We start from the raw sequence: 144,179 nt of genomic DNA, 5'->3' as shown, positions 1-144,179 counted from the left end.
ACAAGGAAAGGAAAAAAGGCTATTCAATACGTGAAAATTATGTTTAAGATGTTTTATGCATGAGAATGCGTTGCTGAGTTAAAGTGTCATTGCTGAATAAATGTGTACCCAGTTATTTTTCTAAAAATATGGTTACTTCAGGTATCAGTAAATTATAAGGTTGGTCTGTTGTGCTGGAAATATTTTGAAGCATGATATGGCAAGGAAGAATATGTTTATTACGCAAAAATGACTTGATATTGCCGCTGGAACATGTGGATTCCAGTAAGGTTGAATTTGTTTACTGTTAAACGGGCAAATATATACTGCCTTCTGCAAAATTAGCAGAGATTCTTCATATATTGTAAAATACTAAGAGTAACTTGATATTGTCTTTGTGAGACTGGAAGTTGTGATCCCAGTTGTCTTGTAAGATGTATACAATTAAACAGACACAGATACTGTCTTCTTAAATCTTTTATCCGAGTCTTACTATCATAGCGTGAAATCGATGCATATATTGCATTATGAGGTACGTGTGTGTACCGGATATTTTAAGTACAACAGCTTTTTGTTTTATGAGACCTGGTGTAGTATTTTTGTCAAGGAGTTGCAAAAACAGTCGATTGTGCTGTCACTTATTTAGGTTACCCTTTCAAGAGTATTCTGTCGGAAAATTTATTTTTTCTCGCGGACGACATAATATTTCCGTAGGATCATTTAGAAAGGTCACATTTTTGTTAATAGAATGGAAGAAATCATTATCAGTTATGCTGTTATATATGGGTGTTGGTCGTTTGTGTTTTGTCTGTTTATATTTAATCATGACAAACATTTTATTTGTAGGTTGTTTTTTTTTTTTTTTGGCAGCTTTCATATGCATTCTTCTATATCATATAAGTACATTTTTTTTATGTTAAGAACATACTTTGCTTTTTGTTAGGAACATATTTTGGCTGATATCTTTATTTTTCGAATAATGTAAAACGTAGGACATTGCTTACAGAAAGTACACAGAAGTAAGGTTTCGGTAACGTAACGGTTCATGCAAAGTACAGAAAGAAACAATGAACTTGCTGACATAAAAATACCGACAAACTGTCAAATTAACCTGGGAAAAGTGTATTCCAAGTCAACAGTATAGGTCTTGTCATATTGTGGACTGTCATTATATAATAGCCAAAGGGAGACTCATTACATGAAACGGTTATATATCGGAATGTACCTGTCAAAACGAAATGATGACATTTGCTTTTGTGTAATGTGACAATTTGTAAACATGCAGTTTTGATTTTATCGGTCATTTGTAATAGGTGGACCGTTGACATCGGAAATACTAGAACTTGCGTAATGAAATAGCAATATTATAATTTGGAGAACTCTAGAAACTTTCAGAAGTCAGCAAACAAAATTTGATAGATGGACATCATTAACTGGGAGAGTACAATACAGAGATTTATGGTGATGCTTTACGTTGTAGAAGAATGTCGAAACCAAAGGAATGTGTAGAAGAAGGGCGAAACCAAGTAACAATGGTGAAGTTGACTGACAAGCTGTGAGCCTGTAGAGATTGGCAAAGAAGATGGTCAAGCTGAAGAATTGCAGAACACTAATAAAAACAACTAATTATCTTTTTTTTCTTTCTATTTATCATATCAATACATTATTCATATATTTTGGTCATTACATATCGATTTTACTATTTATTTAAGATCTGTAGTCAAATATCAAAATATTCAAAAGTAAGATTAATATGCTGAATAAAATCTATTGTATAGATAAAAGGAATTTAAATATCATGATAAATTTCTATACCAAGACAATAATTACAAGCAATTTAGCAATGTTACTAAACGAATTTTTATCTTTTTCCTACCTCTTAAATAACATATATTCTAAAAGATGCTCACCTGTGTTTTGCTTTATTTTACAGTTATTGGTTTTGTGAAATATGGATATAACACGGGTTAAACAAAAAGTCTTGGAGGAAGAAAGGAGAAGTGCCACTACAAAGGCCGATATAAATTTAAAAAAAAGACTTTCTTTGAATTGTGAAAATTGTATAGTTAAAATATTATTCTCCTTTGTTCTTGTTGCCGTTTATTGCATAAATGACTTAAGATTTTTTCTTAAACACTGTTCTTTAATATCATTTCATTCTACATGTCATAAGGCAAGAGATAGTACTTCAAGCCTGAAAAAATCAATTTGCAATTCAATTCTTTTTTCTTTCGGTGTAACGAGTGTAAAATAATCATGATTATTTTATTTGTTTAACTTGTCAAAAAAGGCCAGAAGGAAGTACATTAGCGGACATATAACGAGTACATCCTGTCAAGTTGATATATGATGCATTTAAGTTATTGTTTATTATATCAAACCCACACGTTTTATACGTCAAATTGTCAGACAGTGCATATAACTGATGTTAGAGAATTGCTATATATTGCTGTTTTAGATATCTCGGATAGTCAAAACGGGTATAGGACAGTCCGAAACGAAGACTAGGAAATGGGTCTAATCGACATTAAGTTAGGTTTTAGATATGTCACTTGTTAAGATCAGACGTAAGCAATTACGAAGTGATTTACTAAAATTATGTACAAAATATTCTACTGTGTAAATTAACATCAAAAATGTACAGACTCGTGTTGTGTTACGTTACACATTATATAGGCACACTATTTCTTGTATGCAGTCCCTGTTTTCGCAATTGCTCCGCCCCCTTAAATGTAAGAAATCTGTAGTAGGCGGAAAAATGAATACTCATTAATTTTGAACTACTTCATGATTTAATTGGATCAATTTCTTCAGTTATGAAATAATATGAAAATAAGTTGGTTACATTTTTAAAAATCCCTCGCTTGTCATTGGATAAAAACGATGTTTGAACTATAATATTAAATGCAATCGAATCTATTAAATTTAACCCACAAATCAACAATAGCCACAGATCAAATGACAAAGTATATAACCTTTCAACCATTGACTATTTAAGAGATAACAATATCAGTTACAATATGTGCGTTAAACGTGAAAACAAACATTTTTGATAAATTAACTTTCAAAATAAGTAATTTGATTCTTAAATTGTTGCTAAGCAATGCCCACGGATCATTCACACCTGAAAGACCGGAACTTCTGAAAATGGAATGGCCGAATATCAAAACTGCTCATGTATATTTTAGATAAAATTATGATCGATTATGTAGGCCCTACATCAAAAGATATTTTCTATCTTTCAAATGGTGTTTAGCTGACAGCGATTCGTCACTATATGCCTTCAAAACGCCGTTCATATCATCGAACCGAGGCGTGACTCTTTTTGAGATCTACCACATTGGCTACCTACTCATGTGCGCGAAACCGTCCTCGCGTGATTTATATACATGTAGGCTGTATAGGGTAAAAAAACCGTATGACATTAAGGATGTTGAATATTTTATAGACATATTCGTCCTAGGCAATGCATTATTTCATACTGGTGAAAATATATGTCATGAATAATATTCACATGACTATAAAATTTGAAGAAATGTATCGAAACTCATGTATTTTGACGTTTTGAGACATATTTTTCTTTGAGACAACTGAATTTGCCACTCTCCTTGATAGAACTATACATACTCAACTACAAAACGTATGGATCCTATACCTGCCATTTATTTTTGTTGATAAAATTTCAATTATATGCACCCTGACGCTGTATTTGATGATACCTCTGACGATGGATAGAAATAAACGAAGATACCTACCCGCTTGCACATAGATACCGTCCTCGTTATGTCATTGAGCATTTATAAAACTCCTCCCAGCGATTACTTCCACTACGGTACACTAAATTAACGCAATGGAAGGTACCGCTAAGTGGAGCGTGGTAATTTATAAGAACTAGATGATGGAGATCATCATGTTAAATCTGACACTTAGTAGATATATATGAATAGGATGTTAACTTAAAAGATGTAAAGAAGTGAGAGTGGACCGTGTTGACAGTATTTCACCAATATCAAGCCTTCCCTAACACCCATCCACTCCTACACATTCTATCTTCTCGTTTTCTTGAAGTTCTTCTTTTTTCCCCTTCGGTCTCTCTCTTAAAACGACAAAATTTGTGGATGAACCGTGCAACTGTGCATAATGTAAGACCTTGCTTTTCTTCCCGAAAGGGAATTCGGACCCCCTCTGCTAATCTGCGCATGTATGCGTATAGGGAAAGACTTTGGTTTCATCAATTTGCCTTATATCGTATCGGGTATTATTACATACCTAAAATTATTTTCCATCGAGTTTCAATTGACTGTGATCGTGCAATATTTTTACATATTGACGTGGAACGCTTTCATATCGGACGTGGAATGTTTTCTTAACATTGTAATGGAAAGAATCGCGTGATATCCATGGCTTCCACGCGCACGTTGCGACAACGACGACGTCATTTTCGGAAAATAATAATGCGCGTCGGTGTGGTTTGTTAATTACATTTTCGGAGAATTTCTTTTCGTATTTTTCCTGTATTTCGTTAATATATAAGATATATAAAGGATATGTGTTTGTTTCAGTGAAATATCAATTTTATTTCACAAGTGAGCATCAAAAACTGATATTTTCTTATGAGTATCCTGATGAATGTAATTGATCAATATGAGACAAAGCCAGCGGTGTGTCCCTGAACCAGGCCCGAAGGAAGCATTTTGGGATTTAGGGACACAACCTATGTTTTCATGATTATTTGGGTGACACAGTCAAACGTTTCGTAAAATTTCAGTGTTAAGGTAGTTCTGCACGTTTGATAAACGTCATTTATCCGGAAAACGTAGAATAAAGCCTAGATTCGGTGTTCGGAAATGAAAATCCCTTTATGAATTAATGACAACCTGTGAGTAAATTTATTAAAATGACACTGTTACTATATTTCTAAAGTCAAAATATGATAATAAAACATATTATACGTTAAATAATTCAAAATAATGTCTCAAAATTAGCGTGGAATATTCGGTGCACTTTAATCATGGTTAAATATCTCAAAAATAAGCACATGGACCTATACATTTTATTTCACCACATTATAAGTCAAATGTTTATTTACAACTGTGAGAAGTTTCATCAAAATCTACATTATAGAACAATTTCTATTCGCGAAATTGTTATGAAAATTATGATTTTCCCATAGACTCCCATTATGAAAAAATGTGTGAGGTCCAAATTTTTCAAATCAGTCTAGCAAAAAATCAAACACGACCCCTTTCGTTTTTATTTGCCGAATTTTCTAGGTATAATCTAAAGTTTTGAAAAATCGGAGTTTAATCAAATTTTACATTGTAGAAAAACTTTCGATCCAAACGTGCAGAACTACCTTAAATTAAGACAATTTGTCAGTTTAGGCCATGATTGGGAAGCACGTACCCCCTTGTCCCCACCCCCCATGGTCCGGAGAAACCTAGGGGAGGGGGTCCGAATCAGGTGGATGGGTCCGAATTTCCTTCCGGGAAGAAAAGGAACGTTTTATCATACGCACAGGTGCACGGTGCGTCCACAACTTTTGTCGTTTTTAAAAAGAGACCGAAGAAGAAAAAGAAAAACTTCAAGAAGACGAGAGGATAGAATGTATAGAATTGGGTGAGTGTTAGGGAAGGCTTAATATTGTCGAAATACTTTCAACATGATCAACTCTCGCTTCTTTACAAAGTTAACATTCTAATCATACAGATCTACTAAAAGTCGGGTTTCACATGATGTACTCAATCATCTAGTCCTTAAATTATCACGCTCCTCACATCGGCACCTTCCATAGCGTTCACTTAGTGTACCATAAGGGGAAGTAATTGATGTGGGAAATTTTAAAAATGTTCATTGACATAACGAGGACGGTATCAATGTGCAAACGGATAGGTATTTTTGTTTATTTTCATCTATCGTCAGAGGTATAATCAAAACCAGCGACAAGGTGCAAATAATTGAAATTTTATCAACAAAAATAAATTGCAGATAAAGGATCCATACGTTTTGTAGTTGAGTATGTATAGTTCTACCCAGGAGAGTGGTAAATTCAGCTATTTGAACTTTTAACAAAGAAAAATACGTCTCAAAACGTCAAAATACATGAATTTCGATACATTTCTTCAAATTTAACAATCATCTCAATATTATAGATAACTGATATTTTCACCAGTACGATTTGATGCATTACCTCGGACGAATCTGTCTATAAAATGTTCAAAGGCCTAAAATATATGCCATACGTTGGCATTGCTTTTATTTACACTAAACAGCTTACACGTATATAAATCACACGAGGACGGTATCGCTCACACGAGTAGGTAGCCGAATACCAAGTATGTGGTTGGTCATTGCATATCATCGCTAAATTTTAGAAAAGAAATCTGCGTCAATGTAATGTTCATTTCAGTAACGAGGACGGTATCCGCACGAATGACAGAAACAACGAGGATGGTATCATAGTACATCGTCAGAGGTATCACTTTTTCTACACAATGTCTTGGAAAAACGAAAAAAAAAACGCTCTGATTTTACTGTGCTTCCAGTTTTTGTGAAACGAAAGCAATGGCTATCACACAAAATACCTGCTTTTAATTTTCTTAACAAAAAATTCCTAACATAATCCTAAATTATACCATTATTTATGAAAATAGATAGCATCGCCTTAAAATATCTTCATTTTCGCGACAAAAAACGCATTTTTTCACAATCATTCATATCATATGGGATAGAAATTAGACATGGATATAGTTAACACACCCTATAAACGACTGTACCCCCCTTCTTCCTGTTGCGACCGGCCAACTCAAACAAATGGCATGCCGAAGATAAGAAATCGTCATTAAATCAATTATTTTGCATTACACGGTGTATGTATTAAAGTTTTAAGATATGTTGAACATAAATGTGTATGTAGTGATATAACAGATGAAACAGACAAGTATATTTTATAAAAAGCTGACTGATCACACTCATTGCACATAAATTCACTCGACCAAGTCACGAAACTGGTGTATAATATGTCAAATTAATGCAATCCAATAATCCATGTTGTTTTCTTAAATAAGCATGCATACTCCATAAATATATGTAAATAAGATGTTGCATAGCCGTTGCGTTTTTGAAAGAAACTACTCTTTTTTATCTAGACGGTAAAAAACATTCACTGTATGCCGACTTGCCAATTTTGATATTTGATCTGAACTCTTACTTGCGACTAACACATGTATGCCATTTTGCGACTTAACTATGCGATTAATGTCCTTATAGAGCGTACTAAATTAAAAAAAAATACATAAGGAAGTGCCTGCATCGATCAGTCCTTATGTATTAATGTCATTATTTGTCTAACCCCTCTTGCTATGCATGTACTTATCCATTGGGGTGGGGCGAGAGGGGAGGAGGTGGTTCTGTGACTACCTTATTATATAATGCAATTGAATGCTTCAGAATCATTTACATATAAGTGTTCCCTGTTGGTTTTACTCTCATAAAGTACAGAATTAGATACCGAAAGTATACACAGGGTCCCTAGTATGTCACGCAAGAAATTACTCTCAGTAGATTCCCTAAGGAAGAAATGCTTCCTGACGACTTCAAAAAGTCGATGAAGTGAGACAGGAGGGTACAAAAGAGTTATCCCATCCGTCTGTCCGTGTGTGTGTGTGTGTGTGTGTGTGTGTGTGTGTGTGTGTGTGTGTGTGTGTGTGTGTCTATCCATCCGCCAAATCTTCTAACAGTCCCTTTTCTTTTCATATTTTTACAGCTTGCGATATATGTAGGTTTCAATGGGTTAAAATTTAAGAAAGTATAGTAATGGATCTAAACTGTGGCGAATTTACACTAGTACCATATGGGAAGAATCAACCCTTTAGTAATTTTTATTTTGGAGTCTTGACCTTGGAGCAAGGGACCAGCTGGGGTCATTCCTATCAAACATCTTATTGTATCATACGACCAAAATTTTGTCTGAACACTTTAATTGATACCAGTAACGAAAAACGTTACCAATTTCTTGTGTAGGCTTATCGGCAGGTAGCATATTTTCTGTACATTGTGTCTTAATTCCAAGAAAACAGATATCACAAACCCACGATCCATTTTAGTCGTACTATGTTTGGTAAGACGGACCACTGTGCCTTATGTGCTAAACATTGACTCATGATGGTGAATATTTGTAACAAGTTATTTCAGAATCCCTTTATGCATATTTTTTGCTTTGGGTTTAACGCAGTTTTCAACAGTAATTCGGTTATGTAAAGGCGGGAAAGTAACCTAACCAGTGTTCCTGGATTCTGTACCAGTACAAATCTGTTCTCCGCAAGTAAGTGCCAACTTCCCCACATGAATTAACAGAGCTGGAGGACGAATAATTTCAGACACAATGTCTTATATCAAATCGTCACGGAAAACATACGCCCCGCCCGGGGATCGAACTCGCGACCCCGCGATCCATAAACAATTAAAGGACAATAACTATAAGGAAAATTGAATAAAAACAAAAAAAAAAACAAAAAACAAAAAAAAAAACAAAAAACAAAAAAAAAAAAAAACTTGACGGGGACGGGCATCATCGCAGTATGCTGGTTCATGTTTATTTCAAGTTTTATGAAATTCTACCTGCTAGTTACTCAGAAATGGCTGCGGATGGCGATGTTTGGGCATTTTTCATTAAATCAAGGGCAATAACTCTAAGGAAAATTGACCAATCCAAAACAAACTTGACGGGCATCATCGCAGTATATTGGTACATGTTTATTTCAGGTTTTATAAAATTCTACCAGCTAGTTACTGAGAAATGGCTGCGGACGGACGCACGGGCGGACGGACGGAGCTAAATTACCACATAAATTAGGTGGTTTTCTTCTAATTTCATATAAAACATTCACGTGTAGTTGTTGAATTTTACCATCGCAATGTTTTGTACAGGTTTGAACTAACTTACTTATATACGGTATCAATAAAGATAAGACAATAAAAAGGTTTAAAATTTAGCATAAATTAACTCTAAAAAGCAGTATCCGGAATTTCGTTGGAATAAAAGGTCTATACCTCTTATCATAGATAATTAATGTGGCACAAAATGCCAACAATATAATAAATCAATATTTTAAATAAAATAAAAAGTAAAAATATTATACACGATAAAGGAAACCTTCTTTCTGGCGCATTCATCAAACTGAAAACGAAAGGAAGTTCCAAAGTGATGTCCGACACAAACTGCTTTCTTTTCTGCGCTTTGATTTCTTTCAGGCTTTTTCGGCGACGCCGTCTAACTTCGTTTTCGTTACCTATGCCACGTGACTTCAGTTTGCAAATCAAACTACTTGATAACGCATTATAGATAATTTATCAAAATGGAAGATTTATGCAACACTCTGCCTGATTGGACGAGAGTGTCAATTTCTTTCACTCTGTTGATTGTGCTACGCTGAGTGAAATGTAGACAAAGCGTTTATCCTAAACGACGCTGTTCACAGTTTTAAAGCTAACTTTCGCTCAATATATTTAGCAAGAATATTGATATATCTCAAAATGTTAAGTAAGTTTAATAAATATGATAAAAACCTGTTCAAATACCAACATATATCAAATTAAAGAAAGAGCTGAATACGGTCTGCGTATCACATGAATAAGGGTGTGATAGGAGTCTTTTATGTAGAGAAGTGCTTTTTAAAAGATTTTCCTTGTTACAATTGTCGTCTGTATATGAAAAGGTGTCTTGCTTTTGTGACTTATTCAGACTACATATTAAAATGAGTACTTGTTTGCTTTGATATATTTGTTATAAATTATTTAACTGATTTATTATATATGAATATTTTTCTTTAGTATGGTATGCAAATATTGAACTCAGTTGAAATCTGTTTCATTATATATATGCTATATAATGAATGAATCTCATTACACTGAAATGAAGGTACGTTGCATACAGTTTATCTATGTTATATGACTACGGTCAAACTTTGTTTATGAAACAGAAATATTGAAATAATTACAATTGTATGTTTTGTTTGACCTTCACTTTTTTATAGGTGTGACGTCATTATCCAAAGATTCATGAATAGCGAATATGCATTTGTTAAAGCGGGATCAGTTGGCCTATTTTAGAAATAAATATAAATAATAAATAAAAAAATCCTTTAATTGATATTTTCTCATGTATTCTAATCAAACTTGATTTGTAGCATCTTTATTAGGCTCGCAACCAACTTTGTTCAGCTGGGACATTTGACCTCTTTATGGGGCTGCTAGAGCTAAAACTAGAAATGCCTTTATACAGCGTCTCATGAACAGCTTGGTGGATCTTTGTCATACTTGGTCTGGAGCATCATTATAAGGTCCTCTTCCAAATTTTATATAGGAACTTGGGCCCTATTAGTGACCACTATAGCTAAAAGTAGATATGCCTTTCTTCGCATTAACCACTAAAATGTAATGGATTTTTATCAAACTCGATGTGTAACAATGTCGTAAGGTCTCCTGCTATTTTGTTACAAATGGGGATAGGGACCAGTTTAGCTAAAAATATAAACACGTTTAATGACCTCTTCTCATGAACCGCTTCATGAATCTTCATCAAACTACTGCTGTAATTATTCGCCTAAGGATAAACGAAACAAAATTGCAACCCTACGAAACCTTTGCGAAAAATTAAAAGAGAACCATTTAAATTGTTAAAGTGCGGTGTTTAGTTTTGCAATTTGAAAAATGTTAGATGAAAGATGAATGTTAGATGAAAAATTCATAAACTTCTTTCCTTATTACAATTCGCCGACCATCATTTTTAAAGATATTTCTTGTTTATTCTTGTGAAACCTATTTTTCTCGTTTGTGTTGTTTAATCTGATTCCATTTCCACTCCGTCCAAATATATCTCCGTATTGTAGAGAAAAATGTTAAATAAAGTAAAAGTATGTTCAGAATAAAAAAAGCTGCATTTCAATCAATAAAATGCAAAACACTGGAAACAACCTAAAATCTGTACATTTTAATAAACTTTATGATCTCTGACATGGACTATTTGTCAAGTCTACAGGGCTTTTATGGACCCTTATCTGGCCGGACCAGACAGGATATTGTTTATTGGGGATTAAGATGTCTGGCATTTAGGGGAGTGGGTCACTTATATGGGAGATTTTCTTAGCCTTTAAGGATATTTATCTTAAAACATACTACATGCCAGTACATCTTCTAAGTAAGAATGACTTACTTACAATGGACATAAATCATAACTATACAGTAAATCACATAATTCATCAAGACATTATGAAGTTTGAAAATGTCCGGAAATCTATAATTGGTGAATGCTTTCAAATACTAATATCTGTATTTAAAGATTTAAATGTGATTTTATTTTGATATTGGTAATGAAAAATAAATAAAATTGAATGAAATATTTTATCACATTTAAGAGAGGTAATCAATAAACAAGTCAAATACATAACACTTATATGGTGTTAAAACTTATTTTCAAATTACACGCCAGAATAAGTAAATTCTACTTTTAGTCAATGCAGATCTATACTATATATCAACATAAGGTGTTGCAACCATAATAATGTTGCACATTTACCTATATAATTTGTTATAACTTGTGCATATGTTTGCATTCTACAATTCTACAATTATTAATAGCTTTATATATGTGGTAAACCTGGGTTTTGGCTCAGAAGTATTTTGCTTTTTGTAAATATCTACATAAATAGTTTAAGTTACCGTGTTCTTTTACCGTACATTAAAGAATACATTATGATGGAGCTTTGCTGAAAATTTGACCCTTATTGAGTAAATATTGGTCGAGTTATTCCCAAAAATATACCTAAAAAACTCCCGACTTCGAGAAAGTTTATCAGCAGAAACCATTAAATGCTCCTAAATACATGTTTTATGTTTTGCCATGGTATTTCCACTTTCAATATATTGTAAATATATGTCTTAATATTTATGTAAAGTTTGAGGACATGACATCATGTAGCTTTAAAGTAATCTTGAAAAATCTACTTTGTTTACATTTTTGCTAGTCAATTTCTTATGTGACTAGAGCTGACCATGAAAATATTTACTAAAAATATTTAGAGATACTGTTCAGGTCTGAAACTTTACTGTCATGTCAAGGATATTATTTTTTACTAATGTGAAATTTTATAGATTTTTTTAGAACCCTTGTTCTGTTGTAATCATTTAAAAATGGGCCTTAGATGTAAAGACTGATTTTAGCAGCCATATTGGATATATTTGGGAGAATTTGTGTGTCAATTCTTTGACACTTGATTTAAGTACTTCTAAATCATTATATGCAATTTGAAATAAACTGATAAGGTGTAGTTTTTCTTCTAGGTTGTGTTTATGTAACTGTCTTTTGATGACATTTATTCTATTTCTTGCATTTGGTGAGAAAAGTTTTACGTATTTGGGAAAATGTCATTGACCAATCAGATTGCAGCATTTTTGGTGCTTCTCTATAAATATGGGCTTATCAGGTATTTCATTGCTCTTCTAGTTTACACTTTTGGATAAAACACTTCTCTTAGTTAGGAAATTATTGGAAATTTGGAGCCAATTTTAGGAACTTTGGACAATATTTTTATTGGGGAATAAATTAGAAATTTGGAGTTTAATTTATTTGCTGAAGAAAATTACTGGAATTTACATGCATTTTAATTTGGACTTTTCTGATAATTTTGACATATCTTTAAAGGAACTAAACTGCGTAATTGGTGTATATATAATTGTAGAAGTTTTATAGTTGACATAATTAATATCTTTGTGAATGTGTGGTTATAAGAGGACTTTAGATTTAATAGATTTATAAAATTGGACTTACTCTTGTGTCTTCATTTAATTCTACATAATGTGTTGACTTTTTCCAAATTATAATCTAAGTGGTGTTATAATAATTGAACTTATTATTACAGCACTTGGCATTATAATAACTTTGAAATAACCCAGAAAGTGGCTTAATAAGGAATCTGGCTTTTCCTTAAATTAATTAAGCCAGTGGTGTCGGTCATCCTGAACATTTACCCCAAAAACTCGAGCAGTAAGAACATTGCCAACAACCACATTTTAGGTCCTCGTTGAACAATTTAACCCCGGGACTGGGGTTTACGACAAAATTGGCGTCAGAAGCGGGGATTTCATACAAGAATATTATTTGGAAATAATTTATACTGCAGGAATCATTTTTAAGAATCGGACCTCAGCAGTTCAACAGGACCTCTGGATTATACTCTTATCTTTGAAACATAGGTGATAGTAGGGAAGACCTGTATTATACACACACTAGGCTTTCTTCTATCGCTTATTGCATCACAACTCCTTCTTTCTTGTGGTGATAGTGTGAAAGGCATGTGAATGAATTAGGCTTTCCTCTATTGCTATACAAATCTTCAGTTGGGTGATTGGGCCTGTGATTATTAAATCAGGTCATTCTCTTTTTCTGAATTTCTAAATCCTATCATAGTGTTAAGGGCAGGGGAGCACGGCATCGGTGCGCCTGCCACAATTTTTCAAACTTAGTGTTAAGTGCAGGGGAGCGCGGCATCGGTGCGCCTGCAACATTTTTTAAACCTTAGAGTTAAGAGCAGGGGAGCACGGCATCGGTGAGCCTGCAACATTTTTTAAACTTTAGAGTTAAGAGCAGGGGAGCACGGCATCGGTGCGCCTGCTACATTTTTTAAACCTTAGAGTTAAGGGCAGGGGAGCACGGCATCGGTGCGCCTGCTACAATTTTTCCTAACTTAAGTTGTAAATGCAGTTGAGCCTTTAGTCTTTGTTCTTGCAACAATTTTTCCTAACCTTAGTGTTAAGAGCAGGGGAGCACGGCATCGGTGCGCCTGTCACATTTTTTAATCTTAGGGTTAAGGGCAGGGGAGCACGGCATCGGTGCGCCTGCCACATACTTTAAACCTTAGAGTTAAGAGCAGGGGAGCACGGCATCGGTGCGCCTGCTACATTTTTCAAACTTTGTTAGATGCAGGGGAGCACGGCATCGGTGCGCCTGCAACATTTTTTAAACCTTAGAGTTAAGGGCAGGGGAGCACGGCATCGGTGCGCCTGTACATTTCTTTCATAACTTTTGTTGTAGATGCAGTTAAGCTCTTAGTCTTTGCTCCTGCAACATTTTTTCCTAACTTTAGTGTTAAGAGCAGGGGAGCACGTTATCGGTGCACCTGCGACCATTACTAACCTAGTGTTAAGTGCAGGGGAGCACGGCATCGGTGCGCCTGCTACATTTTCTTTAAACCTTAGAGTTAAGGACAGGGGAGCACAGAATCGGTGCGCCTGCTACATTTTTCCATGTATTTTATTATATTAAATGTTATAATTAATCCCATAGATGCTCTTTCTTCAGCTTTCTAAAGTGGATTATCATAATTGTGAGATACTTACATCAAAAGAGGATTTAAAACCCAAATTTTGTGACAAAGGCTAAAATCTGTATCTAATGTACAGAAACGCTATATATCATTTAATGGAGTAGACAAAGTGATTCATGAAAGTATGTAATAAAGTGATTTAAAGTTGATTCTAGAATGGATTTTAACAGTTATTCTGGGATGTTATGTTGAAACTGATACCAGTATAGGAAATTGTGACTTAAGATAGGAATCACACTCCAGAATATTTCCACAATTCTGAGACAAGTAATAAAAATTTAAGGCTTTGGAGAAGAATCTGTAGACATGGTGATTCTAAAATGGATTTAATAAGTGATGTTAGGATGGATTCTAGAATGAATACTGACTTTAATTCTGGAATGTATGTAGGAATTAATTCCAAAATGAGAAATTGTGACCAAGATTGGAATCACACTCCAAGCTACCTGAACCAGTATGAAGGAGACTTTTATGAACCCAGATACAGACTACCTACCTACAATGGGAAGCAAGGTTATTTTGAAGCTTTCTTATGGCAGCGGTTTTCTAAATACTATGCATGGACAGATGAACAATATAGATTACAGTTAATCTTGGCCTTGAAAGGTGATGCTGTGAAATGTGCCTCTACCTTATCCCCAGATACACGTGAAAACACACAGACACTCATTGAGGCTCTAACAACTCGTTTTGGACAGAGTGCGGTGCCAGAAATCCATAGGATTAATTTGTACAGTATTCAAAAACACGCTTCTAAGACACTTCAACAATACAGTGCAAGGGTAAATCAGCTTATGGCAAGGGCATATCCAGGGATGATTGGATTTCAAATATACGAACAACTTGCTATGGAACATTTTCTAAGAGGACTTCCAGACCAAAGACTGGTTTACGATGCCCTTACCAAGAAACCTAGAGACATTTATCAAGCTGTAGAGATGATTACATGGTTTGAGACCTGTAAGAAAAATACAATTCATTTTATGGGGAAAAGTACTCATGTTGGGCGCCAGGAAGAGGACTTTATGACGGAGTACAATCAATGCAAAAGTGTGTTATCAACATTTTGCACAGACTTAACAACTTCCCTTTCCAGAATCGAGGAAAGTGAAAAGAACAAAACTTCAAGCTCGAGCATACCTACAATGAAGTATAGGTCACCATCTAATAAGGCTCGTGACAAGCGGAGGAGACAACTTTTGACCAACTCATCAAAAAGACTTTGTGACAATAAATGTTAATTTAACATGTTCCCATCTATATTTGACTATTTCATTATAGCCATATATGATGAATTTTGCTGAAGACAGTGACTTCCTTTGTAAATATCTGTAAATATAAACTTGATGCTATAGGACCAGAATTGCAGAACTGTGCTGTCTATTCAAATGTGTGCTATTAAGACAGCTAAGACCATGTAACATTTTATATGATGTTTCCATGTAGGAAAAATATCAACAGATTTGATGGCTGGAATCCGTAAACTTCCAAGACTTTGAGAGCTATTGGTGTGTGAAGTTGAAGACATCAGAAGCGTAATTTTGTGTTGCAAATGGGACTGAACTTTTCAGATCAATCAGACTAATTAACTTAAATTAAGACTCTTTATAAAGTTCAACTATGGTTTTATTGGACTTTGAACTGTATTGAGTATTTGTGCTATTCTATTTGTGATGGATTGGGCGTGTCTATTTTTAAAGACTGTCTAGCCGACTGTTATTAACTTTTTTGTTAATGAGTTTGTATGTTTTGCTGGGATTTGTTGAGAAGACCGCCTGCCTGCTGATTCTGGATTTAGCATGGTACCGTTCAAAGGAATTGAGCTAGGATTTCCCATTGCACCGTTCACTGGTGGACTTGATTACTTCTGATTTGTAAGAAAGGCTATTTTGAGTATTTCTATCTTACATTCATAGTGTATCCAACAGTTACATACTGTGTAAAATATAAATACTTTTGATGCAATATGGTTAGAGACATGATTCTTAAAGATATTACTGTTTGGTATTTTTGATATCACTTAAATTAATGTAATCAAAAGTTATGCATTTCTGTGTATGTCAAGTTTGCGACTGAACATTCAATATTTAAATTGCCAGGTTGAAGACTTACCTGTCTCTATATTGTTTGAAGTTTGTCAGTAGATTGGTAATACTTTGTAAGTCAGTATGTGCTCATTAAGTTACATATGGTAAAAGTACATTTATACTTGATTATGTTCATATTTGTTCATTATTTTGGTTTGAGATTTAATGATTTTTATTGTGAAATACAAATTATTCAGTACAAGTGCATTTTAAGGTGTCATGGCAATGGTGTCATTTGCTTTGTGAAATTTTGGTGTAAGGAGTAAGAATTATTTCAGCTGATATGGAGTATAACCAGCTGATAGCATATTGCTAATATTTGTGTGATGTCGATTATTGCTAGTTTCATGCAATTTATAAATATCGTATTTTTGCCAAAACCTCAGTGTTGACTGTGTTGACTTTTTCCAAATTATAATCTAAGTGGTGTTATAATAATTGAACTTATTATTACAGCACTTGGCATTATAATAACTTTGAAATAACCCAGAAAGTGGCTTAATAAGGAATCTGGCTTTTCCTTAAATTAATTAAGCCAGTCTCGGTCATCCTGAACATTTACCCCCAAAACTCGAGCAGTAAGAACATTGCCAACAACCACATTTTAGGTCCTCGTTGAACAATTTAACCCCGGGACTGGGGTTTACGACATATACTTATGAACCATTCACTTCGAAACTAGTTTGTGACTTTATTTTGACATATTTTTTTCCCGTTCCGGGTTCGTTTTTATTCTTATCATATTATATAAAAAACTGATAATAAATGTGTATTGCAATTCCTGCATATAAATGGACACTGACTTTACATAACTGCGATGTTAACAGTGGAAGCAGCGGTCCAGTGCTAACACTGTCTATGAAACCAAGGATCACGAGTTCTTCATCTAAAAAATACGAACATCGGGATGAGTGTCCAGTAAACACCTGAAAATAATAGTCTTGCTATTTGCCGAGCTATTTTGAAATATTCGTACACATGCATAATGTCATATCAACTTCTTTAATGTATGTTCTCTAAAATCAACAGATAACTGGCTCAACTGAGACACCATACTTTAAAGTAAATTCAGTTTATTCACCACGAGAGTCTCATGATAGTACTGCCTTTAATTAAGTTTTGTGTCATTTTGAAATACGTTGTTCGGCTAAACATATAGTTCCCATGATAGTTCTGAAATGGTTTATTTTGGGGATTATTGTTTTATTTATATATTCAGCACAATGTGCAGTATTTCCAGTTTTTGAAAATGACTGAAATTGAACTTTGTTTTAGAAAAAATTCCGATCTTTCATTAATATTTTGCCAGGAGATGCTTACAAATTTAAAGAGAACAGGCTTTCGGTGGCAGGGGAGTGCAAATTTGCAAATTCCACATTGACGTGTGGGTACCAGTGTTGAAATATCCATAGAAATCTCGTTTTTGCTTATTTTTCTTTGAAACTACTATGGACCATTGCAGATACTATAGACTACATAAAGACGCCTCTCCGGTCCTATGTACCTGTCGCTTTCCACGCCAGATGTAGTGAAAATCGGCCACAGCACCCAAATTTTATAGACCAAAAATAGCCTAACCGGGCTTCACTTTGAAATATGCCATTCATCCATTTCTATTTTTAAATCCAATTTCGTAGCATATATGTATAGTACGAACATAGATGCATACCCAAGTGGTGTGGAATGTGTCTCCCAACCACCACTTTATTTCCCTAATTTTCACTTGAAAAAAAGTGGATGGATGACAGCCGCGCGTCTGGCCGACTTTTTGTTCTGATATTTATGTTTTAGCCTCAACCGGAAGTACGGAGCTAGGAATTTTAAAACACCCGTCATGCAGAATCATTAACCGTTTCACATTCCCCAGATATATTAAAGAATTAATAATGATAAATAACCAGTAAGATAGATATGCCTTTATATCTACCCTGTCCTGTTTATACAGAAAATCGACAGGGGCCAAACTACGCAACCGCTCCCCTGCCACCTTCTTGTCCAAGAGAGGTGTGTAAAGCGAAGAACTATGTTTACACATTGCGTTTATTCTTTAAATGTAAAGGATCGGTTACAGGTCAAGAAGATCGGACACTGCAAAACTATACTTAGTCCAGATGGATACCCCTAGCAGTAAATAAGAAGAAATATATGTTTCAGTAAGGAAAAACGAGGTAAAAGAACAAATATATATTTAATACCCTGAAATAAACATGGCGGCGAAATATTTTAGAAAAACGTGTGTGCGTGTTTTGCGCATTAGAATGATTAACATTTTCTTGAAAAAAAAAACAACAAAAAAAAAAAAAAAAACGCTCTTATGCATTTTTTTGGCATTTCTTTGATTTGAAAATACATATTTTGTAGCAGTTTGAGTTGCATACTTCACCAAAATTTTGCGCGAAAAATGTTCACTCCTTTTCTTTCAATGAACTGTGGAGATAGGGTTCAGCGTAGCTTTCATATTCGCAAAGTTTCCTACAGATATATTGATTTCAGCTTTTATCATATTTATTTTGTGTCCTTGCATTTTCAAAGCTGTTTCGAGGATTCTAACTTTTCACATGAATTTCTAATTTCAATTTGCGGAATATCCTAAATCATGTCATTTTGATTTACAGTTATACCCCAGTCACACATACGGCGCGGATAGCTAACGTCTAGCCATGGATCCGTATCGATCCGTACCTGAGCCGTACGAATTGGTACGAATTACTGCTTTAAGGTAGACTCAGGTACGGATCGATACGGATTACTACGTTTCTATCCGTGGCTAGAGGCATACAGCCACTAAATAGAAAAATGGCGCGAAATAAATGGTAGTCGCATAATGGCGGATACAAATAGTTCTCAGGTTTTTTGCTCTGTAGAGCTATTTTCCTTATTTTCTTTGCATTTTTTTTTGGCTAAACAAATGATAGATCTATGCTTGCCATGTAGGTAACATTTTCATAATGAAACTAGAGATGCTTTTGAGAAAAGCGCATGTCTCCCACAACTGCCCCATTGAAAAATGTCTAGTTTCTCTCGATGGCTTTGATGAGTGGACTCAATCAGTAATTCAAGGGCCATAATTCAAAAGTGCCTGGGCGGATTTGGCTAGTTATCGAACTTGGCCGAGGTCTTATGGTCAAACACATTTTATTTAAGTTTGGTGAAGATCGGTTAATAAATGTTCGACTTAGAGTGCGGACAAGCTTTGTGACAGACAGACAGACAGACACACGCACGCACGCACGCACGCACGCACGCACGCAACAGAGACAGACAGACACACAGACAGACTGGAGTAAATCAATAAGTCTCCCACACCACTGTGTTGTGGGAGACATAATAACAACATGACAAAATGTTTCATGGAAACTTAGATCATACACCACCAGTGTAATTTGGGGTCTCATTTTTTAGCTGATTTTGCAGTTTGTGTGTTTGACTGAAATTATTTTTCTTGCATCAAACATTATCCCACTTTTTTTAAAAAAATTTTATTCAGCATTGACAATACTCTTCAAGAAAATGTAGGTTAAAGACATTGAAAATGGGTCCTGATGTATGCTGCGGCCATTGGAAATAGGTCAATTTTATATAGAATAAAGAACAATAACTATTTAGTGTGTTATAACCTCTAGGATGACATTGGTAAATATTAAAATCTGGCCAGATGATGGTGGAAATGGGCTACTTTGATTAGAATTTGATAGAAAATGACAAAATTATTGCAATTTTGTTGAAAATGAGGATAAAACCAAACATTATCACATTTTCACTATTTCGGGTGTATTTTTTCAAAAACTGCCTATTTATAGCCTACTGATTGCTAATTTCTGGCCATCAGAGATAAAGTGAACATATTTAACAGTTTAAGTGTGTACTTTGTATGCAGATCAGAGTAGAAAATGTCAAAACAGGGCAAAACAAGCCTGCATTTAGGGTAGCTGCTTCAAAATTATGTCGCGACAGCTATGTTTGACAAAATCTAACGCTTTTTCCTATGGTACTGAAAATGCCATAAAACCTTAGAAACTGTTGATATCAAGGTAAACCTTGTGTTTTTTCAAGCATTTAGGTTTCTTGTACATTTCAAATGAAACTGGCACAGTGTCAGAGGAAAAAGTTTTTCTTATAGATGTACTCGCGTAGCTATCCGCGCCGTATGTGTGACAGGGGTATTAGACAGACTGTGTGATACCTATATATCTAAGTTAGACAACGGAAAATACGGGCAAACATTTCTTTTAAAAGCACAAAACCCATGCGTTAGCCATTGTAGCTTTGATTTTTTTTGTACAGTATATCAATTAAGAATTATATATGTAATAGTTATATTTTTACATTTATTTATGTTGGGACATCGGAAATTAGTTTACAAAAATATACGGAATATTCATGAGCGCCAGGTCAAAATACTTACGAATAATACTCCAGTATATATTGACAAAAAAAAGTAAGCCTACAATATCTTACCTGTGCAATTGTTCGCGCAATTTTATGGCATTTTGTAATATAAACAAACAAAAGAAACGTTTCCTTTGGAAACACTAATTCCTCGTTGCGCTCCGTTTCGCACTTCCTGTCCTGAGTTCGATTCCAAGACCCGTATAATTTCTATTTCTAAACTATATTTAATTTTTACAGGTACAGTTATCTAATAATTATATAGTTCCAACTTTTCACTAGCTTGACCTAGATTTCATTAAATTTCATGAAGATCTAGTGTAAAATGCAGTCCCTATTGCATACACAAGGTTTATCTTTGATCTGACATAGCGACCTAGTTTTTGATCTCAGATTACCCATATTCAAACTTGACCTACATGTTACCAAGGCAGTCACTCTGACTAAATTTAATGACGATCAATTGGAAAATACAGCCTCCATCGCATACACAAGATTTTTCTTTGATTTAATCTAGTGACCTATATTTTGACCCCAGATGACCCATATTCCAACTTGACTTAGATTTCATCAATTCAATTATTCTGACTAAATTTTTTATGAAGATCAATTGAAAAATACAGCTTCTGAGCATTGCTCAGGTGAACAAAAGCGTTGAACAAATCCTGATTTATGAATAAAAGAAGATCGAATAAGCTTGTTCCGACTTCCACCTGTTTTGCCTTTGATCCAGTTGATAGAATTCGAAACATTGTCTGTATTTAAGATTTCATACAGGCAGGTACCCAAACGCTTGAAACAGTTATAAATTGGCATACTGTTGGGAGCTGCCACGTCACCGCCCACTGGACACCAAAAATGCATTTCCACAATGTTATGGCCGATATCCCCATAACAAGTGAAACAAATAGTATATTATTAATTGATTGAAATTTTCAAGTATAAAATAAGTACACGCATACTTGCTTACATATTGTACTAACGTGTGAATTACGTTGGACTCGTGTCTAATGGACGTGTGTGTTCTTAATCGGCGAGTTCCTTTTTTTTAATATTTGCGTTAATAATGGTATGGTACTTGTTTTCTGCGATCTAGGTGACCGTTTTACTGATAATGGCTTTCTGGATCGATTTGGTTGGGGCAGTGATACGGTTTGGGGTGACATAATGGGAGATCGAAAAACTAATCTGGTCGCCATTCCTTAAAATCTAATAAGCGTTATATTAACGGAATGGAATGCCATTCTTAATTACATGATTCGACGTCTGGTTGATTCGGTCAAAAATCGTTGCTTTGATTCATAGGAGAGGTGGGCAAAATAAAAATTTAACAAATTACAAACATTTAAATGCATTTACAGTAAACGAATCGAAAAAATAAGACAGATATTGACAATTCTGAAATAGCAAATTTCATTTCTGACCCCGAAGTCTTTTAACGTAGAATAAACCAATGTCTTTATCATCGGTTTAAACAGAAAACCGCACATATAACAATAACAATATACATAGATTTTGTATATGAATGGATAAGAAAACAAGTTTGCAAAAACTTATATGTCTTTATCTTTGATTATTACGGAAAACACAACATCGTGTAGGCAGATAATTAGCTAAATGCCTTTAACAAATCTGTTCATCTATTTTACAAGAGTTGTCTGAAAAGGATATTAAAAGTTAAGTGCCTTTCTTTTTCTTCTCGTCAATATGATTACACATTTAGCAAAGACTTGCACTTTTAGCTACAGCTATTGCAGTTTTACTCTAGAGTTAATGTATTTATTTAAAACAGAAATGTGATTGTCTTTTTTTTAACTACAAGAAGCAATAAAGAGGCATTACCATTGTCGAAAATCGATTAGGTATTTTTTTACTTAACAATACTAAACATACTACACCTATTTTCCAAATATTTTTCCAAAATAATTTTAATGCTCTCAGTGTTCTTGGTGCTTTTTCTAGCGAGCACATGTGACAAATCATCTTATCAAGAGTCTGACCAGCAAATCCTATAGGCTAAGTTATTTCATTAATTTATGTCTGTGATGAAAATAAGTAATGTTGTAAAAATATAATGTTAGAAAATGGTATTTCATAGTTATTTTCAGACGTTGTCGAAGGAAGGCCTACGAAGGTTAGGTTAAAACAACGATTCAAATTGTGCATGCATGACTTCATTGTAAGCAGATATAATCTTAATAGAACGTACATTGTATTCCAATTGTCCAGTGACTGTCAAACGAAGCTTTTCGCGTTGACCACTTGGTTATATGAGAACGCGAATTCTAGCTATCTGGCTTAAATAACTTAACTTGTGGCAGCTCTGGGCACTTTAAGGCCTATAATTTGTAATGAGATATTTATCTTAAAGACAAAATCCCAAATATTAACTAGATGACCAGATAATTTTCACGATACTTATCTAGCAAACTCGAATCTGTTCGCGAACCTTAACAGACTATCTTACGGCAGAAATAAGCCACCATAGCGTCATAATTTCTTTGCATTTATTTTCCAATAATCCCGAAACCGCTACCCAAGAATTTTGAAAAGGTTCAGTAAAAGCAGTGCAAGTGAAAAAATATGTTTCACTTCAGTACATAAACAGAAATATGCCTAACTAAAATGAAAAATAAAGGCAATGAAGCTCTGCTTTTTATTTCTTGAATACTTTTCGATAGCTCATTAGAAATTATATAGAAACAATAATATGTTAATAAGGTTTCGGATTAATGAATATGGCATTGGTCAAAATCAACATATTTCCGATAATTGACCAAAGTTCATCACTTATTCAAAATATATAGTTAGATTTAGAGTATTAACTTATATGTTGCAAACTCTTAACTGAACTCTGCTAAAAAGTCGTGCGGTCATTTTAAAATGTTTACTATGTTCAGTTTTTCACTAAAATGTATGATACACTATTGCCGGCACCATACATTTAATTAAAGCCACCCTTTGCATCGGATGAATTAATTTTAGTTAACACTAATTAATATCGAAATGGCAGGCCAATACTTTTCATTACAAATGCTGAAAAAAAGAATTATATGTACTTGAAAAAGAGCACGTTATATTTTCAATATAACTGAGCTAGAGGAAAACATACTTATGTTTTGACAGGTGAACTTAGGTCCATAAAAAGTAATGTTTACTATAATACTTGAAAGTAGATTTGTGAGCTAATGAATAATCTTCTACAATACTAAAGTAGAAATAATATGAATATATGATTCCAGGACCAGTCAACAGCGCAGTAAACTTCACCAGTTCGCTTTTTTGTTTGCGTATATGGTACTTCAAAAATGCAATATGTTAGTCAAGGTGCAATAAATAACTTAGTTCGCATTGGGTTTTGTAAATAAATAGTACCGGTATAATTTGTGATAAAGGCCTGTCTAAAACATTAATAGCCATTGGCCGAACGTCCTTTTTAAAAACTGTCTGCGGTTAAAAATCTTTGAAAAATCCAGAAAGCAATTGCTGCGATTAAGTTTTTTGAAAGTGTCTCAGCAATCAAATGTTCTTTTTGAATGGGTTTTGGACATGTCACTTAAATGGCCTAAAGAATGCTTGGGTGTTGTTTTCACGTTTACAGAAATGTATAAATAAATGACACTAACTGTTATCTCCTGCATATAGTCCACACACTAGTATAACCCATAACTGCACAGTAAGCCACTTAATAATCAAAATACAAAAAAAATATCATTAACAACAATGGATTCGATGTACGAGTCGTGGTTTAAATCAAAACAACACACGACACTGTAACGCCCCTTTTGTTTTGTTGATAGCTATAGCACGACCAAAACGTTATTATCATGCAATTAGATCATTAGATAAAGTTTCAGCTTCAGCTTGTTAACCAAGAATACATTTGCCTTTTGCCATTTACAAACACAAAAATCTTACGGCAAAGACAATCGGATAAATGATAGTGAAGATAAAGACAAACGAAAAAAATAACCAAATAATATTATTCGACCAGGAGACAAGTAAATTTTAAAAGTGTTTTCTTTTCATAAACACGATTTCTTATTCTTTCAAACATTCTGCAAGATTATACATAGATCTTTTGACGTAAGAACATTTAACATTGGCCATGAATATTTGCCAATGAGTTTTGGGCCTGCCCGCTTAGCTAAGTAGGGAGAGCGTTGGTCTACGGATCGCGGGGTCGTGAGTTCGAACCCCGGGCGAGGCGTATGTTCTCCGTGACGATTTGACAAAGACAATATGTCTCAAAGCATTCGTCTTCCACCCCTGATTCATGTGGGGAAGTTGGCAGTTAATTGCGGAGAACAGGCTTGTACTGGTAAAGAATCCAGGAACACTAGTTACTTTAACTGCCCGCCGTTACATGGCTGAAATACTGTTGAAAAACGGCGTTAAACCAAAATAAACAAAGATTAGTTTTGGCTCTTAAACATCCATTATGGAAACCATTTTGAAAATCATTAAAAACATTTTGCTCTGATGCATTTTATTAACGACAGTGTTTTCCTGTAACATGTACAAATGTGATACCTATAACTTCGAAGGTATACTTTTACCACTGTTCTTAATGTGTAAAAAAAACCAGCAAGAATATTTCTACACTCGCGAATAACGGAAATTAATGAAATAAATGTCAAAGAGCTAACTTATCCATTTCCCATTCTGTTTATTGCGCAAACTCTCTCATCATGAGGTGTGTATGTGTCTGTGTGCGTGTGTGCGTGCGTGCGTGCGTATATGCATATTTATATATGTGTGTGTACGTGTGCATGTGCGCGTGTTTATGTGTGTGTGAGAGAGCGCAGCAGCAGAAGCAATGACTGTTGTCCAAATTAGTTGAACTTGCAATCTCTGAACTTGTCTAGTAGACATGTAGAATCAGATGTTCCTAATTAAGTTGAGCAAATTGAAAAAATGAATGAATTCAAACCAAAACTACCAAGGTACGCTGTATGTATTTACGGTAAATGCTTGGTCCACTGCAAAATAAAAAAATATTCCGATTGAATCATTATTAGGCTAAATTATCTACTGACAACAAACCGGTCGCTAACCAACATGGCAAATATTTTTGTAAGTTAAGACAAAGTAGTCTTTAAGGCATCTCAGATGAATGAACGTATTTCATTTGCAAAAGAGACGTACAATCTAATGTTTAATTTGCGTTGACTTTAACTGTCACAATGTAGACAGCGCATGTCTGTAAACTAACAGCCCTGTTATACATTTGATATCAGTTCAGTGTCATCTGTAGAAACGATGACACAAGATTAGCTGCAGACATGGTTGTAAGGATAACAATACTAGTTGCTTTCTTTCAAGCCTTAGGTAAATGAATTTTGTTTAAGACTTAAAATATTTATTGTATATATAAATGTGTATTAATTGTATTATTTACAGACATTAAATGATTGTTTCATATATTAGACTCTTTGGAGAATTGAAAGATTTTTTTCAGTGCTTTACTTTGCTTCAGAAATTGCATAAGCAATTTATAATTAAACAAACACGATTAATAAATTGTATACTTACAAACGCTACAATAAGTGCGTCTGACAAGTTAGAAAGTTAGGAAAATGAAAAGAAAAAAAATTGTACATTTATAGTCTAATATGTTGCTATGTAAGAGATAAATATTCATTAAATGTAACAATATCTTGTAAAATGTTTAATATATATACGCTAAGGAATCCAGTATTCAGACCCACTTTTAAGAATTAGTTTACTTTTCATATAATACTTTATTACTCATTTGTACTGTTAACATACTTTATTTTTTACAATGAGGCTTTCCTCTTTATGATTGGCAAAATAAATAAATTTGTAATTATTATCCTATAGATAATTGTATTTTATGTTATGCTAACTGGTGAAATACTGAAAAGGCAGTGGCTACGATTACGGTACCGTACTCCTAGCCTCAGATTCTAGGATTACGGAAGTTCTGTATTCCTAAACAACCCTATGAGGATAGGCTAGGATCACGGAAGTATTTAAGAGGCATCAACTACATGTAAAGACATGCATAAATGATGTTCGACAACAACAAAATATTTTTAGATATCTTGAAATAAATGCTATATTACTTAAGAAGGCTGTTAAGCTTAATTCTTGACACACTTTTTGTTACGGATGCACATGAGAATTAGCTGTTTTTGCTATTTTTACGATGAATATCGAAAAGCGTTTGTCACGCTTTTACTCCATGAAAACTACCTCGATTATAAATATCTATATTTTGAAGTCATTGTTCACTACTTCAGCTATAGCGCTATTGGTTACAACGACGGAATAATGTCTGTATTGTCGCGGCGGTCAGAGATAACCCGTCACCCTTTTCTTGATTTGGAATTTTTAAAATATTTTAGAAAGGAAAATTCATATTCTAATGTTCATAATATGACCAAACTACAATTTGAAAGAAAAATTACTTTTAGCCAAATCTGAAGGTTACTGCCTTTAAAACAGCGAAAACGAAATACAAAACGTATATGGGTGTTAATTTCGCCCGATTCTATATGGGCGGAAATCTAAAATGACATTTAAAGACACTGATTTTGATATGCAAGGTATTGGCGGTAAGAGCCAATATACAAGACTAGACGATTGATAGACTTGCTTCTGTTTATCATATTTAGCTACTCTATAGCTATTGTGCAGTACATAGATTGCATGTGATATTTTTCACCTTTATAGCAAACCAGTTCTCACTTTTATAACGAGTTTAGAAAGCCTGATTAAATTGGGACTTAAAAAAAGTGATCAAATACAACAGCATATTTATTTTTCAATTAATCAAGCTCTAAAACAATTATATCTCATTATTGCTTAATTTAAAAAAAAGGAAAAAAACGAAAACAAAATGCATTCAGGCACCTTTTTGAAAATAATGAATAATTTATGTATAAATAAATCATGTGTATTTTGAACGATGATATCTGTTTATTGCTGGATTTTATTATTTTGTTTTCATTTATTTATTTAAAATGCAACTGAGCGCTTCTTTAATTTCTAATAAAATCCAGCAATATTCAATTTTAATTTTTTCTATTTTGTTACTTAGATAAAAAGATCATAATTAATTAATAATGGAAAAAAATGCTTGTCGTTTCTGTTATCGAGTTTTAAATAATTATTTAATTTTTCATTAGATAAAGGTGAGAGTTTTCTAAGATGGTGAGAATTGTCTTGATGTAAGAATTATAATTTAATTGGTCAGGACATTACTCAACAAGAATGAGCAATTACAATTAGTATATTATCAATTAAAATAATTTTGTTTATAATCTGATAAAAAAGCTACATTTCAATCAGTGAAGTGTATAGCACTGGAAATAACCAATTATCTGTACATATCAATAAAAGTTATGATCCTCTGACATGGACTACATGTCAAGTCTACAGGGGTTTTATGGACCCTTATCAGACTGGACCAGACATGATCCTGTTTATTGGGGATTAAAATGTCTGGCTTTTAGAGGTTGGGGGGGGGGGGGGGTGGTCACTTATATAGGAGATTTTCTTTGCCTTTAAAGTCTTTTTGTATAGAATATTTTTTAAGAATCCTGTTGAGCTATTATTACCAATGTCTGCCAATTTTTAAAAGAAATATATTTAGTATGGTTTTGGAAAGAAAAACGGATGTATACGGGTGTTGATTTCGCCTGTTTCTTCGCAAATAACTCAAGTGACAAGCAAAATCAGCTCATTAAATTTAAAGTTTAGAATATTTGTTAAAATCTAACTTTGACCCTCATATTTCTTTTTATCATTTATGCATGTCGTAACATACATTTAATCCTAGCCTATCCTCATATGGTTGTCTAGAAATACGGAACTTCCGTAATCCTAGAATCGGAGACTAGGATTACGGTACCGTACTCGTAGCCACAGCTTACTGAAAATTATCAGTGAAGTATTTGTCTGTTTTATACCTGTCGTTTGTCTACAATGATAAAATCCCATTATCTAAGAAAGCGATATTTTGACTATCAAAAACATTTTCAACCTTTTTGTTTGACACGTGACCAAGCGAAAGTGACTGTCAGATCATGCGACCGCGCTGATATTTTGAATGTCATATAAGGGCAATTAACTGCTTCAATCTTTTTAGCCATATGAATCCTCCCTTGTCCACATATAATAGTAACGATTACTGCGCTAAAGATGAAACTGTTAAATTCAAAGGAATTAAAAACATTTTTAAACATTTTTATGTATTAAATTTGACTTGGTATAATAAAATAAGTATCATATGGCAGCGTGTGTGACATTGATATTGCCAACCCTCGAAACAAAAAGTCGCCACTCGGCTTTCGCTGACAATATAAATGTTAAACACGCTGCAATATGATATTTATATAATATCACCTAAGTGCCGAACGTCTCATTTGAATATGTAAGCATGTAATAAACAGAATTCACATATTAGCGTGAAATAAAAATCCAATACCTTTACAGTTTCTTTTTGTTCCCGATAGTATATTTCTCGATTAAAAAAAAACACGTTATTTCATTAAAAAATTCATAACGTTACGCTACAACTGATCAAAACCGGAACTATACATTATCATTTGTCTTTGAAACGTCATGACGTTTTTCCTGTTTACGGACGTTGGTTTCCCGCGCTTTGTTTAAATACGTTGCTATAAGAAATTCGATTGATTTTATTCGGGAATCGATCATACCGATGTGTATGCTTAAATCAATAAATTCTGTTCTGTTCTGTTCTGTTCTGTTCTGATGTTTGATATACCGAATGAGATATATACTATCGAATTAAATAACGAATACTTCCGACACATGCACGCTGGGTTAGTGAAAAATTGTGTCCTTGAAACTTGATTAAATTTTTGTGTGATTCTTATTCAAGATAACTTTAATTGATCTTTGCAATTTGTACAATATTGTATGTATGTAAACACACTGGCTTGGAAACTCTCTGTTTACCCATTTCTGTGAAATCATTAATATTCGTGGGGGACTAATTTTCATGGATTTCGGGGTTGAGTCAATCCACGAAATTTAATCCCAACGAACAAATAAAATTCCCATTTATTTTATGTTCAAAAGTTGATATTCACGAATTCCTATCCCCACGGAAGTGCCGTTTTGACCAAAACCACGAAATTCCGTGCCCAAGAAATTTAATGATTTTACAGTATATGAATATCTTTACATTTCATGACTTTTTAAGGGCTTTTTTCCTGTCTAGTCTGTAACTCAAGAATCCTTACATGGCACAAATGTTCACCACCATGAGTCGGAGTGTCAAGCGCAAGAACCAGGTCCCTAGGTGTAAGGTCAAGGTCACACTTAGAGGCCAAAGGTCAGATACAAGAATGACTTTATCCAGAGCATTTCTTCTTAACGCATGGAGGGATTTTGATGTAACTTAGCATAAATGTTCACCACCATGAGGCACCCTTGTTTTTAGAATTACTTCCCTTTGTTTTTACTATAAATAGCTTATATTGTAACTTTTTTATTACTGGTCGTAGGGAAAAATCGAGACCTTTTTTCTTGGTACAATATACGTATAACATCCAGTTTTAGGTGTATTTTGACCTATCTCTACCTGGTAAAGAGTTATGTGTGGAATCATATTATATAGCATTTTTTTAGGATTAACTTCCCTTTGTTGTTTCTATGAATAACGTATATCATAACTTTTTTATAATTGGCCTAAAATATCCATATGAAAATACAGGTGCAAGTGTTAAGAAATTTGCTATGACGGGCATATTTTGTGACATTCTGGCACTCTTGTTTATATTTATAGATGTTATGAAACAATCAGCAACTGTAGGTCTTTGTATATGCAAATTTTAATTCAAGTGATATTGTATATATATATATAGTACAATATTGTTTATACATCATTGATAGATAATTTTCACAGCTCTTTGCTTTGCGGTATATTCAGTTTTCCGGCGATTTGATGCTCTGCATCAAAATTTTACTTTCACATAAAGTAATATGTACTTGTTAGATGTTTGAAGCAACCCGTCTGTAATATCTTTTCATTACAGCTTCTTTTTATTGTGGACCTACTTTGCTAATGCGTGGCTCTGAGGCTGTATTTTAGGTGCTCTGTGCTTCCGAGAAATCTACCCTTATCTATTATCTATTGTTCTTATTGTGGTGTAAATTCAGCTTGTGGTATTGTGTTTTAAAAACCAACATAAACTCGCCTTATTGGATGTACACTATTCTGATTCAAGGTTAGGGTAAATTTTAACATAGGTTTAATAGTGAAGAATGCGTGCGTACACTCAATGCGGGAGATCTAATGCCGACCTGTTTTAAATGCAATCTGATTAAAACATCTATAATTAGCACTACGCATTGGATCTGTGGCTATTTAGACTTACTACGTTGACCAATCAGAGCCTTGCTTTCAACATTTTGAAAGCGATTATGAACTAAATCACCACCACAATATACCAGACCAATTACGGCAAAGCGCCTAGCAGTACAAACATAAACGCACATGCCTCAGCAAGTCCACTAACCTAAGAGGATTAGTAACTGTTTCGATACTGCTTTAGATACGAGCCCGAATGGTACTACCTATTCGTACTTGTTCATGATTTGCATATATATACCGAAATCTTTCACAAGTCAGTAGTGACATTTTAATCTTTTTTCCGTAAATGGTCTCAGACTGATATATTGTGGTGGTGATTTAGTTCGTATTAATTCTCTCTACTATATGGTTGTAAAGTTGTCAATAGAGGATATTACATGAGTGTCTTTTCATATTGAATTTATTAAACAAGTTGAATAAAATGATAAAATGCTAGCCGAGCATTTTGTAAATTTTATTCAACGAGTTTAATAAATTCAATGTGGAAAGTCACAAATGTAATATTCTTTTTATCACATGTTAGCCTTTCCTCTCGAAACATCAAAAGTTCTACTTCCTTTTACTATATAAACAAGTCAATTTGACCAACGTCTCTTATACTATAAGCTTTATTACACTAGTGTATTATCATTTTTATTTAATGGTTTTATTACACTGCCGCGACGTTAAACATGTGATAAAATGATATAATATATAAATATCATATGGCAGCATGTGTGACTTTGATGTCTTTTTTCTCCCAAAATATTACTTCAACACAATCATTTTGTTAAGTGTATCTTGTATACACATTAGCTAAAGGTTACCAGGGTGACAAAAATATTAAATCTTAGTACAGCAGCATTCTGAAATTTAGACAAAACGGTGGCGAACCAAAATTACCTGCATAAACTTTTCATGCTCCTACTTGTATACAAAGTTAATTATAACAAAAACATAGCATTTTATTTTTCAAAATATCGCGGGATCTATGTTTTGCTGTGTTGGGCAGACAGACGGAAAACGGATACAGCAGGTTGGGACAAAAATTATGTGATTTTTTTTTCATAAAGAAATTTAGACAAGCAAGTAAGATATTGTAATTCTTACAGCATATGGGCAAGACCATTGTAATGATGCAGCGGAGCTTTCTTATATGACAGAGAGGCTAGTAGGAAATGAACTTCAAGAAGGGAATACTCCAGTTTGTGACTTCTACCTAGATGATGGATGGTATTCTATGCATGATTACGTTATAGCTGATACCCCTGAGCCATGTGCTACACATTACAATTGGTTGGTAAGTAAATATCATTGTAATACCCCAGTCACACATACGGCGCGGATAGCTACGTCTAGCCACGGATAGAAACGTAGTAATCCGTATCGATCCGTAGCTGAGCCGTACCTCACAGTAGTAATCCGTATCAATCCGTACCAACACTTGGTCAAAACGTATTCAAGACTTATCCCAAACTTGCAAGTTTCTTCAACTTTTGAACATGCACAAAACATTGAGCGATCCGTAGTCATTTGAGCGTGACCTTAGTCCAACTTGGTTGAAACTTATTCATTCGTAGTTAAACGTACTAAAACATAATTATCCGTACTGAAACGTACATTACCGTATTGAACCGTAGCTAAATGTAGTTATCCGAGACTACCCGCACTGCATAGTTCAACGTAGTTCACCGCAGACCCGTCAACGCACTGGGCAAGTTGCCAGCGCAGTAAAATGTAGTTCAACGTAGTACTTATTCGCATCCTTTATTTTTTTCTTTCTCGTTTCTCACCATTTTTCCCGTACTAAGACGCACTGCTCCGTACTTATCCCCCCCCCCCCCCCCCCCCCCCCCCCCCCTCTCCCCCCCCCCCCCCCCCCCCCCCCCCCCCCCCCCCCCCCCCCCCCCACACACAGACCAATCCCATCCGCACCGTATCTCAACGCACGGACATATCCGTATGTGTGACTGTAGCTTAACAAAAATATCTTTTGTCTGAAATTAACGTTTTTCGAGTAAGTATTATCAATAGAGACATTGAGAAATGTATCACCATAAAAGTTGGGTTTCAGAAGATGTCCATTTGTCGACCAGTTACTATATGTTTTTATTTTTTGTGCTTCTTTTCTGAATAGTCCAGTAAAATCGTGAAAAAATACTTCAGAAAATGCGAAAAGCACAAAATTTGGAACATAACTACTTTAGGGCAAAACCGAAAAAAATAAGCAAGAGACCCACTCCAAATAATCCAATATAGCTGAAAAATCCAAGATAGCCGCCATACATGTATATGATTTTAAGAAATACCTTATATTACCTATAATACTTAGATAAACAGTTAGAGCCATTACTTTAATTAATGATAATCACCTGTTTATATAAAGTCAAAGTTATTCAAATACTGCTCTTTCAACAAAAGTGAAAAAAAGTTTTTCACCCTCGATACAAATTAGCTATTTAGCAGAAAAAAAAGTCAGAATGCATTTATGTGTGCCAGAATTAAGTAAACAATAGTAGCTGACCTATAAAGGATGTTTAAATGGTAACAGGCCTACGTAGAACTTTACAACAATTGAAAACTATGTAAAATATAGTGTATTACCAGAATAAATGACATGTGTTTCACTTTGACATTAGTTTTCGCGACTCGAAATTTTGTTTGCAACTTGCGAATTGATAAAACTTTGCAAAAATTAAATAATGTTCAGCAGAGCATGTGACTGCTACTTCTGACATATGGATAGGATATTCCCCTGTCAGACAAAGTAAGTGTCTTTGGGAAGAAAGTTATTGCCAATTAATCAGGCAAATGAGACTTAAATTTGCAAATTCCTGCTATAGTTTGTTTTTGTCAAGTTAAAGCACATTGCGTGCGTGCTAGTGTGTATGTGTGTGCTCGGGTCAACAATCTTCCAGTCATATATATGAGGTTGGCTGCTTGTAGCAGTGAGCACAATGTCCAGCTAAATGGTGCTACCTCACCGGAGTATCATGCCGTAGATATGTGACATGATACTCCACCCAGTCACATTATACTGATATCGGGCTGACCAGTCCTAATGCTGAGCGCCAAGTGAGGAAGCTACTAGTACCATTTATACGTCTTTGATATCACACGGCTATGGATCGAACTTCATAGTTTCATGTCATTAGCATATAATGTGTCACTAATTTATCTACGAAGAATCTATCAGCTCTACAAGGGTGCTCAAAATACGAAGAAATGTGCAGTAATATTTATATTTTGACATTTTTGCAGAAATGGAAAAATATGATACGTAAGTACATATTGAATATGAATACTTAAACTACAGTTTTTTGGCTCCTTTGGTATTGACGAATAAGGACAATGAACTGAGAATACCTCGAACCATATCAAGGAGAGCTTTAGTTTTCAAAAAAAAATGACGCAAAGTCGTTGTTTTCTGACGTCTGAAAAGAGACGCTGTTTCTTTTATTTCATAATTTGGGATTAAGCTCAGTATGTACAAGAACCTACAGACTAACAAACTTTAGGGTTCTAATATGATGTACATCAAGTGACAGCATATTTCCTGAATGTATAATTGCAACATACATTTGTTCCCAAGGATAACGCCACTTGACATTTGTGGCACGTACGGAAAAAATGCAGTTTCCCTTAGTTTCTGTTTTGATCAGTCATTCTGTGATTTAAAGTCGTAATTTTTGTTTTCCTTGCAAGCTTTGAGTGATGCTTTGCCGTCACAGGTTGTGAAAAGAAACGTAGGTTTTCTTTGTGCGAAGTATAAAACAATGCTTGGGAAACTTTGACTAGTTTCTTTGAATTCACAGCATCATTCCCAGTTCTTATTTTTCTTTAAAATTGAACCCTACTTAGATCAAATGCCTACGATAGAGTCTTTCAATGCTCTTCTGAACAAAAGAACATGTCCAGCAACAAAATTCTTTCAATACTCTTCTAAACAAAAGAACATGTTCAGCAGCAAATGACAATAAAGCTCGTAAGCATCTGTTCACCCAGAGTACGTCTACAGCGTGCATTACTCCATCGTCTGCTACAACTCTTGAATATACTTTAAAAGGTTGCTTATCAAGTTGGGCACATATATATGGTGTCAGGTATTCTATCCCTTTTGCCTTATTCACGGCGCAGTGCGATACATTAGTTTATGATTTTCCATACAGTTTTGGGGACATCATAGGTAACTATGGCGCATCTGTTCACGAGCATCGTGATATTTTTATAAAGGCTTTCGGGGGAAAGCCAGGAGAAATCCGTACGGATGCTACGCGGAGATTGTATGGAAATCGCGCAATTTCAGTGCAGTTACCTAGAAGTCGCCACATGCTTCTCGTGGAAATCGTACGACCATCTGAAAAATGTTTTGCCCATATCAAGGCCGCTACATGGCAATGGTACGTCCGCTGTAGGATTGTCGTGCAATAATTGCTCAATATGTGGTATCGGTGTGATTTCAAGGGTACTGCACGGGCACCGAGAGGCAACCTTGCGGCAGCTATGCGAGTGCCTTGCGAAGGACCCACGATTCTACAATCTTCGTATGATCTTTTTGGGCACCATGTCCACGGAAACTTTTGCCTTGGCTGCACGAACAGCGCATATCTTCCTAACGATGCCCGTGCAGGGATTGTGCAATGCCACCTGCGACATGTCTACGGGCTTACGACTTTTTCATATTTGTATAACAAAATCGTAGAGGCTGTGGAGCCCGTAAATCCGTACGAAAATCGCACTGCCGCTTCCTGCCCCCGCATGGAGTGCGCATGGAAAGAAGGATACGGCTAGTCTACGGGCTCCACAGACGCATCGCAGGCCAAATGTGACAGAGAGGCTAGTAGGAAATGAACTTCAAGAAGGGAATACTCCAGTTTGTGACTTCTACCTAGATGATGGATGGTATTCTATGCATGATTACGTTATAGCTGATACCCCCGAGCCATGTGCTACACATTACAATTGGTACATGATTGGTAAGTAAATATCATTGTAATACCCCAGTCACACATACGGCGCGGATAGCTACGTCTAGCCACGGATAGAAACGTAGTAATCCGTATCGATCCGTAGCTGAGCCGTACCTCACAGTAGTAATCCGTATCAATCCGTACCAACACTTGGTCAAAACGTATTCAAGACTTATCCCAAACTTGCAAGTTTCTTCAACTTTTGAACATGCACAAAACATTGAGCGATCCGTAGTCATTTGAGCGTGACTTTAGTCCAACTTGGTTGAAACTTATTCATTTGTAGTTAAACGTACTAAAACATAGTTATCCGTACTGAAACGTACATTACCGTATTTAACCGTAGCTAAATGTAGTTATCCGAGACTGCCCGCACTGCATAGTTCAACGTAGTTCACCGCAGACCCGTCAACGCACTGGGCAAGTTGCCAGCGCAGTAAAATGTAGTTCAACGTAGTACTTATTCGCATCCTTTATTTTTTTTCTTTCTCGTTTCTCACCATTTTTCCCGTACTAAGACGCACTGCTCCGTACTTATCCGTGTCCCCCCCCCCCCCCCCCCCCCCCCCCTCCCTCCAGCGCAGTAAAATGTAGTTCAACGTAGTACTTATTCGCATCCTTTATTTTTTTCTTTCTCGTTTCTCACCATTTTTCCCGTACTATGACGCACTGCTCCGTACTTATCCGTGTCCCGCTCCCGTCTCCCTCCCACACACACACACACACACAGACCAATCCCATCCGCACCGTATCTCAACGCACGTACATATCCGTATGTGTGACTGTAGCTTAATAAAAATATCTTTTGTCTGAAATTAACGTTTTTCGAATAAGTATTATCAATAGGCATTTCCTGAGATTTTAAGTCAAGAGGAATGAGGCTGACCAGAGGTATTCTGACACATTAGTACCTTTCTGTTATTTTTGCCTCAATAGCCCCTCAAATACATGTGCAAACTATACAAAGGCTGTTGAGGAAGATTAACATAGGATTATATGAGAAAATGACAACGGTTTTGTTTTGATAATGCAAAATTGAGGTTTTATGGCTATATTTTTGCCGTTACCATGGAAACAGAAAGAAATTAACTGCATATGAAATGTTATTCTATGTTTTTTAATTTAAAATTAAGATTAATCGTATCATAAACATTTATATTTCAGTGCATTTTTGGGATGAATGTAAATACAGTGAACTTTCATTAGAATCCATGACAGTTAATATTAAGTTTTGGCGGCCATTTTTAAAATGGCCGCCGTATCGGCCATCTTGAAAGATATCAATTGGTCCCATAAAAAGTGTGTCTTTTGCTTTGGTAAAAACCTGTGCAAAGTTTGGTGCTTTTCCCATTTTCTGATGTATTTTGGCATTTCTTGTTACGAATCGATCGGACTAGAACAAAGGTCAATCTATCTATTTATAGCTTTACTTCAGGACAGAATAGAGTATTAGGATATTACTTTTCAACAATTATACTCATTTAATAAATCTAGCATATATCAATTTTTATGACAGTTTTACCTGAGGTTTATGGTATATAATCCATCTGAAAGTAGCTTGCTCTCTCTGTCTATCGTATAACCACAACACTGATGCATGGAACTATTGCAATGGAGCACTTAAACGGAGAGGCAAATATAGCATGTATTTGCAGAATTGATAGAATATGTGGCTTATTTTGAGCAACGTTATGAACCCTGATTATAGTTACTGAAGAAATTCAGTTGTAGTTTAAAAGATTATTTAGTTTTACATATTAATTTTTGAAACTTCTTTAGAAAATGCGATTTTGTTTTGCAAATGTCTGCTTGCAGGTGAGTTAGTAATTTCTCCTCAAGAGAATTTTAATACTTTTGGGAAAAACAGTTGTAATCAATATATTGATAAATATATATACTTAATGTATCTAAATATAGAATTAGCAAATAATTGATTGAGGAATAAGTTAGCGACATACATTTCAATTATAACATTAACATTCGCCATTATTTTCTAATGTATCAATTTACTTAAAAAAGGTAAATACACGGAAGAGCTGTGCCTTTGTGTGATAATGACTCTGGAAGACGTCAAGAGCCCTCAAGCTGAAACCTTCGGGCTATTATCACCTTGCCATCGTTCCATTCATTTTCCATTCATTAACCTATACGTTATCCTTCCGCTGTTGATAAATTGGGCATCTGTATCATTTTCTTTTTCATTATTATTTAGAAATACATCAGTTGTCATTTATCTTTATGCTTGATATTAACCTTTTGTCACACACTACCTGAATTCTTCTTAATTGCGCTGCGCCTCAGCGCAAGGCATATTTGGGATAGCGAAACTGAATGTTAGTGGTGAGGTAGTAGTGAATAATATGTCACGGTAGTAATGAACAGTTATTTATTCCTAATGATCGTACCATACCCCTAGCGTACATTCATATTTGGGAGTAAAAGCATAGCAAAAGTTCTTCTAGGGCGCATCTATATAAATTTATAATGATAATCTTGAAAAAGTTCGGTTGCAATGTCTGTTTTAAATATTGGTCATCAGTTAGTGGAAACCCAAGATTGGACGCAAGGACAATACCAAATTCAAGACCGTGTGGTTGGGACACAAAAAGTCAATAATATGCAGGACACAAAGTATGAAGGAATTTTAATGACTGTAATAGATATGTCTGTAAGGCAAAATAAGTTTTGGTCTGATTTAAAGTACTGTAGATAACAAGAAAATCATGTGAAATAGAGGGAAAATATGGCACTTCTACTCCCTTGCCTATCAGCTAGCTTTGATGGCGACGTAGTAGTGTCCACTTAGAGAACTCAAGGTTCCGGGTTCAAATCTGGGGCGGGCCATGGAGATTTTTGGAATTTGTTTCTTATCATGCAAAAAGAGTACAAGTGGTCCAGATTCTATTGCTGTAACTTCAAATACAGAAAGTAGGTCAGTAGGTTATGGTAATTTCAGTGAATGTCAGACAGACTCACTTGAAGAACCTTCCTACAAAGTTTGAAAGTCCTACCCAAGCTATGCAGAGTTATAAGGTGTTTGGTACTTAAGTTCACCTTAAATCTTGACTTTTACACACAAGACCATCTACTGGTCAGGACCAACCTCTCTACTAAGTTGGACATCCTAATTTAGTGATTTGATGCGCTAACAGTCTACGGTCTACGTACTCACATACAACAAACGTAGTGTTCATGGATCAAGTTATTCATGGCTGTAATCTATTAGTAAATGTCCTAAATTTCATGAATGTGACATCTGGGCATTCGATGCGTGAACGTTTTGCGCACAATAAGAGGGTCGCAATGGGTATAGGTCGACCACGTGTTTTGAGCCGTGACTACTTTTTGCAGGACAGTTGATTTGCCAAAAAAATGACAAGAACATATATGTAATGCATAATAAAGCGGTATAAGTTATCAAGGAATGTAAACGAATGAATGGCCCAAAGGATATGGCTTTGACTTAAAACCTTGCTTTTCGAGGTTCGAGCCTTGGTAACTTCACCTTCTTTTTAAAAAAATCGTTTGTTTTTATAAAGCCCTTATTACGGAGGTTTTGAACTCGTACCTCACGGTTTCTAATCATTACTCTCTACCAATTGCACAAGCGATATATCAAGTTCATGGTAAACAAAACATATACATGTATATCAACTTACTCTATAAAGAATTCTCAGCCAGGTGTGGTCCGAATATCGATATAACCCAATTGAAAAAGTGTATCATTCCGTCGTGATTGACTTATAACGACGCATGTTTACCTTTGTGACAAATATAATGTTTGGCATGTTTCAACAACGCCACTTTTCTATCCTCGTTTTTAGTATTATGTAATCCACGGAGCACGTTCAGCCAGAGAGTCGCCTCAATTCAGAAATAATAATTGTAACGTTACAGGTCATTTCTAAGGTCACAGAGTTTGATTGGTCAGCTTGTAATGACAACAGTTTAAACGACCAGTTGCTCAGTCAAGTGTGACTTACCAATTCTAAGTGTTCCTTCTCTTGGAAAGGAAACAATATATATTGGAAGATGAAACCCTCCCCCCTCTAGGAATTTTTGTAGACATTATTATTATTAAGCCCCTTGTCTGTAGATCATATTTCTGAATTCTGCCATCTGGCAAGCGGGTTCTATATGAATTACGGCATGTTATTTACGTTACCTTAACGACTATTAAAAAAAACAAAAACAAAAAAACACACGATAAAACTGGAATGTGGTGATTTATATGGTAGAAACAACCAAAATAATTAGCAAGTGGGTTCAGTGATATGCAGAATATACTGTTTTCAATGTTTCTGCTTAGTTTTGTTCTTTCAATCGATCATTTCATTTTGTAATTTACGTTACCATTTGTTTTATAAAAATATTTGTATCAATTATTTCAAAATGGTTTAATTATCAAAAAATATCAGATATGTCTACAATATAGTATTTTCATATACACGTTTTAAGAATTTATCCTGCAACAGTTTTAAGAACAAGAACGTTACCATTATTTAATACGTTACCAAAATTCATTTCATATTATTTTCATTTCTCAGTCAATAGATTGTTTATGTATCCTTAGAATGATGTTTAGACTTAGATAATGCGAATATCTTATCAAGTTCGAACTTGTTTGCTATTAAAATGCATGTAGCATAGCACTGATATTGTAACCTACGATACGATACGTTACTGAATGTGTATGTTAGTGACTGAAAAATAACGCTCACAACTGCTTATCTGCTCAACCAAAACAAATTCACATAAATCATAATTTAGAAAAACTTAAGCTGTAGCATTTTTCATTCTCCCGCTACCTTGTAATAAGCAATTTAGTATTTACTGCTATTAACAGTTCTTTTTAGTTTTGTATTTTCAGTTACCTTAGTCGTCAAAATCACTGTTTGTTTCGTATATGGTGTCACTTATATTGGTCATCTCTACTTCTTTATAGTCGTCATCAGAGTCATCCTCGTCACATGTTGCTGGTGTGTCACAAATAATTTCAGCTAGGGAGGCAGTAAACAGTTTTCTGAGCTTCTCGGTCTAGAGTCGCCTACCTAACTTTCAAAACCTCACACAAAAGTCTGTAACCACACACCTGAAATAAAGATATTGCAAAATTAACATCACTGTATGTCTATCGTTACAAACAATCTACAATACATCTCTAATATCTAGTTTTCTGTTTACAAGACCTGAATTTTGTGCTCTCCCGGTTGCGGAAACTGATGACGAAAAAAGCTAAATTTGCCAATTTTTAAATCACTGCAGAAAATTCCCTGAAAATGATAGCCCCAACTGCTACACTGTTCCATACTCCAGTAACACTGTAAAATCTTAAAATAAGCTCAAATATGTGCCATCAGTACCGTTTTTTCACTGTTCCAGTTTTCGTGAGGCCCCTGCTAAAATGACAACCCCACTTTAAGCTTGCTCAGAGCAAGCATGTACCACTTTAAGCTAGCTCAGAGCAAGCATGTACATACGCTCCTGCAAGTCATTACGTCATACTATCAAGATCAAGGCTACTCAACTGATTTTCTTTAAATAAGTGAAACTCAATTCTAGCCGCTGAAACTCCAATTCTAGCAATTATTATTATTTAGAAGTTCAAATATGCACTACATTCCGTAAATTGCCTCTTATTTGTAAATTTCACCCCGGCCAATTCGACACTAACATCTCAAAACTGTTTACTGCCTCCTAGGTACTATATTATCTGAACACCAGTCATTTTCTAATCCAAATTTCCATCCACTTTCATCTACTTTTGGTAGAATTGGGTAGTTCTCATGAGCATGAATCCAAATGAACAATTTATAGTTTACATGTGTTATGTGCATTTTAAGTGACAATTTGCACAGTGGCAACACACGCATGTCCATGCCATTTATGTGCTCAGAACGTTGCCAGCATACACTTGATACTTTTCAAGAAACATATCATATATAAGTTTGTTGACGTATTGTATTCTATGTATACATAGATTGCACAGACAATATTTTTGATGCCATTAAAGAGGTCATCTTGTGAACATTTAAAAGTTGTGTCTTGTTTCCTGTTCTTGTTTTAAATAAATCTTATCTGTGGTATTGTGTTTTGAGAATTGGTTTCCATGTAACTTCAACTGTGGTAAATGTTTTAAGTTTGCTTCTATTTATGGGTTCATAGAAAGGAAATGATTTTTCGATCAATCTTCTTTTGATAAATTCATTCATTGTCTTTTCACCTATTTCAGTTGCCTTAAGGTCATAATCAACTTCTGCTTACGAAGGAATACCAGACGACATACAGTAAAGCTCATCGTTGTTAGATTCCTTCAGCCGGAAATTGGTTCGTGAAGGATTCTATTGCCATCATAACCTATATACCTACTTATCTGTTCAGGTTATACTTCTTTGTGTTCGGACTGGTCTTCTCTGTTTCTGTCTGCATTCTGAAGTGTTGCTTCAACATATCTGGCTCTGTAATGACGGGTCAATGAATAAATTGCACCATTACTTCAGAGTAGCTCTTCTGCACATGGATCTATATTCATCAAACGTCAACAGGAAAACGGGGCAAAATCATTGTAGTCAAATACAAAGAACAAAGAGCACAGTTTGTACAGAGATACTTTAAATCAAGAAAATCAGTCACTGTTGCTTTGTTGAGCATCAATATCTACATACATTAACCGAAATTGAGCAGTTTGGCCACTTTTACCATTTTTGAATTGAACTGTTGATATCTGTTGAAATACTCTTCAAAGTCAGGAGAGTTATTATTTCAAACTCTTTTTCTATGCGAAGACTTTCAGCCCGTTTCTGTAATATTAGGGATGTGTCTTATGAAATGCTTTCCTTGTTCTGGGTTCTGTCTCTTCACACACCCATTCTAACAATTATGTTCTCTAGGCTGCAGAACTAATGAATATGCCTTCTTAGCTACAGCCAAGGCACATGTCTCTACAGTATATTTCTGGCCAGTTTCATTACTTGCGCCCGCCCGCTTAGCTCAGTAGGTAGAGCGTTTGTCTACGGATCGAGGAGTCGTGAGTTCAATCCTCGGGCTGGGCGTATGTTCTCCGTGACTATTTGATAAACGACATTGTGTCTAAAATCATTAGTCCTCCACCTCTGATTCATGCGGAGAAGTTGGCAGTTACTTGCGGAGATCAGGTTTGTACTGGTTTAGAATCTAGGAACACTGGTAAGGTTAACTGCCCACCGTTACATGACTGAAACACTGTCGAAAAATGGCATTAAACCCAAAACAAACAAACAAAATCATTACTTGCATCTACCGACGTTTGGAAGATATAATGTACTGTAGTATTACTATTGATGGAATAATTCAAAGGTGCCATATATATGAAGCAAGTCTGAGCACTTACTTTGCAAATAATTTCACACATTTGTAATTTATTTATTTATTTATTTCATGTTATTTTTCATTCACTCAATGCAATCAGTTTCATTTTAAATGAAAAATGATTTTTGTTAATTTTGATTGTAAATTCGGGTTGAAGAAAATTATATATGATTGTAATTAGTAAACTTCGTTATATAGATTTATATTTTGTTACATATTTATATGTTTTAAAATATATTATACATATTTATGGAATTTGTACATGTTATATATCTGGTTGAACAAAATATTTTACCATATCAAAATTATTTTTTACTTTCTTTTTAAATATTATAGATTTTAAACACTAATAGTCAATAATATATCATTTTGATCTTCTTTACTATACTTTGCTATACTTTACCTCTTAGTTTTTCGTAATAATATTAGGTTATTTAACATTGTTCTGTACAATACGGAGATATATTTGGACGAGTACCCAGCTGAGAAAACCATTTTGGACGAGCCGCTAGGCGAGTTCAATATGGTTTTCTCAGCTGGGTACGAGTCAAATACAAAGAACAAAATATATCTATTTTATCTTACTATAATAATAGTTTAAATTAAAAATGTTTCACTGAATATTGTATTCCTGCCTTTTCTAGTTTTTCCCAGCTTGGTATGAGTGTAAATATATATTATACAGAACAATGTTAGACCTTAAATAACCTTTTTATCCTATATTTATTTCACTTCATACGTAATATACGTAATATACGTAATTCATTGAATGTTGTTTTTTCTGCGTATCATCATTAAAAAAGTATATGGTGCAACCTCCTTACAACAGCCATTGGCGATTTGGGTGGTAATAATACTTGGCTGAGATATTATGCCCACAAACATTGTCAGCAAGTTTGGTGAAGATCGGATGAAAACTGTTCGACTTAAAACAGTGGACAAGGCTAAATTTCCCGTTTTTCGAGTAATTCAAGGACTATAATCAAAGAGTGCCTGGTACAATTTGGCTGGACATCGAAACTGGCCGAGATGTAATGCCCACAAACATTGTCAGCAAGTTTGGTGAAGATCCGACGAAAACTGAATTATAGAGCAGACATGTTTTTGATGCTGACCGCCCGTCCGTTGCCATTCATAATCTTCTCCATTTTATTTCTTAACCGTTAAATAAAAACTGCTGATGTAGCTATTAAGACAGTCATGGCTGATACCAATTTCTAGGATTAGTCCGGAACGGCTTCTTTAAGCGACTTTTCAAATATTCCAACATCTGATGATCCTTTTCACTGTATTTTTAAGTTTTAAATTATCAACGAACGTTTTAATACCTAAATCAGATAGCATTGTTATCCCTTGAATCGTTTTTGTGTGTTGTAAACAAAAAAAACCTCAAATTAAATCCAGATTTCAAGACGCATAATCAAACTCTGTACATAGAGCGCCTGCTTCGTCCGATTTATATTCGGAACATTTTCACGCGTTTTGGGCTTATGGTATGTTTAACATGGGGCTGTTGAACCGTCCAAATACAGAAAATACAGGATTTTTTGTACGCGCGTGCGTCCAAATACAGAAAATACAGGATTTTTGTACGCACGTGCATCCAGATACCGTAATATATTGTACGGTCACGTGTTGCAAATAAACGTTTGCGATTGGATAGATAAAATAGGTATAGAATAATAAGAAATATTTTACAACTGATGTATGTCAAGCTCTTATCTGTTATAACTACAACTTCTTTTTATAACACTTTTGACATAGACACTTCAAATGAAATATAAAAAACGTACTTACGTTTTGTATCTTAGTTACAATTTTTGGTAAAGTACATTTGATAAGGTAAAGCATATTCATATAAGTAGAAGTTTTATCTAAAAATATAAATCAGTATATTCTGTCTTTATATATTGGCATATAGTGTAGCTAGTAAACCATTTAAGGCTAACTGTAGTACTAGTCAGTATTTTTTTAAAGAAAATAATGGTAACGTATAAAGTAGGATGTAACGTAAAAAGGACCCGACTGCCAGATGGCAGAATTTATGGAATGATAGGTCTTATTATATGCTTTAAGAAAATTATAGCGTAAAAATACACCTAGAGGGGGAGGAGTGTCTATTGTCAGCTCAAGGTCTAATATAATTTAATGTTTTTTTACGTAAACTGTTGGAGAACTTTTATGACTGCCTCTGTATGTTCGTGGTTATATTCATGTAATATAAATTCAATGGAGATACAGTGAAACCAACGACCACTTTAATTTATAAATAAACGCGATACCATTTCAAATGCAAACAAGTTCTGTAAAACATCGCAAAAAATGAATGCCTTTTGCAAATGCATGCATATATATTTGGTTTCCCACGTGCTTTTGAAGGTCAACTGGAAAAAACTGTTAAACCGGGAATCGGAATAACACTTTTAAGAAATAATGACGAGAAACCATACTGTGTTTCTGTACCCCATCTCTAAGTGGTAGGGGCATATAGATTTGGTATTGTCCGTGCGTCCGTCCGTCCGTCCGTCCGTCCGTCCGTCCGAAAAACGTTTGTGATGCACCTAGCTCAACAAGTATTTATTTTTATAACTTGACGAAGCCATGCATGCGTCTTTATCATTTTACGAATTTGCGCACCCTCTATTTTATAGTTATGGCTCCTAACATATTCATAAATGCTTATTTTTACCTTGTGATGCCACTAGCTCAAAAGGTATTTGATATAAATTAATGAAACCTTGCATGAGTCTTTATCATGATATTACTTGCAAACTAGTCATTCTTCTTGAGATTATAGCGCAGAGTGACGGCCCTTGAATTAGCCAATTTAGTGTAATTGTTTTGTTCTGCTGATAGCTTAGAAATATATTACCTAGAATAACGAATCCTTAAGAGTGCAAACATTTGAATTATTGTCCCTTATTTGTGACAAATGTACCAGTGTGGGCACACCCTGTATCCTACAGACACAGTCTAGTTCTTGTAACGATACAGATAAGAGCTGAACTATAAATACAAAAATACCTTTTTTTATTTTAATGACACTCCATTAAAATTCCTATTCATGTGTGTGTGTGCGTGTGTGCGTGTGTGTGTGTGTGTGTCCTTGAGAGAGAGAGTCCGTCTGTTCACGAGTATATTTTTCCTTGTACATAAGTCGTATCCGACCTGGAACTGTAACATGCCTAAACGGATTTCAAAATAACTATAGCACCGTAACAAGATAAACCGTCGCGTGCAAGACACAAAACCCTGATTCAAAGGTCAATGTCACATATTTGTCATAGATTACAGTCTTTATTGTCAGACCTACAGCTTTGCAATGCATGGATAGATATTTAAATATCTTAAATATTATGGCACATATACTTGCGCCTTGATTAGAAGATATGCCGCGGGTAAAATTCAGACCCTAGCTCAAAGGTCAAGTTCGCAAATAGCAAATAGAGGTGAACGATTTAATGCAACTGTTTTGTACAGTCTTTAACTTGTTTATGCATGCATGGATATTCAAATAAATTAACCGAACCAATCATGATTATTCGACAAAAATTGCTATATTTATGTCTCCCCCAGGAGACATATTGTTTTTGCCCTGTCCGTCCGTGCGTCCTTCCATCCGTCCGTCCGTACGTCACACTTCATTTCCGAGCAATAACTGGAGAACCATTTGACCTAGAACCTTCAAACTTCATAGGTGTCAGGATACTGGTTATATGACCCAGGGAAGTGTCTACGCCTATAGTATCTTGAACAATGGTTTGGGTCCAATCGCTAAGGTGACTATGTCTTAGACTAGCTGACAAACGATGTAGAATGTCCTTTGTTAAAACGTAGAGCTGGTGAGACCAAATATCTCATATATAGAATTTTCCTCTGGCTACCTTGCCTAAATGATTCGTGTACCAATGATTCGTAAATGATTTCTTATTATGAGTTAGACAATTTCAGGGATCAGGCAAATCACTAAATGTTTCAAACTAACAATTTTTAATTAAAAATGATTAGCTCAAACTCCGATAGGCTGGAGACTCTATACTTGACTAGTCTTTTTGTTGAAGTTCCCGTCAGACAATGTCTTTGAATCAACAACATACGAGTCCTATCGCATAGATGCTCGGCCTCTGTCCTCTCAAACTCTATATAATTGCCCTGACTCCTGGATGCTCAGCGCCTATATGCTATCATATGTAGCATTCAACTACCATATAGGTATTATCCCCGATGCCTTGGCTGTACTTCGCCAATAATGCTGAACCGTCTAAAAGCTGGAACTCTCCTACTATCTCAGTAAATACCAAACTCTGGGTCTCTGTCTCAGCTTCCCGATGCTCAGCCTATATATGCTATCGTCTATAGCATTCAATTACCTTTAAGGTAAAACTCCTATGCGCTGGCCCTATAGCTCGAAACCTTATCGAAATTCTGCTACTCTTCTTTAGTCTAAGAACTTCCAAAGTCTTCTTTTTAATAATTTATCCGCCCTGACAGGGTAACTGTAATAGTCTCCTTCTCAAGGTACTGGGATAAATTATTAGTTGAATCCTCGATGTGTCTTCTTCAACCGCTGGATACCGAATGAGCTCTCTGTCATCCATCTACCTATTAATACCCCAGCAGACGTGCTATTTTTAGAACTTGTTTCTGATTGGTCCAAATTTAAACATAACATTTTACAACGAGTACTTGCTCTATCAAATATCTGGTTCCCTTTAATTTTTGTATATGACATAATGTGCTAAGCTGGGACACAGCTATCCATATAATGAACCCAAATCAACCATAAATGACCCAAATTCTATTAATAACAGCAATTCAACAAAAATTATAGCAATGACAACATGAAAAGGGAGTCAAGCACTATCTGTGCTTATATGTTACGTTATCAATATATTAAATATACAAATTATTCTGACAATAGGGTTGTAGGGCTGCTGGAGTAGACGACCCCTATTGTTTTTGGGGTTACTCCGTCAAAGGTCAAGGTCAGAGGGGCATGAACATTGAAAACCATTTCCGATCTATAACTAGAGAACCACTTGACCCAGAATATTGAAACTTCATAGGATGATTGGTCATGAAGCGTAAATGACCCCTATTGATTTTAGGGTCACTCCGTCAAAGGTCAAGGTCACAGGGTCCTGAACATTGAAAACCATTTCCGATCAATAACTAGAGAACCACTTGACCCAGAATATTGAAACTTCATAGGATCATTGATCATGAAGAGTAGATGACCCTATTGATTTTGGAGTCACTCCATCAAAGATCAAGGTCACAGGGGCCTGAACATGGAAAACCATTTCCGATCAATAACTAGAGAACCACTTGACCCAGAATGTTGAAACTTTATAGGATGATTGTGCATGCAAAGTAGATGACCCTTATCGATTTTGGGGTCACTCCATCACAGGTCAAGGTCACAGGGGCCTGAACATTGAAAACCATTTCCGATCAATAACTAGAGAACCACTTGACCCAGAATATTGAAACTTCATAGGATGATTGTGCATGCAAAGTAGATGACCCGTATCGATTTTGGGGTCACTCCATTAAAGGTCAAGGTCACAGGGGCCTGAACATTGAAAACCATTTCCGGTCAGTAACTTGAGAACCACTTGACCGAGAATGTTGAAACTTCAAAGGATGATTGGTCATGCAGGGTAGATGACCCCTAACGATTTTGGAGTCACTCCATTAAAGGTCAAGGTCACAGGGGCCTGAACATGGAAAACCATTTCCGATCAATAACTAGAGAACCACTTGACCCAAAATGTTGAAACTTCATAAGATGATTGGTCATGAAGAGTAAATGACCCCTATTGATTTTGGGATCACTCCGTCAAAGGTCAAGGTCACAGGGGCCTGAACATTGAAAACCATTTCCAATCAATAACTAGAGAACCACTTGACCCAGAATATTGAAACTTCATAGGATCATTGATCATGAAGTGTTGATGACCCCTAACGATTTTGGAGTCACTCCATCAAAGATCAAGGTCACAGGGGCCTGAACATGGAAAACCATTTCCGATCAATAACTAGAGAACCACTTGACCCAGAATGTTGAAACTTCATAGGATGATTAGTCATGAAGCGTAAATGACCCCTATTGATTTTGGGGTCACTCCGTCAAAGGTCAAGGTCACAGGGTCCTGAACATTGAAAACCATTTCCAATCAATAACTAGAGAACCACTTGACCCAGAATATTGAAACTTCATAGGATCATTAATAATGAAGAGTAGATGACCCCTATTGATTTTGGAGTCACTCCATCAAAGATCAAGGTCACAGGGGCCTGAACATGGAAAACCATTTCCGATCAATAACTAGAGAACCACTTGACCCAGAATGTTGAAACTTCATAGAATGATTGTGCATGCAAAGTAGATGACCCCTTTCGATTTTGGGGTCACTCCATCAAAGGTCAAGGTCACAGGGGCCTGAACATTGAAAACCATTTCCGATCAATAACTAGAGAACCACTTGACCCAGAATGTTGAAGCTTTATAGGATGATTGTGCATGCAAAGTAGATGACTCGTATCGATTTTGGGGTCACTCCATTAAAGGTCAAGGTCACAGGGGCCTGAACATTGAAAACCATTTCCGGTCAGTAACTTGAGAACCACTTGACCCAGAATGTTGAAACTTCATAGGATAATTGGTCATGCAGAGAAGATGACCCCTAACGGTTTTGGGGTCACTCTGTGAAAGGTCAAGGTCACAGGGACCTGAACATTGAAAACCATTTCCGGTCAGTAACTTGAGAACCACTTGACCCAGAATGTTGAAACTTCATAGGATGATTGGTCACGCAGAGTAGATGACTCCTAACGATTTTAGGGTCACTCTGTTAAAGGTCAAGGCCACAGGGGCCTGAACATGGAAAACCATTTCCAATCAATAACTTGTGAACCTCTCGACCCTGAATGTTGAAACTTCATAGGATGATTGTTCATGCAGAGTAAATGACCCCTATTGTTTTTGGGATCACTCCGTTAAAGGGCAAGGTCACAGAGGCCTGAACATTGATAACCAGTTCCGATCAATAACTTGAGAACCACTTGACCCAGAATGTTGAAACTTCATAGGATGATTGAACATGCAGAGTAGATGACCCCTATTGATTTTGGGGTCAGTCTATTAAAGGTCAAGGTCACAGGGGCCTGTTCATGTAAAATCATTTTTTGAAAATAACTTGAGAACCACTTGACCTACAATGTTGAAACTTAATAGGGTGATTGGACATGCAAAGTAGATGACCCCTATTTATTTTGAGGTCACTTGATCAAAGGTCAAGGTCACAGGAGTCTGAACAGTGACTTGAGAACCACTAGGCCATGAGTGTTGAAATTTAGCGGGATGACTGGACATGCCAAGTAGATGATCCCTATTGCAGCCAACCATCAGTGTCTCTTCGACTTTCGCTCCTGACCCCTATTGACTTCTTGCCTATAGGACTTTGCATTGGGGGAGACATGCGCTTTTTTACAAAAGCCTTTTCTAGTTTACACTGTTTTGCATTTTTCTTTCTTCACCAGTCCGAATTATGTGTATGTGATTGATTTGAAAGTTCAAGATTACGTATTCGGGTGGTCTCAGATTATCAAGGTATATAGCTCTAGACTGATTTTATTTCAAGATACCTCCCTTTTCCTTTCATTAAAATGAACATATTTTTGTAACGTAACTACTTGCATGATTGGTTCCAGATTTCATCTATGTTATCAAAAGGACCAAGACAATCAGGGTGGACAACTCTAGAATGAGGGTTTGACAAATAACCTCCCTTTATTTCAATTTGAAGGGATTAAAGGAAAATCTTGTTAGCACTCTAGAGACCACAATTTAAGTTTGAAATTCTTGAGTATTGCTCAGAATGTTTGTCTTGATGATATCTAGGTCAAGGTTGAATATAGGTTATCTTGGACCAAAAACTAGGTCACCCGGTCAAATCAAAGAAAAACTGTGTATGTAATATAGGGACTGCATTTTTACTCGATATTCCTGAAATTTGATCAGAATGATTTTCATGATGGAATCTACGTAAAGTTCGAATCTGAGGTAAAAAACTAGGTCACCTGGTTTAATCAAAAGACAGACCTTGTGTAGGCAATAAGGGCTGCATTTTTCATTTAATGTTCATGAAACTTTGGTCAGAATGTTTGTTGCTGTGTTGTGAAGTCATGGATGGTTTCGAATTTTGGTCACGTGTGGTCAAAACTAGGTCACTAGGTCAAATCAAAGCAAAAGCTTATTTACACACTAGAGGCCACTTCTTTGCTCCAGTCTTCTTGAAACTTAATCAAAATGTGTGTTTTCATTGGACGAGTTCTAATCTGGGTCATGTGGGTCAAAAACTAGGTCTCTAGGTCAAATAAAAGAAAATGCTTGTTTAACTCGAGAGGCCACATGTTTTGTTCAATCGATAATGAAAATTGGTTTGAATATTTGTCTCCATGAAATCACTAGTTCAAACAAATTTACCCTGTTCTGATGTGTTACTCAGGTGTGTGACTTAGGGCCATGTTGGCCCTCTTGTTTCACATTTCCGCTGATAGGTGAAGTACACAACTATGGCTGCGAATTAGCGACACAGTTGCATTTTGATCCACGATGGTTTGAATTCGCCTGCTATTATTCTCACTGATACGCAAAAACATAGTTAGATATTCGTGTGTCATACCCGGTACATCGAAAGTATGCCGTCATTCGGACGTTTGATGCGGAAGGAAATAATGCTTAAACTAAATTCGTTTTGCCGTTTGTAGTGCATGTTACTTCTTCATCCGAATACGTAGAAAATTTGGCAGTTATAAAGTTCTGTAGAGATTTTGGCAACCACATATTAAACTTTATATATCAATGAAAATGTTCGGTCAACGATTCACAGAATCTGATGGCTAATAATCATTAACAGACGGCGAAGATCGAGGAAGAAATGATATAATACACAAACGTAAACTGACTGTAAGATATGTATTGTTAAATCGAATTTCTAAAAGTCATTTACAAATACAAATTAGATTAATGGAAAATTAATAAAATGATCTAGCTGAAGCCATGACGTTGATTACCTCGTTATAATATAATCACCGTGCCCTGAGCTGACTTCTGACTGTTTAAAAATACCATGTATGCAGTGAAATTGGTGGAAAGAGTTATGATGATGCATTTTTCTGCTTAATTAAAGACAAAGTCTATGCTATAACAGTCCTCATATCAGATTATCTGCAAAGCAACACATCCTGTCTATCACTCCTTTCAGCTAAGTTGTGCAATATAGCCAAAACCGTCTGTAAACACCACCTTTGGGAAATGTAAAAGTGGTCTTTGGTCACAGGTGATTTTTCAACACAGGTAAATGAACACTTTTTTTTGGTTAAACGTGAAGAGAGATAGTAGTCTTAATAAGCAGGATTTTATAATAGAGGCCTTTATTCGGAAGTGTCTTTAGCACAGGGTTGACAGTATTTTTACTATATTCTCCAATGAGCTATTTAACCAAGCTGTTTTGATCTCGATGGGTTTTAATTCAGACGGAACATACATCGGTTCCAACTCTAGCCTTGTGTATCATTTCTTTGAGCAATATTTGTACTTGTTTTATTATTATCTGTGTTAAATCTTGCTTAAATATCATAGTTTGATACATTCTGATTTCTGTTAGGGCCATCACCTTTGATTGTGTTGATCTGAAAAGCGATAAAGCGATATTCGATTAAAGTTGATGAAAACGCGTTATCACTATCGTATTGTCTCGTCGGCATCATCGTACTGTTTGGTAGGGGATATTGATAAATATCGATAACTGATTTATTGATAACGCCCGGGGTAAAATATAAAACAAAAAAACTTGAAAATGTTTTATATGTGTATAAATCTTTCATCCTAAATGCATAGATGCGTCCAAAATAGGGTATCATTGTATGAAAGCTGCCTGAATGCAGGCGACACAAGTGTTCCGAAGAACACGCCTTTAGTTTTTCAGATCTAGTGTGTTATAGTATATTGATAACTGGCAGACAAATGGGCAGTTAACCATAAAGTTACCATATGAGAATGGTGATCACGCGACAGTACGTTGATGATAACGCGACAGTACGATGATGATAACGCGACTGTACAATGATGAAAACGCGACAGTACGATGCTGATAACGCGACAGTACAATGGCGATAATGCGACAGTACAATGGTGATAACGCGATAGTACGATTATTATAACGCGACAGTACGATAAAACAATTGCGAAATCACGATACTACGATAACAGAAAACGCGATATCACGATATACGCTGGTGAAAATGCGACAGTACAGTTGGTGAAAACACCATAGTATATCGCATTTTCACATCGTACTATCGTATTATCGTGTTTTCGTTATCGTAGTATCGCGTTATCATCATCGTACTGTCGCGTCTTCGTTATCGTAGTTTCGTGATTTCGCGTTTTTATCATCGTACTATCGAGTATCGCTTTTCAGATTAACACATTCAAAGGAATTGGCTGTAACAGAATTCTGTAGACAGACAGTTCATTTTGTGGGCAGCTGTAATCACTCAAATGACACACATATACACAAAAGAATATTTCGCATGTCGTATTATTTTGTACCTTACTGTACCTTACTACATTGTTGTCATGCCATGTCAATATTTGTATGATATTTCATCTATTTCAGATTTATTGTTTCTCTAGTATGTTACTGTGTATCTCTTCATATTAAGATGAAATAAAGAAATCTTATATTATCATGCTAAATTGGTTTAAATCAATCGAGTTTCAAAATATCTAAATTATTATGTCAAGTAAGGATTTTTTCCTCGACCATTAATTAAGTATCACTTGTTTGTTCTAATCTGTTCGAGACAGATTTTAGTAAATACGAATAAATCAATTTTCTGCTTTATTTCAGGAGCTCTTCCGCAAACGCCAAATGTCGAAACAGAAGTTGTAGTATGTAAGAATACTCCAAAAAACAATTGCTCGGTAACGAACGTGATATCAACAATTTTATGTCAAAACGGGAATTATGTGTTTTATTTGAAAGGAACATATGGATGTTCTGAGGCCTACTGTATAAGTAAGTATTTTTGTGTAACAACGGACATTCACTTTGAGTGGTTGTATGTGTTGTTTGTATATTATAGTAACGTATTTTGTAAGTGATCACCAACACAGGCCTTGGTCTATAGTAATTTATTTTCAATAATCCTTTTTATTTCAAACAAATCCTTTGTTTATATGTTAGTCAAAAGAGATCAAATCAACGACCAAAATCCTATTACAGTATTACATGTATATACATTGACACGGTGAAATACGCTAGCGTAACGCAACGGTGAGTTACTCAGCATCCTCTGCATGCACGATTAGACTTTCAAAACATTTAAAGGCTTCCCTTTATACAAGACCAGCCCCATAAATTGCTTCAAAATAGACAGTACACGTCTCTACGGACGAAGTGTTACAGTTATCCATGGCGATTTCAACTTGCCACACGAAGTATTTAAACCAGGAATGCGTCTGCTACTTGGAATAGAAAATATATGGGGTCAGTCTATTAGTTAGGGAAGTCTTTAAACATTGTTTTTCCATGTATTAAGTAATACACATACTGCATGTCCGCAATTAGGCGCAGGTTCCATTACCACCTTTAGATTAGCCCGGCTTATAAATTCTAAAATATGGCCGGACCTTGCACATTTTAGTAGAGACTTAAGATAATACATTTCTTAAAGAACAATACCAGAAGATAAATTCTGGATATGGAACACTCGAATCAGTCAACCATGACAGCCTGGGCAAACTGTTTTATGACGTCATCTTTAGAAATATTGAATTCGTGAAAATAATTTGATCATGTTCAGCAACGTTTAAAATTGTATCGCCCTTTTCGAAATTTCTAATAATCTGGTGACAAAACAATTGGGCTATGTAGAGCTTCTCAAAGTTACATTATTTTAAGAAATATCAAAGAAAGGTTACTTTTGGAATAATTTGCATGAACAGGGATAAATTATCTAAAACGACGTATCACATTTCTTAAACTTTACATCCTGTTTTCAAACAATGACAAAATTTTTATAAAATAGTGTTATAGAAAAGAGGAAACATGTGTTCATAATTAGATTATATCGCTTTAGAATTCTTCCGACTATAAATACCTTTTCGGGTCATTTTAAACTTGTCCACACATACGGGAGAGATGCCTCATATTTTGCTCATTCTAAATGTTGTATATTTCTTTCTTGTGGATACGAACTAAACCTCGTATTTATGTAATAATCAATTCATACGTAGATCTTAATTTGAATTAAATACTTTTCTATACTTTTGCAGCGATATATTACTTGATATAACATAATGAAGAACAATGTAGAGTGGTTACTTTCATAACTATTTCGCAATAGAGATAGGCCAAGGGATGGCATATAAAATACTAAGAAAAGCAGACCCGTTCTAATTGTTAAAAAGCAAGAAACGTATATAAAACTGAAAGAAGAAATATTCCCTTAAAGAATATTTGTAGGGATAGGTCAGAGAGATTTTATTTGTACCGCGATGTTGCATACAGCTGTAAACTGTATGACAACATGCACGTACCAAATCTCCTAGCCTCATACTATACCTTTTAAATTACTACATGCACATATTTCAACTCATTTAGAAAAGTATACTGTTAGTAAAATTTCAAAATTACAGCTAACTGAAACATGCAATATCAAATACTTTTATTCACATCAATGCCTCAATTTTGCAACCCATTTAGAAGCGGCTCAATAAAAAACTTAATATATTTAAGTATCTAGCTCATATTTTATTGGTTATTGTAGTCATTTTAAACATTTGTTTAGAATTCCATTTTTAAAAGTGGCATGCGAGATAATGTTTTGACACGAACTAATACAAGTCGATCCCGATAAGTGTGTGTGTGTGTGTGTGGGGGGGGGGGGGTAAGAGAGGGGGGTTCTCATCCGAATATACTTCTTAACTGATGAATAAAACTGAACATTTGCGCAAGTTTGAAACAATTTCCTTACTAAATTTCATTTTTGGGTTGTTTTTACCTGTCAGAGATACATTAGTCTATTATATAAATTAATGAGAATAAAATGTATGATTGCCTTATAGTGTGGCGACTTTGATCTAACATATTAATATCAAACTGCATTTCACCAGTGAGATGATATACTGTGCTAGTCTGCCGTATGACTGTAGACAAAATATTTATAAATGTACTTTTACATATGTTTCCAAGTCAACAAAGTACATTACAATTTGGACAGGCTACCTCATTAGTATATGTTAAAATTGCTTTTGCATTATAAACGATAAACTTATGTACCATTACTATGACTTTACGTAAAGGTGGAACAACTGCGGTATGGTAAATGTGTACGTTACCGGATGTGACCAATGGGAAAACTGCATTGTGACACCGCATTAATACATTTACTGTAGGGTTCCAGAGAAGTATAACTCCCAAAATATGTAAAATTAGACTGAATATTTCAAGTAGCAGTTATAAGACACACATCACCATCGTGGTTTACAAATTCATATTTTGGTATGAAATACATGATTTTTATTTAAAGCGCGTGTGAAGACTACAGCCTCCTGTAAGCTAAACACGTTCATATGTTTCATACCCAAATGTGAACCACTAAACCACAGTCTATTTCTTAATGAAAGGGGGTGTAAGATGAACATAAGCATTTTTACACAATTTAGTACTCTTGAACGATTGCATTTGATGAAATGAAATGAAATAAATTATAGTTCTACAGAAGTTAATTGGCTTTCCAAAACGGGGCTACAAATATCAGAACGTTTGGATGTACGATTGCTTACAGACGTCGCGTCGTCATTCTTTTGTGATTACGCTAGACATTAGTCATAAGACACTTTCATGATGATGCATGCTAGTATAAATATATGCTGTAAGTTGAAAAGTTTATCTACAAAAACAGTTAAAGTAATGCAAAACTGAATCAGTGTAAACAATGTTAAAGAAAGACAAATAAAAAATGTGCTTATATGATATAAATAGCAAAATAGCAGTTTCCATTTTGGTATGTACTACATTGATGCGTTCGAAATACACACCCCATAACATTTAAAACACGAATATATTTAGCTGATTTTATTTTACACTATGGCCATAAACCTTTAGGATGATAGGTCAATAACAACTCTGTAAGACTTTTTCATGCTTTGTGTGAATAAATTATGTTTTAATGTTCATTTTCTTTAAATCTAAAACATTCATTTGTCAGATATAAATACAGTTTGGTTAACGTAAGAAATAAATCGCGATTTAGTACTGTTCATTTGAGTATATCTTTAATTACGTTAGTTTGCAAAAATATACAGAATGATACACACATCATGCTATTACAAAGAGTAAAACAGCTTTGTTAGATTTATAGAAACATTTCACTTAAAAAATCACACCCATGTCTTGATATAAATCACGCTCTTAAAAATATCGCATTTTAATTAGATATATCTAAAACATTTTGGTTCAATTCCTGCGAATCTGAGCTCTGAACTGTGATAAATCAGGTGAAAAACGACTCGACGGCCTTCTTTATTTTTATTCTTACATGGTCATTGAAATTTCATGATAAAATTTTGATGTCAAAACGGACTTCATAATGCTGTCTTACCGGTCCGCGCGTCGATCGTTGTTTATCGCAGATTCTAACACAACCGAATTCATTTTCCTAGTCTGGTTCCCGTCGTACTATGTATTTTAGTACCATTCGACAGTGAAGGGGCAGGTAATCCAGACTATCATTTTCCTAGCTGATTATTGTGTATTTTTATATATCAATACATTTTCCTGACGTCACAATTATTACGTCAGTCGCACAGGAAAAGAAATCAACACAAAATAGAAAATAGGCAAATACTAGCGTTTGATGGATGTCGTCTAGGATGTACTCTAAATTCCTTCGTAACGAGTTCGAATCGAAATAACATATCAAACTTAGTGATTTGCTCTTCATTGTTTGTCATCTGATGCGTATTTTTTTTATATCACACGAGCTGCGCCCACGTGATATTAATTCTTATTTCTTAAATATACAGAGATTGACTACTTTATTCTTTGTTTAACTGCAACCAAATCCAGCTATGTCAGAATGTGCAATTTATTTAATGGTAAATCGCCATGAATTATACCACTCACTTATTCTTTATGAGACCACGAACCTTTTAATCTAAATACATTAGTGCCTCGATACAGGTAACTCACCAATATTATAACACATAAATCACGGTAATGCGACAAATATGCACACTCTATTTCCATTTATCAATTACCTCCCTTTTAATTGCGTTAACTGTTTTTTTTCCAGGAAAATGATATATTCGGTCGCGGATAATGTCAGAAAAGTGTAATAAGTGTTGTTTTAAGGGTTTTGTATTGAAAAATGAGTATTATATTACAAATATTTTACGGTAATTTTGATAAAAAGGAAGGACCGGTAGCTGTTTATAAACCACAATGAATATTTTTGTCTTTTTCTGAAATATATTATTTATTTACATTATTTCAATTTTGCATTCCTATAAAGATAAATTATACAACAATCTGTCAGGATCCATTAAAAAATATAACAACTAAGAGTATTTTTATCAAAATAACGGAAGTCGTTGCGCATGAATAAACTTTAGAGGAAACCTGCTTTTGATACTATAAATAGAAAGATATTAGCACAAAACACTTAAATCCCAAAAATCTTAAAGTTTTATTAAAAATTGAGCAAAATATGACGATTTAAAAAGAAATTTGCTGAAAATATCCTTTATATGAGTTGTCTGCCCCTGGCGAGAGAAGGTGCGAAAAGTCAGTGTTCCATATCCAGATTTCTATTTGACATAACCTTCGATCATTTTATGTTCATGGCTTGTCTCTACTAAAAAGTGCAAGATCGAATGACTTATAAGCCGGGCTAGATCTATCAGAAACAAATTTAATCACTTTTTTCAGTTTACTGTTGAAAGTTTTATACCCAAAAAACTTACATATGAGGAAAAGTTCCATTCATGCATGTATAAGTATATTTCCATAGATTATCCCTACCATTTCCAAGGGTTATTTTAGACAGTTTTAGACATTTTTACCTGATGTATTGAAATGGTGTATCTGATACCTACATTATCTCTGTTTAGACTTTTTATGCATGTTTCCACATAAGCTATAAATTGGAGCTGCTCTTTGTAAACATGTGTTAGTTTCTATGTTGGTGGAAAAAGGTAAACAAAACTCAAAATTATATAATATCAAAAGACTTAGATAAAGGCGTACAAGGTAGTCAATATTTGTTTAGTATGCAAAAAGCTGCTAAATGTAACTATATTAATGTTATATTAAAGACTATGTTTCATTTCTCCGTAAGGGTCACAAAATATATAATTCCAATTTTTCTTTTTCAGAGAGTTTAACCGGCGATGAAGGTATACATTTATCTTACTACTGAATATTGTTTTCCTGCATCAGATAATGTACTGCAATATTGTATTCTTTAAAATAAATATATTTAGAAGCATCATTGCACCCGAAGGAAATAGAGCCAATAAAATGTCGTATGTTCATCCAACAGGATCTTCAAAAGCAATGTTTACAAATAATTATCTCTTTCGGCGCCATGTTAATGTTTGACATTCCACTTTAGGCAATATCGACATATACATATTTGAAAGACTTAAGATAAGATTCAGTTTAAGAATGTAAAATAATGTTAACACTCAATTCGAGTTCACTGAAATAACGAACTTTTATTTTTTTCTGACTGATGATTGCCTGTTTAATAATCGCAAGGTGTAAACTTACTTTTAAACGACGCATAATAACACTCTATGTTAATGCAGGAGCATAACAATACTGTCAAGTTTAAATTTTAGCGGGATAAAAATGGTAATTATGAAAAAGCAAAATAAAATGATTCGATAAGTCCTGAACATTCCGACTCCGGCCAAAACTAATTTGGGTGCTGTTTTGCTACATTGGACACGGAAGAGCATAACAACGCATTTACTACCAGCTCGTGCTCGCGAGAACACGTTTGATTTCATTTACAAGTGTATGCTCCCAATTTTTGAAAAATACAAGTTTTATGCAAAAATACTTTAACACATTGTATTCATTTCCTGTCTCTTGAAGATAATGTGAGGCTGATCTTTTTTCTTCATATTACAGGTGCTAGTGCTCCAGACATAAGCGTCATGGCTAAACCTGTTGTAACGGTGGATATTACTAATGATCACGAATTTGTATTTTATTGTGTGTTTGATGCTCCTTCAGTGACATATCTTTATGATATTGATTGGAGCTTGTCTACCGGAATATCACTGACAAAAAGGATAAAAACATTTAAAGACATAAAATACGAAGGGCCTGCCGCTTTCCAGTCTACAACTCAGCTAAAAGAAAATGACTTGAGGCAAAACGGAATTCGTACCCTCGGATTTTCAGTAAGACCTATTATGTAGATAGGATACATGCATACTTAGAAAAGTGGCGATTGTTGATTCTTTGAGTACAATTAGCAAATTGTTTTTCGTTTAGGCACTCATGTACATATAATGGAAACAACTTTATATATATATTCTAAAGAGAAATTGTCTGATAAATACATGATTTCCAAATAAAAAAAAAAAAAACAAAAAAAACTAAAACACGAAGTGCGTTTTATCTTATTTGGCTGTATTTGTTATCAAAACTTGTTTTTCTTTTCATCATAGGTAGTGGTTTACAAGGAATTTTATAAACATATGTTCAGTTCCAACAGCATAAACAAGTGAATATACTCTCCTTTATCACCGTTTGGGCAGTTTATTTTATTTCTAGGCAGTCTCTTATTAAAGAAAATCTACTTCGATTCTTAACGAATATACTGATAAAATGTAACGTGTAAAAATCATGGCATAATATAAAAACACTACGCAAGCAACACAAAATAGCTGACGTTCTTTATTCTATATAAAACAGAGAAAATTTTTATGGCTACAGCACAGACCATGACCCAGTTTTACATATCTGTAACTTATATTTTCTTAAAGAATAAACATATCTTAAGGAAAGAGGGCGCCATTTGTGATTCAAGAAAATACTGTTAGTAAAACGCTATAAAACCAGCTAAAGAGATAAGATCCCACATTGTACGGGCGGCGTTTGACCAAAGTTTCCATGAAAAATTCTTTAATGCAATGATGTCAACTAATCTGTAATGTGATTTCTGCAAAAAAAAAATGCATTCAAAGTAAAGAATCTTTCTCTTTCGCAAACATTCTCAGAACTATTTTAGTCCACCATTATGAGATTTCATTTTTCTTATTTAGTGTCTATACACCAAAATCATACTTATGTTCAAAGATCACGTATTCAAATCTTTCCTTGTTTCATATGAAAACGACAACTTCAAGTCTTATATACGTACATAAATCTTCACAGAATTGACTGAATAACTGACCTTATTCCTTGCATAATTCTTGTCAAAATAGATCACGTGACCCGAATTTATACGTGACGGATTACACTGACAAATAACATTTAAAAATTATTGTCAAATCACTATTTCTTTTGAAATGTGACTCTATTTTACATACAAATTGAGGCGCAATTAGTTTTATTATAATGATCAAAACTAATAACGTTTTGAGAAAATTGCTGTTAGTTCTTAGTTCCTGACAAACAAGAAGAATTTGAGTCATTTAGTAATATGTACTAGTTGGACCAATTCCATAACAGTGTTCGTAACCAGAAAGTTGAAATACAAATTGTTCTCGAAAAGTTTAGTGCAGATAGTGAGATCGTACATGCTGTGAAATCACACTAAATAAATGCTTTTATTTAAATAACAACTTCTAGAATATTGACTGTATTTTCTGGGATTTATACCAGGTAAAGCATTTGTGAAATAACAAGAAAAAATCATAAAGTGTTTCGCAGTTTGTTCTTGTTGTATGATTTTGCAAATATTATACTTGCATAAAACCCAGAAGACCAGAAATCAGTTCCATAATTAATGACACGTTGCTTACAGATACCGGTATTTGATATTTTTTTCTAGATCGGATTTATATATTCGCCCGTCCAAATTAATTGTATTATGTTTTAGACTTTGTATTGACCAGTTAATTGTGTAATATTTTAAACTTTATCAATAAACCAGATTAAATAGTTCTGATTTCTCTTGTCATTTCTCTATAACTCGATGCAGGAACAAGTTCTATAAAAATGAAAGAAATGTTTTTTTTTCTATATTACAGCTTGTTTGTTCTGTCAAAGCCAAAGCAGATATAGCCGGTAAATATAGTGAAAGCAGAGTGAGTGACAGAAAATTTTGCGGTGTTGAGGTAAATCAAACAGATATTAGTGAATATGTTAATATTATTAAAATGAAAAACTATTAGAGAGTAATGCCGAATTTTGACATTTGACAAGAATATTGATTCGTTCAAGCAATCAGTTTATGACAGTAATCAAAATCATCTTAAATGGCTTGAAACAAAACTAAGCCCAGTGATGTGTCCTGAATATGTATGTATACTTTGCTGCGGCAAATTCCTGCCACGGTACAGCTAGGTAGCTATGGAGATACCTTGATAAAGCGAATTTTCTTTTCTGAAATTATTATCTCAGCAACCGAATTTTTTCTCGAAATTATCCATAGCAACCATTAATTAACTTGATAACTAATAGCTGTATCGATACATTCACAAGTTATCTTGATATTTTGAACTTTTCTGAAAAGTTTTCGGGAAATATAATATAGGTCAGGCCTACGAAAGTAGTATGGCAACATGCATGATAGAGGATTTACAATTCAATCAGGCGTTTTGTTCTGTTTCGGGTTAAGCGCTGTTTTCTAACAGTATTTCAGTTAATATGTAACGGCGGAAGTCAATCTAACAAGTGTTCCTGGATTCTGTACCAGTACTAAACTGTTCTGCACAAGTACCTTTCTTTTAATTTTAAGATGTTACAGTATTCCATCGGTTCAAAATAAAAAGCGACTGCAATCAAATATTTTGTAACGATGAGGAGGGGTATCAAATCACAAAATAATTAATACTAATTTAAAGGTAATTTCTCATTTTTACAGTATCGAGATTAGTGTTTGTTTGATATATTTGGATTGTAGAAAATGGCGCTAGGTGCCTATGGGCTTGCGGAAGCATGGATAGTCCCACAGATCTTCAGTGTGCGAGTACATTTGAAATTTTACACTTATGCTGTTACAGATAACCGGCAACGGATGTTCGTTCATTGCATGAATATATAGCAATATCTAGACTGCCATACATAGCAGAGCATGCTCTAGCCGTGAATCTATTAGGCGCTCAACTCGCGGATCGTTTGTTTGAACCTCAACCCTGTGAAATTATTACGTAAATATTTTGCAAGTAACATGATAAAACATAGGTCACCTTAATGACCAAGACCATAACATTGGACTTGTTTGTAATATCGTCACTTAATTAGACCGGATCTTTAAAGTTACTGAAGTAAGATGACTTTGGTGTGACTTACTTTAATGCATTTCGGTCATCCATGCCATAATTAGTGCGCACTTGTATTCAGATATATTACGTGACGGAAATGGTTTTTTTTAATCAAAACAAAACACGATATCTTAAATTTTAAATGAAATTTATAAAAATATGCTTCGGACCTTTGAGGGACATATTCCATTATAACGATGTTAATACAGAAATACAAAATCTAAATTCGTAAGATCTGAATCAAATTAAGGACTTAAATTACAATTGGAATTTATATAATTAGGGAAAATGCCTAATATATCTCTATTTTTATATTCTGCATCAGTTTCATATTCCTAATATAATCGAAAATGTACCATGCGCAGAAATCCTTAACCTTCTATTAATAGAATAAATAGAATAAACTTGAATTCCGCAAAAATATAAAATAAGGAAAAATAGATCGTAGTCTAACAACCAATAAACAATGTGAGTGTAAAACACTCCTCACAACTACCCGTACACTCTCTGTTAAATTCGACCGCTGGGGATAGCACTCCTACCGCTTTGATATTGTTAAATGAAAACTTAAAAATAATATAGAACCAATAGAAATACATGTGTAACAAAAGCAATTATAAGACGATAATTATCTATTTGATTACGTAATGAACTGATCCCCATATGGGTATAATTGAATACAAAATCAAAGGAGGGATTGTGTCAGTGTTTTGTGTTTTTATAAGTGTGCGTTTTGGGCGGAGGGACATGTACATCAGATGGAATAAATTTGTAACCTCGTTGAAAATCTTTAGCTTTTGTATTTTTAAAATCCATACTTCTACTAATCTTAAAGAAACTTTTAACTTCAAAGTTCGACTTTTAATGACATTATCGCTAATCGCTACAGGATGTAAACTCTGTCAGCTAATATCAAGAAAAACCCATAGAAACATAAGCTTTGTTAATTGATGGAAAATATCAATTTCTCATTTACCTTTCACCTTAATTTGTCGAGATGTAAAATAGTGTATTGCCTATTCATTATGAATAAATAATCATCAATTATAATGCGTATTAATTGAAGTATCTCATTTTGAGTATGGCAGTTGTGGATGTGCAAAAATTTAAATCTATTTCCCTTCCTTCGCAGTGGTTATTTATTATAAAGCAGACTCATATTAATCGAATTAAATTAGTTTATATTGTGCGACCATGTCTTTTTGCCCTGCATGGAGTGCGCTTGCGCGAAATTGTACTTCCCTTGCTAAGGATCGTGCCATGTGTTAATACATCTAACTATTAACGTTACAAAATTTGTTCTTTTTTGTAAAGTGCAAATATTTCTCTTTACTGTACGAAAAACTGAATATCATAGACAACGGAAAGAAAGCATGAAGATTACACTCAGATAGACACGATTTTTTTCAGTAATTACACAGTTTTAGGCTCATTAAAACATCTTATTTCCAGATCAATGTTATAACAAATATCTTTATAAATTTTGCTTATCTATGACAGTCTGTAGAGTTAAATATGATTTCCTTCACATATAACAACACTATAAATAAATCATCATGACGACATGTATACATACGTCTTGCATAAAAATAAACAATAACACATATACGGAAGAGACTTACCCTCCCTAATGGTAAACATCCTGTTGACAGAGTTGAGTTTTTTTTTCGTTCTGTATTATGTTTATTTACATTGCAATGGAACATTGGACTTTCTGTGTTCTTGCAATACTTACTTTGATTTTTCTCAAATTGCTAGATACTTGTCTCATTCTTCGGGGCAAATACATAGACAACAAAATTGTCCTCTTTTCATCAGTAACTTTATCAACATATTTAAAAAACAATGTCGCCTGTTTGTTGATTAAGTTCACTACAGAAAATATCACTATATCCTCAGTGCATTTCATGACTCGACATTTAGATATTCTATTTTGAGCTCTTTATGGTGCTGTCATCCGACCAGCCATCGACTTACAATATTACAGACGAACAGTAAAAATATCGTTAAAATTGCTACTTATATCTCCAGTTTAATTAGTAAAAGAATAAATATCGCAACATCTGCTTTTTGTTTCTTTCAAAGAATTAACATGACTTCATCCGCCGTTTGAATTATAACCATTAGATATTCGACTCTTGATGAAAGATGTGGGCCTACGTACTACTTCTTTGAAGATGTTGACAAAAATAAAAGTGAGATCAGGAACGACAGTTCTGTGGACAATTTGTAACTGCATGCAACAATATGTCAAAATGATAAGAAGAATTACCTTTACTTAAGTCGCAATATGACATATAACTGTGTCGGTGTTACGTTGACTCAAATAAAAAACAAAACCGCCGAGCAGGAAGGCATATAGTAGTCCGTCCGTCTGTTCCGATTAATAACCGAATAACACATAGGCCTACATATGTCAAACTTCTTGACTGCCTACGGGCATAGATGATCTCTATTGTTTATAAGTCACTAGCTTAAATGTCAACGTCACAGTGACCTTGAGACTGAAAACATTTCCAATCGATAAATGACGAAAGCTTTGGCCTAAAGGCGTCAAATTTCATAGGATGATTGACAATGATTAGTAGATGACCTTGATTGGTACAGGGATCAGTCGATCAAAACAATGACCACGAAACTGAAAAGTAACTAAAGAACGCTTCGGCATACCAACCGCCAATTTGGTTGGCAGACAACCCTTAAGCAATTTCGAGATCGGTTCTACAATGTGACCTTGACCTTTGTTAAGATCATATCTAGATCATGTGTACAGCAAATATTTAGGCATTGACTGCTTCTACACTGACAATGACTATTTGGCCTGTGCAGCAATTCCCGACAGTTAGTAACATCTCAACTTTTAGCTGTATATTATGGTACGATGCAATCTGTAATAAGGTCAGTTTTCAATTTTTGTCAATTTTATAGCTCTCATTTAATCCGTATTTGTGTGTGTGTGTGTGTGTGTGTGTGTGTCTGTGTGTCTGTCTGTCGATCATGAGTTTCAACGTTTTGGAATGTTTTCTATAGAAGTAGATAATCCCTATTTTTGTGGTCAGTTGGTTAAAGGACAAGAACATAGTGATATTTTTAGACATGCATGTTTTAAAAACACATCTTGACTTTAAAATAACGTTTTGATTCTTTCATCATACTGTCATAAGCGCAAACCTAGCCCAACTGTCTAAAAACGAATGCTTACTATAATAATTTTAAATGATGCATGAATACAACGCAGTGGTCCGAAACATAGTTATGCTTGTGACTGACTACCTCACTATAGCAACATATATGGATAACAATATTCAACCAAGGAGTGAGTTTTCATACGTTATTCTTTATTTTAGGTAAGCAACAATGGCTGGATAAGCGTGAAGCACAACACAAGTGGAAGTGTCCATTTGCGGCTCACAGTTCCATTTGCCTTACAGTTTCCTGACCAGCTGATACATTTTATGATATACATTCCTACACTCGAAAGTGATGAAAAATGTCAGCTGTCTCAGGCGGCACTCATTGACAGTAAATACGAAAAAAACAATTGCATGGTTACTTTTAGTGGGAATGATGTCAAAAACGAGAAGTGGAAGGAATTAAAACTTGCTGCTTTGATTGGACAGAAGACAATGTCATTTGATAGAGTTTTTACTGTGCAGCTAATTTCTTTGCGTCATCATCCGCAGCCAATTTTTTCGAACTATTCGATTGATCCATTGCACGTAAGTATTTTGTTATCAGTTTATGTATCAACACCCAACGCGGACCAAGATAATACCAATGTTCAACAGTTTTAACGTAGTTCTTCACGTTTGTATCGATTTTTTTCTACAATGTAGAATTTGATGAAACCCTGTATTTCAAAACCTTCGGAATAGTCTTAGAAAATTCAGCAAATAAAGAAGATAGTGTCTTGCGCTTGGATATTTTCTAGACTGATTTGAAAAAAATTTGGACCTCACGCAATTTTTCATAACGGGAGTCTATGGGAAAATCAAAACTTTCACAACATTTTCTAGAACAGAAATGAAATTTCTCACAGTCGTAAAAAAACAAATGATTTACAATTTGGTGAAATAAAATGTATAGGTTCGCGCGGTTATCATCATGATTAAAGTGAACAGGACATTTCAAGCTAATTTTAAGACATTAATATTTTGAATTGTTTAACTTGTCAGATGTTTTAATATCATATTTTAACTAAAAAAAGATGGTAACATTGCAATTGTAATAAATATACTCATGAGCTGCCATTAAAATTACTAAATAAAACTTAAAAGATTTTCATTTCCGTACGCCGAATCAAGGGCTCTACATTTTCTGAATAAATGATGTTATGCCATCACTTCGGTTTATCAAACGTGCAGAACTACCTTTGGATAATGCCTTAACCGCTACAATGTAGTGAAAAAGACATTTTTGTCTGTAAAGAGTCTTTATAGAAACTGTTTATGAATACGTACCAAGTATGATACAATACCAAAACTTAGTAAAATCTCGGGTCATTGTTATTTTCCAACTGTATTTAGTAAATATCAAATGAGGTTACGACCAAACTGTCGCATGTTTAGTGTTCAACCCTTTTACAGTTGGACACTACGCTTCCCTTTTTGATTGTGTTTGACTGAAGAGTGGAGGACTATGATAAGCAGTTTTTAAATCCCACCAGGACTGTCTTGATATCTGTCTTCTGGCCTGTTTCGTCGGGAGTTTCTCTTGTTGCTCTGGCTTCTGCAAAAGCATTGAGTACATGTATATGTTTTTGGTTCTTAGGTTTTTTTTTTACTTATACACGAGCACTTTTGTGTTTTACATGTCATTATTTTTGTTTTCAAAAAGTGTGTTAGCGATTCACCCGACAGGGATAACTTTTGTTTACACTGTCACGTGTCTTTGAAACATGCTGGGGGGTAAGAATGAGGTTGGGTGCTCACCATAAACCGGTTTAAGCTCCCCAGTGGTGTTTTGCCACCGACCGTTCCAAGACGGTGCCCTACTGTGTTCTTTTGTTTGTTCGTTTTGTCTTCGTGTATTTGCTTTGTGTGCGAGTATGTGCATGTGCGTGTGTGTCTTTGTGTTTATGGTACGCACGTCTGCATGCTGTGGGTTTCGTTTTGGGGAGGCTGTGGTTTTAGTACGTGGCATCTCGAGTTTGATATTTTTTTTGCACGTTTTTAAATGGTTTTCATGACAGTCAATTGTTTTTATTTTCGGTTTATTCTACTCCTTATTCGACTTTTGAAATATGAATAGGGAACGATTTTCTTATTGCTTATTTGACTTTAATATTGTTATCATCTATTTTTTATTAATGTCACATTTTCATTCAACGGGTTCTAAATGTTTTCCTACTACAACGTGGACCTTGTAAGTATATTTTCAACATCTTTGAATTTTACAAAGATGTATTCATAACATGAAATTATTTTCATTTTGGGAACTTTTTATTTCTTATACGAACGTTGAAAAAAGATTAAGAAATCAGTTCCTTATCTTTTATTTTTTATGTGATGATTTAACATGCTCATTTTACGCTGTGAAACTGTTTTATCAGGGAGTAAAGATTTTTTTTTTTCATCAGTATTTTCCGACTATTGAATAAGGCATACGTTTTTTACTCCTTATTTGAAAAAAACAAAAGGAATGAGGAATAAGAAAACAGCCCATATGTCACATGAATTTACTGTGAAAACAAGACCAATGCCATTACTCTACCATACCATCACTAAGTTTGCAAGAACAATGCCATTAATCTACCGTCACTAAGACAAAAGTTTAGCTATGTATATCTGGTAAAACAACCCGTTTCAGTTTTTATAAAAAAAATTAAAACTGATATAGGCAATATGTTTGTGTGTCTTTTGTAACGTTTTAAAATCTGATGCATTTGTAAAATGAATATCATTACAGAAGTTATGATTTTAGAAAATGTTACGTTTATCGAATTTCGTACCTGAGTTTTAAAATAACCTTTGTACCCTCAGTAATTTTAAAGGTAATTTCCAAAATACTAACTGTTTCGTTAGAAAATACTAAGAAGGCTTTACTTTAAAAAATATACCATGAAACCATAATCAAGCAATGTGTTTTTGTTGGTTCACACAATTTAAAATGGACGAGTAATTGGTATTCTTTGCTTCACAGTCTATTTGGTATATATCTTATCATTGGCAGTTTTGTTGCAATCTTGTGAGATAAATTAAATGTTTGTCACAGGTGATGTGTACATAGTAGATATTAAATGCATTGGTAAACTTTAACATCGGATGCATTCTAAATACATGTATTACGTTTTATACTGCTGTAAATGTACCGCTTAGTTTAGGTGACAATTGATTTAATTGATTTATTTTCAATGTCCCGTCTATTTAGTCAAATTTAGGATGAAGGAAGGTAAGCATACTACAAACGTTCAAATTCCAAGTTTTAACGTTGGAACTCCTTTCACAAACATAACCGAATGTTCAAAGGCAGAGTGCCTATTTTCACTTTGCCTTCTACCTGTAATATTTTATACTAGTATGTTATATTGAAGTGTATGATAGTGATGTTATCCTCCTGCTTTGTATTTCTGGTAAATGGATCTTTGCAAATATCCATGTGCTACATGTTTCATTACTGAGCCACTTTGTAGATGACCTACTTTGTGTGACCTTGGTTGCGTTTGCTGTGCTTAATGCATCTAGAGATTTTCACTTCTGTAACTTATAGTCCAAGAAATCCGTTCCTAAAAAGGGTCGAATTGTGCACTTTTTGTGAAAAGCATGAAACTTGGCATGGTAGTAGATAAATATATTACTCTTCATTTAAGAGTGGGAAGCAGCGTCTTAAATCCAAAATGGCCGCCAAAATCCAAGATGGCCGCCATAATTCAAAATTTTATGAAAAAATTAAGGAAATTATTAAACAGCTATGTAAAACATGCAAAAAGCATGCACATGGGAATTAGTAGAATATCATAATATAATACCTGGAATAAGTCTATCATTTGTATTGACAAAATCCAAAATGGCTGCCAAAATAAAATATGGCTGCCAAAAAATACAAAGCATTGTTTACTTTAGGTGGAAGTAATGCATTGTTAACAATAATACTTAATTGAAATGCTCTCTAGTACACAGACTAATAAACAAAACATGTTTTCTACCATATTTCAAGAACAAAGTAAATGAAAATGCAATTTTATTGAATAAATACTAATAGAACTTTTTATTGAAGTATACTACTAACAGAAATTTGTTACTGAAGTATACAATAAATACTGTTTATCGCATAGTGCGGCAATTTTCCTTTGATCTTTGCAGCATGTTATACATAGTAACACACATTATTACTACAAAACTGTGCTGATATCTTACAAAACTGTTGCGTTATATATCAACACAGAAATCTCTATGGAGTTTCATAAGAAAAAAAGTGTTCCGATATATATCAGCACAGTAAAACTGTTCCGATATATATCGGAACACTTTTTCTCTATTAAGGCCCTATCAAGGGAGTATAATTTTTTCCTTTCAAAGAAAAGATGATTTTAGCTCCAATTTACAGTTCACAGAGAAAGAATTGTCACAAACACCTACATTTATAAAGTGAAAGAATAAATAAACTAGAATATTTCAAAAACTTGATAGTTATTGCCAAATTCAGAAATACATGAAATATATGAAATTCTGAGATTTCTCAAATGTTTCTTTTTCTTAGATTTTTTTTTACAAACAAAACAACAAGTTTTACAATATGTCTGGCCAATGAAATGCAAAGATTTAAAACCAATGCAGAAATTTGTTGGGTACTTTTATCTGGGGAACACATTTTCTAAAACAGAAGTTTTAGTGTTTCAGTCAGCGAGGCGCAGATAGGGAATCAAAATAGTAAAAATAATAATAAACAAATTTAAATGAAAATGATATATAAATTTTAATGATAAACTATGCGATAAAACAGTTATAATATGTAGTGCTCGTGTGTTACCAGGATATATCAGAGCTAGGGGTACATCTCGTTATTTTTCTCTTCACATATCTGTCTCGGCCTACCGGCCTCGACGACATGTGCAGAGAAAAATACCCTCGATGTACCCCTAGCTCTGATATATCCTGGTAACACACTCTCACACATACTATAACTATTACTTATGCTGTATGGATTCAAAATAAAAGTTAAATTGTTATATATCAACTATTTGATTTGATATTTAAAACAAATTTTTAAAAAGTTCCTTCCTTTTGTTTAAATGCATCAATTATTAACAAAGTTGTTCCCCTTTGTTTAAATTTAGCCATTTATAATATATGTCAACAACATTAATACTGACACATGTTCCCGCAATTCAAAATAACAAATATAATTTCTGTTCCAAGTAAATCTATCAAAGATATATCAACTGTTTATCTATACGTTTTAACACCCTGACTGTATAATTTTCACATCAGTCTAACATGCAGTGCACATAGTTCCATGCATTTCAGTATATGTTTACCTACTATAGCTCATGTATTTATCTGTATATATTCAATCCTTCATGTATGCTACTAACATATAGCACTCTACCCATTTGTTGTTTGGATAACTACAAACTGTAGCCTTAACTAGTGTTCATTTTTTACTTTCAGCATGAAACAATAGTAGTAGTAGTAGACCTAGTTTTTAGTTCGACTATTCATAAAATAGTAGAGCTATTGGACTCGCCCATGCTTTGGCGTCCGCGTCCGCGTCCGCGTCCGCGTCCCGATTTGGTTAAGGTTTTGTATGTAAGCTGGTATCTCAGTAATCACTTGTGGGAATGGATTGAAACTTCTCACACTTATTCTCTGTGATAAACTGACTTGTACTGCACAGGTTCCATAACTCTGTTTTGCTTTTTTACAAAATTGTGCCCCTTTTTCGACTTAGAAATTTTTGGTTAAGGTTTTGTATGTAGACTGGTAACTCAGTAACCACTTGTGGGAATGGATTGAAACTTCACACACTTATTCACTGTGATAAACTGACCTACATTGCAAAAGTTGCATAACTCTATTTTGCTTTTTTACAAAATTATGTCCCTTTTTCAACTTAGACATTTTTGGTTAAGGTTTTGTATGTAAGCTGGTATCTCAGTACTTACTAATGGGAATGGATTGAAACTTCACATACATGTTCACTGTCATGATCTGACATACACTAAGCAAGTCCCATAACACTACTCTTTTTTTCAAAATTATGCCCCTTTTTCGACAGCAGTTTTTGGTTAAATTTTTGTATGTAATCTGATATCTCAGTATCCACTAATCGAATGGATTGAAACTTCGCACTCTTGTTCACTGTCATGATCTAACATGCACTGTGAAGGTCCCATAACTCTACTTTGCATTTTTACAAAATTATGCTCCTTTTTCGACTTAGCAGTTTTTGGTTTAGGTTTTGTATGTAAGCTGGTATCTCAGTATCTACAAATTGGAAAGGATTGAAACTTCACACACTTGTTCACTGTCGTGATATGACATGCAATACAGAGGTTCAATACCTCTATTTTGCATTTTACAAAATTATGCCCCTTTTTCAACTTCTGCATTCATTCAATTGACAAGGCTGTTGTATAGTCGAGCGTTGCTGTCCTCCGACAGCTCTTGTTGATGGAGGTTATTACTGCATGTTCTTGCTATAGATTATTGCATTGGTGGACAAATAACATAATATGCTTATAAACTACTAACTTTTCAAATGATACCTCAAACACAGATAAGGAGGGTATTGAAATCAATTGGCGTCTCTGTATCATATGCCAAGAAACTACAAGAGAACCCCTACAATGCCCTGCTAACCTTAACCCTACTCATCCAGGCTTTGGAAAGGAGTATACCTCATTTTGTGATAATATCTATAAATTCATAGAACCAGGGGTTTGTCTTCCAGTACTTTTAAAACTGGAAAGTTTGAAAAGAGAAACATCCATAGCTTATACTTTGACAAAGAAAAAAGGTAAATGGCATAAGACATGCAGAGTAAAGTTCAGAGACCGAGAGCTTGATACGGCAACTAAGCGGCTGCATCAGTATACAGTGATGCAACACCTATGAAAGTTACACGGAAGAGCACTGCAAATGCAACTCTTCTTGATAATAACACATGTTTTATTTGAAATAAATGAGATGGGTCAACCTTGCATAAAGTATCTACATTTCGCAGTTCACTCAACAACATTGAAAACTAGACTCATGGCACATTTTAAAGACATGTATGCATATAATGAAGGCCGAGAAGTTTTTTGGCATTTAATGATGATGTAGGATTTGCCTTGAAAGAAATCGAGGAATATATTGATTATGACAATGAAGCATTGTTCAAAGAGTGTGTATAATTGCAATCAACGTGAATCACCGAGACTGACAGACCGAGATCATGAAGCTTATCCACAAAACCACGCTTTCTGGTCTCTGCATGTACAATGAGTCCTACATATATTGGTAGAGATGGTTCGCGTTGCTTGCAATTATACACACTCTTTGTTGTGTCTCTGCGACGAGTAGATGTGCTATTAAATATCATAAGTTGTGCTCTGGACATGGCGGATTGAAACTCATCAACTTTCGATGTCCTAGTCTTAATATTTGAACCCCCTAAGATCATCTCTACAATAGCCTGTAGGAATTTTGGTATAGCCTTCTGTAAGCAAGTTTCTTGCAATGTTCCATTAAAAGCACAGTTTTTACCACTGAACATATCCCGGCGAACAATGTTTGCTGCTTTACATGATATGACTGCATCATTGTCATAATCAATATATTCCTCGATTTTCTGATATATCAATACTTAGTTGCTTGAAGGCAAACTTAAAATGCACCGCGCTGTGTAAATGTAGTGGTGACTGCGAACAATAAATATCAAGGTCTGTTTGGTAGAATTGAAATGACACTTGAAATATGTAAAACATCAGTATGTATCCACTAAACGATGTTGTTTTGTAGTTTTGTTTTAACATACATACATATATATGAATGCATATATAACATTCGATGGTCAGAACTGGTCCAGTGAACTTTGATATATGGCATTTTTTGGAAATGATAACTTTTCTGTAATATGTAAAACTACATCTATCTTTTAAGGTGGCCATTTTGGATTTTGTTTGCCATACTAATTGATTTTATTAACAAATGTTAATGTTATTTCAGGAGTGTACACTTATATGTTATTTCAGGAGTGAACACTTATGCATTAATTATGTAAATTTCATAAATATTCACACAAAAAGTAAACCCCAATGGTTGCGTGATTCACTTATGAAAACATAATGGCAGCCATCTTGGATTTTGCCAGCCATATTGGACTTTTTTATTAATTTGTCATTCTTATTGGAAGCTGAGTATGATTGTATACAATTATTTGCCAAGTTTCAAGATAATTACAAAAAATGCTCAATTGTAGTGCGTTTTTGTTTCGTAAACATAATATTTTGGCCGCCATTTTGGATTTTGGCAGCCATATTGGATTTTATGTTTGCTTTTACATCAAGCTTATTTGATATTTGATATAATTATATAATAATATGCCAAAATATGTTATTTTAATGCTATCTTAACAGTCGTCTCAGTATTTTCCTATAGAACTGTAAGTTTTGGCGGCCATCTTGGATTTTGGCAGCCATTTTGATTTTCACAGCCCGCTTCCCACTCTTAAATAAAATGAAATATATTCATCAGCTAGCATGCCAAGTTTCATGCTTTTCACACGATGTGCACAATTATTTTACGAATTTCTCGGACTATTAGGCACGTGGCCCAAGTTTTGACATTAACGTTTATATAAAAAGGCTGTATGTGTGTATGTGGGGTGGGGAGGGAGGGAGGGGGGGGGGGGGAATTTTATTAGAAATATTGATAAACATTGGAAATATATAGACAACAAATTAACTAACTAACTTTTAAATAGTCTAATATAGAATAACGCTCTTAACACGTTTTCGCTTTTAAATAGGTTCAGATACTCTCAGATACAAGATCAGTGGATGGAAAGAAATGTTACGCTCACAGTGATCCGCACATGTTCTCTTTTGATGAGCGGTAAGTACATAGTTTTGGAAATACTTTTCTGCAAAGTTCGTTTTGGTGTCTTGGCATGATCACCATTTAGAACGTACCGGATTGACCTGGACAAAATGACGAAGTTCGAATAATCATTATAATGCCGATGTCGGCTGCTTATATATATCTCTTGTTTTTATAAAGACGTGCTGTCGCCTGCGCAAGAACTAAAAAAGACCAACACGGCAATATGACAAATATCTTCTATTCTGTCTTGCATCTGCGACGAAACACACACCTACAGCCACAACAATGACTTTTTGTTGACAGAGGATTTGTTCTGCAACTTCTTTTATTTATTTCTGTTGATGTTTGCGTACCGAGCAAGCACGGAAAGAAGATATTTATTAAATGTTTTGGATCGGGCGACAATTAAAGGGGCATTTCTTAATATTTTCTAATGTTTAAATTTGAAAACATGCGACAAATGAAAGCATTTTACTAAATTATTCAAATAAAACTTCGTCAGGAATTAAAATGTTTTTTAAGCAGGTTCTATCTTTTTATATGAAAATAATATAAATGATTACTAAGAATTTCTAGAAATAAAAATTGAACATCATTCAAAGCGAATGGGGTAAGGGCGGGAGGGGGTTTATTGAGTGACAGTGGCACTACACTGACAATCAGTTTATCATTATTGGGTAACTGATTTTAGAAAATTAATTCAAATAAATAGATATGATTTCAAAGTAACTAAATGATCGCCTTTTGTACTTAAACATATTCATCATAATGTCAAGCGAAATAAATGGCATATTTCGATTTATTAGGTCAATGACGATTCAGTTTTTTATTTAGCATCTGTTTGACCCAGTATATAGAGTTAACAAGTAGGAAAGTTGCAGCAACATGCAGCAAAAGGAAACTCCGTGCCGAAAAAAGCAGTGGACGTATTACTGATAGAACAGGAGATGATAGAACGATACTTGTGTCTTTGTTGTAGACCCTAGAAAAACAGAAAAATGGAGAAAAAGCATTGCCTTTGTAGTATGAGCAGGATTTTCATTGTTGTATTTAGTGACCTAATTCTTGATTCATCATGACCCATATGCGAAACTGATCCCTAAGTTTCGGTATATGGAATGAAATATATTGTATACACAAGGTTTTAAATTCAGACTGACAGTTTTTCATCCGAAATGACTGAGTTTCAAACTTAGCTCAGATGTTATCAAGACCATTATTCTGATATATAGTGTATTTGCTTAGAGCCATATTTTGGGTCCCGTGCGATTCGAAAAAAGATTAATAGCGCCATATACCAATCTGTTCAGTAATGTCTGAAGTTCATTTTAAGCCATGTCGCCAGTCTGAATTCCACTACCGGACCGAGTTATGCGGGCATCAAAATGGCGGCCATTTCTTAAAAACAATTCTGTCATCATCTTCAAATGTTTGGTCAGAGTTGTTTGATTTTGATGCTAAAAGTGAGTGTTTTGTAGTTTACATCGTACAAACACATTATTAACTCGCAATTTGTTATTTTGAATAAAAAGAACGTCATTTATACAATGTTAGAGGTATATTATGCTCAAATTTCATATCTGTATAAATATTATATGAAAAATTACCACATACAATCGTGGCCCAGTGGTTAAGGCGTCCGCCTCGGGATCGGGAGGTCGAAGGTTCGAGCCCCATGGGGATCGTTCGTCTGGGGGATGTTTGTCATGGGACTCGTTCCGAAATGGCCGGTTCGTGAGCCGCGAGCTAGTTAAATGAATGGTTACCGACTTCTATCCGCCTGGCGCCTGGCATAGTGGTAGGAGTTGGGAGGTAATTGGTACGCACAATAAAGGTGTCTCATAAGCCAAATTGGCTGGCCTTTTCAGTAGGGGTGACACTATAATAAACAAGACCTTTACCTTTTTTTTTTACAATCTATGTGATAGTAAAATAAACATGTTTGTGAGTAATCTTAAAATACATACTTAGTCTAATAAATGTGTAGCAAAATCTATAAGAAGATCCTTTGGAAGCACAGAAGCAACCAAGCGAGGTATAATAGCAGACTCGGTTTGAATTAGTCTGTTCATAAGAGGTTATAGAAAGTGCAACACTCCCTAGCACCGGTCTAAGCGGAACTCTATGAATAGATATTGAATGAACTCCATGATCCCAGAAGACCGGAAAATATAACATCATGGAATCCAAGTACCGGGAGACTTTTTACAGCCGCCGCACACAATTTAACACACAGTATAAATATGTTACACCACCAAAAATGTGGAAATTTGTTTGGAACAAATGGTTGTTACTATACTGACATGTACATGTGATTGCAACAAACACATTTAGTTCATATATTTAGTTGAGTTAAAAATTGTTTGATGAGGATTTTCTAGATTTAAATCAATACGCAATGATGAAATAATTACGTGAGCATAGTACATCTTTAAAGGAACATGGAATAAAACTGATTATTTGATGAAGTCATTTCTATGCTGTATCGTAATAAAATGTAAATCAAATATAGAATCCTGTTTGATAATAATAAACTTACATAACTGAACACAATGCTAATAACAAAAACAACTTTATACCAGAAATATCATCACCTCGCTGGGGCTTGAACTCGCGACCCTTCAAAAATTGTATATTAATATACTGTGATATTATTTTATATGTGTACTATTTCATGAATTGTTCCGAGTGAGTGAACGCTTTTCTTTCGAATGTTGTAACCTAAGTAAATTTTAAGATAATCAAGGTAATATTTTCAAATTTGGCCGCCATTTTGATGACGTCATAGATCTTTCCAGTCGCGGAACTCGGACTGCCGGTGTAATGAAGTATTTCGACCCCCATAGAATAACGACCCCCGGTCATTATTCTGTAGAAAATGTGACTCCTTTCCTGTAAAATATTGACTCCCCTTATAAAAAACTGAATCCCTTTGAAAACTCTATAGAATAACGACCCCCCTGTCATTATTCTATAGAAAAACTGACCCCTCCAAGTAAAATACTGACTCCCTAAAGATGACTCCCTTCGAATCTCATAGAATAATGACCCCGGTTATTATTCTATAGAAAAAGTGACTCCTTCCATGTAAAATACTCACTGCCGAAATAACTACATTCGAACTCTAATACAATATCGATTCCCGGACATTATTCTATTTAAAAATTTACTCTTTCCGTGTAAAACACCGGCTCCTAAAATGACTTTCGACGATAATATCTATTAAAAAGTGATCCCCACCAAACCTAAAGGACAATTTTACTAGATCTACAACTCTAATACCCACCATTGCCAATAGTTAACATTTTGATTGTACTTCTACTACTGGTGCCGCTACTTCTATTGCTATTACTACATGTACTTCTTCTTCTTTTACTACTACTACTACTACTACTTCTTCTACTATTACTACAACTGCTACTACTGATACTACTATACCTGCTTCCACAAATACGTCTTGTACATCTACCTATTCTTCTCCTGCTGCTGTTGTTGCTGTCACTTATTCCTCTGCTGCTGCTGCTGCTGCAACTGCAATTGCAACTGCCACTACCACTGCCACTACTACTACTACTACTACTACTACTTTCTATTGTTGCCGCTACCGTACTTTACTGCCACTGCTAAGTATTGCAACTTCTATTAATACTAAGTTCTATGCTAGCAGTTTCTTGTGCAGTTTTCTTCTGAAAAATTACTTCATACCGAAGTTTGCAGGGATTATTGACACTGGTGTGTTTTGTGAACGTATTGTGAATTGTTATTTTCCTGAAAAAAAAATGCATACACTAAGATACAGCGTCTAGAAATAGAATCCCTTTTCCCGTTGCGGAATGCTCAGATTTCTGTGTCAAGTGATGGTATCTGGGGCTAATGGTCAAACGGAAGGACGGACGGACGGACAAGGGCGAATCTATATGCCCCCCTCCCCCGAGTGGGGGCATAAATGCAGCAATTAGGCCTTAGATACATGAGTTATCACTAAATTTGACCAAATGACCGCGGGTCGTTTTTTTATGGGAGTCAATATTCTTCGTGAGGTTCAGTTTACTTCACGTGGGGGAGTCATAGTACTATGATCTGGAGGTCATAATACTATGACCGGGGGTCACTTTTTCTATAGAATAATGACCGGGGGATCATTATTCTGTGGGGGTCGAAATACTTCATTACACCGGCATATCTTTTAGTGACCTTCTGACATTGTCTAACAGTTTGGTATATGTCGCCATTAATATATTATTCCGATCGCACGGGATTCCCGTTCTGTATTCACTAATACGTCTATCAGGAATGAGAGCTCTATATCACGCCCGGTAATCTCCAGAATCATAACCTCTCGGTTATGTATGGTAATGCTTCTGTTGTGATTTCCGGTTATGATGGTTTTCACGTAAAAGCAGTGACACAGGTAAAGAATTCTTACGTTTCTTTCTGATATTACTATAAATGAAAAATCTTCGAATGCTATTCGACGCACGATTGAACAATGATTACATACACACAAGATTTTCCATGCAGCGACCAACTGTTTGCTTCCTGTCAGGTTTAGAAGTTGTACACATGATGACATTTCATTTATTTTTGTTTCGAACACATACGTTTTCTTGCGCAAATAGTTGGCGTCAGTCGATCAATGATACACACACGTTTCAATTTATCCCCGCAAGAACGTGAGAGAGCATTTTATTAGGTGTTATGATTCGGTTGATGATGTTATTATTCTCCAAAGGGAGTTATGATTCCTCGTAAAGCAATATCTGTTGGAATGGAATTTAACAAATGCATGGATCGACACACAAACGGTGGTCCAATGACCCGGGACAGAGTATTTTCGGTCGGAGCAGTGAATCCTGAATGCTAGCTGGTCCGTCGGACCATAAAACATTCAGAGGTTGTTAAAAGATCAGTGGTTGTTAATCTAAAATTCAACACAATTTGCTTATGTAAGCATTATTTTAAAATAATTGCATTTGAAAAAAAAAACTCTTTTTTTCGGAAAATAGCCCGATGCAGTGCTTTTAATATCAATTAAAAAACACCCAAAAAACTTCTTACTTTAGATTTTTGTAAATCCTTCTTTTACAGTATTTTTAAAAGATGCCCCCTATTTAGACACAATTTGATAGCCTAAAATAAACAAAGGCATGTTGCAGTTAAACTTCAAAGGAAAATTGTCGGGAATGTTTTATTTATTGATTTTTGGGTTTACTCTTTCATGTCTTTGGTCTACGATGAAGTAGACATTTCCAAGTGTATAAAAATGTACTTCAAATTAAGTTTTGTGGGCTGTAAGTTTGTGTCTTCATTTCTTTTTCTTATATATATATATATATGGAAATGAAAAACGTAGTATAGTTTAATCATATTTTATTTCACATATTTACAATAACAGCAAAATAATATACACAGAATAAAGAAGTAAAGAAAAAACGGTTGGACCACAAGTTCTTACAACATTAATGAATGCCCTCCCCAAGACAGCAATGACAGACATGCTGCAAATACAATGTGGCCGAGTGTCTTTTTTAACACTCTTATTTGCTTTTTCCCACTCCAAGAAATTCCACGTCCCTTTATTGTAGAACACAATTTCTAATATTTACTATAAATGTCGTTTTGTCGTTTTCTTTTCGTATATGTGGTACTTTAAAAAAGAAGTAAATGAGGATTGAAAGTATTGAAATTTCCTGCAATATAATTTCTAAGACTTTATCGTAAAACAACTGAAATAATGGAAATATTATTAGCAACAACAAATAAGACATTCAATACAGACATGATAATCTGCACATCTGGTTTAATTTTGCCTTTCCTGACAGAATATTTTTGATTTTCCTACGGCAGATATTGTTATACGAAGAATCATAACCCCCTTTGAAGAATCATAACATCATCAACCGAATCATAACACTAATAACCTGCAATATTTCCGTCGTAAACAACGCTTTCACAAGTTTTTGTGTGGATAAATTGAAACGTTTATGTATCATTGATCAACTGACGCTAACTATTTGCCGCAAGAGAACGCATGTGTTCGAAAACAATAGCAAAAAGCGGTATGGGTGGCACAGAAACGCTGAAATGTCATCATGTGTAGAACTTCTAAAGTTGACAGGAAACAAACAGTTGGCGCTGCACGGAAAATATTGTATGTATGAAAGTATTGTTTAGTCGTACATCGAATAGCATTCGCTGATTTTTCATTTATAGTAATATCAGAAAGAAAACGTAAGAAATCATCATAACCGGAAATCACAACAGAAGCATTTCTATACATAACCGAGAGGTAATGATTCTGGAGATTACCGGGCGTGTATATTATACTTTCAAATTGAATGATGAGTAAGGACTAAGATATACAATAAATGAAACACAACAAACATCATTTTATCCCGAATAAGGGCGTGAAACGCAGTTTAATTATAACGCGTGTGTTATATTTTGACGATTACTTTGGTGTATTTACTTAAACGGTATTGTTGTTGTTTGTTATTGTTGATGTATTCTTCTCCTCCTCCTTAAGAGAACAGCTTCTGAATACGCAGCAATGAACATTGACTAAACAGTTCTCTACTATAAACACCTTTACCATTTTATACAGTGACTGTCATACATTGATCAAAGACAAACGGTCAATGTTGTGCAATAAGCCACCTCTCAATAAAGACCATTGTTCTGATATTGCTAAAGGTCAGCCTAAAGAAACCTACATTGAGATAATAAAGCACGGAAACTTTAAAATGCGAGTCACCTTGGTTTAAAGGCCAGATTTTTACGTTATTGTTAGTTGACATTTGTAAATGGTTTTACTATAGATGTGCATCTCAAACTGTTACATTAAACACATAAAACTTGAAAAAATAGTGGATGTATAAAACTAACACACACACATGCGCGCACGCACACACGCACGCACAAACACACACAGTACGCATACCACGCACATGCAAAGCAAACGCACAAGAACAAAACAAATAAAGGAACACAGCGGGGCACCACCTTGGAACGGTCAGTGGCAAAAAAACTCCATAGGGGAGCTTGAACCGGTTTATGGTGCACCTAACCCCTCTCTTAAAACCCCACCATGTTCCAAAGTCACAGTGCAGTTATCCCCGCCAGGTGTAGTTAGTGTATCATTTAAGGATCCATGTGCACTACCGTATGAACACATCTGCGGATGTCTCTAAATTGTTTTTTTGTACTTGTAGTATGTGTAAATGTTGAGTTCTACACAACCCGGGGCTAGAAAGCACGGATAGTAGCATCCATTTCCAACGTACCATTCCTGATTAGGCTTATTCAAACCGAGCCTGCAACATTTCGTTTTTGTCGTCCTGCGGAGTTTCCACTTTTTCTGTTTTACTGAATGGTGCATTTGTCTATTTTTGTGATAATGGAGATAGGCATTGCATTTTATATGATGTTAACCTATTTTTAAAAATGGTCTTACCATAAAAAATCGATATTTTTGGCAGAAACAGTAATCTCTACATCAAGTAAGAATATTGTATGAAAATAAGAGTAAACTTATAATTTTCCTTTCGAAATTGACTATATTACCCCCAACGGATGATCATATTTTGAAAAGGACGAGTTGTAACAAATTTTGTTACTTCGCACATTGTCAGATAATGAAATTTACATTAGAAATTTGATAAAAATTACCCTTTTCTTTTTCCTTAAATGACACATATTGATCTCCCTCTTACAATGTTGAATTCTTTCGTTTCAGGCAGTATGAAAATCAAAACCAAGGAACATTCATTTTATACAGAAACGCTCTGTATAATGTTGAGGTAAGAAGATAATATAGAATAAAATATATATCAAGATATCATCTTACAATTAAATCAAATTTTGAAAGCTATGATATTTGTTATTTTGAGTTATAAACGATTCTTTTGTTATAGTGATGCTCGTCTGTCTTATTGATAGTCTTTAGCGAACTATAATCCCGTGGATTTCTTCCTATTTTCTGAAAAGTAGTTTTTTATGATAGCTCAGGTGTCACGTATTAAGACTTTATTTGTAATGTTGATGTGATGTAAAAACTTTCAACATTCATATACATAAACAGGGCCTTGCTAGATTACTGGGCTGTTCTAAATAATTTAGGAACATGGCAATTTTCCATCTTTGAATGGTGACTGTAGGCTCAATGTGCCCATCCGGTCACTAGAAAGGGCACAGACACGTCCCGTGCCAGAACCAATAATCTCCGGTACGCTAAATGGGTGGCTTTCACACGAAAGAATTTATGCTACTTTCAACGGGGTAATGATTCGAAATTCCACGCCATTTTACCACTCAGCAATATATTGCTCTTATATTGCTTCCATAAGAACAAGATTCAGATATTTGATAACGATAACAACCGTTTATCTTAAAATAACATCCACGTATTTTCTCAGTTTTCTTTGCATTTAAGTTAAACGTTCAAAATTAAGCATTGTTCATGATACAGTTGCAGTTCGTTTATTTTAAGTTTAAGTAATTTTTGTTTGTTTATACGGATATTAACTAAATTAGTATTTCCTACAAATCTATGAATCGCGATTTTTGGAAGTCCCCTGTTTAGACGCACAACACATTTACATTTAATCCCTATAATTTCATTTTAACATAAGCCTGCTATAAAAAAAAGATGGCTTGCTTTCCATTTGTATCAGAAAATCAAAATAAAGAACAGCCGAATAGACCTGCCCACATTCAATTGTCATTCATTCGCCCTTCGTTAAAAATAAAAATACAGTTTCTGGTATTTATCCGAAATATGTTTAAATCCAGTACAAAATCATTTAGTTCTGATCTCGACAAAATTTTGTATTTTCCCCCTTTTGATCAAACCATGACAATGATTCATGAAGGTTACTTAGTTTCCAAGATTGCAAATTATTCACTTATAGTTGAATGATACATAACGACTTGAAGCAAAAACATATCTTAGATCTTTAACCTCTATTTTATATACATCTCTATATATCTTTACAAAATTATAAGACATATAATGTTGATCTGGACATTTTTCAAATGTTGTTTATTCAAGTCAAGTAAGTAGAAAATTTCACTCATTTTGTAAAATAACAAGAGATTATGTCCCTTCTAAGCAAATTTAACTCCCATTAAAGACACCACATTGAAATGTGTGATACATTTGAACTTGTTTAACAGACACTAGTATTTTTAAGGAACACGTGCATTCAATTTTCTGAACAAAATAAGTTGACAAAAATAATTGCCAAAGAAATAATGATAAAATTTGTTGTCAGTTGATTTTGAGAGATTAGGTGTTCAAACTTTCGTAATGTAGGACTTCTTAAAATATAGCAAAATAATCTTAAAATGATATTTTTGACAACTTTCCATCGACTGTTAGGATTGGGTAAGGACAGCGTGGCTTTTATCTTTTGCTCCAATGTCAACCTTATTTCTTAGCGGTCAAGATGTAAAGGTCGGTAACTTGCTTATACATGAAATGATTTAAAGTAACTTATATTGGGACGAACGATAGATGAAAGATGACGAAGTGTCATACATCAGATAAATATTTAGGACTTCAGCTCGCAGACATTGTGCGATGAAAATACGTTCATTACAGTGTCTTGGCATCACTGTTTGAAACAAGGAGAAAAGCTGCGAATGGTAATATCAGAATGCCATTGCTTACGTTAAACTTTGTCATTTTTGATACCTTTATTCGTGCAATGAGGCACGTGTATGAAAAAATCAATATATCAAGTACTTTTAAAATAATGTATGACAAAATTTCTTTGATCTGAAAGTTTGCTCTGTTGCAAAGTAAAACTAAAATGTTACTTTTATTACCTAACCACAGACATTGATGTTAAAACAAATAATATTAAGTTTTGCTTAACGTGGATGGTTTGTAAATTGGCAATGCTATATAACGGTTGTGTGCCCAAAGCTTATCTAGGTAATTGAAAGTTGCAAATCAGGGGTAATTTGTCCGTGGACAATGGCAATGATGTTCGGTAGTTACATATATACGTTCCTTTCCGTATATCATAGCTCACATTTTATTGATATTGTAGGTACAAATCAAAACAGACAGATGTCCTAACCATTTTAATCATCAAATCAGGCCTTGGTGTACTTGTGCAGTTGCTGTCCGCGCTGGGAGGGATATCTTTAAAATTGACAATTGTGGAACAGGTGGTATAGTAGAACCTCGCTTTGAGAGATGCGATGATCGCGTTTTGCAACGAAAAGTCAAAAGGAAGGAAGGAGGAAGGGAATTCAGGGTAGATACATTAACATAAATTGTATTATATTAAAACATACATTTCCTTATTAGATTAGATTGACATTAAACGGATTACATCCACTTTCTGTAATGTAAAGATAAAACAAAATTATGTGATATTTAATATTTAAGATATATCTTCCGAGTGGTACAGAAATTCGTTTACAAATGAACTGGGAAACCTTCATCGAAGTAGACATATTTCCGTCAATTCTTGACAAGGGCAACACAGACGGCTTATGTGGAGACTTTGATGATAACGAACTGAATGATCCAGATGTAGATACAGCATTAGGCTGGAGGTAAATACCTCTTATAGACTACAAAATAAACTGAAACAATACAATGAAAGATATGGAATAAAAAAATCTAAGGTCCTTTGAGAACATAGAATACACACACAAGCAACCTGCTCCAGACTCAGTTTGAATGAGTCTTTTTGTCATAGGTAATGAAGTTGGAAACATTTCCAGATAGACAACTATAACAACTGTTCAATTGAATTGACTCTATTATAAGAAATAACATTCAATCAAACATTTTACATTTTCTGTTAGATCGTGCTTTTATTAATTCATTTTCAACATTCAATACACAAACTTGCAGCCGGACTTTAATTCTTGTATGTATTGTAAATGTTCTAGAGCAGATCTGTTGATTTAATTTCAGAGTCGGTGAAACAAATGATCTATTCAATTTAGACAAACTTCAAGCTATCAAGCCTTGGGTACTAGAAAAGTATCTATGCACGTGTGATGCCGAGAAAAATGATGATTTCATTTTCACCAGTATTGCAACATGCGACACATCAATGGCTCAGAAGTGCGTACATGATAACTTGGTTGATGTTGAACATTCCATGTGTTCTCTCGTCCGACGTAAGAGGTCTATGGATCAACTTTTCTATTCAATCGATAGGCACTCTTCCATCGAGACAAATTTCAGCAGTTCTAGTAAGAGATCTATTATAAAGCACTCGGTAAGTCGGAAATTTTTAACCATATTAATTATAGTTATAAGGAACATAAAATGACTTCTGTTTGTAGACAAACACAGTGTTTGAAGTCTAATGGTATGTCCGTGGTTAGTCTCATTCGCTAATTCTACCATTTTGTTATGTTAAGAAAGCACGGAAACATACGAACGTGGTCGCAAGTTCGATGTCGACTGTAGCAATACACACAATTCATAAACAGTGGTCGAACATATTTTTTGGTTCCATAGGATTTTAGCGAGAGCTAAAAGACGTAATGGAAAAACGGTAAAATGTTTAAAAGCAAAAGTACGAAACAGGAAAGCATACATTTTGTCTTATTTTCGGACATTTGTTTATTTTTTATGCTCCCCTTTGTCCCTTCGGATTCGATCGATAAATGAAGAACTCTTCGGCGCAAGAACCTCGGACTTAGTAGTCAGATGGGTTTGATTGCAAATGAAGAAGATTCATTTTGATAAGTCAAAGTTGCATTGGTTTTGAGTTGAACATCGGTTTCCGATCGATAACTAAAATGCTTTGTTGCAGGAGCCCTTAAAGTAAACCTTACTGAATATTAGTTCTGTTGTTCAGATGTCAAGGTCGCAATATCTTTGAACTGTACGTCGATAACTGAATAACTTCAAACTAATAATTGGCCGGTTACCTCTGTTTATTTTGAGGTCAGTTGTTCAAAAGTCAAGTTCGCGGAAGCCTTGAGTCTTGTTGATGACTAAAGAATGTTTTGGCTCAAGAACCTTCAACTTTATAGGTTCGGTCATAATAGACAACTCCTATCAATACTGGGGTTGTTGGTCGGATGTCAAAGTCATGCTCACATTGACCTAAAACCTTAGCTATATCAATTTAATATTTTGTAATTTATATTTTATTTCTAGAAACTTCATTTTACAAATTCACATATACATTTTATAATGAATAAATCAACAGAGTTAACAACGTGATATTTTAAATAACAGAAAGACAATTGTGCATATTACGTGGTGACCAAGGATACTTTCTTTTGAAAATATAATCTGGAAAGTAGATCCCTCGGAAGCACCGAGAACAATGCAAATAGTGAAAATTGCAGACTCGGTTTGATTAATTCTGTTCATAAGCAGTAATGGAAAATGCAATACTGCCCATGCCCCTTAGCACCGGCTTAAGTAGTATTCGATTTTCAAATCTAGATGAGTTGAAATCTATGATCCCGAAGGACCACAACACTGAGGTGAAGTCGGGGCGACGTTTTACGACGGCCACACAACACTTAACACCCGCTGTTGTGAAGTAAATATAATCTGGAAAGTAGACCCTCGGAAGCACCGAAAACAATCATGCAAACAGTGAAAATTGCAGACACGGTTTAATGGAAAATGCAACACTGCCCACGCCCCCTAGCACCGGCTTAAGCAGTATTCCATTATTTAATCTAAATGAGTTGAAATCAATGATCCCGAAGAACCAGAACATATAACAACACTGAGATGAAGTCGGGGCGACTTGTTATGGCCGCCACACAGCACTTAACACCCGCTGTTGTGAAGTAAATATAATTTGGAACTCGGAATCACCGAGAACAATGCAAACAGTGAAAATTGCAGACTCGGTTTGATTGAGTCTGTTCATGAGCAGTAATGGAAAATGCAACACTGCCCACACCACCTAGCACCGGCTTAAGCAGTATTCAATTTTCAAATCTAAATGAATTGAAATCAATGACCCCGAAGGACCACAAACCACACGACACTTAACACTCGCTGTTGTGAAGTAAATATAATCTGGAGAGCAGATCCCTCGGAAGCACCGAGAACAATGTAAACAGTGAAAATTGCAGACTCGGTTTGATTGAGTCTGTTCATGAGCAGTAATGGAACACTGCCCACACCACCTAGCACCGGCTTAAGCAGTATTCAATTTTCAAATCTAAATGAATTGAAATCAATGACCCCGAAGGACCACAAACCACACGACACTTAACACTCGCTGTTGTGAAGTAAATATAATCTGGAGAGCAGATCCCTAGGAAGCACCGAGAACAATGTAAACAGTGAAAATTGCAGACTCGGTTTGATTGAGTCTGTTCATGAGCAGTAATGGAAAATGCAACACTGCCCACGTCCCCTAGCACCGGCTTAAACAGTATTCAATTTTCAAATCTAAATTAGTTGAAATCAATGGTCCCGAAGGACCACAAAATATAACAACACTGAGATGAGCCACCTGGATCTGGATCTGGATAGGTACGTTGCAGGGCCTTTCAGCGTCGACGCAACGGGAGAGAGTGGGAGACTTCTAGTCCCACTTGATGAAAGCTGTTCTGAAGCTGTCTAATCTGTCTATGCACACAATACTATCTTCCAGTTTTTTTTCCAGTCTATTAGTGTCGTATGGAAGAAAGAGTTTTTGTATTGCACTGATTTGCACTGCACTGGTATAAAGCATTTTGTATTGTTGATAGCTCGATTTTCAATAATATTGTTACTTCTAAAGTCACTGAAGTTAAAATACTTTAGGACAAATTTTCAAGAGTTTTAATTCCTTCAATTTTGGGGCCAAAATTTAAATGTACAATGTCTTCTAAGTTTGTTGTAAAATCTACTCCAAATAACTTAAAGGTACTTTCCCATTTAAAGGACAAATCTGGAATATACAGTGGTTAAAGCACCAATTCAAATTGCTTTAGTTTTACCTACATTTACATGAAGGCCTGAAATTTCTGCATACAACTTTAAAATGTTTTTAGCATATCTCAGTTACTTTGCTGAACCATCTAGTAAAACTCTGGTGTCGTCTGCATATTATGACAGTAAATAACCTGATTGAATATTTAAATACCTTTTATGTTCTCATTTTGTTTTATCAAAAGAGATGACGATTAGAGAAGGAGACAATTGATCACATAGGCGGCAGTCACAATGTACATAGAATCATTCAGATAGATGACCATTTACAATTACACAAGACGTAATATTTTTGTAAAAGACTTGAAACCATTTATAGAAAATCATTTAAAGAATCTAAGTACATTAAACACTAAACAAATTTCTATGACATGTGAAATAAACCAAAAATATCCCTGGGATATTTGGTTCTTGTGTTCAGTTCATTACATCATAGTTTTATGTTGTCACCAATAAATTTTCCTTTCACTTATCACAAATAGGTCTCCAGTTGTTCAGCAGTACTTTATCTTTATTACCTATTGGAATGCATATAATTACTTCTTGCTTTTGTGTTATTGATAATTCTCCATTTTCAAAAGAGTAGTTCATTGATCTTACTAATATATATATATATTTACATCAATCCAAAAAGCTTTATAGAATACAAGTGTAAAACAAGAAAGACCAGGAGATTAATTGTTTGACATTTCCTTCAAGCTGTAAAGCATTGCCTCATGTGTTTAGTGGCCCCCAAGTTGATTTTTTTTCTGTTTCAGACATTTTAAATTTGATGATTACTTAACAGGTCGTTTAAGTCTATATTTCTTGTATCATTTAAACTGTATAAGTTTTTATAATGGTTCCTGGTCTCTAATAAAATATTATTTTAATCTTGTAAGAACTAGAATACAAGGAATTCAAGTGTTTTGATACAAAAATTCAAATTCCTATTTTCAAGACTGTAGAAGTAAGAAGGCTTTTTACCTTCTCAAATCCACGTTGCTGTTGAACGATTGAGTGACCCTTCTAGTTTCCTTTTCCTTATTTTTCATTTCCTTCAGTAAAGCATCATCTGAATCTGACAAGACCTGCATATTTTCAATTTCTGTAATTAACCTATTTCCTGAGTATACGCTTGCTTTTTATGACTGCTATAAGCTATGGTTTTGCCTCGAATTACCATAAGAAATGTTTCAAAAAATCAGTTATCATTTACTAAAACTTATAGGTAATGGTAGATTTCTCGGCAGCAAAGAGCACTAAAACACAGCATCAGAGCTAAGAATTGAATATCTTCGTCTGAAATATTCTCCAATGGCTCATTACTTAATTATGTTCACTAGCACACTAAATTGTCTGATAAGATGTTCAATTTCTGTCACATCTTCAAAATCTTTGAGTAAAGAATTGTTAAACTTTTTATAAGATTTACCTTTAACAACTTTGTTCAGTTCAGTTGATATACTAATCAAATAGTGATATGTCCAATATCCTGGATAAATATTTTTAAACCAAGTGAACTGCTGTAATTCTATATGTTGATCTCTCCAACAATCAACTAAATCACAATGAAATACTATCTTTAAAACGTTTTAGTCTTTCCTTGGGATTATCAACATTTAAATCATTAAAAAGCCATTTTCCCAGATTTAACACAAGAATAAAACTTACCCCAATTATGCAACTATGTTGAATTTGAGATACTTTCTGTTTTTGTTGAGTATATTGAGTATAAAAGTCTAGATCATCTCCATTAGGACCATAAATACAGAAAACCAAATAAAATCTTAATCTTTTATTTTACAATGTAACACTATAAATTTCCCAGAGTTGTCTTTCTAATGACACAAATTTTTAATCAAAATTATTCTTCCCTAGAACCAACCCCCTAGATAAGCTGTTATAATTACTGAAATAACATTCAAAACCCCATTGACCTCAAATTTTGTTTCTTTATCAGTGAAATGTGAATATTGAATTAGTTAAATGCTCGATTGGTAATCGATAAACCTTTCAATCCATATCATCCAACTAGTGTGGCGGAATTAAAACAATTTTCCGCTCTAGGCTGTCAACAAGTCCTTGCACATTCGTAGATGCAAAGCTTTTTTTTCTGTCATAGTTCATGAAAGCATATATAAAACTACTATTATACGCAGTAAAATATATATTATAAGAATCTTTTACTGGTTGCGGGTAAAGATTAGAATATCCGGCATGAAGGTAACTGTTTAGGCGGTAACGAGGCTCCTGCCGAGTTACCGATTAAACAGTTACCCGAGTGCCGGATATTCCCATTATTACCTGCTGCCAGTGATTGATTCTTTTTCTTGCATGCCTTATTTTCAATTTGTAGAAGATATAAAGAAAAACGAAGGTTTTTCTATAAGACGCTATTTTGTTATAGTAGCGTATGAATTTACGCATTCATTCATAAATTATAACACTTGAGTCATCTTACACCCCCTCGTATAGATCATCTTGAAGCAAAAGACTAATCAATTCACTAATTGGCCGGTAAAGAACACAAATCGACAAATAAACGGATGGTCGGTATGATATTATCAGCTAGTCAATTATGTAAAGTAAAAAGTGGGCTGGACCCAATACAAACCCCTGTGGATAACCTGATGTCACCGGTGTTGTTTCAGATTAAACATCGTCCACGACAACTTGCTCTATTCTGTTAGACAAAAAGGAATCTATCCAGCGCTTAGTTTTTCCAGTTACACCGTAACTTTCCAGTTTCAAGGATAATCGTTTGTGTCTGACCTTATCGAAGGCCTTTGAAAAATCTAAATTTGGTATATTAACTTGTTTAACACTATTAAGGTGTTTAGAAATATCATCAGTTATCATTAATAATTGTGTCTCGCAGGATCTTTCGGCGTGGAAACCATGTTGGTTTTCATAAAGTATATTCTGCGAGTCCAAATGATCTATCACTTGCGATACGATGATATGTTTCAGCATTTTTGATATTACAACTCATAAAGAGACTGGTCGAAAATTTTCAGGTTTAGTCCTTTCACATTTTTAAGATTGCTCAGGTGAGTTTTTGTGATCGCTCGATGTCCGGCGTCCGTCTGTCGTCTGTCTGTCAACATTTAGCTTCTGTATGCGATAGAGGCTGTATTTTTCAACTGATCTTCATGAAATTTTATCAGAATGATTACCTTGATAAAATCTAGGATAATTTCGAAAATGGGTTATCTGGGATCAAAAACTAGGTCACTATGTCAAATCAAAAGAAAACCTTGTGTATAGGATAGAGGCTGTATCTTTCATCTGATCTTCATGGAATTTTGTCAGAATGATTACCTTGAAGTAATCTAGGCCAAATTTGAAAATGAGTCATCTGGGATCAAATACAAGGTCACTATGTCAAATCAAAGAAAAACTTTTTGTATGCGATACAGGCTGTATTTTTTCAACTGATCTTCATGAAATCTTGTTTGAATGATTACCTTGATGAAATCTAGGCCAAATTCGAAAATCGGTCATCTGGGGTCAAAACCTAGGTCACTAGGTCAAATCAAAGAAAAACCTTGTGTATGCGATAGAGGCTGTATTTTTCAATTCATCTTCATGAATTTTGGTCAGAATGATTGCCTTGATAAAGTCTATATCTAGTTCGGTTATGAGTCATCCTTGGTCAAAAACTAGGTCACTATGTCATATCAAAGAAAAAGCTTGTGTATGCAGTAATGACTGCATTTTACATAAAACTTTATGAAAATTGATCAGAATGTTTGTCTGGATGAAATCTTGGTCAAGTTTTAATGTGGGTCATCTGGGGTCAAAAACTAGGTCACCCGGTCAAATTAAAGAAAAACCTTATGTACGGAATAGGGGCTGCATTTTACACTGAATATTCATAAAGATAAAATCCAGGAGGAGTTGGAATATGGGTCATCTGTGATCAAAAACTAGATCAAATCAAAGAAAACACTTTGTTTATGCAATGGAGGCTGTATTTGTCAACTGATCTTCATAAAATTTTGTCAGAATTAGTATCTTGATGTAATCTAGGCCAAGTTTGAAAATGGGTCATCTGGGGTCAAATACAAGGTCACTATGTCAAATCAAAGAAAAACCTTGTGTATTCAATTGGGGCTGCATTTTTCAATTGATAATGAATTTTGGTCAGAATAATTGCCTAGATAAAATCTAGGTCAAGTTCAAATATGGGTCATCTTGGGTCAAAAACTAGGACACTAGGTCAAATCAAAGAAAAACCTTGTGTATGCAATAGGGGCTGAATTTTACAGCAGATGTTCATGGAATTTGATCAAAAAGTTTGTTTGGATGAAATCAAGGTCAAGTTTGAATATGGGTCATCTAGAATATAAAAAAACTAGGTCACCCCGTCAAATTAAAGAAATACCTTGTGTACGCAATAGGGGCTGCATTTTTTACTGGATATTCATAAAATTTAGTCAGAATGATTGCCTTGATGAAATCTAGGCCAAGTTCAAATATGGGTCATCTGGGAAACATGTTTACACTGTTATGATGTGTTTCTCAGGTGAGCGACCTAGGGCCATCTTGGCCCTCTTGTTGAATATTGGAACTACACTTGCTCGTTTCCAATTCAGCGGGATTTTCCCAGTTGACAAAGATACTTATTTACGCTTACATACAGTATGTCCTTTGGTGGTCACGAGTCAATGTCATATCAGCAGTGATAGCCAGTCATATTTATTTTATTATTTTGAGCCAACATCTTCTAAGCAATAGCTGATATGACAATTTAGAAATAACAACCAATCAGATATCAGAGTTCAGAAAAAATAACAAATATCAACAAACAAAATCACGTGTTCTTTCCTTAAACATGTGTTCTGTCTCTGAGTCAGTTATCTGTTATTTTTCTATTCAGATATAATCCGTCGGAGTTCATCTTTCGGGATCAGTTGTTTATCAAGGTCACTGTTTAGATTTCCAAATCAAATTAAAAGTAAGGCAAGAATCTTGCCATCTTGCCGAGACCGCCTCTAGAAGTTTTGCGTTACGCAATGTCAAGTCTTCCTTTAACACGATAGCAGTACCCTTCAGCTGTCTTCTGGCTCTAGGAACTTTCTTTTTTATGACTCTGTTCACAAGTTTACATACAAGTTAAAGCATAGCAAAAGTGCCTTCTGGGGCACACCTGTATAAATATACAATGATCATCTTGAAAATTATGGTTGCAATGTATGTTTTAAACATTGGTCATCCGTGTGTGGAACCCTAGGATTGGACACAAGCACTAGACCATTTTACCTTAATGACCTTTCGTATTCCCCCGTTTTCTACTGCCTTAAATGTCTAGTCCGCTATTTTCAAAGTATTTATGCTTACATTAGTTGTTAAATCCAACATCAGTGCAAATCCGTTCCCACTTGTAGTTTAGTAAATACGGCATTAAGAAACACAGGCTATACACTTTGACCCGGTCAGTCCATGTCCATATGTATTGTACCATGCATAAATTTGTTATGCACAATTAGAAGATCGCAATTGGATTTGTTTTCACGTATTTACCATGCATTCGAAGGTGACGACGTATGTTAACTTTTTTAACAAATATTTGTTTACATGTTTTTTACATTCAGCAAAGCCACTTTACGATCCTTGGGTTTGGTAATATGCAATTCACGGAGCGCATTAGGCCAGAGTCGCCTCACTTGAGAAAGAATAATTTTAACGTCAGAGGTTATTTCTAAGGTCACGGTGTTTGATTGGCCAGCTTGAAATGACAACAGCTTTCGAGGTCAATTGCTCAGTCAAGTGTGACGTACCTATTCTAAGTATTCCTTGTCAAGAGAAAGAATAAATATCGGTCGATTTGCATCGTGTGAAGACTTACGGTGTGCAATGTCAATGTCTCTGGCGACCAGATTCATTTTTAATAAGCTGTTTAAAGTTGAAATACTAAGTTAGATGTTACCTCAATATCCTTGTCCTTTGTTTATCCTCAATATCATAAATTCTCATGCCGTTGCGTCTTGTTAATTGCTCAAAATTATTCAATTACCTTTCTTGGTACTTGATCAGGGAATCTCTGTCTTTCAGTTCTTTATTTAGCTTTTGAGAGTAGAATTTTAGTGCTCTCATTCGATCAGGCGTTCATGTTGCTTACAGTGACAGTTCTTGCACACTGGACCAGCATTTCATGTTATTTTACCCTTGCCTGCAAAACCCATTTGACAAATCCATGCCAGATATTTCTCGTGCTGTTAATTACAGATGATGGTTCGTGTGCTTATTAATTATTAAGATTATTAACAAAAAGAGAAAACGTATGTAAGCAAGATATCACGTACAAATTATCTATCGACCTGGGGAAATGACATCAACATCGGGATACGCCCCATTTTTCCAAAAATGATAAATTCTCCTAGCGATTTCAGTAACGAGCAATAATTGTACATTTAAGGTGTTGAAAAGAAGCATATATACAACCGAAACAGCTAGAGAGGACTGTATGAATACATTGAACAACACACTTTTTCAAATGTGCTCTCATCTTCCGACGTTGGACATGGAACCATTCATTGATAACTGCATCGCAGATGCTTTGGTAAGTAATGTAGAGTGACACCTAAACTCTTTTGTAGTGGTTCCTTTCATTTAATAGAATAAAATGCTAGTTAAGCACTGGAGGCTCAAACATCCATACTAAGTTTCTGTAGGTTTTATTTCTGCTTTAACTATATGACATGCGTGTATAAACTATGCACAATCACATGAACATAGCATGAAGTACATGTTGCATTTTCAAATCATCTTTTGAATATATTTACATACATTCGAATAGAAGAAATGATTGACTATCACGGTAATTGTATTTTTTTGTTGTATTTTGAGTCACACCGACATATGTTTGGTCATATTATTACTTTCAAAGACACGCAGTAGACCTTACGGGTGTTATTTCAGTTTTGCGCAGTTACTTGGATAGAACCATAGACCTTCCGTAATTTTAATGCATGGTTCTCATTTGTGGTTAGAAATTAGCCTCCAGAAACAAATGTGTTTAATTATTTCTTAAACTGTATGGATCTCTCTATGAATTGACTCTGGTACTCTGTCCTGGCAAATGTTTTGTCTTACTGGCTGAAAGTGGACATTTTGTCAACTGAGTTAGCGGCCATGCTCTTTAAAAATGACGAATTAACAAACACATGATATATGTATTCCTAATTTGTACGTGAAAAAATGGTTTGATTTATTTATATAAACCATCAGCCAAACTTAAAGGTTTTGTATAATTTTTATTTAGAAGTTTAGGGTAAGTACTATGCTGAACCAAGTCGAAGCTTTCAGTCAAGTATATAAAACTTAAAACAGATTTTTTTGGGACTCGACGAGAAATATTATCTAAGAATGTCAAAAATCTTCTGAAACATATTATAAACATGTTGTTAAAATACTCACACTTACATATTACGAAAATGTTACCAACAGCGAAAATAGCATTATCATTTTTTTAAAAATTGAACTTCAATTTGGTACATGTTAAACTGGAATAAATGAAACCTAAAAATATCATGCATAACACTTAACATTTAATTACAAATTCATTTTCGTATATTTAATAAAGTTCAAGTCAGATACTGAAAATCAAGCTGAACTTGTTAGGAGAACATCTGTGTTTGTTTTTGTTGGGTTTACCGTCTTACCGACACAATTGTAGGTCATATGTCAATGCATTATTTCATCATGATCAGGCACCTGGGTAGAATTATCGAATTCCGTAAGTCAGCACAGGAAGAAATCAACACCCCGAGTGAGGCCCGATCGTCATTTGTTGAGGGGCAAGAGATTTTAAGTCAGCGACCTTAACCACTCGAGCACAGAAGGCTCTATGTTAAGAAAACAGATTGCATACATATTAGATGGATTCTAATGATCTTAATATATGAATCGTAGGTTACGAATTCTATGGACTGGACAAATATTCACCTTGAAGGAATAAAAAAGCAATGCATCTATAATATGGAAGTAAACCAGCCTCTCTCGGATTCTGTTCTATCGGAGCTTAACAGATTGACAGAGGATCCCAATGATTTTAAGAAAAATGACAGTGAATATAATAGCAGTTTCAGCACTACAGAGACACCAACCACAATAGTATCAGCTAAGACACCTGTGACGGAACCGTCATTTACCTTTACACCAGAGATGTTGGAACATATTAAATCAGTAAGCTGTTTAAACGATTGCAGTGGACACGGCAAGTGCTCAGAGGGTATGTTGTACTGGTCACATTCTGTGCATAGTAATGGATATGTCTTTCCCTTGTACTTTGCTTAATATAAAGGATTTAATGATTTATTTTATTTACACCTTAGTGTCATGGACTGACGAAATGAAATGTTTTTATTTCTAAAAATGATATAAGGAGGTGACTATTTATTTTGTTTGCTTTTAAAAATTAATAGTTGAATTATGTCTGTAAATATTGAATGCATGATCAGCCACTATAAGTGACATTATAAAGAGATGGTACATGTACCGTGACTGCGTTTTCATGCTCCCGAAGGTTTTTGGGGTAGCATATAGTCACCAAATTGTCCGTCCTTCCGTCTGTATATCTATCTGTCCGCCCGTCCGTCATACTTCTTGTCTGGAGCAAAGCTCAACAAGAATGCCAGACTGTGACACGATACGCCTGTCTAAATATTGAATAACGTAAATTCAAGGGCCAAAATCCATGAGTGCCTGGGGCGATTTATGTGGTTATCGAACTTGGCAAAGATATTATGCCCAAAAGCATTGTCAGCAAATTTGATGAAGATGTTCGACTCGAAGGGCGGACAAATCTAAATTTGCAGTTTTTCAAGTAATTCAAGGGCCATAATCCAAGATAGCCTGGGGCGATTTTGGAGGTTATCGAACTTGGTCGAGATATTATGCCCACAAACATTGTTATTGGTGAAGATCGGATGAAAACTGTTCGACTTAGAGAGCAGACATTCTTTTGGACGCCGACCGCCAGCCAGCTTGCCACTGGTGTTCAAATAATACGCCCCTCTCCTTCAGAGACGGGCGTATAAAAAGTAGTTAAGGTACTAAGTTGTAACTTCACACAATGAGCTTACTGAGAGGAAGAGCAGTGATAAGGAATCATAACTCTGGGTGGTCCAATTTTTAATTATCTTCCTTTTCGTCAAAAGCTTATCCGAAGCCTAAGTTCAAAACTATGAAAGGGATTGACTTGATACTTTACATATTGATAGAGGACCTTGAAGGAAATGCAGAATTAAAAAAGCATAACTTTAACTGATCCTAGTTTTGAATTATCTCCCCTTTTGTGACAAAGGCTTCTCCAGAGCATAACTATCTTAGGGATTAACATAACTTTGTATATTGATAGAAATCAGTGAGAGGGAGTGCAGTGTAAAGGACCAATAACTCTAGTTTACTCGGTTTTTTTAATTATACTCCTTTATGTATGATCAGCTTTACAGTGTATTACTCAAAAAGTATATAAATGATTGACTCAATACTCTATCCTGTTCAGAGCATCTCTCCTTAACTATAAAATATACTTTTTCTGCAAATTTTAAATTCTTATAGAACACAGGGAGGTGTGCAGTGCATATGAACAGCATATGAACAATAACTCTAGATTACCCTATTTTTATCATCTCCTTTCTTTATAACAGATTGTCTGGAGAATAACTTGAAAAATACATAAAGGGTTAGATCTATATTAAACACATTACATTTAGTAAGGTCTTTGAGAGAAAATGCAGTACTTAAGAACCATATCTCTATATGACCCTATTTTTGAATTGTCCCGCTTTTTTTATATTTGCTTCGGGGAGCATCCGTCGGTATCGGTATTACCTATTGCCTTGTTAACAATAACAGTCACAAGAAAACCAGTGCACAGCTAAAGCTTACATCACTGTCATAGCGTTCTGCGGCAAGTAAGGGAATATTGACAGCTCACTCAGCCATTCTTGTTTCGGTGACTGGCTTGTGATGTCAATACTTTGTTGGTTTGGGGTATAGATTTGGCCTTTTCTGTTCTGTCAGAGAAAATTGATGTTACACATTTATTGATGTCGTTTTACTATTTAATCACTTTTTGTGATATCTTTTAAAATATGTAATGGCTATTGTACAACTTAAATGGTTTATCTATAGGTACATTTCCTTAAAACGAAGGAAATCCTCATACTTTGATAAATATTTAAATTGATTGTTTATGTAGGGTTACATTAATAATCAGATGTCTTTAGATAACGGTGGATTGTTAAAATTAGTTACCAGTTTTTACGGCTGTACACATAGGTACCGTGTTAGCTATGATACATATATACAGTGTGTACTACTGTAATTATAACCAAATGAATAGTACTGTTAATACACATACCGACTTGTTAATCTTATATATACATAAACTATACGTAGTAATTATACCAATCTGGGTCTGATATACCTTTAAGTCATTTTATGATATCGTTAATTCATTTTATAATATCTTTAAATGTAATATGTGATATTTTAAAATAAGGTGTTTTGCGTATACACCTGATTACAAATTAAGGTATTAGGCCCCTAATAGTAATGTTTAAAAATGGCATTTGCTTGGTATAATTTTAAAGCTGACCGTGCTTCGCACTTGTATGCAAATTTTTAAAAACTTTTACCGTGCCGTTTTTTAATAAATTTTGTGTAATTTATGGTATTTCCTCAAGCTCAAGAAGAGACAAATTTCAAGGTGGTGGCCTTTATCCAAAATGTTTGCAGAGAATTCATTATTCCATTATTTTTTATGAAAGAAACATCAAACTATTGGTAAACAATCATAAAACTTATAATAAAAACTGTTACTATGATTTTTTTTCTAGGGTGCCTCGAGTAAACGGATTTAATGAGACAGAATTCCAACTCCAATATTGAAAAAACCTGCGGGTCTGTTTTGAATTTCGCTTACTTCATTCAAAAATAACCTTGGGGCAGAAGTAAAACCTACCTACATTTCTTCCATAATATGTAATCTAAAGAATAAAGGCAAAATAGAGAATTTTTACCGCATGTAACTCAGTATTTTTAAAGATGTCTAAGTCTACCCCTTCTGTTTCAGAGGTAAATTCACTTTAAACAGCAAGAAATCGCTTATCAATTTAATTTTTTTCCACTTTTGTACAATAAATCAATAACAAGTCTAAAAAGAAGTAAAAACGTACTAGAAAAAAGGAAAATAAGAAGAAAAAAAAATTGGTCCCAGTGGGGCTTGAACCTACGACCCCCTGAAAATTGCAGTTAAAGTAGGTTTATGGTAGGAATTGAATACTCTTCAAAAAGGAGGTACTCTATTATGGGCCTAATACCTATGCACATTCACATCTGTAGAATTTGATTTAACCCTGATTTTCAATACTTAAGAAAACACGTCAAATAAAAATGATAGGGTTGTGTGCTTGTTTTATTTGTTGGACTGAGTTTAGATTTTTTGAAATTTTGACCTTTCGGTCGATTGTTCACCCTCCACTTACACTCAATTACCCTAGTCCTCAAACTATATCACAGAAGCTGGGCAATAGAAATGATTTAGATTTTCTCGAGACAGCGTGTATAATCCTTAAAGCACACACAGCAATTAAATTGTGCTACAGGTTACATGATGTATTGAAATCAATCTTAAATTTGATATACAGATGACAGCTGATAATACAATTTCAGGAAACTGCATTTGTGATTCTGGTTATATGGATATCGACTGTTCCATAAGTGAAAACGATGCCCCGCAAATGTTAGGCATACCTGACCGAGGAATTTGTGACTTGCGGCAAAGAAAGTGTCAGAAAACGTCTGTCTTTGGAAAAAACATAGTTGAGTCTCCAAATCTGTTATGCAAATTGCAACCATTCCAGGTAATTACATTTGAGCCGTGCCATGGGAAAACCAACATAGTGAGTTTGCGACCAGCATGGATCCAGACCAGCCTGCGCATCCGCGCAGTCTGGTCAGGATCCATGCTGTTCGCTTTCAAAACCTATTACAATTAGAGAAACTGTTAGCGAACAGCATGGATCCTGACCAGAATGCGCGGATGCGCAGGCTGATCTGGATCCATGCTGGTCGCAAAACCACTATGTTGGTTTTCTCATGGCGTGGCTCATTTGACTTTTGAAAGATGTTGTCAAATAATATTGTGGTTATCTTAACAGGCATCTATAATAATAAAATGTGAGAGCATGCAACTTAAGAAAAATGTATATCTGAATTTCAGTGCTTAGATATACTCACGGTTTCGTTACCTATTATTTCTTGTATCAATTTAAGAAACCTTTAAAACTTGATTAAGCTTTTTGAAGCACGCATGCCGTTAAAGAGATTTCGTTTTATAAATTGGTGTGTTTTCGAAAGAACACTGCACTCCTTTCTGTCAGTATAGATGGTTTCAAGACTCTATGTGAACTATTACTTAAGCTAAATGTAACATAAACTTCTAAGCACTTTATGTTTTATCTAAACTAGACCATAACTCTGGTCTGGCTGAGTAAATTCGCAAACAGAACACTAGTTGCACAAACATTTCGCTGATGTTTTATGACTCTGGGTCATATACTTTTTGAGCTATGCGAAACAAACTGTTATTTTTCACTAAGCCAAGGACAGTTACTCTGGTCTGACTTGAGTGAAACCCTAAACAAAACACCAGGTGCAAAACTTCAAATGTTAAACAAACATGTAATGTTTTATGGCTCTAAGTCAAAGAGCACATTATGTTTTTTTTTCAATAAGTCATGGATCATAACTTTGGTCTGGCTTATTGAAATCTCCAACAGAACACAAGATGCACAAATTCACAAACCATATTACAATCCTTTTATGTTTTATGACTCTCAGAAAATGACATTGTCTTTTATTGACTGAACGTCAACATTGGATGACAAGTATAGCTTTAAAGATTTATCATTAAGTTACAAGGAAACAAACAGTTAAAAATTCAAATAAGTCCTTGTCAAGTGTGTAACCGAATTTTCCACCCAGAAACGTAAATACATCAATTGTGGATGGAATAAAAACATGAAATGTGAACCTGCTATTGGTCATTTGAACTGGTCAAAGTTACTGGCAACCAAGTAGTGACAAAACGTTTTGCGCAAATGTTAAACATAATAAAACTAAAAAATTGTAATTTAGCTCATACTGACCAAATAACAAATGCAAACATTCTCAAAAAAGTTTGAATCGGTCTTCTCGAAGCCATGGTCCTGAAGCAACTCAGCAAAAATGCAATAAATCTCAAATATATACGTACCAACAATGCCAATGATCCCCATACCCGTCGATGGTGTTTGCAAGTTACTTATTTGCCTAATGAAAGTAAAGCCTCTTGTCCTAATGATAGTTTCCAAAATTGTTACAAGAGCTGCATTAGGAGATCATGACAAAGATTTCTCAAATATCTCTTGATAAATGGCATGTTAAAAAAAGACCGACAGAGATAAATCGTTGCACTAGTCTACAAAAATATAAAACAATTGAATAAGTTCAAGCACAGCAATCATAAGCCAATTTTCCTAACTTGTATTGCCTCTAAATTGATTGAAAATATTATTGTCTCATATGTTATGCCCTATTGTAGCAGAAATGAACTTCGAAACCACTACCAACATGGCTCGAGGTCAATGCATAGTGGTAAAAGCTTAACACAAGAGGATTTCGACTGGTTTGGGAATGGCCGAAAAACCGACGTCATTGTAACGTCTCTTATAAATTTTGACTTTTTACAGATTGAAAGAAATGGACAGGCCAAGGAACAAACCACAATGACGAATCAAGCATTGTTAGAATCGTTTACACAAGCCACGTGTGATTTACCATCAATAAGAAACAAGAGATCTGGCGAATATTTAAACGATGATTTCGTAGCTCGTGGATATCGTATTTCGTTAAGTAACAATGGCAAAATATACAGTGAAGAAGACATAATCATAATATTTGACTCTGAATGTGTTAATTGTTCAAAAAGCCACGGGGAAATCGTTTGTTCTGCAAAGGTAAGATATTGCGCTTGATACTTAAAAACATAATATATACCTCTCATAATGATTGTATTACTTGTCAAATTGTTGGCCAGTTTTTAACTGTTCAGTAATTACTTAACCTTTGAGTTAAGTCGTGTCGTTTATATTTACAACGGCTTAGTCAGCACATGCATAACGTTCACGGTGGCCGTCATAGATCTAGAAAGAAAGGCAAATTATCAAACTAAGTCTCTCTTTGATGTAAATTGAGAACTTTCGCGTGTCGAAAATATTGCAATTTCACACTAACTGATAATTTAGCGAAGATATGAATTCTCGAGCAGACGGCTGTAGAAATGGTCAGAAATTGCTGGTGATTTCTGTAAACGTTCAGTGATATTTTTTTTGCGATTTTGTGAAATCATATTTAACCATAAATTGCAAAAGGATATACTTCCGGATATGAACTGTTTGAACGATTCAGTACCAGAATACTAACGCTCTCTCTTAAAATATAAACAGTACATTTTTATATATGTACCTGAACGTTGTAATCATTAGATGCTAGTATGAATTGATATGTTGAAAACCTAAAAATAATGTTTATTAATTCAAGCCTGGATATTGCATCAACAATGGGAATTGTTACAAGTCTGGAGAATCCTTCGGCTGTTACACTTGCACTGGCGATCAACTCGATAAAGTAGCATGGACCTCTGGACCTGGTACATACTTTATTCAAACAACTTATAATTGTTTTTAGTTTCCAAATATTATAAATAACTGACTACTTGATCAGTAGCGAGTATGAAATTTTTCTTTTTGTACGAAAGAACAGATTCATTAAACAATCATCCGATGAATCTGGAAAATCAAGAGTTGAAAACTCCCTGTTAAAATGTCCCCGTAATTGGACTCAATGTTGTTATATTTCCTGGTCCTTTGGGATCGTGGAGTACATTTAACTTTACTGTTACAATAACAGAATTCCACTTAAGCCGGTATTAGGGCGTTGGTATACCTTACTTTGCGAGGTACATCATAGAATTACACACATACATTCCGGGGTACAAAAACATGTGTGGGCGTCTGGGGAGTTTCTCATTTCATTACCTCTCATTAATAGACTTTTTAAATCAAATCAAGTCTGCTTTTTTCCGCTTGGTGCATTCTGTGCTTCCGAAGAACCTTTCGACATGTTATAACTATCACAACAGCTATCTGCGAGTGCAGTGTGGTATGCACGGTAAATGCACCCCCATACTTGGACTCAGTGTTGTTAAATTTTCTGGTCCTTTGGAATCGTAGAGAATATTCAATTTTATTGTAATAGAATTCCGCTTAAACTGGCTTGAAGGGTGTGAGGCTGTTGGACAAGTTTATTTCTTATCATAGCCAGACTTTATCAAACTGCTGCTTGGTTGCGTTCTGTATTTCCAAAAGGATCTTTTAACAAATTTTATTTATCATTTTAGATGTTCCTATACCGGCACCTCCTCCAAGCCAGTCTGGAAAGTTATGGATCATAGGAGCCGTTGTTGGCCCGGTAGCTGTGATACTGATTATCGTATTTGTGGTTATTTACTACAACACGTAAGCAGTTACATTTAGTACCTGACTTAACAATGATTAAAAACAGAAATTCCATCTTAAATTGTTATGCGTATCTCACTTGTATTCTCAGTTTTACAAAGACCAAACATATATTTGGGTGTTGCTGACATATATTTAACAGATCTTTAAAATAGTTTTAAACTTATTATGTTACACTGTTTAGAATTTATCTGTTGATGTTTCTAAAAACACAAGCTATAGCTTGCTGCTGTTCCTGAAATAATAACAAGTTATGGCTTGTTGCTTATGCTGAAAGAATTACAAGTTATGATTTGTTGCTGCATTTGAAATAATTACAAGCTATGACTTCTTGCTGTTTCTGAACTTATGACTTGTTGCTGTTTCCAAAATTAACTTACTTTTTTTCAGAAAGAGACATCCACATGGCTCAAAGAAAATGGGTTCTGTTAATCCGCTTTACAGCGAAAGTTAGAAGTCTTAGGACATCCAAATGGCGACGATACGTTTGTGCTTTCATATTCAAACGTTCTGTATATAACTACTAAAACATTCAGACTCTTCTGCTTGCTTATATTCTATTAAAATCAAGTTTAGAAAAAGATGTAACGTACAACTGAAGTGCATTTATTTAAAAAAAAAAGGTATGAAAAGGTTACAAATTTATTATGAAATTATCTATTTAGCACAATTTTTATAATTGAAAGTGTAAGATAATAGTTTTAATTACTGTTGCGGGTTTTTTGTATTGAAGCCATCAAAATACAACCCACTTTTCTATTTACACAACTAAAAGTTGAAGCCTGAAAATAAAAATGTTCATGCGATACATTTAAAGAAACTTCCAACGTCCCCAACATCCGATATATCTGTCAAAATATCTCATAATGTCAACAGTATATGTCTGGAAAATTCTCGCGTTATTATGAAAAATACTTAGAAAGAATTTCAACAAAATTAAGTGATGCCCTGATATCATTTTATTTACTCTTCAGCGGTAAATCATTTTTTTTAAAAAATCACAAAAATTACTAGAATACATACAATTTACGAACAAGCGAATTTCATTATATTGAAAGAAAAGTCCTACAAAAATAAAATAACTTCTTTATCCTGCGATATCTTGACTAAATTTAAATCTGGTTTGACATTTGACCACATATCAGTGAAAAATGCAATATCAACGCCTCATAATACATGAATGATATTTTCTCCATTTATAAAATCACTACTTTATTTGTACTTTCTGACTGTTTGAGTGATATTTTGTACAAGTTGATTTGTTGAAAGTTGAACATACTATTTACAACTTATTTGTTTTTAAAATTATTTTTTTTGTATAAATGTACAATTAGAATTATGAAACCAAAACAATTGAGGAGGGTTAAAAATTTCGATTAGTATATAATTATTGCAACAAGTTACGAGTGAAAGAGTGGACACACTTTTGATGATAAAAATTCTCTTTCCTTTACTATTCGTTGTTGTTACTAAATGTATTATTTTCAATGTATACAAATGATCAGTGAAAAAAATAAATTGCGATATATTTGGAGAATAAGATATTTTAATAAGCAGACAAAATTTCTCAATTACGAAAAGCCCACCATTTACAAATATTCATAACAATTAGTATTAGATATTAAGGAAAACAAATAATTTTTAAGAAGTTAAAATACGCTACTGTTTGATTATCTAATAATCGGATTTTATTCACATCAAAAACAAATTTATGATGAGAATATAACGTAATTCATTGTGTTTTTCAAAGATAAACGGTATGCGTTTGATTTTATATCTTCCCGGTATATGTTTTGCTTTTTATACTTTTACTAATTATATTTAAGTCTTTTTTCAGCACTTTTCCTGCCATAAAAATCTTCCACAGATAAAAGAAATTTGGCAGGTCAGGTATTGTCAGTTTAGTATTATATACTTGGAAAGTATTGCTATTAAAAGGCAACATGACATCAAATGTGAACAAAGTTATGTATCATTTGTATTATGAAAACTTGTACGAAAGATAATGTAGACAACAGACAGCGAATGTTCGTAGAAAGTAGAGGCTTATTTGCTTTAATATACACTTTCATATAATTATATACTGTAGTTTTCTTTCTAAAAAAGTTATTTGATATCATGCACTTTGTGACGTTAGTGGTGTATAAAGAATAAATGCTATATTACTATGTCTTGTGTTTCCCGAAAATGAAAATGTATTCAAACCTGTCTTAAAATACAACCCTTTGCTTTGTCAAAAGGTGACCTTAATTACAGGTGTCTTATTGTAAACATCTGATTCAGACAAGAAGAAATTAGAAGTCAAGAAGATATATTATAGTTTCTTCTCAAAGACGATGTTAAGGTAGTTCTGCGTTATCAGTTTATCTTTCTCTACAATATAGAATCTGATGATTGAACCAAGAGTTTTCTCAATATGATGATGTACTAAAACATTTGGCCAATGAAAGAAGTATGGACCTATGAAGAAAGATAATATACCTCGATCAAACTGAGTCTGTTATTGTTTCAATACTTCGAAGAGTTTTAATGTATTTTTATTCATCATTGAGTCTATTTTCACTAACAAAAAAAATCTACGATGTAGATTTTAATGCAATTAATCACAGTTATAACGTAAATAAAATGTAGGTCTATGTGCTGCACAAACTGTAGTGCAATCGGTACATAATGTTTTGCTAAGTCTTAAATAACACTAAATTACAGAAGACACATATTAATTGGAGGGTATTTGTTAATTCTGCTTCAACAAACTAAAATGCTTTCTTTTTATTTCAAAGTTTGGATTAATTCATCGTCACAAGAGAAATTGAAATTTAATTTTTCTTCCGTTATGTACCTCGTTTGCAAGAAACGGAATGGTTTGAAACTTTCCAGAGATCACCGAGTACTTCCGAACAAGTGGTGGCAAGCTATAACTGTAATTCATCTAATTGTACTTGTGTATTTTGTTAATGCAGGGCACTGACCCAACACGAAAATACAAATGTATTTGAGAATCAACTCAGGACGGTCAGATCCGTTTGACTAGCTATCATTGATATGAAACATATCGTGCATTTAAATTTGCTGCTTATTGTAAATACTTGCAAATTGATAATGTTCATTGTAAATACAATGTTGCTTCAAAGATGAATATCCGCATCTTTTCCGTCTAAACTTGATTTCACAATTACTTTGGTGTTACATACTGTTTAATGCTTGTGATCCATACGCCAAATATTATAACATCTATGCCGGTTACCTTTTGAAAAAAAAATCTTCTTTATATATTTGACCGTGTTTGAATGTTTCACATGTTACAACTTTTATTTATTTATAATAATATCATATTTAATCCTTAAGTCTGCATTTTTTTTCAACATTTTTTGTATCATTCTGAAAGAGTAATTGCACATTTTGTTTTCCATTTCGAAAGAGTAATGACTCTCTTTAACGCATTTGAAAATTATGTTTCCACATTTTTTTTCATCAAAAGAGGTGCTGCCAAAACTATGCTCTTTTTTCTCTTTTGAAATCTCTTTTTCCGCTTAATTAAGTACAGCTTTCTCTAATTCGTCTACCAGTTTCAGTATATTTGTACATGTTCACAAAAATGTACAATCACTCTTTAAAAATGATAAAAAACAGTAATTACTAAATTTGTTGAGAAAATGCAGAGCAAAAAATGCAATGTAATACAGCTTCAGGATTCAAGATTTTTAATGAACAGTTTTGGCAGTCTTATTCAGTAATTGTAGCTAGTTCAGGTTTCTTCTGCAGTCTGTAAGTACCACCATCTGGGGTTCAGCTTTTGCGCATGCTTTGCTCATCTCATGGTGCTTAATTTCCATACAAGTTAGACTGGCTTAGCGAAATAAATTATGGGAAAAACCTCGGTATGGTATCACACTTTTGCAGAAACACAACAGAAAATTCCTCTCCAAGTTAATGAAAGTCAATAGTTTGATTGCATTATGAAACTCATATGTCCAGTATGTGTTAGGAATAAAAATTGCAATATCAAGGAAGGTATAGTTTACTAACATTTTACGTAAAATTATATGTTTTACAAATAAATCATGAAACAAACTATACAAAAGCAACGAATTCCTTTCATGTCGTTAAAGTGTTAAACAAAATTACCCCTCCGGTGATGATAATTGTTTTTATTATACATCGCATAAATGTCCATTAGTTTAACTTGAATAATATTTCATATTCCCTACTGATTTAATATCTCATGCGCAGTATCGTTGTTTTCTTTTCTGCGCATATGATATGATCCAAATAAATAATATTACATGTGCAACAGCACTATTTTTGGTTTTCTGTGCATGTGATAGTATTTTTCATATCTCCCGTTGGGTGATACGATACTTTTGCGTTGATAAAAGACTGAAACGATTAATTTTGACGAGGCGCTTACATATAATATAGGATTAAGTTCTGTGAATCATGTCGAGTTTTTCTATTTTTAATGATTTGCTCTCCTTGCCAAAAATTTCGAAAACAACTTTTTACCAGATTGTTAATCGAAAGTATGATCGTCGGATAGGAAATGCTCCAACTAAGAAAATGAGTGCTCACACTATTTTAACATCCTTCGTTTAGAAATAAGAAAGTTACTGTTATTGCTGTCGGTGTCGGCACTGACATAACGGCTGAAATGGTGATTTATCGATATGTGAGCTATGATAGTTCTACAGAAAATTCACCACAATTTTGGTGTGCTCTCTAGTAAAGACTAGGTCATTTTTATTTGGTGTTTATGACTTTTAATGACTATTTCAGTAAATCTTTTAGCTAATTATGATGATTTTCCATTCGGTATAATAAGATTAATATTGTATTCCTGAGTGGGTGATATAAAAAATGTTCACCCCTCTAAATATGAATATAGAGCTCGACCGACGCCTCGGTCGATATTTATATTTATCCTGTCACTTGCAGTATTTTCGACCCGATATCAGGGTGCCGTATATCTTTCTTGATATACCGTCAATTGATCATGTGACCAGTGATATACGGTCAGTTGATCATGTGACCTTATGGTCGATATTATTGTCATAAGAAATTTTGCAACGAAACCATCATCATTGTGTTGGAAATGTCCGAACTAAGAAAATGAGTGGTCAAATAATGAGATTTTATTCAAAAACGAAGAAAGTTATTGCGATTTTGCCGGTAATCATGTCATTATATAAGTGACGTCATTCCGAATATGACGTCATTAAAGCGGTTGTCCCACACTTATTTTTATAAAATAAATTGCCAAATATCGGAAAATGAAGTAATGACAAGATAAATAGAATAATAGGTTAGTGCCTAAGATTGAGAAAGTTTATCTGGCTCGGCTCCGGACGTTATCAGGTTCGCCTTCGGCTCACCCGATAACCCCCTCCACCTCGCCAGATAAACTTTCTCATCTACGGCACTAACCTATTATTCTCTATATCTCGAAATAACTAATAGTTTAAGCCAATTTAACATTTAAGAATACTTGACTGACCAATGATAAGTAACGATACTTAGGTAACACAGAAAGAACAGTATCTAAAAATAATTGCATTCTGGAAAAAAAGATCATTCGGTAAGAGACAACTTTTAACTAAACTCGGAGTAATTGCAGGTTATGCAGTTTTGTATAAACGTCCCTACCTATACAATTGTAACATCGGTGGTAAACTACGTCGTTAGGCAGTTTGATACATTTCGGACGTCAGTATAGCACATGGTTTTCCGTAAAAGACGGAGAATCCCAAAATTTTATACTGAGACTACGTTATTTGCCGATAATCATTACGGGTTTACAACCTTAAGTGAAAGCTTTCACTTATCTTATTTTTCCAAAGTGTAATGAAATAATATATAGGCTGATGCCTGCCTTACAAATGAATCTATTTTCTGCTATCATATTGTATGTACTTGTAAACAGATCTCGACAGATTGGTTTTGGTTTGGGTTTGTCCTTATGGTCTGTGCGTCGGCTGTCCATCCCCGTCATTTACACCCCAGCATCAACTTGTTTTGAAGAAATCTTAATCAAATTTGGACACAGTGTATCAGCCATATAATTATTACCGTCAAGCTTGTTAATTAGCCCAACAGTAACATTATGTTAAGAGTTCCGACACGTGAATGGTATTTCAGTTTTACACTCTAGCGCTTTCATTTCTTCAAGACCAATTCCTATCATATTTATACAGAATACTTATAAAATCTTCAGCAATTTCGACGAGAGACCTGCGTGATCGTGTGGTTACGGTCGCTGACTGCAAATCACTTGCCCTTCACCATTGTGTACGGTTATTAACTTGCTTGGTAATGAAAGTAACCATCCAGCTGGCCTTTGGAATGTCGGCATTCCTAGCCAGTTGCCAGCCTATGCCTAAAATAATTCTTGGAAGAGGCACCTAAGACCTTCCTCCAACTTGCAAAGCTGAGACGCTGCAATAAGTCTTAAATTGTGTAGGTGTGACTTAAAGTCCATGAAAAATAAAACACAAAAATATGTTGACGACCTGTAGAATAACATCGTATTGATCTGTCAAAGCTGTCATATTTCACCACTTTTCACCCGAAGCACATTCAGTTGTTTCTAAATCCTACTGATATAGCCTGACAATGTTAGTTTTTGTATAATTAGCAAAGGATCAGGTGTTTCTAATGTCAAATACTATAATAATCGTAACCAACAGCTGCGTCCACTCTCAAATGTCTGAGAAGATGGCAAAATTCTATTGAAACTTGAAAGTCGTATATCATGAACAAATTAGACTTCCAGCAAATTGCAGCTGAGAACAAAATATACTTGAAAATACTCTTAATGTATAATGACAGGCCTGAAGTTTTTATAAAACGTATAATCATTTTATTATAAAAATCGATTCATTTATCTAACTAAACCAAATGTAGCGGACAATGTCTTGTATTTAGAATACGGATGACAATACGGGACATACATAACATAAACATATAGAAAACACAAATTACGGGCAGTGTATACTTGACACTGCCACATATAGCTGTTTATTTAGACTTTGATTAAAACTTTACCTAATTAATATCACTTTCGTTGAGTTTGTTTTTCATTAAACCATGCCAAACCTCGAGCGTACATTTCTTCAGGGACATCCTTGTTTTTCCTTTAACCACAAAAATGATTCGATTGGATTAAAAACGGTCTATTTTTCAGCAGTATTGAAGTTAGATCTATCCAACGGCGGTCAGTTAAGCTGATCAGTGTTCCTAGGTTCTGAACCAGCATAGACATTTCCCAGGCATATAAACGACAGTGTCTACTTGTGGCAGCGAGCACAATGTCCAACTTTATAGTGCTACCTCTTCGAATATCAAGCCGTACACACCTGACATAATACCCCAACCAGTCACATTATACTGATACCGGGCTGACCGGTGCTGTCCAATCCTCTTAACACTTTGCGTCAAGTCAGGATTCTGTATGTAGTGAATACTATACTTACTCAATATAAACTTAAATATCCAGTGTTATTATATTTTCTGGTTCTTTGACATCATGGAGTCCATTAAGTGGATGTATAATTAAGTCCCGCACATATATAATAGAGTTTCGCTTAAGCCGGTGCTAGGGGGCGTGAAAAGTGTTGCACACTTCATTACCTCTCATGAACAGACTCAATCAAACCGAGTCTGCTATTATTCTTCTTGGTTGCATTCTGTGCTTCCAAATGGTCTTTTTACAGATTTTATTAATAATATTGACTTATGACGATTGGTATTTATTTACATTGCTTTGACAAAATAAAACTGTGACGTCTATTTGGAGGCATGATTATTTAAAGTATAAGCGAAACTTAGTCGGTGTAACTAAACGAAGCTAAATGGAAAACTGCATTGCGTATTTAAATACAAGCCAACATCAAAAGCAATATTCAGTATGTACATTTTTAAAATTACAGATTTTGAACATCTTGGATGTTTATGGCCACATGCTACTTACAAATTTAAATTGCTATTATACTTGCATATTTGCACAATTATTTTTAATCCTTTGATAGGCAATGAGTGAAATAATCATTTGCATTGTTTATCTTTAGCCAGTGCTTTAGGAACTGACTATAGCTCTAAATCAACTACCAACTTCTATTTTTATGTGACCGCATCACAAAAATATTCTGGACGTGTAAAAATAGTCACATATTTATTTTTTTATAATCTTGGTATTGTGTGAGTGTTTGAGCAACTGAGAACTACCGTTTATAAACAACAAAAACAAGCAGCAACGGATTCAATATTAATCACGAACTTTATATTCACATTCGAAACATTCAGAATCACTCCGCTCTAGGGTTAGGGTTTAGGGTTAAGGGTTAGGGTTTGGTTAAAATTTGTCCCACGCTGGGGCAAACTTAGTTTTACATAGAGTTGTATAGGGGAAACCTCTAAAAATCTTCTTGTCTTGAACCTGAATGCACAGAGCTTAGATATTTGGAATGTAGCATTGTCTAATGGACCTCTGTGGCAGTCTTGATTTTAAGGCTTTGGATTAAGTAGTTGTTTAAGCTAAGTTATCTCCCTTTGACCATAGTTGTAGTTTGTGTCCAGTCAGGTGTATTGACCTTAGGTCAATTTGTTCCCTCTAAAAGACTGTGTTCTGATTGGTTTAGGCATCAGTGATCAATATCTCACTACCTGGAAAGCTTTGATACTGTGTACATGTATTTGGTAGAGGTTGTTTTAAATCAGTAATATATTAGTTTTAAAGGAATGGAATTATTAGTCAGAGGTTAGTTACTTTCATTTATAAGGTTCCTATCAGTTTTGCTAGTCTTATAAAGTGATAGATAATGATTTTAACCTTACAGTTTTGGACTTTTCTGATTAAGACAGATTAGTATATTTTGAGTAAAATCATGTTTCATAAATGGCAGTCTTCTCACATATCTCTGTCTCATTCTTTAATTACACATTTAACAATTTAATCATTTGCAGACCATTAACCTGAATCACAGTGTGATAGAGCAGATGAGTTGTTGGTGCAGCTGGTGATGTTTTCTATAGTGGTGATGCATTTAAGTCCACAACTTGGTAAGCATACATGTGTTTTGTTATGTACATGTGTAATATGTAATTGTATACTTTTAATGTATATGTAAGTTTACATATAATTCAAGTATATGTCCTAAGTATTGTGTTTAATGACTGCAAGGTGCCACTACACACAACTATATGTTTTAACCTGTATTACCATATGAATAAGATATTTATGCATTTTATTATAATATGTATGGTATTTGATGTATCTATTATGTGTATTACCTGATTGTAAGTTTTGTTAATGTTATGTACTTTCAGGATGCTTAGTTTACCAACCAATAAATTGATAAAGGTACAAAGAGCTTGTTTCCTACACACGGCCTCCAGATGGACCTACTCCTCAACCCCCACTAGCAGTTATACTTCTTTATAATTTACAAAAGGACTTTAAGTAAAACTAGCCAAGTGACAAATGGCGCCCAACGTGATATTGTGTATACAAGCCATACACTAGTGAAGAACATCAGCCAGCAACACTAGATTAGTAGATATACACATGAACGCTCATTTAAAAACAGTGATTCACGTGAAAAATTTATATGGATTTTTATTGGTGTAAATACGGTAATCAGATTTTTCATTCTGATACTTCTACAGAACTGGATGTAAAAGTTATGTTCTACTTCAGAACATTTTTGTAATTTAAATACAAATCCGAGGACAACTAGTATTTACAGTGACGGTGAAAAGAGAGTTAAATTTGAACAGTTAATTTATGAATAGTGACAGTGGATTTATTTATAACAGTGTTGAACAGTGAATTTAATTTTTGGATTTTTAAGTGAAAAGTATTTATCACTTTTCATATTGATGACGGGAAGAAAGTACAGTGGAGAACAGTGATTTAGTTCCTAACACCAGGAGCTAAGTGTTATTTTCAAAGCAAACAGTTTAAGACAGTGACAGTGTTGTGTGTATAAGTGGCATAATAGGACATTATCCATTTTTACAAGAATTTTACAGTAGAACAGTTTTAAAGTACAGAACAGTTATCAACTGTTGGTGAGTTAAATGAATTTTCTATACTTAAATTGCAGTTAGTCTGTAATTGCTAAAGTCAGTGTTGCCATTTCAACACATTTTCATATTTTACACAGCTATATTGTCTGTGGTTTTTCATGAATAACTGCAGTTTTTGTATATGTACATTATGAAGTGCTTAGTGTAAGTGAGAGAGTTGTCACATTGCATATATAACTTAACTTTCTTGGTAGAGGTACTCTTAATTTAATAATTCTTCTCTCCTAGTCTACTATTTCTAGTATTCTTGTAACAGTCTAACTAATTATCGAAATTTAAATTTTAAAACTGCCATTTAGAGACATTTCTAAAAAAAAATATCCAAATTCAGTAATGTAAACACTTTTGAGACCGGTTTGAACTAAATTTTGACCTTAGTTGACATTGTGTAGTGGAATTTATTTGTTATTTAAATTAGTTAGGATTTTGATAGCTGACAAGGTTGTACTGTCAAGGTTGAGCAGTTTTCTATAGATAAGCTGTAGTTTAGTGATTGAGTAGAAGTCAGCAGAACCTGTTTTGCTGTGACAGTGCACTACTTGTTGTTTACAATCCATATACAGAACATGTGACCTCTTTGACCTGTCATATTTGGTTTGACCCAGATGGTTTCATTTTTCATTGGTTGAGTTGTTTTACATTTGTGACATCACAGACCACATGACCCTAATCTGACATAGCAGATATTAGATATAATCATATATAGTAAAAGGCTACTCAATGAATATATAGGTCAGTGGGTACATAAAAATAAATAGTTGGTTATTATTTTTGGTGAAGATATTTTTTTGCTGAAAAGTAAACAGTATTGATACTTTGTGTGTTATACATGTATATTGTGTCCTAACTAGTATAACTATAAGGAAATATTGACTTAGACTGTCAATTTAATTGAATAGTTGAAAAAGTTTGAGATTAAATTTAATTTCTGCCTTTTTCAATTGAAGTATACAGTTTCTGAGATTGATTTAATAGAAATTAAATTAATAACAGAAAACTAAACTTGAGCTCAAGTATAAAATAAAGTGTACTTGTTTGGTATATAAGCATAAATTGCTACCATATAAAGTTGTCATAATATACATTGTTTATTAATCAAAGCCAGAGGCTGGTATAAAGATACACATTGAGTATTGAGTATATTTGATAGTGGTAAAAGGTTTATTGGTTTAGACACATGTTTTAGTGTGCAATAAAGTGGAAAATAGGTGATTGAAATATTTATTGTTGAAATATTGGTATTGATATTTTATATTGATGAAATGGGTTATTGATTTTTTGGTTGAATGAACAACAGGTATTGAAGGGATTACTGATTGTATAGATTACTGATATAGATAGATAAGATTGAGGTGATAAAAGATAATTGATGAGTTTACTTATACAAGGGTGTTAAGTTATTGTGTATGATATAATGATATTTTGAAAGTGAAAGTGAAAGTAGAGATTTAGTTGAAGTGAAAGTAGACTTTGAAAGCTGAAAACTGAAATTCTTTATATTTAAGCAGTAGTCACTGCATAAGAGTACTAAGTGAGCATTACTGTTAATGCGAAAGGAAGTTAATTGAATGAAGGGTTAGTGTTGAAAGGTTGTATAAAGCAAATAGTCTTTGAGTTGACTTTGATTATTAAGCAACACTGAATGCTATAAAGACTTAAGTGAAATTGAAGCTTAGTGCTATAAGAAGCTGTTTGATTGAGATTAGAAGTTGAATTGGAGTTTCACTGAAAGGTGTTGTAACAGAATTGAATTGAATTTAGAACTACAGTGAGTTGTTTAGTTGTATTGAGATTGAAAAAGACTTAGTATTGAAATAGATGAAGTGAATTTGAAGTGATGCGCATACTGAATTACTGAGTTGGTGTTTCAATATATTGAAGAAGAAATGTGAATTTATTGAAAAGTGAAGGTGAATTTATTGAAAAGTGAAGTAGAATTAAGTGAATTTGAAGGTGAATTTAGTGAATAGAGAAAGTGAATTGAATGAATTTTGAAAGTGAATTAAAGCGATAGAAACTCTACGTAAACTTAGTTTTAAGTCATACTTAGCTAAGTAAACTGATTGATGAGAAGCATATTGAATGAAGTGAAACAATAGAAAAAAAAAAAGTGACTTAGGTGAAATTTTGCAGAGGACCACATTGAACTGAATTGAATAGAAAGTGATCCCAGTTGAGTATTACAGTATACTAAGATATAGTATAACTAAACTGCATGAAATATTGAATTAGAGCTAGAAGAAGCTAGCTTAAGTGAATAGTACAGTGCAGTACTGAATTAAGAAATACTTAAATATTAATAGAATATTAACACGAACTGAAAGACACTGATTATATAGTGCGAATAGGTGTTACATATTGAATAGTGAATGCATAACTGAATTACATAGAGAAAAGACTTATATAAGAAGGAGGCTGAGTGTTTGAAATATTATTGAAGAAAATTAGGCTTAACAGAGATTTAACAGAAGAATTGTCAAGATGAGTGATAAAGAAGAAGGTGCAACAGGTGGAACAGCAGTTACAGAGGAAGATTTAAAGATTCTTGAAGCATTTCATGCTATGAAAATGAAACCACCAAAGATTGAGAAACCAGAGGACTTGATGTCCTATATGAAACATTTAGGAGATGAACTTAGAAAGGATACAGTATCTGCAGCATCTGAAACAAAATCTGGTGAGGATCTAGGAGCCAGACCAAAGACAGGTAGTCATCACTACCCTAAACTGTCAACATTTTATGGTGAGGAGAATAAAGGAGAAGTAAGCTGGCCTACTTTTAAGTTTGAATTGGAGGCACTTTTAGAAGAAAAAGTATTTAGTAAAGAACAGATACTACTTGGACTTAGGAGAGCGGTGAAAGGAAATGCGAGTGACATTATAAGACGATTAGGTACTGGCGTCAATATTCATGAAGTGATGAGGAAGCTAGAAGGGACATTTGGTAATGTAGAAACACAAGAGAGCATTATGGAGAAATTTTACTCTAGTCACCAGAAAGTTAATGAATCAATAACAAGCTATGCATCTAGACTAGAAGAAACATTTACACAGGCCATTTCACTGGGAGGTCTAAGTAAGTCAGATGATAGAAAATTGAAGAGTGTGTTATACAGAGGACTCCGGCCAGAAATCAAACAGCTATCGGGATATAAATATGACACCGTCGCAGATTACGACCGATTTAAGATAGAACTTAGGAAGATAGAGGCTAATATGAAGGAAGAACAACCTGAAAGTAAGAAATGTCATGCTGCAGTCAACATAGACAAGAACACAAATGAGGAGTTATTGAAGAAACTGAATAAGACAGAAGAGTTACTACTAAAGCTGAATGCAAGGATAGACAAATTAGAAGAAAAGAAAGAAACACCAGATAGACAGTTCAGTCAGAACTTTAACAGAGGATATAGAGGCTCATACAGAGGAAACAGTGGTGGAAGAAGGAATTACAGAGGGAGATTCTACGATGGAGCAAGAGGCAGAGGAGATTACAGGCCACAACGACCAACTGGAACAGGAACATTCCAACCTACTTGCTTTAACTGCAATGAAAAAGGTCATATTGCCAGGAACTGCCCAAAAGAATAAGTGCCTCTGTTGTTGGGTCAAACAAAGGCACCAATCAGAAACAAGACCCCAAATTAATAGGTGAAACCAATGAAGTAAATATCATCATAGGAAATTTAGAAACAACAGCACTCTTAGACAGTGGAAGCTGCATTAGTGCAATTTCACATTCATACTGGAAAGACAATTTATCTGAGATAGCTCCACTTCAACCATTACAAGATATTGTGAATTTGAGAATAGAATGTGCTGATGGACAGAAACTTCCCTACATAGGATACATTGAAACAGAATTGAAAATCACAAATGGTTTACCAAAGGCTTCACCTCAGCAGTGTTTATTTTTGATAACGCCAGATACAAACTACTCTTTTCGAACCCCAGTTATCATTGGCACCAACATACTATCAGAACTTCTACAAGAATGCAAACAGAACTTTGGTCCTCAGTTCATACAGAAAGCAGGTTTACACACTCCTTGGTTTCTAGCATTCAGATGCATTACTTTCAGAGAAAAAGAGTTGAAGAGAAATAAAAATAAGGTAGCCATAGTCAGATGTGCAGAGCAATCCAAAATCATTCTAGGTCCAAATGAGTCGAGAGATATTTTAGGAGAAACGGACAAGGAATTAGAATACGGCCAGACAACAGCCATCATCCATGAAACAGAAGATAGTGTTTTACCAGATTTCATAGACATTACACCAGGAATTGTGAACTATGACTACAAGAAAAACAGACAAATAGTGGTTACAGTTTCTAATCTCACAACAAACAGTGTAGTGATTTCACCTAGGTCCATCATATGTGAGTTACAACCTGTTAAAATAGAAGATAAATTGTTAAGTGAGGCAGATGAAGACAGTTCAAATCAAGATATCATGGATAAAGTTACCATAGATACAGATAACAACCTTACAGAAGAACAAAATAAACGCATCAAAGGCCTGCTGCAGAAACACATAGATATTTTCTCGAAAGACGACACAGATATTGGAAACTGCACAAGAATTAAACATCGCATAGATTTAATAGATGAAGTACCTTTCAAACAACGACATAGAGAATACCACCGAATATGATAGAAGAAGTCAGAAACCACCTTGAACGCTTGTTATCTGCAGGAATTATACAAAAGTCAAAGTCACCATGGGCATCTAACATTGTTTTAGTAAGGAAGAAAAACAATTCTCTCAGAATTTGTGTTGATTACAGGCAGCTCAATATTAAATCAGTGAAAGACTCATACGCTCTGCCACGTATTGAAGAGGTTTTCGATGTTCTACATGGATCCAAGTATTTTTCAACTTTGGACATGAAGTCAGGGTATCATCAGGTAGAAGTAGAAGAAACACACCGAGAACGCACTGCATTTACTGTAGGACCACTTGGTTTTTTTGAATGGGTTAAAATGCCATTTGGTCTAGCCAACTCTCCAGCCACTTATCAACGACTTATGGAGGAATGCCTTGGTGATTACAACATGACTATATGCGTTATATACTTAGATGACCTGATAATCTTCGCGAACACTTTCGAAGAACACCTAGAACGACTCGACAAAGTATTAACACGTCTTAAAGAATGCGAACTTAAACTATCTCCTGAAAAATGCTACTTCATACAAGAAAAAGTGAAATTCTTAGGACACGTCATAAGCAAACATGGTATAGAGACAGATCCTTCTAAGATAGAGAAGATAAGAACATGGCCAACTCCAAGAAATGCTGATGAATTGAAATCCTTTGTTTCCTTCGCAGGATATTATCGCAGATTTATACGCGACTTCTCCAAAATTACAAAACCTCTTACAGACCTGATACCTGGAACTTCAACAAAGAAACGCTCAAAGAAAGAACAGAAAGAATGGATATGGACCAGTACTGAACAACAAACATTTGAAGACTTGAAAAAGATACTAACATCACCACCTATATTAGCTTTTCCTGACTTCACGAAAGAATTCGAGTTACACACAGATGCGTCTGCTAAAGCCTTGGGAGCCGTCTTATATCAGGACAAACAAGTGATCGCGTATGCTAGTCGATCTCTTACAAAATCAGAGCGCAACTACTCGGCATACAAATTGGAATTTTTGGCACTAAAGTGGGCTGTTACTGAGAAATTCGCAGACTACCTAGCATTGAACCATTTCACAGTATTGACCGATAACAATCCGCTAACTTACATATTAACAACCGCAAAGTTAGACGCAACCGGACAACGATGGGCTTCCGCATTAGGCGAATACAATTTTGATATTCTGTATAGACCAGGCTTACGCAACATAGATGCCGATGCGATGTCAAGATACCCGTACGAAAGACTGAATACTGGAGTTGAAACCATGATGAAGATAGACGACAGCACAGTGAAAACTATATGTAGCAGTATCATATCACCACCTTATATAGAAGTCATACCAACAGCCAGTATAAATATACTAGAGGCAACAGAGACACCAGGTGTACCTATGGCACAACTTGAAGTTAGAGAAATCCGACAGAGTCAACGACAAGACAGATTGATAGAAAGATGGCGAAGAGCTGTGATAGATCAGTATTTACCAGATAGAAATCAGTGCAAGACAAAAGAGGACTTATTTATGAGGAAAAATTTTCACAGTTTAAAGATAGTGAGAGGGATTTTGTATAGAGAAGTAAAAGGAGAGAATACAATCAACCAACTAGTCATGCCAGAATGCTACAGAAAAATGGTATTACAAGGCCTACACAGTGATATTGGACACCCCGGACGAGATAGAACTTTATCACTACTTCGAGAGAGATACTTTTGGCCAGGCATGACATCGGATGTAGAGAACTGGGTTTCGAACTGCGAAAGGTGCATAAGAAGAAAGTCATCAACAAACATTAAATCAGAACTAGTGAACATTGTCACAACTTATCCTCTTGAATTAGTATCAATGGACTTCCTTACACTAGAACCATCAAGAGGACATGGTAACATTCTTGTGATAACTGACCACTTCACCAAATATGCTCTGGCAATACCAACCAAGAATCAGACAGCCAAAACTACTGCAGATGCTTTCTACAACCACTTCATTGTCAACTATGGAATTCCAACTAAATTACATACAGATCAAGGTGCCAACTTTGAGTCAGACTTGATCAAAGAATTATGCCATATCACAGGAATGAGAAAAACAAGAACGACACCATACCACGCAATGGGAAATGGCTGCACCGAACGCTGGAACAGAACATTACTAGATATGTTAGGCACATTAGAACCATCAAAGAAGCCTGATTGGAAGAATTACATCCCATCATTAGTATACGCCTACAATTGCACCAAACATGAGAGTACTAAAACGACACCATTCGAACTTATGTTTGGAAGAAAGCCCAAGTTACCGATTGACGCAGTATTCGAAACTTCAGACATTGAACAGCCAACATCTAAAACAACAAAAGACTACATCCAGAACTTAAAGAAAAGAATGCAGACTACGCAAGAAATAGCAAAGAAGTATACGGACAAAGCCAGAGCGAAACAAAAGAAACAATATGACAAGAAAGCTACGGCATCCAGAATTTCAGTAGGAGATAAAGTCCTCATTAAAATCCTTGCATTTGATGGAAAGCACAAGATAGCAGATAAGTTTGAAGAAGAGGTGTACGAAGTAGTAGAACAGCCTAGATTAGAAATACCAGTGTTCAGATTAAGATCTAAATCTGGAATTGAAAAAGTACTTCACAGAAATCATCTGTTACCTATACAGACTACAGACAGTGAAAGTGAAGAGGAAATTAAGATAATGAGACCTGTTCCCAAACCGAGGAAATTAAAGAAACAGAAGGATGAAATTGTGGAGAAAAGTGAACCAAAGGTTACACTTCCAGAGATAAATAGAATAGAAAGAAGTGACGTCACAAGTGATTCAGAGTCAAGTGATTCAGGTGATGAATATGTGCCTAACACATACAAAAGTGGGGACGCCCACATTCCTGAAATTACAGATAAAGTAAATAAAGTAGACAGAAAGAAAGATAGCAGAACTGAAGAATTAGAAAGAGAAATGCATGTAAAAGAAGTGGATGAAACGAGAAAACATACAGGAGATGAAATACATGGTAGTCAAATTGACAACATGGGAATTCACACTGAAGACGATGACATGAGAATTCATACTGGAGAGGATGATATGAGAATTCATACTGAAGAGAAGAACATGAGAATCCACACTGGTGATGACAACTTGGGAACACACACTGAAGATAACATGGGCATTCATACTGAATATGAAAACCTGAGAATACATACTGAAGATCCAGTAGATATAGGAACAGATAGTGAAGTTACAAATAAGGATAGTTCAGTTAGTGAAGTTACAGATAAGAATAGTTCAGTTAGTGGAGTAACAGATAAAGATAGACAGAAAGGACATTCTGAAATAGAAATGATTAATGAGGCTGAAAATAGAAAAGGAGAGATAAATTCTACAGAAACTGTGTTAGAAAGAGAGAGAGGAATTAGAGAAGGTGCCATAAGAAAAGTACCAAATATACAGAAACGTGTAATGATATCAGAGGAACCAAAAATAGAAACAATTGAAACAAGAGAACCAAATATAGAGAGAAAAAGGAAAGGACAAAAGCCTTTACCTAAAATACCTACAAGAAGGTCTGAAAGGGAGAAAAGATTACCGGCTAATTTAAAAGACTATGAGATGAATGTAATGGTTTCATATCCTCCAGACTATAGGTTACATGCCTTAGATGTTTTTATAAATTCCGGTGTTTTAAAGGATGTAGATCCAGAAGTTGCAAAGAAAGTGATAAATGCAGTTATGCAGTAATATGTATCACACTGTAAACAGAATTGTGAAGTGACAGTATAAATTGCACTGAATAGATAAAATATTAATAGAGATAAAAAGAGATAAATCAAGAGAATTATTTCTTAGAGAAAATATAGGCTGTACAGAATCTGTACAGAATGATGTAGCTTGATTGAGCATATTGGATTGAATATTGTTGTTTTTATTGTTTTTAAATTTTTAAATGTCTGATGCATAATGTTGTTTTGTCTACAATTGTGAGGTCACAATTTTTGAAAAGGGGAGACAATACAGTAGATTTGTTGACATAATTTTTGCTATTCCTTTTGAGAAATACATGTTTAATCACATGTTTAAATTTTTATGAGAAATATTTAAGGGGTATATAAAGTAGCCTTTATTATGTTTATTAGTTATGTCACTTGGCTAGTTTTACTTAAAGTCCTTTTGTAAATTATAAAGAAGTATAACTGCTAGTGGGGGTTGAGGAGTAGGTCCATCTGGAGGCCGTGTGTAGGAAACAAGCTCTTTGTACCTTTATCAATTTATTGGTTGGTAAACTAAGCATCCTGAAAGTACATAACATTAACAAAACTTACAATCAGGTAATACACATAATAGATACATCAGAATACCATACATATTATAATAAATGCATAAATATCTTATTCATATGGTAATACAGGTTAAAACATATAGTTGTGTGTAGTGGCACCTTGCAGTCATTAAACACAATACTTAGGACATATACTTGAATTATATGTAAACTTACATATACATTAAAAGTATACAATTACATATTACACATGTACATAACAAAACACATGTATGCTTACCAAGTTGTGGACTTAAATGCATCACCACTATAGAAAACATCACCAGCTGCACCAACAACTCATCTGCTCTATCACACTGTGATTCAGGTTAATGGTCTGCAAATGATTAAATTGTTAAATGTGTAATTAAAGAATGAGACAGAGATATGTGAGAAGACTGCCATTTATGAAACATGATTTTACTCAAAATATACTAAATCTGTCTTAATCAGAAAAGTCCAAAACTGTAAAGGTTAAAATCATTATCTATCACTTTATAAGACTAGCAAAACTGATAGGAACCTTATAAATGAAAGTAACTAACCTCTGACTAATAATTCCATTCCTTTAAAACTAATATATTACTGATTTAAAACAACCTCTACCAAATACATGTACACAGTATCAAAGCTTTCCAGGTAGTGAGATATTGATCACTGATGCCTAAACCAATCAGAACACAGTCTTTTAGAGGGAACAAATTGACCTAAGGTCAATACACCTGACTGGACACAAACTACAACTATGGTCAAAGGGAGATAACTTAGCTTAAACAACTACTTAATCCAAAGCCTTAAAATCAAGACTGCCACACACTTCCCCTGTCTGAGAAATGACGTCCCGTCATTCATACGTCAAATATTACACCGTCCTATACATAATATATTACAATAAGACATAACTAATAAACATAATAAAGGCTACTTTATATACCCCTTAAATATTTCTCATAAAAATTTAAACATGTGATTAAACATGTATTTCTCAAAAGGAATAGCAAAAATTATGTCAACAAATCTACTGTATTGTCTCCCCTTTTCAAAAATTGTGACCTCACAATTGTAGACAAAACAACATTATGCATCAGACATTTAAAAATTTAAAAACAATAAAAACAACAATATTCAATCCAATATGCTCAATCAAGCTACATCATTCTGTACAGATTCTGTACAGCCTATATTTTCTCTAAGAAATAATTCTCTTGATTTATCTCTTTTTATCTCTATTAATATTTTATCTATTCAGTGCAATTTATACTGTCACTTCACAATTCTGTTTACAGTGTGATACATATTACTGCATAACTGCATTTATCACTTTCTTTGCAACTTCTGGATCTACATCCTTTAAAACACCGGAATTTATAAAAACATCTAAGGCATGTAACCTATAGTCTGGAGGATATGAAACCATTACATTCATCTCATAGTCTTTTAAATTAGCCGGTAATCTTTTCTCCCTTTCAGACCTTCTTGTAGGTATTTTAGGTAAAGGCTTTTGTCCTTTCCTTTTTCTCTCTATATTTGATTCTCTTGTTTCAATTGTTTCTATTTTTGGTTCCTCTGATATCATTACACGTTTCTGTATATTTGGTACTTTTCTTATGGCACCTTCTCTAATTCCTCTCTCTCTTTCTAACACAGTTTCTGTAGAATTTATCTCTCCTTTTCTATTTTCAGCCTCATTAATCATTTCTATTTCAGAATGTCCTTTCTGTCTATCTTTATCTGTTACTCCACTAACTGAACTATTCTTATCTGTAACTTCACTAACTGAACTATCCTTATTTGTAACTTCACTATCTGTTCCTATATCTACTGGATCTTCAGTATGTATTCTCAGGTTTTCATATTCAGTATGAATGCCCATGTTATCTTCAGTGTGTGTTCCCAAGTTGTCATCACCAGTGTGGATTCTCATGTTCTTCTCTTCAGTATGAATTCTCATATCATCCTCTCCAGTATGAATTCTCATGTCATCGTCTTCAGTGTGAATTCCCATGTTGTCAATTTGACTACCATGTATTTCATCTCCTGTATGTTTTCTCGTTTCATCCACTTCTTTTACATGCATTTCTCTTTCTAATTCTTCAGTTCTGCTATCTTTCTTTCTGTCTACTTTATTTACTTTATCTGTAATTTCAGGAATGTGGGCGTCCCCACTTTTGTATGTGTTAGGCACATATTCATCACCTGAATCACTTGACTCTGAATCACTTGTGACGTCACTTCTTTCTATTCTATTTATCTCTGGAAGTGTAACCTTTGGTTCACTTTTCTCCACAATTTCATCCTTCTGTTTCTTTAATTTCCTCGGTTTGGGAACAGGTCTCATTATCTTAATTTCCTCTTCACTTTCACTGTCTGTAGTCTGTATAGGTAACAGATGATTTCTGTGAAGTACTTTTTCAATTCCAGATTTAGATCTTAATCTGAACACTGGTATTTCTAATCTAGGCTGTTCTACTACTTCGTACACCTCTTCTTCAAACTTATCTGCTATCTTGTGCTTTCCATCAAATGCAAGGATTTTAATGAGGACTTTATCTCCTACTGAAATTCTGGATGCCGTAGCTTTCTTGTCATATTGTTTCTTTTGTTTCGCTCTGGCTTTGTCCGTATACTTCTTTGCTATTTCTTGCGTAGTCTGCATTCTTTTCTTTAAGTTCTGGATGTAGTCTTTTGTTGTTTTAGATGTTGGCTGTTCAATGTCTGAAGTTTCGAATACTGCGTCAATCGGTAACTTGGGCTTTCTTCCAAACATAAGTTCGAATGGTGTCGTTTTAGTACTCTCATGTTTGGTGCAATTGTAGGCGTATACTAATGATGGGATGTAATTCTTCCAATCAGGCTTCTTTGATGGTTCTAATGTGCCTAACATATCTAGTAATGTTCTGTTCCAGCGTTCGGTGCAGCCATTTCCCATTGCGTGGTATGGTGTCGTTCTTGTTTTTCTCATTCCTGTGATATGGCATAATTCTTTGATCAAGTCTGACTCAAAGTTGGCACCTTGATCTGTATGTAATTTAGTTGGAATTCCATAGTTGACAATGAAGTGGTTGTAGAAAGCATCTGCAGTAGTTTTGGCTGTCTGATTCTTGGTTGGTATTGCCAGAGCATATTTGGTGAAGTGGTCAGTTATCACAAGAATGTTACCATGTCCTCTTGATGGTTCTAGTGTAAGGTAGTCCATTGATACTAATTTAAGAGGATAAGTTGTGACAATGTTCACTAGTTCTGATTTAATGTTTGTTGATGACTTTCTTCTTATGCACCTTTCGCAGTTCGAAACCCAGTTCTCTACATCCGATGTCATGCCTGGCCAAAAGTATCTCTCTCGAAGTAGTGATAAAGTTCTATCTCGTCCGGGTGTCCAATATCACTGTGTAGGCCTTGTAATACCATTTTTCTGTAGCATTCTGGCATGACTAGTTGGTTGATTGTATTCTCTCCTTTTACTTCTCTATACAAAATCCCTCTCACTATCTTTAAACTGTGAAAATTTTTCCTCATAAATAAGTCCTCTTTTGTCTTGCACTGATTTCTATCTGGTAAATACTGATCTATCACAGCTCTTCGCCATCTTTCTATCAATCTGTCTTGTCGTTGACTCTGTCGGATTTCTCTAACTTCAAGTTGTGCCATAGGTACACCTGGTGTCTCTGTTGCCTCTAGTATATTTATACTGGCTGTTGGTATGACTTCTATATAAGGTGGTGATATGATACTGCTACATATAGTTTTCACTGTGCTGTCGTCTATCTTCATCATGGTTTCAACTCCAGTATTCAGTCTTTCGTACGGGTATCTTGACATCGCATCGGCATCTATGTTGCGTAAGCCTGGTCTATACAGAATATCAAAATTGTATTCGCCTAATGCGGAAGCCCATCGTTGTCCGGTTGCGTCTAACTTTGCGGTTGTTAATATGTAAGTTAGCGGATTGTTATCGGTCAATACTGTGAAATGGTTCAATGCTAGGTAGTCTGCGAATTTCTCAGTAACAGCCCACTTTAGTGCCAAAAATTCCAATTTGTATGCCGAGTAGTTGCGCTCTGATTTTGTAAGAGATCGACTAGCATACGCGATCACTTGTTTGTCCTGATATAAGACGGCTCCCAAGGCTTTAGCAGACGCATCTGTGTGTAACTCGAATTCTTTCGTGAAGTCAGGAAAAGCTAATATAGGTGGTGATGTTAGTATCTTTTTCAAGTCTTCAAATGTTTGTTGTTCAGTACTGGTCCATATCCATTCTTTCTGTTCTTTCTTTGAGCGTTTCTTTGTTGAAGTTCCAGGTATCAGGTCTGTAAGAGGTTTTGTAATTTTGGAGAAGTCGCGTATAAATCTGCGATAATATCCTGCGAAGGAAACAAAGGATTTCAATTCATCAGCATTTCTTGGAGTTGGCCATGTTCTTATCTTCTCTATCTTAGAAGGATCTGTCTCTAACCATGTTTGCTTATGACGTGTCCTAAGAATTTCACTTTTTCTTGTATGAAGTAGCATTTTTCAGGAGATAGTTTAAGTTCGCATTCTTTAAGACGTGTTAATACTTTGTCGAGTCGTTCTAGGTGTTCTTCGAAAGTGTTCGCGAAGATTATCAGGTCATCTAAGTATATAACGCATATAGTCATGTTGTAATCACCAAGGCATTCCTCCATAAGTCGTTGATAAGTGGCTGGAGAGTTGGCTAGACCAAATGGCATTTTAACCCATTCAAAAAAACCAAGTGGTCCTACAGTAAATGCAGTGCGTTCTCGGTGTGTTTCTTCTACTTCTACCTGATGATACCCTGACTTCATGTCCAAAGTTGAAAAATACTTGGATCCATGTAGAACATCGAAAACCTCTTCAATACGTGGCAGAGCGTATGAGTCTTTCACTGATTTAATATTGAGCTGCCTGTAATCAACACAAATTCTGAGAGAATTGTTTTTCTTCCTTACTAAAACAATGTTAGATGCCCATGGTGACTTTGACTTTTGTATAATTCCTGCAGATAACAAGCGTTCAAGGTGGTTTCTGACTTCTTCTATCATATTCGGTGGTATTCTCCTATGTCGTTGTTTGAAAGGTACTTCATCTATTAAATCTATGCGATGTTTAATTCTTGTGCAGTTTCCAATATCTGTGTCGTCTTTCGAGAAAATATCTATGTGTTTCTGCAGCAGGCCTTTGATGCGTTTATTTTGTTCTTCTGTAAGGTTGTTATCTGTATCTATGGTAACTTTATCCATGATATCTTGATTTGAACTGTCTTCATCTGCCTCACTTAACAATTTATCTTCTATTTTAACAGGTTGTAACTCACATATGATGGACCTAGGTGAAATCACTACACTGTTTGTTGTGAGATTAGAAACTGTAACCACTATTTGTCTGTTTTTCTTGTAGTCATAGTTCACAATTCCTGGTGTAATGTCTATGAAATCTGGTAAAACACTATCTTCTGTTTCATGGATGATGGCTGTTGTCTGGCCGTATTCTAATTCCTTGTCCGTTTCTCCTAAAATATCTCTCGACTCATTTGGACCTAGAATGATTTTGGATTGCTCTGCACATCTGACTATGGCTACCTTATTTTTATTTCTCTTCAACTCTTTTTCTCTGAAAGTAATGCATCTGAATGCTAGAAACCAAGGAGTGTGTAAACCTGCTTTCTGTATGAACTGAGGACCAAAGTTCTGTTTGCATTCTTGTAGAAGTTCTGATAGTATGTTGGTGCCAATGATAACTGGGGTTCGAAAAGAGTAGTTTGTATCTGGCGTTATCAAAAATAAACACTGCTGAGGTGAAGCCTTTGGTAAACCATTTGTGATTTTCAATTCTGTTTCAATGTATCCTATGTAGGGAAGTTTCTGTCCATCAGCACATTCTATTCTCAAATTCACAATATCTTGTAATGGTTGAAGTGGAGCTATCTCAGATAAATTGTCTTTCCAGTATGAATGTGAAATTGCACTAATGCAGCTTCCACTGTCTAAGAGTGCTGTTGTTTCTAAATTTCCTATGATGATATTTACTTCATTGGTTTCACCTATTAATTTGGGGTCTTGTTTCTGATTGGTGCCTTTGTTTGACCCAACAACAGAGGCACTTATTCTTTTGGGCAGTTCCTGGCAATATGACCTTTTTCATTGCAGTTAAAGCAAGTAGGTTGGAATGTTCCTGTTCCAGTTGGTCGTTGTGGCCTGTAATCTCCTCTGCCTCTTGCTCCATCGTAGAATCTCCCTCTGTAATTCCTTCTTCCACCACTGTTTCCTCTGTATGAGCCTCTATATCCTCTGTTAAAGTTCTGACTGAACTGTCTATCTGGTGTTTCTTTCTTTTCTTCTAATTTGTCTATCCTTGCATTCAGCTTTAGTAGTAACTCTTCTGTCTTATTCAGTTTCTTCAATAACTCCTCATTTGTGTTCTTGTCTATGTTGACTGCAGCATGACATTTCTTACTTTCAGGTTGTTCTTCCTTCATATTAGCCTCTATCTTCCTAAGTTCTATCTTAAATCGGTCGTAATCTGCGACGGTGTCATATTTATATCCCGATAGCTGTTTGATTTCTGGCCGGAGTCCTCTGTATAACACACTCTTCAATTTTCTATCATCTGACTTACTTAGACCTCCCAGTGAAATGGCCTGTGTAAATGTTTCTTCTAGTCTAGATGCATAGCTTGTTATTGATTCATTAACTTTCTGGTGACTAGAGTAAAATTTCTCCATAATGCTCTCTTGTGTTTCTACATTACCAAATGTCCCTTCTAGCTTCCTCATCACTTCATGAATATTGACGCCAGTACCTAATCGTCTTATAATGTCACTCGCATTTCCTTTCACCGCTCTCCTAAGTCCAAGTAGTATCTGTTCTTTACTAAATACTTTTTCTTCTAAAAGTGCCTCCAATTCAAACTTAAAAGTAGGCCAGCTTACTTCTCCTTTATTCTCCTCACCATAAAATGTTGACAGTTTAGGGTAGTGATGACTACCTGTCTTTGGTCTGGCTCCTAGATCCTCACCAGATTTTGTTTCAGATGCTGCAGATACTGTATCCTTTCTAAGTTCATCTCCTAAATGTTTCATATAGGACATCAAGTCCTCTGGTTTCTCAATCTTTGGTGGTTTCATTTTCATAGCATGAAATGCTTCAAGAATCTTTAAATCTTCCTCTGTAACTGCTGTTCCACCTGTTGCACCTTCTTCTTTATCACTCATCTTGACAATTCTTCTGTTAAATCTCTGTTAAGCCTAATTTTCTTCAATAATATTTCAAACACTCAGCCTCCTTCTTATATAAGTCTTTTCTCTATGTAATTCAGTTATGCATTCACTATTCAATATGTAACACCTATTCGCACTATATAATCAGTGTCTTTCAGTTCGTGTTAATATTCTATTAATATTTAAGTATTTCTTAATTCAGTACTGCACTGTACTATTCACTTAAGCTAGCTTCTTCTAGCTCTAATTCAATATTTCATGCAGTTTAGTTATACTATATCTTAGTATACTGTAATACTCAACTGGGATCACTTTCTATTCAATTCAGTTCAATGTGGTCCTCTGCAAAATTTCACCTAAGTCACTTTTCATTGAATATTGTATTAATCACATGTGGAAGCGTTTCCTTGTGTGAAATTTTGTATTTATCCCGTATGCTGAAGCATTTACTTGAATATTGTATTAATCACGCGTTTAAGCGTTTCCTTGTGTGAAATTTTGTATTCATCCCGTATACTAAAGCGTTTCATTGAATATTGTATTAATTACGTGTTAAAGCGTTTCCTTGATCGAATATTGTATCTATGAAATGTAGACAAGCGTTTTATTGACACTAGATACATAGGACCAGTTCTAGAAAAAAACTTCAGTAAGACCCATCAAATATTTTGTAATATATGCTCATATTATTTCAAATCATGCTTTATATTTAAACTCTGATATTGTAATATGTCCTTGTTTTATTTGCAGATTTACGTGCTCAAATTATTTAGAAGCGGTTAAAGCCCTCAGGCCAATACCACTCCTTAAATACCATTGTGTCACTCAGTGACCATTTCCAAGTAAATTTTATCTACTTTTTTATTAATTCAATTTTACTTATAATTAAAATGCCTTCAAGACACTTAACGTTTAATATACATTTTCATAGCTTACAACAATATACGAATAATAACAATACGTGCAGTGTATCTCTGAAAGTAAACTCCCTTCTATTATGAGTGGTAATACCTATTCGAGAAGTAACCGATCATCATAGTTTGATAAAATTGCGTCAAGGAACGCTCTCGTATTGATCTGCAATTTGAACAAGATGGTGTTTCTCTTCTTCCGCCGTAATGCACACGGACAAGAAATTATCACTTGTAATAACATTTTTGCCGACTGATAATTGAATGTGGCTACTTGGAGAAATATCAATCCGCATTCACAGATAGAGATGAATGTGATATAAATATAAATCATTTTCATGTCAGTGGAAACAGAGTATGTTTGTATGTTTTTAAGTACAATGTTTCGTTTTATGTTAAGATATTATCAAATTTCCATGTTGCAGATTGCATTTTGTCTTCCTCTGTACAAAAGTTGTATAAGATCTTTAAAAAGATACAAAAGAAGATGAAAATACTGAGTATCTAAACAGATAAAAGTGTAACAATATGACAGACACTGCCAAGTCAAGAAGTACAATTTAGTAATGCATACTTTCTTATAAAAAATTGAGAAATATTGATGCAAAATAATAAACACTTTCTAAAACAGAATGATTTTTCAAAGCATTGTGAGAAACCATATAAATTCACTTAGACAGCTAGTCTAGCGAAAACCATAGAGGGATTTCACTATCAATTTTTAGGGGGCATTTAATATACAAATGGCTTTAACAGAGAATCAAGAAGAAAGTTAATTGAAAAGTGTCAATTCCAAATCATTTGTAAGAGCATTTCAGTTTTGCACCAGACAGATGCTTTTTCAAAGATGAGTAAGTATAAAATACTTTAGTTTTTAATGGTTTCAGACACTTATTCTTTAGGAAGATAAAATACATGTACTCATATTTTAGTTAAGAGATGATACATACGTTCTTCTTTAACGTCAGTAAATAAATAGACAAGAGTTTGGGTGCGCAATAATTAAATCACGATGGGCTTACAATGAGTGATATAATTACTCTTATCTGAACGTTTGTCTGTATTTACGCAAATAATTCGCATAAATTTCGCTCAGGTACCTCATTCGGCATACTGGCTGTCGGTTGAAAAGCGTTGCAAAACTTAATTTTGAGGTGTAGAGCTATTTGTAAATTACTAATCTATCAAATTACTGAGCTAGAAAAAAAAGCTTATGTTTTGTAATGTTACCCAATGTTATGAATATATTAACTTGTGTATGAAGCCACTACTTCTATGTACTGCTATGATGTAGGTCCTGGCCATTAAGGTCTACAATGCACCTCCATGACAATTTTTACAGGTACCATATTATTTGGTACTCTTTTCAACTATATATGGTTTCACTGTTTCCATGGCAGCCATTTAATTTGGAAATGACAATCATATAGATGATAATCCATCGTATCTTGGTCATTTTTTGTGATGCAAGAACAAAAATGGCACTAAAACAGAGCTGAGACAATGACGCTTTGTTAACAGTATTCTTATATTAATTAAGTAATTGGCATATTCATGAATATTAATGAGATTATTACAGAATGACACAATTTTGTTTAAAAAAAAAACAACCCTTGTTTTCTAAGTTTTAAATTAATATTACTGTTACAATACCAGTTTTTAATCTGATCTTGAAGTCTAATGAAACAACCTGTAATTAATAGACAATATCTTATAACAACATTTAGCTCTGTAAAATTATTGCCGATGGTTTGTTAATAGGAAACGTAGAATCCGACAATGATATTTTTCTTAAGAAATACAAATATAGATGTTTTGTTATATATCTAAGCATTTCCTAATAGCTAACAAGATTAAGCCTACGATGGCCATTAAGTTACATAGTTTATATAGTTTTTACTTCCAAGAAGTGTTTTTCTGGAAAATAATACCAGGGTCAAAAATTATGCCTCAAAATGCAGCTTTGTCATTGGTCGGTTTAAAGAAAAACATTCTAAAGTATGTTGTCTTGTACTAACTTAATAACGCTTAAAGTCGCAATGTAAGCAATATTTTCAGCAGATTTTGTCATTTTAAGATATGAAATAACTGTTAAGTCTAAAAGTTTTCGTTTGCATTTGATTGCCCCATGATGAACAACGTGATATAATCAAAGCCCTGAAAGGACTGATAGCCAGTGATATTCTGAAGAATCAACATTTCATTGTGCATAGACTGGACATGATGATAGAGGTCCATTAGACAATGCTACATTCCAAATATCTAAGCTCTGTGCATTCAGGTTCAAGACAAGAAGATTTTTAGAGGTTTCCCCTATACAACTCTATGTAAAACTAAGTTTGCCCCAGCGTGGGACAAATTTTAACCAAACCCTAACCCTTAACCCTAAACCCTAACCCTAGAGCGGAGTGATTCTGAATGTTTCGAATGTACACAGTATTACTTCAAGATCAGATTAAAAACTGGTATTGTAACAGTAATATTAATTTAAAACTTAGAAAACAAGGGTTGTTTTTTTTTTAAACAAAATTGTGTCATTCTGTAATAATCTCATTAATATTCATGAATATGCCAATTACTTAATTAATATAAGAATACTGTTAACAAAGCGTCATTGTCTCAGCTCTGTTTTAGTGCCATTTTTGTTCTTGCATCACAAAAAATGACCAAGATACGATGGATTATCATCTATATGATTGTCATTTCCAAATTAAATGGCTGCCATGGAAACAGTGAAACCATATATAGTTGAAAAGAGTACCAAATAATATGGTACCTGTAAAAATTGTCATGGAGGTGCATTGTAGACCTTAATGGCCAGGACCTACATCATAGCAGTACATAGAAGTAGTGGCTTCATACACAAGTTAATATATTCATAACATTGGGTAACATTACAAAACATAAGCTTTTTTTTCTAGCTCAGTAATTTGATAGATTAGTAATTTACAAATAGCTCTACACTTCAAAATTAAGTTTTGCAACGCTTTTCAACCGACAGCCAGTATGCCGAATGAGGTACCTGAGCGAAATTTATGCGAATTATTTGCGTAAATACAGACAAACGTTCAGATAAGAGTAATTATATCACTCATTGTAAGCCCATCGTGATTTAATTATTGCGCACCCAAACTCTTGTCTATTTATTTACTGACGTTAAAGAAGAACGTATGTATCATCTCTTAACTAAAATATGAGTACATGTATTTTATCTTCCTAAAGAATAAGTGTCTGAAACCATTAAAAACTAAAGTATTTTATACTTACTCATCTTTGAAAAAGCATCTGTCTGGTGCAAAACTGAAATGCTCTTACAAATGATTTGGAATTGACACTTTTCAATTAACTTTCTTCTTGATTCTCTGTTAAAGCCATTTGTATATTAAATGCCCCCTAAAAATTGATAGTGAAATCCCTCTATGGTTTTCGCTAGACTAGCTGTCTAAGTGAATTTATATGGTTTCTCACAATGCTTTGAAAAATCATTCTGTTTTAGAAAGTGTTTATTATTTTGCATCAATATTTCTCAATTTTTTATAAGAAAGTATGCATTACTAAATTGTACTTCTTGACTTGGCAGTGTCTGTCATATTGTTACACTTTTATCTGTTTAGATACTCAGTATTTTCATCTTCTTTTGTATCTTTTTAAAGATCTTATACAACTTTTGTACAGAGGAAGACAAAATGCAATCTGCAACATGGAAATTTGATAATATCTTAACATAAAACGAAACATTGTACTTAAAAACATACAAACATACTCTGTTTCCACTGACATGAAAATGATTTATATTTATATCACATTCATCTCTATCTGTGAATGCGGATTGATATTTCTCCAAGTAGCCACATTCAATTATCAGTCGGCAAAAATGTTATTACAGTGATAATCACTTATCCGAATTTATGTTTGTCCGAAATTCGCTATAGGTTCTACGAACTCGCCGGTTTTTGCTTAATCATTGTCGATGTTTTTGGATGTTGTGGCAAGTATTTAAATTGAAAAGCATAAACTCTGTGTAAGCACTAAACTGCCGCATCCTCTGACCACTCCACGAATATTGACGCCAGTAAAAACGAAAGTACACTTTAAATAAAAAAAAAAACACCCACATATTTACCCGCATGCGTTTAAAATTTATTCTAAATTTTGCAACAGTATTTTCCTGGAGTGCTCGCCAGTATCATCCGTACATTCATTGTTTTCTTAAAACTAGTTACATAAACCAGTGAAAAATATCCTGAACAACTTCTTTAGTGACCAAACAACCCTGGACGAAAGAAATGCATCGCAACTTGATGAAGCAGAAACTTATCATGCAAACTTTCACGGTTACTGACGAAGTTGAAATGGTTTTGAAGTCCCTACCCCTTGGTAAGGCCCGACTCTGTGAACAACAAAATTCTCAAAGAACTTTCTGCCGAATTATCTCTTCCTCTTGCCGATCTCTTTAACTACTCTCTGACTACATCCACGTTTCCTGATGCTTGAAAAGAAGCTTATGTATCACCCGTCTTTAAAAATGGTGATCGGTCTTTACCTGGAAACTATCGCCCAATTTCACGCCTAGGTACAATAGGTAAGGTATTTGAAAGGCTAGTTTTCAAACACACATTTAACTATCTCAACAGAAATAACATTATCACATCTCTTCAATCTGGCTTCGTCCCAGGTGATTCAACGGTTAATCAGCTCACTTACTTATATAACCTTTTCACAGAGGCGTTAGACTCAGGCAAAGAGGTTCAGACTATATTCTGCGATATAAGTAAAGCGTTTGATCGTGTGTGGCACACAGGCCTTGTCCACAAATAGTAGTTATCCAGGGCGCCCAATCCAACTCGAACTACATTCGAGCCGGTGTGCCTCAAGGCTCGATCCTCTGTCCTCTTCTCTTTTTAATATTCATAAATGACAATTTCATCGATATAAATGCCAACATTCGCCTTTTTGCCGACGCACATACAAACTTCTTTACCAAGCTTTTACTGGCTACAATAACAACAAAAAGAACAAGTAACTCTAACGTGAGGTCAAAATTATCTCCCCTCGTGCACCTGTCTGCCAAGGCAAATTAACTTGCGCAGATGTTTTGGAAAGTAGCTTATTTGCATAAATTATGCGCAGAAACAAGTTCTACGTGACATATTTATTCTTTATTCTCCTAAAAGAAACTGCATGAAAATTGATCCAGTTGAAGCTTTGCAAGGTGGAAAATAGCCAGGACATGTTTCGGGCGGTTGAGAGAAGCCTCAACTTCCGAGTCGCGGGTAGTGATTATTCGAATTTTGTCCATAAATGTCAAAATTTTTCTGGAATCTTGGGAGAATTCCGCGCGTATTAATATACGGTTGCTATGGGGGACATGATCTATTCTGGGAACAAGACCGATTTCTAAACCGAAAGTGAATGTTGAAGAACAGCCGACGAAATTTACGAAATCCAAACAAACAACAAATCAAGGGTTCGATATATTCTGTTGTTCTTAAAGACGTGAATGTCAATTAATACAGGTAATATTGTGGTATGACTATGTGTATTTAATCGAGAAAATGCACTACATGTGAATATTAAGGCATTTTCCCCCCTAGCAACCACGTTTTAAACGAGAGCGGGACTTAACGCGAGATGTTCAATACGCCTGCGCGCGCACTGACTTCCGCCGGCTCGAAAGTATGCAAGAGCGTATAGTAAATGTTTGTTTGTGCGACGATACAAGTCTATACAAAATGTATTTGATTATTGACGATCCAGCGACAGCTGCAGAAATTATAAACTCTGATCTCATTTAAATATCAAACTGGGCTACACGCTGGCTCGTCAGTTTCAACCAAAAGAAAACCGAATCACTTACTTTTTCTCGAAAAGTCAATCAAGATTATCATCCCAGTCTATATATGGCCAATGAAGAAATCAAGGAAGTGACCAACCACAAGCACTTAGGGTTAATCTTCTCGAAAGACCTGAAGTGACATGTCCATATAGACTTACATCTTAACAAAGGGTTACAAACGTATTCATATGATGAGGAAACTTAAGTTTATTCTCGACCGCAAATTGCTTGAAACCATATACATTTCATTCATTCGTCAATCCTTATGGCGACATTATTTTTGACAATTGTACGGACCAAGAGAAGGACATGCTTGAAAAGGTCCAATATGAGGCTGCTAGGATCATAACTTGTTTCTTTGCAGAAAATTATGAACGAGGTCGGATGGGAATCACTTGAAAGTAGAAGGCAGAAGCATAAAGTTATTTTTATTTCAATATGTTGCATGGCCTCAACCCATCTTACCTTACGGCATTGTGTCCACCCACTGTTTCGAATGATACGTATAATCTCCGCAAGCAAGCTGATTCTCGGGTGCTAAGAGCTAGAACGTCTTTCTATTTTGATTCTTTCCTTCCGTCAACTGTAAGAGCGTTTAACGCTCTGCCCCTGCCTATATGAAACTCTTCAGTTTCATCTTTCAAAAGACAACTTGTCCTGGCAAATAATCAAGTTCCTGTTTACTTCTATAGCGGAAAGCGAAAAAATCAGATTCTTCACACTCGCCTTAGAACCAGATGCAGCTCATTCGCCGATGATCTGTTCTCCAAAAATATTATTGCATCACTCCTCTGCTCATGCGGACGGTCTGAAACAACATACCACTATTTCTTCCAATGTACACATTACGACAACATACGTACATCACTTACAAATGAAAACGGTTTGACTGAGGCGAGAGAAGTATTCCAAAAGTAGCGATTAGACATCCATCCCCAAGTCGATCCCTACCGCTTTCTTCTACATGTCCGTACTAAACCTATATCTTTTGAAAAATGAAAGAAAATTTCTTGCAGTTCAAAATCACCTCTACATTGGTAAGTCGAAACGGTTTGACTGAGGCGAAAGGAGGTATCAAAAAGTAGCGATAAGACATCCATCCCAAAGTCGCTCCTTACCGCTATCTTCTACAAGTATTAACCCCACTTACTGAACATTATTGTTTCTCCAATACTTTAGTCTCCATTTCCACTTCTTTAAATTTAAAGTTATACGTAAGAAAAATAATTTCATCATACAGTCTTTTTTTGTCCAATTATCCTTTAAGATCGCCACATCTTGTACCATTTATTAAGTATGCAGTGGAGAGAATTTCTATAAGCTTAAGCTTTCAATTCAATCCACTTGTCTATAATATGTGTAAAACTGTATAATTGTTATTTGTTACGCGATACAGTATAGATGAATAAATATGTTTTAACGAAATATGGAAAGGGTTTGGTCTATGTTTGGCCCTTTGCATCCAGAGTAGAATGTTCAAGTGTTAGACAGCTATTTCTTTAACCCCACTATAATTTTATGTAGTCTCTATATCATATATATTCTATGTTAGGTTTATATTGAAGTATAAAGCAAATCCTTACTAGTCTATAATATATAGTGTAATGCACTAATTAGTATAAAAACCAAATACTTTTAGTTGTTTTTCTAATCAATATGCAATAGAATATGCTTACTCAGTCCATTAAATGCAATTTAGACACTGTTTGCGCAACTGGGTCGCGCACGCTATGTTCTTGCGCAAATATGCTTGGAACAAATGTTGCGAATAGGTTGGGCAGCTCTAGTTGCGCAGAGATTGCGCAAGAGTTATGTTGTAAATGTTGCGCCGCACAGTAGTTCTGCCGCGCAAGAGTTGCGTGGTACAAAGGTCGCGTAGCGCAAATATTTTGCACACCACTCTACCACATTTTTGCACACTACCCTAATGCGCAAGAGTAATAGTATAAAAGCTCAGAATGTTTTGTTGCAGGAGGAATTAAAAGAATATTAAATAATTATGCCAGACTTATAGAAAATGATGTTCTGATTATGGACTGCTGTTTAAATGATATCTAGAAGTTTTAACTGTGATTTGTATAAGTAACAAGAGCTGTCCGTAAGACAGCGCGCTCGTCTTTTCTCAGTGCTTGACTCTGCATTACAGCTTTGCCAGTAAAACAAATCCAAGTTAAGAAGGGACATAACTCTGTCAAAATTCAAACCAGAGTTATGGGAATGGTGTCTCCTGGTGTAGACTTTGATAGTAAGTTACTATTTGAGTTTCAAGTCAAAAGTTTTAATAGTAACAGAGATACTTGACTTTTTAAAAAAATTAACAAAAAATTCTAAGTTTAAAAGGGGCATAATTCTGACAAAATTCAAATCAAGAGTTACGAGGATTGTTTCTATTGGTGTGGACTTTGATGGTAAATAAGTAATTTAAGTTTCAAGTCAATAGCTTTGATAGTAACAGAGATATTTGACTTTATAAAAAACTTTAACCAACGCCGACGCCGACGCCGATACTGGGGCGAGTGCAATAGCTCTACCTTTTCTTCGAAAAGTCGAGCTAAAAACGCTGTGCTGCAAAATAGATAACTGCTTTTGCTACTATACTCTGTGTTTTAGTTTTGTTTGACCAACATAGGAAAACTCACGTTATACGGGAGAAATAACACAACAATACAATTGGGACCATGCATATGTTTATTTAACGGGAAACATACAAAACTATATTTGCATTTTCGTTAACAAGTCGTGCATAAAATGAGATAATAATTTCGTGGAAACATAAACGTAGAAATTCTCTATGTACCCCTATAGAAAATTTGTATCTTTTAGCGTCAACGATTTGTATCTTTTAGCGACCCTAAAATTGTTTAGCATTAGTTCTGTACCTTTTAGCGGGCCTCGATTTTGTATCATTTAGCAAAGTTGTATCATATAGCGTTCGGGTATCGTCGGGAAATGAAATTATTGGCGAAGGTTTCATGAAGGTAATCTAATACAATACATTGTTAGATGTATATGCTGTCGTACCATCCTGAATGAACCAGACATCTTGCATTTCGGAGCGCTGGAACAAACTTGGTTTTCGAATGCGACAGGTACCGTTATGAATTCACAGTGTTCTTAAACACATATGGACCGATCACTCCGTGCGACGACATAGCACACCAAATCGTTGATTTCTCACTCTGTAAAACAACGAGGCTGTTATTAGCCTAGAATCTCATGTCCTGTTTGCATACATTTCCAGACAGCAGGAAATGCGACTCGTCTGTAAACCAAACATCATAAAATGCGTCAGCGTAATTGTCGGCAACGTCAACTGCCCAGCAATAAAAATCAAGTCTTTGAATCTTTGAACCTGATATGTGATATTCAAACACTGCATAATCTGAATTTTATAAGGAACAAGAGGACCATGATGGTCCTGAATCGCTCACCTATCCCCGCATGACCCAGTGTTGAACTGAGTATGACGTCGTTATTTCTATCATTTGAAATAGTGACCTAGTTTTTGAGCATATGTGACCTAGATATCATCAAGATAAAAAATCTGACCAATTTTCATGAAGATCCATTGAAAAATATGACCTCTAGAGAGGTCACAAGGTTTTTCTATTATTTGACCTAATGACCTAGATTTTGAAGGCACGTGACCCACTTTTAAACTTGAACTAGATATCATCAAGGTGAACATTCTCACCAATTTTCATGAAGATCTCGTGAAATATATGGCCTCTAGAGAGGTCACAAGGTTTTTCTATTTTTCGACCTTCTGACCTAGTTTTTGACCGCACATGACCCAGTTACGAACTTGACCTAGATATCATCAAGTTGAACATTCTCGCCAATTTTCATGAAGATCCATTGAGAAATATGGGCTCTAGAGAGGTCACAAGGTTTTTCTATTTTTAGACCTACTGACCTAGTTTTTGTTCCCACGTGACCCAGTTTCGAACTTGACATAGAAATCATCAAGATGAACATTCTGACCAATTTTCATGAAGATCCATTGAGAAATGTGGCCTCTAGAGAGGTCACAAGGTTTTTCTATTTTTAGACCTACTGACCTAGTTTTTGACCCCACGTAACCCAGTTTCAAACTTGACCTAGATATCATCAAGGTGAACATTCTGACCAATTTTCATGAAGATCTCATGAAAAATATGGCCTCTAGAGAGGTCACAAGGTTTTTCTATTTTTAGATCTACTGACCTAGTTTTTGACCCCAGGTGACCCAGTTTCAAACTTGGCCTAGATATCAACAAGATAAAAAATTCTGACCAATTTCATGAAGATCCATTGAGAAATATGGCCTTTAGAGAGGTCACAAGGTTTTTCTATTATTTGACCTACTGACCTTGATTTTGATGGCACATGACCCACTTTCGAACTTGACCTAGATATCATCAAGGTGAACGTTCTGACCAATTTTCATGAAGATGTCATGAAATATATGGCCTCTAGAGAGGTCACAAGGTTTTTCTATTTTTAGACCTACTGACATAGTTTTTGACAGCACGTGACCCAGTTTTAAACTTGGCCTAGATATCATCAAGATGAACATTCAGACCAACTTCCATACAGATCCCATGAAAAATATGGCCTTTAGAGAGGTCACAAGGTTTTTCTATTATTTGACCTAATGACCTAGTTTTTGACGGCATGTGACCCAGTTTCAAACTTGACCTAGATATCATCAAGGTGAACGTTCTGACCAATTTTCATGAAGATGTCGTGAAATATATGACCTCTAGAGAGGTCACAAGGTTTTTCTTTTTTAGACCTACTGATCTAGTTTTGACAGCACGTGACCCAGTTTCGAACTTGACCTAGATATCATCAAGATGAACATTCAGACCAACTTTCATACAGATCCCATGAAAAATGTGGCCTTTAGAGAGGTCACAAGGTTTTTCTATTATTTGACCTACTGACCTAGTTTTTGATGGCACGTGACAGAGTTTCGAACATGACCTAGATATCATCAAGGTGAACGTTCTGACCAATTTTCATGAAGATCTTTTGAAATATATGGCCTCTAGAGAGGTCATAAGGTTTTTCTATTTTTAGACCTACTGACCTAGTTTTTGATGGCACGTGACCCAGTTTCAAACTTGACCTAGATATCATCAAGATGAACATTCTGACCAACTTTCATAAAGATCCCATGAAAAATGTGACCTTTAGAGTGGTCACAAGGTTTTTCTATTTTTAGACCTACTGACCTAGTTTTTGACCCCAAGTGACCCAGTTTCGAACTTGATCTAGATATCATCAAGGTGAACATTCTGACCAATTTTCATGAAGATCTCATGAAAAATATGGCTTCTAGAGAGGTCACAAGGTTTTTCTATTTTTAGATCTACTGACCTAGTTTTTGACCGCACGTGACCCAGTTTCGAACCTGACCTAGATATCATCAAGATGAACATTCTGAGCAACTTTCATAAAGATCCCATGAAAAATGTGACCTCTAGAGTGGTCACAAGCAAAAGTTTACGCACGGACGCCACGCGATCACAAAAGCTCACCTTGTCACTTTGTGACAGGTGAGCTTTTGTGACAGGTGAGCTAAAAAGATTAAGGAATTCCGGCCTCTGATGAAGAACGTCTCACCGACTTTTGTGGGCTATTC

General features: G+C 34.7%; 2 protein-coding genes and 1 long non-coding RNA gene across 3 annotated transcripts; 2 read left to right on the top strand and 1 right to left on the bottom strand.

Annotated features, from left to right (window-relative positions):
* The first annotated feature begins 36,030 nt into the window (after positions 1-36,030).
* Positions 36,031-104,705, top strand: LOC123532953 (uncharacterized). The gene is made up of 16 exons (XM_053518015.1): positions 36,031-36,163; positions 54,427-54,594; positions 59,958-59,978; positions 60,721-60,995; positions 62,793-62,879; positions 67,376-67,747; positions 75,981-76,066; positions 83,790-83,853; positions 86,110-86,319; positions 86,454-86,623; positions 86,991-87,300; positions 96,385-96,528; positions 97,881-98,199; positions 101,649-101,839; positions 103,709-103,975; positions 104,559-104,705. The coding sequence occupies exons 1-16, from the start codon at positions 36,097-36,099 to the stop codon at positions 104,703-104,705; spliced, it is 2,898 nt and encodes a 965-aa protein (XP_053373990.1). The 5' UTR covers positions 36,031-36,096.
* Positions 104,706-114,016: 9,311 nt separating this feature from the next.
* On the top strand, positions 114,017-115,331 carry LOC123555674 (uncharacterized). Its single transcript, XR_006687364.2, has 3 exons — positions 114,017-114,284; positions 114,491-114,586; positions 114,854-115,331. It is a non-coding gene; the product is annotated as an uncharacterized LOC123555674 (long non-coding RNA).
* Positions 115,332-124,405: 9,074 nt separating this feature from the next.
* On the bottom strand, positions 124,406-127,783 carry LOC128546734 (uncharacterized). The gene is made up of 3 exons (XM_053518014.1): positions 125,133-127,783; positions 124,829-124,924; positions 124,406-124,561 (listed from the first exon to the last, which is right to left on the bottom strand). The coding sequence occupies exon 1, from the start codon at positions 127,781-127,783 to the stop codon at positions 125,885-125,887; it is 1,899 nt and encodes a 632-aa protein (XP_053373989.1). The 3' UTR covers positions 124,406-124,561; positions 124,829-124,924; positions 125,133-125,884.
* Between the last annotated feature and the right edge of the window lie 16,396 nt (positions 127,784-144,179).

This window comes from Mercenaria mercenaria, chromosome 11 (assembly GCF_021730395.1).
Source record: "Mercenaria mercenaria strain notata chromosome 11, MADL_Memer_1, whole genome shotgun sequence".
Taxonomy (NCBI): Eukaryota; Metazoa; Mollusca; class Bivalvia; order Venerida; family Veneridae; genus Mercenaria; species Mercenaria mercenaria.
This window is presented reverse-complemented; position numbering and strand designations above follow the sequence as displayed.

Coding starts and splice junctions, on each gene's coding strand:
- LOC123532953 (XM_053518015.1), top strand. CDS start 36,097: ATGCATGATTACGTTATAGCTGATACCCCCGAGCCATGTGCTACACAT. Junction 62,880..67,375: donor GAAAATTTTGCGGTGTTGAG/GTAAATCAAACA, acceptor TCTTTATTTTAG/GTAAGCAACAATGGCTGGAT. Junction 83,854..86,109: donor ACGCTCTGTATAATGTTGAG/GTAAGAAGATAA, acceptor TTGATATTGTAG/GTACAAATCAAAACAGACAG.
- LOC128546734 (XM_053518014.1), bottom strand. CDS start 127,783: ATGGACTACCTTACACTAGAACCATCAAGAGGACATGGTAACATTCTT.